This window comes from Harpia harpyja, chromosome 2, assembly GCF_026419915.1.
Source record: "Harpia harpyja isolate bHarHar1 chromosome 2, bHarHar1 primary haplotype, whole genome shotgun sequence".
In the NCBI taxonomy this organism is placed as follows: Eukaryota; Metazoa; Chordata; class Aves; order Accipitriformes; family Accipitridae; genus Harpia; species Harpia harpyja.
This window is the reverse complement of record NC_068941.1, coordinates 60,163,667-60,307,845: the sequence shown is the minus strand read 5'-3', so window position 1 is coordinate 60,307,845 and position 144,179 is coordinate 60,163,667. Positions and strand designations below refer to the sequence as shown.

At 40.4% G+C, this 144,179-nt stretch overlaps 1 protein-coding gene, 2 long non-coding RNA genes and 1 other non-coding gene across 16 annotated transcripts; 2 read left to right on the top strand and 2 right to left on the bottom strand.

The window, feature by feature from the left end:
• Positions 1–87,256: 87,256 nt before the first annotated feature.
• On the bottom strand, positions 87,257–119,969 carry USP46 (ubiquitin specific peptidase 46). Of its 3 annotated transcripts, XM_052780073.1 has the most exons (10): positions 119,358–119,969; positions 118,205–118,326; positions 106,603–106,683; positions 105,595–105,808; positions 103,099–103,328; positions 99,537–99,613; positions 93,868–93,951; positions 93,387–93,584; positions 92,467–92,545; positions 87,257–91,484 (listed from the first exon to the last, which is right to left on the bottom strand). In XM_052780073.1, the coding sequence occupies exons 2-10, from the start codon at positions 118,283–118,285 to the stop codon at positions 91,383–91,385; spliced, it is 1,146 nt and encodes a 381-aa protein (XP_052636033.1). In that variant the 5' UTR covers positions 118,286–118,326; positions 119,358–119,969; the 3' UTR covers positions 87,257–91,382. The 3 variants fall into 3 exon arrangements, with proteins under 3 accessions (XP_052636033.1, XP_052636034.1, XP_052636035.1); XM_052780074.1 differs by lacking the exon at positions 118,205–118,326 and having other exon boundaries at positions 119,358–119,966; XM_052780075.1 differs by lacking the exons at positions 118,205–118,326; positions 119,358–119,969 and adding an exon at positions 117,386–117,554.
• A 2,001-nt stretch (positions 119,970–121,970) lies between these two features.
• Positions 121,971–127,160, bottom strand: LOC128138717 (uncharacterized). The gene is made up of 3 exons (XR_008234135.1): positions 126,432–127,160; positions 125,903–125,970; positions 121,971–123,566 (listed from the first exon to the last, which is right to left on the bottom strand). It is a non-coding gene; the product is annotated as an uncharacterized LOC128138717 (long non-coding RNA).
• A 109-nt stretch (positions 127,161–127,269) lies between these two features.
• Positions 127,270–129,984, top strand: LOC128138716 (uncharacterized). 11 transcript variants are annotated; one of them, XR_008234128.1, is made up of 6 exons: positions 127,270–127,284; positions 127,573–127,771; positions 128,649–128,758; positions 128,996–129,101; positions 129,186–129,253; positions 129,695–129,984. It is a non-coding gene; the product is annotated as an uncharacterized LOC128138716 (long non-coding RNA). The 11 variants fall into 11 exon arrangements; XR_008234131.1 differs by lacking the exon at positions 127,270–127,284 and having other exon boundaries at positions 127,291–127,624; positions 128,685–128,758; XR_008234132.1 differs by lacking the exon at positions 127,270–127,284 and having other exon boundaries at positions 127,291–127,624.
• On the top strand, positions 128,924–129,041 carry LOC128139108 (small nucleolar RNA SNORA26). Its single transcript, XR_008234224.1, has one exon. It is a non-coding gene; the product is annotated as a small nucleolar RNA SNORA26 (small nucleolar RNA).
• Positions 129,985–144,179: the final 14,195 nt, after the last annotated feature.

Below are 144,179 nucleotides of genomic sequence, written 5' to 3'. Positions count from 1 at the left end.
TTACTAGCATTTGTTTTACAAAGTATATAAGAACTGCTGAGTCACATGTGGTATTAGTTTAGATGACACCATCGTTTCATCCAGTTAATTTTGCCCGTCAGTGTGGTGTGGCATTGCAAGAATGACTGCATAGCGGAAATACAAGGACAGTTTCTGACTTCTGACATTTAGAGAATCTGACACTTTAAAGCTTCTTGGTTTCTCCTGAGAAATAATTTCCCATGGTGGCCTGTCTTAGATAAAAAGGAGGAAGGAATCTGCTAGACAAGTGCAGCTTTTTTTGCTCCCTGTGCTATTCTTGGGTCTTGCATTTCCAGTGGTCTCTATGACACGTTTCCTCATGAACACTTATGCTGAATACTGGCAGGATGAAAACTAACCCTGAGTTTTGTCTGCTGGTTGCATTTCTGGCAAAATTCCTCCCTCCACCCCATTTGCCTTGTTCAGCTTCCCATGTCACGTCCAGTCTTTTCTCCTCTCCTACGCATGGAGCCTATTGTTGAAGCTTGCTTATTCTTCATCTGGGGGGTGTGTGTGGGTGAGTGTGTGTGTGTGTGGTGTGTTTCCTTCTAAGTCCATCTCCACGATGGGATCTGTCTCACCTAAGTCTTTAAAAGTTAGATATTCAGTCTCCTCCCTCTAATCAGCAGTCATCCTTCCAAAACTTCATTCTTCCCATCCTAGTACAGGAATGATGAACCAGGCTTTGCAGATAGCCACATGAATCCCATTTCACAGGCCTCTGCTCTACCTTTGGCTTTGAATATCATGTGGTGGCAACCAAAGCCCTTTGCCTGGTGTGGTACTCCCCTTGCCACCACTTTCTCCCTTGTGTGTCTGCTCCTCTTAGGTCCAGCTCTGGCTCCTGCTCATGTTGTCCATCAGGTTCAGTCTTGTTCTCCCATGGACTCTGGGACACCTCTTCCCCCACCTCCATTTTGGACCCTGTCTCTTCCTCCTGACCCAGTACTACCTTTGCTCTCACCCACATGTGATCCTAGTCTCTGCCCAAACTCAGGTTCATCCCATCTTCCGCATAGTCCCAAATCCTCACAAAGTGGCTTCTGTGCTGGGATGCCCATCCCTCTTTTGCTGCATGTTATTCCCAACACGTACTTCTTCCTGGCAGGTGTGGTATCATTAATTACCATAAATGAGTAGTTTGGGCATATGCTGAATCTAAGTGAGTCTGATTTCTAATGGATTTGAGCTTCCTCATTGATCATGATTTCAGTGGGATTATGCTAAGACTGTAGCAGGGATATGCATCAGTGCGCTCCTATGGATCAAGACTTGATGAATACCGCAACACATTGGAAAAGCTTCACTCTGGCTTTTTGGACACCAGAAAATCCATGAGGGTGAGAAACTTGAAGAACTGGTTTCTCTGGTAATTTGTAAGAGTGGTTCTCTAGCAATTTATAAAATGTAAATCCTGACTGAAGATGTTACTGAAGTTAGGCTGGTCGTAACCATCTTTTTGTTGACATGCTCTGGGTTATGCTGAGGGTCATCCTCACAGCATTTTTCTGTCTGCAAGAGGTCAGAGAGGGACTCCATCCCCTGGGTGGCTTCCACCTCTCATCAGCTACCAACAGCTTCATTCTTGTATTGGCTAATGGGGTCAAATCTATTGGGATGAGATGAGGTGAAAGGGTCACCTATTATAAACAAACACACAAGCAAACAGAAGAGGATTCCTTAGGAAACCAGGCTGAAAAAATAAGAATGACCTAGAATGGCAATGAAGTGACCCAGCTCCAGTACTTTGGTCTGTGTACACTATTTTCTGTGCAGCTTTCTTACTGTAAACTTCTTGAACAGAAATGTCCACTTATAATTCCACAGAGCATAGCAGAGTCTTTGCATTCATGAAACAAACAGAAATATAGAAAAGTTAATTACTGGTCATTTTCAAGTATGAGGATTTATAGCTTAAATGAGAGGGACACAAAACATTTTAAGGTCAAAGCCAATATGAAATCCTTTTTCCTGTAACACTTAAAACTGACTTCTTAAAGTCATTATTGATAGTTTAGAATTACATTTTAGTTGGATGCCAGCTTCTAATTTGGTGGAAGTTTTCTGTGCTCCAGATCTTGGACTTTTGGGCAACTCACTTTGGTTAATCACCAATGTTATTTTGAAACTTACTTTGTCCACTTTTGTCTTCTGCCAGTTTTATCAAATCTTTACAGCTGATAAATGCTGGGCTTGGTATCTTCAAATTGAAAATATTTAAAATGCCTGGTATAGTAGCAAAAATGTACAGTCACTCACCAGATATGGTGCAATACTGAAACTCAGAAAGTGTAACCTTCAAAGTCTTTAATAATCTAAAAATATCTGCTTGATTGAAATGATTGATGGTGCTTGTCTTAGAAAGTGTATCATGTCTCACTCCCACTGAGTTCAAAACTTTACAGCCAGCTACCTCCCAGCTGGAGAAGGCCTTGAACAATAGTGGAATAAATCATGGGAAAAGCACAGCTTTTCTGGAGGATTTTTGTGTTTTCTTTGGTTTAGGTACTTTTTCCTTGTGGTTCAGAACTAAGAAACTTTGAATATCATGTGGTGGCAACCAAAGCCAAGGGACCAGGACATACTCAACTGGGTGGCAGGATGGCACCCTGCAGACCAATTGGATTTCTCATTGAAAAGGTTGATTCTCCTTGTTTGAACTTGGTTCTTTGTGGGTGTCAAATGCATGATACAGCTGGTGGCAGGGTTTCCCCCTGTAAAATATTTCTTACTGAGGTACATTGGGAAAGAGGGGAAACAGTTTCCTAATGACTGGTTTAAGCCAAATGAAACTTGTCAACAGCATGGCTCCTGCTGGAATGAAATTGCAAATTAATCATCAAATGGACTTTTTAGAAATCTACTGAAAAGAAAAGTCTTAAAAATTTTAAGTCATAATAGCCATAATGTATACAAACATTCCAGAGGTTATTTCATATGATGGATGGAAAACCACACAAATCCTGCTTGCTTTGCAAACCGTTTATATCACTGGGATAGAATCTAATAGCAGCACAGGGAGAAAATGCCATGTACCATAATTCATGTCTTAAAATTATATGTGGGAGATTTTGCCTTTGAAGAAAAAGGACAAAATTTTTTTCTTTCACTTACGAAGAGTTCTTTACTTCCAGTAAATCAGAAGGATAATTTGTACAGAATTGTGGTATGTTTCTGTCTCCTAATTCTGATATAAACAGGGAGTAGCTGCACTTATCTCAGGCTTGCACCAAGGTGAAAGAGAACAGCATAATATCACTCTTCTGTTTGGTCATTATTGGACATACAACCATCTTTTTGTATTGAATTTGTAATACATCTTCATACGCAACTCTAGTGCTGGCCTAAATCTAAGGGTTTGAATCCTTCTTTCAGGCTTAAAGTATTGTCATGCTAATCTTAATTTGCTACATCTGTTCACCTGGGATTTAAGCCTTAGGTTACTTCAACTTTGTTACGATCATTTTAATTTTGAGAAAATCCATTGATAAAACAATCATTGTTGATTACACAATTGCAAATGAAAATGATGTCATGAAAAGTAATAATTTCAGATTGAATCCTGTAGCATTTAGACATGCAAATGGTCCCCTTTTTTGCATGCTTTAACTTACCAAAACTACTGATGTAAAGGTATGAATCTTGAATTAGGAAACTGCAAACCTTCTACAACTGAATCTATTTGGTATTACCACAATGCATGAAACTACCTAACTAAAACTACCAATAAAAAACTGTACCACATATAAACTATAACTCTATAAACTACCACTACAGAGATGTGCAAGTCTCCTGTTCATAACAATCCAAGGGAAAAGGTATATGGCAGGTCAGAGAGGTACGTGAATGAAATTGTTGCTGAATTAGGTGATTAGTACTTTTATCACTCCCTTTGCCTGCCCATTGTATCTCTGCCTGTCAAATCTTGTCTTTGAATTCTGATCTGCAGGCATGAAATGGATACTTCCTCTCCCAGTAAATCCTTTTGTATTCAAACAAAACAAAGCCTGAATGGGGAGACACAATCAGGGCTCTTTCAAGAATAAAACCGTTTGCCCTGCCATATTTCTGCTGGCTCAACAAACAGCTGAGTGGGATTTATTTGCTGGCAGATGGAGGTGACTAATGACGTAAGCAGAACTTTTTTGCATGGGTGACCTCCAAATGTTTAGCTAAATGATGCCTAGCAGGAAAGGCAACAATCATCAGATCCATTTTTAAAAAGGAGTGTTCTTTCATATTTAGTACTTTGCTCAGTATTTTTTTGTTTTGCTTTATTTTAGTCTTTCTTTTTTTTGGTGATTTTTTTTTTTATTATTATTTTTTAGACTGGGACCTAGACATCTCCCTTTAGGCAAAGTGTCTGCTTAATACAAATTCAGTGGCACATATCCATCTCCCGTTATAGCTGCATGCCATTACTCCATTTGAGAACAAAAGGGAGAGTGTTCTGGTGAAATAGCTCTGGCTCGGTTTGGCTGAAAGATCCAGAATACATTACAGAGACCACCAGGTTTTACTGATTGTACTAATCCTCCTTAATTAACCCCCTTGCGTAAGTCTGGTGTCTCCAAATTTGTGAATGTGTCAATCAGAACAAAATTAGGTTTCCTGTGGTGATCAGACATCTCCACCCAGGACTTGAACCTACTAAAATGAGCTGAGCTCCATGACTCGTGCTGTTTGAACCCGTTTTGAAGCCCCTGCAGCCCTCTTATCCTGTGTCTGATTCTGAGGCTTGAGCTGGCTCTGCTTTATAATTATTTTTGGAGTCTCTGGAAGCTTTTAGTCTCTTATCCAGAAACTTTATCCTTTCTGTCAGCAGAAGCTGAGCACTTTCCTCAGGGGTGTCTTATTTTCTCTCATGATGAAACCACCTTTTGGAGGTTCTCCTGGAGAACCCCATTCTCCTGAGACTCTGCCCAGGTCCTCTGGAAGAGCACCTGCTGTTCTTCAAAGGTGCTGTTGACTCATTGCTGTTCAAAGACCACTGCACTGAAATCAGTTCCGGGGCGTGCAGGACACCCTTCAGGGCTGGGGAGGCCACCCCCGCCCCCGCTGCGGTGAATCTGCAGCACTGGGATAGCAGGAATGAGAGCACCCAAACTCCAGCCCCATGGCAGGGTTGTGGCTCATCATTTTCCGGTTGTGAGCAGCCACCCTGCTCTGTACCTTGACCAGTGTAATAACCCAGAAATGGTTAAGGATTTTTGGAATCAGAAAAATGAAGTGTTTCCAACCTGAGATGTGACTGTGTATTGTGGACTTGCTTTCCATGGTGATTATCAGAACTGCAGTTAATTTCAGCAGGACTGAGGTCAATGGTGCACATGTACTTTATTTCTGCCCTGACTTCTTGAATGTGAGCACAGTGTCTTTTATTGAGGCTCCATAGACAGTTCAAAACCATTGCTTTCCTCGGTTCTGACTTTCTCTTTCATTAGTTTCCCGATTTTTGATCTTTCCTTTTATGTGGCTTAAGACGACCCTAATCAGTTTGATGAACATGCTGAAAGCATTTATGCTGCAGTGAATTTTGCTTTGTAGCTCAACTCTTGTGTCTCCTGAACTCACTTTTGTGCATTGCTAATGAGTAACTCAGTAACAGCTGCTCTGTGTGACTATCGCAGTATTTGCAGCACCTATGCTTGCAGTTGAAGTCAGCTATATATATGCTTTGATATTCTTGAATATTGCACACTCAGTATTTTCTTGATTAGGAGACTAGGGAACATAAATCTACAGGTATATTTGTATTTTTATCCCATCTTTATGGGGAAATAAATCCTCCCTGCACAGACTGGTGATAGATTTTAAAATATCCCTCTGTTCTTCATCCTCACACCATTTATCAGGATGCCTGTCATCTCAAAGTCTCTGTCATCATTAGATATTTTATTCTCTGAATGTTAATTTATGATTTGGATGTTATTTGAGGGATAATTTGGCAGATTATTTTTAACTGTTTCTCTTCATATTTCATTTTGAGCTGGCATTCAAATCAGTCTAATTTTCTGTGACCAAATCCAACTGAAGTTTACCCAAGTACTTCCTTCCCTCAAGTGTCCTTGGCAAATCACTTGTGGTGAACCTTAATCGCTGGCTAAATAGGCTTAGTCAAGTTAAAACAGCGTTAGTTTTTCCAATATACTTTTCTTTCATCAAGCTGTCTCTCAAGTTCTGCAGTAAGTTCTGTCCTGAAATTATGGAATAACTTTGTTCAGTTATACAAATTTGCATCTGTATCTAGAAAAAATATACAGACCTGTATAAAAGCCTATTGAATTTGATGAGTATCTTTCCATTTCCATTGCATTTTTGATCTGGCTGTGACACACAGACAGGAATCTTTCAATCCATTTCCCCAAGTATTTGCATTTTCACTTTAGGCTTATAAGTCTATACCCTTCCTTAGGGAAATAAGGTCCTATCTGATGTATTCTTATTTGCAAAAAATAATTGAAAACCTTTGACTTGTTTATAGCTCTCCCTCATGGACTGACCCTGTTGAGTGTCAGTTGAAAGTGAACTTCCCCCAAAACAAATCCCTGCAGTGATGACTTTGGAGAAATAAACATATGGCAACACAATGAGATTTCTGCAAATTTTACTTACCCAAGAATGCAAGTTCCTAATGAGTCAGAAACCTCCTTCCCAATTTATTTCTTTAGATATTTGTGGTATTCCTAGAATGGCACTGGATGATAAACTCTTTAACTTTCTTGCTCAAAGCCAGATGAATGGACTTAAATTAGAGCAAAATCCAGCCTATTTGTAAGTGAACACAGTCCAGTGAGCAGACGTGTCACACACTGGCCTTTTAGTGAAGCCGCAGGCTGCTACCTCATTAGCTCTGGCTGAGATTAGAGGAGAGCCCATCAGTCCCATAATAACGCTGTCTCAGGAAAGACTTCTTATTGACAAAGTGGAGGGCAACACTGGTGCACTTTCTGGGGAATGTTGCAAATGGTGCCGTGCTCAGTGTGACTGATTAAACAGTCAGGGAAACAACATTTCTGAGCTACACCAGGAGATAAAATACCCTGTGCTCTTGGAATCAACATTTTGCTGTGGTACTAAAAGCAGTGGCTGCCTTCTCTACCTGATATGAGTGTGGCATTTTCTTCTTTTGTTTCAAGGAGAGTGGAAAAGCACCATTGGGCAAGTGTGCCTAGTGTGCATGGTACTCTAATAATACTCTAGTTTAATTTCTATATGAAATCTTCAGCTGGCTCCAATGATACTATTGGCCCCAGTCCAAATTTTTGCATAAAATTAAATGCAGAGAGAACAATTCAAGTTGCCGCTCTACCATTGCACAACTTCAAGTATCCTGAAGGTTCTGAGAGCAGCAGGAATAATTCAGTGATGCACAGTAAGGCTGAGAGCACCCTGGCAGCCCTGATGTGGCTGGGGAAGAGCTGCATGGCTGCAGCCGCATAATGAAATGTAAGTGGGCGTTTTGCTCTGGCTAGTGTTTTGGGGTAGAGGCATGGACCTAAATCTCTGCTGCGCCCCATGGTCTGGTTAATCCATGTTGGCTCATGCTTGTGTGAAATAAGTAAGTCTGAAGGTACAGAAATATGTTAAGGTGTTTGTAATCTGTGTCTGCTCCTTGTTTGCAAATGCACATAAGGCGAGTGCAACAGGGTTGACCATTAGTGATGGCCTCTCGTCTGGTGGGAGCTCCCCCACCAGAGCAGGAGGGGCAGGGGTCTTTTGCAGCCCCGAAACCCCAAATTGTAAATCAAACCACTTGCTTCTTCCTTAGAGGGAAGAGTGACTCAGAGCCAAGTCCTCAGCTGGAGAAAGATGGTGAGATCCATGTACTTGCAGGGAAGTAGAGGGATCATTGATGCCAACAAGGCTTCCTGACCCCAACGGCACGTGTCCAGGTCTGCTGGTGCCTCCAGCCACAGGGAGCAGCTTTGGTGAGTGCCATGGGCCCCAAAATAACTGGCTTTGGTCCCATATTGCCATGAGTCAGAGATATCTCACACGCACTCGATCTTACAGAAAGGAGATGGCAAAGAGCAGCTCCCGTCATCTGCTATCGGTACAAAAGAGGATTTAAATGCATGAAGGTGAGAGATGCTGCTTTGGCGTTTCCTTCACTCCTCTCAGTACATATCACAATAAACAACATGAGTGAGAGGTTTATTCTTAAAATACTCTTTCTTGTGAAAAATGGAATTCGTACACAATCAATGATGTCTGGCAGCTGACAAACAAAAAAGCCCAGTCATTTCCAGAGCTGAGGCCAGCTGAGCTCTGGACACAAGAGGAAAAAATAGTGAGCCAGAATATACGGCTGAATGAAATAAGGATAAAATTTGTCTGGTTTTGGGCCTCAAGTAAAACATTTTAGGACCCGAGGGCCCAAATAACAAACAGACTTTCAGATATAAGTATGCATGAGGATTTAGATCTTCAGAGTTAAACTAGAAGACATCCCTGACAACAAAAAAGAAAATCAATGCTTATTCAGTGGATACTGGCAAAACACAAGGAATGGTTCCTCAGCTTGTACTGTTTTTACCTCTTTCCGATTACAGATTGTGGCTACAGGTCTACATGCCTTTGCTCTATCACATATGCTCAATGTTCAGATGTGCTTGGTTCTTGTGGTTGCTACCCCAGTCACTGTATTGCCAGGAATTTCTAAATTTCTTTTGCATGTTTCGCAGCTTGAGGAGCTTATACACATGTGGGTTTTAAGAGGGCTTTGTTTAAAATTTTAGGTGTAATTTAAACTAATATCTTGTACACTAAAAAGTCAGTGTATTTTTTGAGCTCCAGGTGTTTCCTGGGGGAGGTAGCGAAGAGAAGAACCTCACAATGTGAGATTGCACACAACTACTGTGAAGTCTTGTATCTGGACACAATCTCTATGTGATGGTAAGTGTATTCTAATTCTATTTTAGAATTAATCTTTCATAGCTGCTCCTTACTCTGAACACATGCCTGGCCTTACAAATGAAATGTAATGCTGGGGTGATGCATAATAAACACGCTAATTGCCAAAGTGAGGAATCAATAACAGGGTTACAGAAATAGGGATAGAGCTGATGTAGATATCCTGAGAAAAAAACAGCAAAAATCTTCTCATCACAGAATATCTTAGAAGTCCTGAACCATCTTCATTTGGAGCATTCACAGTATAATTGGAAATTAATAAAAATCCCATCAAAAATTAAATTACTAAATTCAGTGATTAAGCCATATAAACCATAATAATACAGTAGGTCTGCCTTATAAAATGGTTACAGCTTCCTGCAGGAGGAGCTGAATATTTGAGATCTTTGAACTGAGAGAAGGGGCTCTCATTGTTTTCCTGCTGACTCTAGGCTTCTGCTCCATGTTTGTGACAAACTAAAGCTTTAGGGCAGGAATCTCAAAATGTCTTACTGAACGGTCAGTATTTCCCCTTCACAGCTGCAGGAAGTATGGCTGTGGATGAGTTGAGTCACTTGGCCAGGATCTCAGAGGTCAACAGCATTGCTAGGAATAGAAATGAGATCTTCTGGTTCTACTCATTTTTATGGATTTCTATGTTGCCATTTTAGAAGGGGTTTAATGATGTTTTCACTGCTCTTATAGCAGTGGAACGTGCTGAAAAAGCAGCCAAGACAATTTTATTCCATAGCACCTCTTAGCTGTGGTGCACCGGTGTTTAAGCCAATATAAAACCAAAAGTAATAAAACCTAAATTTTGGGTGCTTGATCTAAGACATTTCAATACTTTTTAATCTTTGTAAGCCTTGAAGTGTCTCAGCTTGTGCACCCAAAGGGATAACTGAAAAGAGGTGGGGAAACGATGCAGAATGAAGTTCTATTACCTGCAGTAAGAGATTTCACTAGCCAAATTTCATGACTGCATTTTCACATTCAACGAATTGTGGCACTGGTGAGTAGTATAACAGGAGCTAATTGCATGATACCGAGCTAACAAAGCTCTGCTGAGGCAGGGAGTTGAAAACAATGGTATATATCAGCCTTAAAGATTAAGGTTTACTAACATCAGGTTTTTGTGCTAATCACAGTTAAGTAGTGGAATCTGCCATGTTTACTTACGTGCAACAAGCTGTAGCTGAGCTGAAGACCCTAGAGCACTGTACAAAAGAATAGTTGATATTTTTGCTTCAAAAAAAAATAGTCCAAACCTGAACCCTTTGGGAATCCAACATCTGTTTTGAAAAGGGGTTGAAGAGGTTACCCCCCATCCCTGTCCCCTACAAGTTGGGATAGGAGAGGAAAACAAGAAGTTTTATTCATCTTACATTCTTGATTTTTCAAGTTATGGTCTCCATCTGTTTCCATCAACTTTGTTTTCTAAAAAAAAAAAACCAAACCCTCTATAGAGCTCTTTAGCTTTCTTTAAAGCGGCTCTTTGTTGAAACCTGCATTGCATTTTTTTAACAATTCCAGAGTAGTCTTCTTTCTTCTTTTCTCAAATCAAACATCTCTTAGATAGCTTCTCCTGAGCATGAAAGAAAAGAAACAAAAGCAAAATGAAAACAGCGGGTTGGGGGCAAGGGGAGAGGAATGGTGTCTGCAGCAAGAAATGTGGCCGTGCAATGTCAGACCTTGCGTGTCTATCGCAGGTGACAAATGAAAGCCTACCAGCAGGCAAACAGCAAGGGTGCCTTCCACTTTGCCTAAAATCAACAACATTTTACAGAACGTCACTAGATAAAGACTGACCGTAGCACTCAGCATTTAGGGACTGCCGAGCTGGTATTTTAAGTGGCATTCATCACATACTCTGTATCCCTCTTGCAGGGCAAGTTCTCCCAAGTATCTCCCTTCTCAGAAGTGCATTAACCCACAGGGACTGTAACATGTAGAAACTGGCTGCTTTCCTTCCTTGCCTCCTTTTGTATAGGAGCAGGGCCAGAAACCCCTGCAAATGCTGGGGATCGATTAGCCGTCTTTGATGAGGCAGTCGAAATAGCTGTCACTGCTGTTCCTTCCTCTCTTTCTTTGCAGCTCAGGGAAGTGAGATTATTGGGTGTTTTTCCATAAGGTGTCTGGAAGCAACTGTCTGAAGTAGAGAGGGATACTCTGTAGAGGTGTCTTTTTGTTTTGCAAGTCCAGCTCATGTTTCAGGGCTGTGTGGCAGGAGGTAAAGCAGCAAGTGATATTTGTAGGCAACTAATACCCCAGTGTTAAGGCCAAATTATTAATACCCTTGGGTGAGAATTTTAATACAGTCTTTAATGCTTTATCTTGTGGTTTGGGGTTTTTTTTTTTAATGCCTCATGTTAACATAACTATTATTAGTGCAGGGCGTTTAAACAGTTGGAGATAAAATGCAAGGTTTTATACAACCAACTTTTATTTGCATTTGAGATAGACCTATTCTTGTCTCCTGAAACATTTCCTGGTTTTCAGTGACTTATAATTTTGTGAAACATTTACCATTCCAATGTTAAGGGTCTGCTTTGGACTGATTTCTCCTGGAAATTTTCTGGAACATTTAGATGTTGCTAAGAATGAAGCAATGGGACAAAAGAGTCTTTTGTTGTCTAAGGATTTTCTAAAGGAAAAGTGAGGAGTTTCAAACCAAACCCCACAAGGAACTTGAGGGGAGAAACTATGACTGGCTGAGTGGCTGTAGATCTCCCAAGGGTACTATATCAATACAAGGAGAAATGGGAGTGGCTGAGGGAAAAGATGAGGATAAGGACCCAACAATGCTGAGAGAATTAAGAACAGGCTGGTGGAGGAATGAGCCAGGCAGTCAAGGTGCATGTCCCAGCTTCCTGGTAGTGGTCTCTGACACCTATCACCATTTTCTGTCATGCCATTAGCCAAACAACAGAGATCTGTGCAGCGCATTTAAAGGCCCCATTTACCTCCTGGTTGCCCTTGTGAATGGCAACACAATGTCACACAAAGGAATTTGTTCCTCTTTTTGAAAAACAAGCAAAATACATGCCAACTGAAGAAAATATTATCAAGGCTGAAAACTTTGGTACTTCTTGTATTTACGCAGGTTGTCTTTCATGACAAGGTACAGTATGGAAAGTTCCCGGAACTGATCATGGTTATACAGTTAAAGACACTATAATACACCTTCCCACTTCACTGGCTCCAGGAATAGGAAGCAGTGTAGAGAACAAGACAGAATTTGGGAAGAGAGCATATGGCAAGGGAGTGATGTTCTACCCTGGAGAATTGGATACTGTCCCTTTTTCTGTCACAGAGCTCCCATGTGATGATAGCTGAGTCACTCGAGCCAATCTTTTCAGAAGCTGTCAATAATTTCACATTGCTTTTATTCTTGGTGCAGGACTTTTAGGCGTGCTGAACTTTCACAGCTGCAGCTGAAGTCAGTGGGAGCTATGCTCCAAACACAAAGTAGTATTCCAAAAATCTGATTTGGGAAATTTAAAATTGTGTCCACCATGGTTATGTTTGGCCTTAATCTTCCTGGGACCCACCAGCTTTCAGCGTGAAGGGATACTGCCAAGCCTCCTCACTTCGAAGTGATACTGTGCAGGAAGTTTGCTGTGAAGCTCTCTGTTACGAGGGAGTTGTGTGCTCAAAGGAAACCCCATATGGAAATGAGGGATACTGTCTTCAGAGCAGATTTTGAACACCATGCAGGAAATAAGGCAAGCGTAGGTAGTGCTGAACTGCAAGAGGAAAACAAAAGGTGTAATAACCCGCTTATCTTGTTAGCATGCCATCCTTTCTGTGCAGTGTGGGTACACTAACGACATGTACGTATATGTATATGTCTTGCCATCTACAAATTCCTCCAAATTCTCATCTCATTAGCTGTATTCCACGGACGTTTAGTAGAGTAGAAGGTGTATAAATGAGGAAATAGACAATTTCCCCAGTTTAGTCAACTTCCAAATAGGAAGAGAGCACCATTTTCACTTTCATTGCAAAAAGTCAGACTGTCAGTATTATGGCAAGTGGGCTCAGCCCTTTTTCAGGTCTGACAGTGCCAGCATTTCCTCAGGACACACTGACAAAAACAGGACAAGCACAAGATGAGAAAGCAGCCACTCAAAAATGTACCCACCAGCACTCTGCCCTGCATTGTTGATTCCTGCCCCATTACCTGACCATTTCATTAGCTTGTCTGAAACCTTCCTGAACAGGCTCTTCCAGTTTTACAGCAATAGGCACGTTAGAAACATAACTGACTGACTGCTGGGCTGGGTGCACTGTTTTAGGGGTAAATAGAGCAATACTATCACTTTCCTAGGTGACTGGGTATAAACTTATGTGAGCTGGGTAAATATCTAAATATCTAAAAACCCTGCATCATAAGAATTGTTCCAGCTAGGAAGAGAAATTCATGTTTTCTGAAATGAGGTTTCTCTGATGCAATCCCATTTAATTGCAAAGAAAGTACAAAGCCCTCTTTTTCTTCACACAGCAAGAATTGCAGAAGAGGCATGGCCTCTGTTTACAGCTCAAGTCTATTTTCCATTAAACACTCAGTATAAAAGCTCTTTTTTCCTTTTCCCTTAGCTTTTCTTGGAGGCACATTCCTGGCCCTTGTTATGTCTGTGGTGTTGGCTTTTTCCTTGCCACCATCTGTCCCTTCCTTTGATCTTTTTGTCTCTCTCTCATAGACACCCAACTGATCACAAAACAATAGCCAGTAAAGCCCTTCCACCCATGTGTCTTGCAGGTGCCCTTGTTTTGGACAGTGACGTGTGCTGGTGGTTGGAAGGAAAGCTATGATAGTTTCAGCTATCTGGTCCCATTATGAATTTAACTGTTTCTTACAGCTGAGGGTTATAAGGGCAGTGTTCACCCTGATTCAGAGAGATTTCACCCCAAGTGCTAATGAAACTGTTGATGAGAAATCAGAGTGTTTCTTAGCAGCATTGAGAAACATTAAAAGCATAGCACTTGAGGCTGTACCAGAGAACAAAGGTCCTTTCATCTTCTTCTGGTTACAGTCTCTGTGCTTCATCTAGTTATAAACTTGATGCTCTTCCTCAAAGCTGTTGAGACTTAGAAGTTTGAAGAAATGTACTTCGTGCATTTAAGCATTACCATACTTCTTTTTCATTCATTGCAAAGTTGTATAAATTGCCTGAGTATGAGTTGTTTGAGGAAATAATATCTAGGTCTAATATATCGCTTCTCATGAGCACTGCTTCTCATAGGTGGATCCTGAAGTTTATCCAATGAATTATGGAATCATGGAAGTGCTGGTTAGAACTTCTTCTGGAGGTCTCCAGTCCAACCTCCTACTTGCAGCAGGACAATTGCTGAAGTTAAAGCAGGTCAGCCACATGTTTTTCTACCGAGCCTTGAAAACTGTCAAGGGTAGAGAATCCTCAGCCTCCCTGGGCAGCCTTTTCCAGTGCTGCACTGCCGTCCTCCTGGTGAACCTTCTCCTAAGTTCCTGCCTGGCGCAGCAGGCATGTCTCCTCTGTGATTACCCACCTTCCCAGCTGCCCTTGCGTAATAGGTATGAGGCTCTGCAAGTGGAACCAAACAATGACAAGGATGATGGTTCATCTAGCTTGGAGGTGTTACTGAGGTTAAGTAGGTCTACACCCTGCGTCAAAAATGATTCCATAAAGAAAAAAAGATGGGTCATTGTCATAGGAGACTCTCTCTTGAGGGGAACAGAAGGCCCAACACGCAGACCAGACCCACTTCTTAGGGAAGTCTGCTGCCTCCCTGGGGCCCATGTTAAAGATGTGAAGAGAAACCTTCCTACCCTGGTACGGCCCTCAGATTACTATCCATTATTGATTTTTCAGGTAGGCAGCGATGAAGTTGCAACAAGAAGTGTGAGGGCAATCAAGAGAGACTTCGGGATCTTGGGACAACTAGTTAAGGGATCAAGTGCACAAGTAGTGTTCTCCTCTATCCTTCCAGTTGCAGGGAATGATGAGGGAAGAAACAGGAAGAGCTAGCAGTTCAATACCTGGCTCTGAGCCTGGTGTCACTGGCAGAGTTTTGGATTTTTTGATCATGGGTAGGTTTACATGACACCAGGCCTGCTGGCGACGGATGGGGTACACCTGTCTCAAAGGGGGAAAAGGATCTTTGCACAGGAGTTAGCAGGGCTCACTGAAAGAGCTTTAAACTAGATTTGAAGGGGGAAAGGGGTAAAACCAGGCTCGCTAGAGATAAGCCTGGGGGTGGAATGCCAATGTTTGAGAGAAGGTGTGTTAGCAAGGTCCTTTGGTCTGCTATCTCAGTAGAGGTAGGGGATGGAGACCCATGCGACAGCAAAGACACAAGGGTTATTGATGTGTTAGAAACCATAGAAGTGTCTGAGAATGGTCACGTAGGAATTAGAGCTTCTCCCCCCCAAAAGGTAGCGGGATCAATAGCCCAACTGAAGTGCATCTACACCAAAGCATGCAGCATGGGCAACAAGCAGGAGGATCCCGAAGCCATTGTGCAGCAGGAAAACTATGATATAGTTGCAGTCATGGAAACATGGTGGGATGACTGGCACAACTGGAGTGCTGCAATGGATGCCTATAAACTCTTCAGAAGGGATAGGCAAGGAAGGAGAGGTGGTGGCGTAGCCCTGTGTGTCAGGGAGTGTTTTGACTGTCTAGAGCTTGATGATGGTGATGATAGGGTTGAGTGTTTATGTGTAAGAATCAGGGGGAAGGCCAAGAAGGCAAATATTATGGTGGGAGTCTGTTATAGACCACCCAACCAGGATGGAGAGGCAGATGAAATATTCTATAAGCAGCTGGGAGAAGTCTCACAATTGCTAGATCTTGTTCTCATGGGGGACTTCAACTTATGAGACATCTGCTGGAAATAAAATACAGTGGAGAGGAAACAGTCCAGGAGGTTCCTAGAGTGTGTGGAAGATAACTTCTTGACACAGCTGGTGAGGGAGCCAACCAGCGAAGGCACACCTGTTGTTTGTGAACAGAGAGGGACTTATGGGTGATGTGATGGTTGGAGGCCATCTTGGGCATAACGATCACAAAATGATAAGAGGTTTCAATTCTCAGAGAAGTAAGGAGGAGGGTCAGCAGAACGGCTACCTTAGACTTCTGGAGGGAAGACTTTGGCCTGTTTAGGAGCCTGGTTGACAGAGTCCCTTGGGAGGCAGTTCTGAAAGGCGAAGGAGTCCAGGAAGGTTGGAGATTCTTCAAGAAAGAAATCTTAAAGGTGCAGGAGCAGGCCATCCCCATGTGCCAAAAGACAAGCCAGCAGGGAAGAAGACCAGCCTGGCTGAACAGAGAGCTTTAGCTGGAATGCAGGAAAAAAAAAGGAGAATTTATGACCTTTGGAATAAGGGGCAGAAAACTCAGGAGGGCTACAAGAATGTCGTGAGGCTGTGCAGGGAGAAAATTAGAAGGGCCAAAGTCCAGCTAGCACTTAATCTGGCTACTGCCATAAAAGACAATAAAAAATGTTTCTATAAATACATTAGCAACGAAAGGAGGGCTAAGGAGAATCTCCATCCTTTATTGAATGTGGGGGGAAACATAGTGACAAAGGATAAGGAAAAGGCTGAGGTACTTAATGCCTTCTTTGCTTCAGTCTTTAATAGTAAGACCAGTTGTTCTCTGGGTACCAAGCCCCTTCAGCTGGAAAAGAGGGAAGGGCAGCAGAATGAAGCCCCCATAATCCAAGGGGAAATGTTTAGCAACCTGCTACACCCCTTAGACACAGACAAGTCTATGGGGGCAGATGGGGTCCACCCAAGGGTACTGAGGGAGCTGGTGGAAGTGCTAACTAAGCCACTTCCCATCATTTATCAGCAGTCCTGGCTAACCAGGTAGGTCCCAGTTGACTGCAGGTTAGCAAATATGACACCCATCTACAAGAAGGGCTGAAAGGAGGATCCAGGAAACTACAGGCCTGTCAGACTGACCTTGGTGCCAGGGAAGGTTATGGAGCAGATCATCTTGAATGCCATCACACGGCATGTACAGGACAACAAGGTGATCAGGCCCAGTCAGCATGGGTTTATGAACAGTAGGTCCTGCTTAACTAACCTGATCTCCTTCAATGACAAGGTGACCTGCTTAGTGAATAAGGGAAAAGCTGTGGATGTTGTCTACCTAGACTTTAGTAAAGCCTTTGACACCTTTTTCCACAGCATTCTCCTGGAGAAACTGGCTGCTTGTGGCTTGGATGCGTGTACACTTTACAGGGTAAAAAACTGGCTGGATGGCTGAGCCCCATGCAACAACCTCATGCAATGCTATAGGCTTGGGGAAGAGTGGCTGGAAAACTGCCTGGTGGAAAAGGACCTGGGGGTGCTGGTTGACAGTCGGCTGAATATGAGCTGGCAGTGTGCGCAGGTGGCCGAGAAGGCGAATAGCACCCTGGCTTGTATCAGAAATAGTGTGGCCAGCAGGAGCAGGGAAGTGATCGTTCCCCTGTACTCGGCACTGGTGAGGCTGCGCCTCGAGTACTGTGTTCAGTTTTGGGCCCCTCACTACAAGAAAGACATTGAGGTGCTGGAGTGTGTCCAAAGAAGGGCAACAAAGCTGGTGAAGGATCTAGAGCACAAGTCTTATGAGGAGCGGCTGAGGGAACTGGGGTTGTTTAGTCTGGAGAAAAGGATGCTGAGGGGAGACCTTATTGCTCTCTACAACTACCTGAAAGGAGGTTGTAGCGAGGTGGGTGTCAGTCTCTTCTCCCAAGTAACAAGCAATAGGACAAGAGGAAACAGCCTCAAGTTGCACCAGGAGAGGTTTAGATTGGATATTAGGAAAAATTTCTTCTCTGAAAGGGTTATCAAGCATTGGAACAGGGTGCCCAGGGAAGTAGTTGAGTCACCATCCCTGGAGGTATTTAAAAGATGCGTAGATGTGGTGCTTAGGGACATGGTTTAGTGGTGGACTTGGTAGTGTTAGGTTTACGGCTGGACTCAATGATCTTAAGGGTCTTTTCCAACCTAAATGATTCTGTGATTCTAAAAAAACCTCTAAGGTCCAGCCTGAACCTCCCAAGGTGCAGTATGTCCCTCCTCTTACACCATCTGCCACTATGAAGAAGAATTTGACTCTTTCATCTTTATAACTCCCCTTCAAGTAGTAGTATGGTACTGTTAGATTCCCTTCTAGTCTTCCAGGCTCAACAAGCCACCTTCCCTGACCTGTCCTTGTATAACCTGCAGTCTTGGCCCCTGACCATCTTGGTTAGCCTTCTGCTGGTTTCTCCCTCAGTTTTGCAGTATCCCTTTTGAACCAGGAGTCCCCAGACTGGCCACAGTATACCAAGTGCAGCCTGACCAGTGCCAAGTAGGGAGAGGAATAATAATTTACCTCCATCTGTTTGCCATAGTCTTCCTCATTTAGCCCAGTATGAGGTTTGCTTTGCACTGTTGGTGCATATTCAACATGGCATTCACTGCAGTGTCCAGGTTGTTTTCAGCTGGGCTGCTCCACAGCCGCTTTGTTCACAGCCTGTGTTGATGTGAAGGACTATCCTGATCCAGGTGCAGAACTTTTTGTTGAACTTGGTAGCGTTTCCTAATACCCACATTTCTCAATGTCCTTCTGGATTGAAACGCTATTGTTCATAATGTTAAATTTAATATTGTCTGGAAATTTGCTGGGGGTGGATTCAGTCTCATTAACAAAGTTGTTGAAGAAGCCACTGAACAATATCAACTCCAGTGTTGACCTCAGGGGGACTCTGCTTATTCCCAGCTGCCAACCAGCCACCATGCCATTGATCACTACCTCTTAAGCCTGGCAGTTCAGCCAATTTCCAGCCCAACTGACAGTCTATTTGCCCACATGAAAAGCATATTCAATAGTTGATAACTCTTTTCCTTGTTTATTTGGATAACACTTTAGTCACTGCACTATCTGTATTCATTCCAGTTGTGAATTAAATAATGTGACTGTTGTGTATAGGTAATTTTTGCAAAGTTCATTGCTGGGGTAAGCAAGGAGTAACCTGCACATGGCACTGTCTTGTTAACTTTTAAAATATGGATACGAAATGGTCAGCTCACTCTAGCAATGGTCATGACTGAAGACAAGTAAGGAATGAAGGGAAGTCTTGTCTAAAGCTCACTGCAGTCTTTTGTTGAAACATTCTCAAGTTTTAAAAGTTTTCTATAGTAAAAAATTAGCAAAATGTGAGATCCTTTCAAAGAAAAGATATACAAAAAGCATTCTGTTGCAGCACTAAGACAAATTAGTAATCTGAAAAGAAAGTCTGTATTCTATGTACAAAGAGCATAGAGCAATCACTAAAATTAAGACTTCTTCACTTCCTCAAAATAGAAAAGTCAGTCTGTTAATAATCAGATTTTTCTTTGGACTAGCCTAGCATCCAAGACTTTCATCCGAGTAGATTTAGTTGATTCTTTCTTTGTTTCAGTTTGAAAGTTTCAGCAGGCTTAGGTTTCTTATTTGAGACCAAAGCAATCCTGGCATTCATTTGCTTATATAAGAATCGCATCTTTGATTGGAAAGAGCAAAACAAAGAGATGATGAAAGATTCAAAACATCTCTTTCAAATGAGACCTTTAATCCCACCAAAAGCTGATTCCTTATGTACAAATAGAGTGACAGTCAGAGATAAGTCTGTACTCCAGTACCCTTCTACAAGCTCAGTACTTAGGCATGTGCTGGGTATTGGGCTTTTAGGCCAAACTCAGGATATTTTAGGGCACAATTCATTCTAGTATTTTTCTGTTTTAGCAAATTTGAGTTCTTCTGGAGTCCACACTTTTCAAAAAGAACATTGTCAAATTGGAAGTTTTTTGGAAGAAAATTGCAGGAATTATTCAATCTGGAAAATTTTGCATATAGTGAGAAACTGAAGAAAAAGTTAACAGACCTCTATCTGGGTCTCAAAATACTTATGTAAGGAAATTATTTTTTCTGAGAATAGATGACTCAAGATTTACAACAGCAGAAGGAGGTTTCAGCTCTGGAATCCAAACCCAGACAAAATTATGCTGGAAATACAGTGCACATTTTTAATAGCAACATTCATATGATGAATCCTTATTACTGGGTGTCTAGAAGTCAGGAATGAATGTCTTTCCAACCGTTGCACATTAGCAGCAGTGCGTAGGGCCAGGTGCAGGGATGACTGGCAGAGATGTTGGCCTGAACCATGCAGAAAATCAAACTAATAACATAGTTGCCGACAGCTTTTGCAGCCCGACTTTTCCTGCTGCTGCCTTCTCATGTCCTTCCCCTTGCTTCCCACTGCGTATGTTCTCTCCTGCCGGCTCCAGCTGCTGCCTGTTGTCCTCCTTGCATTGCTTCCTTGCCAACACCATCCTTCCCTTCTGCTCTGGATTTGCCTCCTCAACTCCCACACTCCCAGTAACCCCACAACTGACTTGGGCAATGCTATTGGCTTTTATTAGTTGGGGTGCTACTCAGTAATGCTCCTCAAGCTACGGTGCAAGATGTCCCACCAGACAGGCACACACCTTGCTGGCAGGAACAGGCAGCCCAGAGGATCACAAACAAGATCTTCCCTGTCCTCCTGAAGGCACAGAACAGTCCAAACGGCAGGATTTGAACTACATCAGCACTTCCTGTAATTCCTTTCTACCATCAGTTTCAGACCACGTCTGAACTCCATGCAGAAAATATTCTTCTTTGGTTCCGAGTTAGATACAAACAGAAAGATTATGAGCATGTGTGGATTTGACAGATAGATAGCAACGGTATCTGTGGCTGAAGATCAAGAGAGGTGGTTTAGGGTTATTGCTATTTTTTCCAGCTGTCCATGGCTGTTTAGAAAACTCCACAAAATTACCTTTCATAAATCTGTGGAAAAGAGGAGGAGTATCCAGGCACAGAAATACAACATGTTCTGACATATCTAGTGCAAAGTAAGGATTTTTCCTCTTTTATTTTAAACAATGACATTGAAAACAAATGGATACATGAAAAGAAACAGTACCCTCTGTGAGGTTTCAGCTTTGATAAACCACGATACAGAATCCAGGTCTTTCACCATATGGTGAGACCTGACACATCTTCAACGTTTCCACTGTCTTTTTGGACACAATTCAAGAGTTAAGGACCTGGCAAAACAAATACATGACTGAAAATGTGTGTGTTATTAGCGCAAGAGTGCTTTTGGCAGGCATGATTTCAGTATGCCTGCTCTAGCATTTTACCGGCTCTCTGCTGCTGTAAACAAATCTGAAAGGAGAGGAAGATTTAGAAGCTAACTAATGAGCGTGAATGCTACAGAAAGGAAATGAAGACGAATAGCTATTGACCTTGCTCTCGCTTATTAGGCAGCAATTAATTTTTCAACTGATAAAATAGCTTCATGCTATCAGATCCCCATGGTGGAATTAGACAGTCAATCCTTGGGGGCCTGCATTTCCCAATAACACCCAAAGGGCAAGGCTTTTCCAACCGTCCATGAGTCTCATCTGGCTTTCTCCATCCTGGATTCCTCCACGGTGGCCTTAGGATCAGCCTTCCCCTTAATTGCCCATCTGGGTGACATCGAAGGATGTTGGCACTTTTGTTGGCTCTGCTTGATTTTGAAATAGAGAAAGTGGAAGGCTGGGTCTCAGAGCCAAGACTCTATGAAAAGTGGGTTTTCACCTCCAGAACAGCATTACAACTGATTTCCACTATATAATGGAGGGCAATTATAACATCATGTATGCTTTGTCTGGAGTTGATTCTCCAGCTGTTGAAACAGTATCTTTTTACGTTAAATTAAACCAAACTGCAGCCAGCATTAACATCAAGCTCCAAAAATGTAACAGCTTAAATCTTTTAGGCCAGATGCTGATCTCTGAGTCACTGGTGTGAATCTAGAGAAATTCCAGTTTTACACTTATGTATGTGAGGTTGAGGAGCTGATTTGGGACCAGTGACCTGCTTTCACAGGTGTGCCTTATTTTAAGGTGCCATCAAACTAGCATCTTCCCATCACTCTAAAGCTGTTGAAGATTAAAGGTAAACATTATCGGTAAACAAAGGAACAAAAGGAAGGTGGGGGGAAAAAAGGTACACACTTCATTTCTTTCTCAGTTAAATTCTAGTTAAGGAAAAAACATTTCTGGGACATTTCCTTTTTATCAGTCACAGCAAAACTCAAACTAAGCCAGCAGAGAACAATTAAAAAATGGTGTTTCTTAAACAGAAAAAGATTCACACAGACTTTATAGTGGAAACTTAAAGAACTGTGTTTTGTTTGCTTTCTTTTTTTGCTATCATGTGTAAATCTTCAGTTTTTATTAAAGACAACCGATACAAAGATTGTTCCATTGCGCTCCCTGTTATCTTAGCCTGGCTTTGCTATGAGAAATCCTTGGGGCACTTCGTGAGAGACTAATGTTTTGGTGTTTTTTTTTCAATGGCAGACACCCACCAATTGAGGGGAGGGGAATGGAATTAAAATAAAATTCCTTAAACTGAAAAAAGTGTATATGTGGATGGGAAGAGCAGGGGGGCTCTGTTTCATGCTGCTATACCTCAAAAATAGCTGAAGGGAATTTTCCAACAATTTCCACATACCGTGCACAGTTCATCCCTGGACTGGGACCAAACATGGAAAGGATCATTCCCCAAAGGAGAATTTGGGAGGCTTTTAAATAATATGTGAAAACAGAGAGCAATAATGGAAATCTGCCTATAAACAGAACCCTTGCAGCTGATGTTGAATGAAATACTGCCTTAAGGAAGTATTTTTTCCAGTATGCGATAGCATTTAAAGTGAAGTACCCAGGTAATGTTGTACCTCCCTCACGTCCTCTGTGTTTGTACTCAGCCTGGAGCCCCCGCAGCCGTGGGCTTGGCACGTTTGCAGGCAGAGCTATGCCAACCCAGTTGTGAATCCCAGGTGTGTGCTGGCTGCTGGAGCTTTCCTGAAGCATGTTACAGCACCATGAAAAAATAGTGTGTTACAGCCCTGGCTTGCGTTCACCACCCAAACTGGTGTTCACTGGCCAAGAGTCTCGCTCCTTTCTTGCTGTCCAATACCACGCTTGGGCATTGCATGTGGGGACGGCGATGCTCCTAGCGTTCATCACCTTTTGCAAGAGACAACTGGAGCTTTGCTGCCAGTTTACCCAGGCATGGTGAAAGGAGTATAAATCCCATACACAAAACAGTACTGGGGCAAGAAAAGTAAAAGTACATTCATCTGTCCTCCACCTTAAAATAAACTGATCCACCTCAGTTGTGGGGGCGAAAAAGGAAAAATACCTCCCATTTTCCTACTAGGATGAGGTTTTCATCAGTACAGTCTACATGATACGATTATGTATTTATGCATCAGCTTTTCAATTTTCTGTCATTTCAGTAAAAACAAGCAAACAATGGGATCACTTAAGCCTTCAGTATTTGTATTTTAGCAACTCTTCCAAACAAGCTTCAGCATGTTGCAAGACAGCTTCATATTTTGCCTCGATGATTTGCTTTACTTTTTAAATGGTGAGATTCTTATCTGTTTCATAACATGAAAAAAGAGGAACTCATCCTCCCTCCTTATTCCTTTCCACCCTAAAATCTTTTCTTATCTTCAGTTTAGCAACATGATATGAAATACATGAGACTTGAATCCACAAGCATGGTCTCACTGGTTTCGCATGAATTATGCTTTGCCGGTTTGTATGTATAAATAGCAACACTAAAACCAAAATGACTTCTGGGCCAAAACCCCTTAAGCAACAAAATGAATATGGTGGTCATAAAACAGTCCAGGACAACATGGTATTAGAAATTCAAACTGAAGTGCTCTTCCGTATGCATTAAAATATTTACATGTTAAAATAAATGACCCGCTAACTCATCTATATTCTGTTTTATTACCCTTCTAGTAATGCCATACATAGATACCTTGGCTAACCTCATTCTTACTTTGTAGAGGTGCACATGCCAAGACGAGCTGGCCAAGAGTAAATTCTGCAGAGCAGCTTACCCTCATTCACAGGGAATACCCAGCCAGCTAGTGAGCCAAATGATTCATGTGCGAATGTGAATGACTCTGTCCAGGACTAGTGCTCTGTTTGCAATATTCTTTTGCAAATGCTCAGCTGTTGCATATTTTCATATAGGGTCCCTCTTGCCTGGGATAAACAAACACAACAGCAAGCTCCAGAAGAAAGAGAAGACCCAGACAGAAGAATTAGACCACACATAAAATAAACTCTAACAGTAAGTAGCACATCAAGGTAGTATTTATTCTTCAAATGTTTATTATTTATTTGTATTGTAGCAGTGCTTAAAGGCCAGGGCTACTTTGTGCTAACTGTTATGCAGGCATAATAAAAAGCCTAAGCTCCAAGGGCAGGTCTGTCCGCCTCTACATTTATATTTGCTGGTTTTATATCAGTCATTTGACTTTGGAATATCAAAGCTTTAGAGGAAATCCCATCTACCTCCCTTCCTTTCAGACCTGAAATCCCAAGAGCTCCAATTCAAATCTTCTCCTGTATATTTATTGCTTACTGAATGAGATACAGGAAAGGATTATAATTCAGGCTGCAAAATTCTACCTTCAAAAGCTAGGAAATGCCAGATTAAATATGTAATAGCAATTCAGTCCTCTCAGGTATTATATACATTATGATACAAGACATAGTTTTTCCTTTCCCCGGTAACCTTGCCTCATTCAGTGCTGGCAAATAAATCAATGAGCCATGGCTCAATATTGTCTTTTTTTCAGGTGGCTGAATGTATGTTATATGCCTCCTTCGCTGCATGCCAGTCAAAGTCCTGGATGAAAACTGAACATTTATTTTCTTGGTTTTCTGTGGTGCTCTTTGTTGGTGTATTTGACGGCTTAATGAACATTTCTAAGTTTTTCTTCAGAAAATCCCTGGGGGCGATTCTGTTTTTACATTACAGGCAAAAAAAGGTGTGGGGGCTGGAACACTTCTCTTGCCAGATGGTGTCATGGGTGGTTGCTTACTTCAGAGGAATAGAGGGACTGGGGAAACTGAGGTAGCTTTCCAAGGTCTGAAGGCAAGTGTGCTTTCAGAGCACAGTCTTCTTGCTGTTCCCTGAAGCTCCTTCACCAATATTCTTGAATCCCAGCTCTTGACTATCCCATGTTCCTCTCTTTTCTTCCCCAGTCTTCCCTCAGGCATTTCATCACAGTACAAGCACCTTTAGTTTTTAAATTTTCCTTTCTGAGCTCACAGCACAAGTGACAAATCATCCTCCTCATCAGGCAATCTCTCCCTCTCCCATTGTCATGGATGCACTTGACGTCTGCAGGAAAAAAGTATGACTAGGATTTTGACAGGAAGGCTCCAGCATCTCAAGGGTGCACCAGATTTCCTGTTGTGCTTTTAAAACCAAGGTCTGGCACTGAAAGTGTATTTCATTGGCATCCAGCTAACACTCCAGGAGAGGAATGGCCGCCTTGCAGATTTTCTTTCCTCCTTGTCAAATTCCCACCATTTCTGAGGGATGTCTGAGAACAAACGGCCAAGGGATCTTTTTTACACTTCATTGTTGTGTAAAAAAAAAAAAAAAAAAAATTCCTTGCCCTAAACCGCTTTACACAATTTGCAGTGCCTATTCCAAGTTCTGGGAAAAAAACCCAACAGCTTCCTAGATTATTGCATAAGAATTGGAGATTCGTCATCTGTGCTTGAGAGTGGTTTAGGTATTTGGTAATCTGTGAGTGCTGCTCAAGATTCACTTATTTCCCAATGCCATTTCCACAGTAAGAAGTACAGACTGGAGGTAGGATATGTGATAGAGGAACAACAGTGGGAAGTCTGTCAGGGAGAGTCTTCAATGCCTCCTGGGCATGGTGTAGCTCTAGTTACAGTCCAGCTCTAACTGGTTTTTTATCTAAAAACACCTTGATGCAATCAAGTTGCAGACTAAAATAATGTTGCGTTAGAGCTGCATTTGCACCAAGACTTCCCGTGCTATCTGCATCTTCTGCAGGACTGGCTGGCTCAACGGTACTCTGTAATACATGTAACAGAGCATGCATCAAAATGAGCATTTAAAGAAACCCAAATCTTGTTGTGGAGTACCCCAGCTCTTCGTGCAAGTCCTTCTTATAGGAGAATGAAGAACAAGTGGTGCCTGAAGCAAAAGTGAGGGGATGAACCAACAGCAGGCTCTGGCTGTGGTTGCCCCGAGGTGGCCTCCTCTGCATCTCAGTGCCTGCTGGGTGCTGCTGAGCACCTTGGTGACATGACTCCAGGCAGCATCATGGGCTGGCCAGAGCAGTGAGAGGTCACACTGAGTCCATAGGTGTTCAACAGATAGTCTCTGAGTCCACTTATGCATTTGGGAAACATTTGAGAAATATGCCTGAGGTCTCAGCTCTGCTCTGTTTTGTTGCTGTAGAAAGAGTGCATTTTTAAAAAGAGGGGGCTGACCCAAGAAATTCAGCACTCTGAGTTAATGCAATTGTCAGATTGACTTTGATTACAATTGCTAAAGGTGAAAGTAATATGACTCAAGTCATAAACTTGTTGGATTCAGTTATATTTGCTGTGCTAAAAATCTTTGAAGCCACGACAGTTGTGACTTAGGATTTCACGTGAACAGCCAAGAGCCTATAGGTCCCTTGGCTCCTGTGTGCTCTTCCTGCCCAGATCACCGCACAAGACCAGGCCAACACATTGTGCTGCTTGCACGTCACATCCAGCGTCCAATGTCCCACACAACCAAAGCATGAGTGAATTTCCATGCAGGAGAAACCAGAGTTGTTCCAGAGCGATCGGGTTTGCAAACCCTATGGCTGGCTTCTCCTGTCTGCGTGGTTGGACTTCAGCCGTTGGGTTTTTTCTCCAGGGGCAGATTTTTATGCCTCGGAGTGGCCAGCCTTGCTGTGGCTCCTGGCCTCATGCGGCTCCTCCAGCTCGGCAGCTCCGCCGCTCACAGCCCTCTCCGAGCCTCCCCGGCTTGTGACAGCAGAGGGCAGCAAGAGACAAAGCAGATCGTTTTATAAATTGGGTCAAGTTCCATTTTCTGATATTTGCTCTTTGGATACAGTGGCTGCAAAAACCGCCCGCGGTTCCTCTGCCTGCTCCCAACGTCGTGCTGCAGCTCGTATCGTCCCCAGCAGGACGATGCTCTTCACAGGGCCATAGCGAGCGAGGATACAGCCTTGCACGGTGATGCCTCACCAAGTGGGTTAGAAAGGGAATCATGCTGATTTCGGAGACTTTGCCCGGTTACAAGAGCGCCATATGGCATTTTATCATGCTCATGTTGAAAAGCTATAAAAATCTGAAATTAGCTATGGTTAGCTTTCACCACACAGCAAAATGTATCACTTACTTTAACTATGAATAAATAATTTCTTATATAATGATGAGAGCTGCTGGGTTGCATTCCTTTTCTCTACTCTGCAAATCTCTGAAGAGAGGTGTATGTTTGGAAAATGTTTTGTAGTGAAGGACAAAGCAAAAGGGTCACTGCTACTATGTGATTTTTAACAAATGATGTTTTTTCTTCTGCAGACTTATAGAAATGGACCTTTTTTCTTGCTTAGCTAGTGGTTAGATGAACAAAATCCGAGGTAATGCAACTTTCCCTTTACTCTCCTGCCAGTATGTACCCTAAACGAGTCGTGTCGGTGCAGGTGGGAAACCCAATGGCTGGTATCCTCTCAGGTGACAGCACTAACAAAACTGGCATCCACCTTTCCTGGAGGTAAGAGTAGCTGCCCCCAAATGTAGGGACTGAAACTGCCGTCACAGTCTTCATGCCTACCCGTAGAACCCCATGTTGGTAACAGGTAAACAATAACGTATATGACTTTAGGCATAAAGGTACATACTCAGCTCTGTGTTCTGGCATGAGCACGTGCAGGGGGGGTGGTTCCTCTGCTTGCTTGCCCTTACAGCGACAGCAGCCATGTCCAGCTTGTACATTGTCTTCAGAAATGGTCTCATTATCTGAAAGGTGAGTGGCCTTAAGCTCTTCACATCATTAAGCTTGTCTGGTCAGATGAATTATTTCCATGCTGAACAAACATTTGCAAAATTCAGCATAATCTTCATGTTAGAGAGACCTCTTACTCCAACAGAATAATTGTGGAGGTTTTCTCCTATATAAAAGAAAGAGCAGCTGGGCTTGTGGCCTTCTAAAAGTCTCTGTTTCTCCAGTGTAGGGACAGAGATGCTTAAAGAAACACAGCAAGTGGTTGAGATGGATTTGAGAGCTGTGCATGGAGAGTGATAGAGGAGGAAATAGAATATGAAAAACAACCTGAAGGGACCTTCACTTTTAACAAAAGTATGTTTCAGAAGAAGAGAGCACTTTTGACCTGTTTGTGGTTTTAATTCCTTTTTAATATTATAAACTAAGAGCACTGTCGTGTAAGCATGTAGCAGAGTGAAACTGGCTGGTCTAGTTTCACTGAAACTTGAGAAGTTCATCCTAGCTCAGATTCTCATTAATCAGTTACTACTAAACTTCTAAGTAATCACAAGTGTGCTATAGTACATGTTTTATTTTTTATAGTTGCCGTCAAGCAGCGTGCGCCTCCACTGAGCATGGGGTCAAACCCTGGCATTTCTTCCTGCTATCACCAGCTGGCAAACTGATAAGATAGTGCTCAGCATGACAGAGCCCATTTTGATGGCATGTGGCAGACGAGACAGACCTCCAGTTTCATCCGGTGAAACTATTCTTATGTTCTTATGTAATGTATTCCTAATGCTTATTTATTTTTTGTTTAAACATCTTCAGTTCGGACCATCTTCCACTTTAATTCCATATTTCAATGTTAAATGAAATTCTTTGATAAAATTAATTATATTCAGTGCTGCTATAACCCAAGAGCTGTCAAATGTAGAAGAGGACCACTTTCTGTCTAAAAGGTCTTCTAATTTTTTTTTCCATTCAGTAGGAGCAGGATTTGGGCCTAAAATGCAGGGCAGGCTCTATGTTGAAGTCAAAGCAACCACAATCTTTTCATAAACAGGCTGCTATTGGAGACTGTGGTCACTTATAATCCACAGTAATGAGCACTGTACAAAAATCTCGGACATATCTTAACTTCAAGAGACAAAGGTAATGAAATGCTGGGTGACAAACACCACTATTTATTTTAGATCTACAGTCAGTACTGTTGAGGTTGTGGACCAGACAACTGCCTTCCCAACCTAACGGAGCTGCCACTAGCACTGGGGAGACAGCCACGCGGAGCAGCCCATTCTCCCTCTCTCGGAGCTTTTCTTAGAAATTTTTACATAATGGTCTGCTAACAAATGCCATGTATGCCGATGTTTTTTTGAGTTCAATACTGCTCTCAACTGAGAACTTTTCAAGCAGATTTTAGAAGCACTCTGTCTTCCAAGGGGGGAAAGAAACCCCAACTGTAGTGTTGACCAAAACCTCACATCATGGAACCATGCTCCACTTTACATTATCCATTGTAGTTGTGATTTTCCAAAGACTTTTGGAAATGAAATGTAATTATTAGAAGAGAATTTCTAACATTAAAAGGTTCTAACATAAAACAGGTAATAGACTGAAAGTTTTATTCCTTCGTTGTAGACAGTAGAATGCTTCTCATAAATTTGGAAATAAATTTGTGGATTAAATTATGTATCTGGTGAACAAAACACATGTCTAGATTCCAAGGATGAAAATTTCACTCCTTGTACCAGTCCTGTTACTGAACAGAAGTCTGGCCCCAGATCAACTTTCATAGAATTTAACCCATTCTAATATTTTGTAGAAATCCATGAAAAATACTGCAGGATGTATTTTGCCAAACTGCTTTATTTCTCTGTTGATCTTTTCCTTAATTATTTCCACCCCTGTTTCCTCCCTGAAGTACTGCTGCATAGTGAAAGCCCCTACATGCTTGTTAGTGAGCTGGAAGAAGTGCAGTGTACGCTTGCCTTTAGGCATAACACTGTAACATCATCCCATACAATTAACTGCTTACGAAATGTTTCTTTCTTTCACTGTTCATGGCACATATTATGGATTACTTGCTGAAATTTGTCTTCTCACCTAGGGCAGGAATCTGCTGCTTGGTAAATTTCCAGAACATGTCACCCAGGTGTCAAGATAGACCTACACTCCTTAGCACGAAAAATCCTTTTCCCCACCTGGAATTTCACAGTGATTGATTTCCTACAAAGCACCTCACTCCAAAGTAAATTAAGGATGGGACTCACCTCCTTCCCACTTCAGGAACCAGAGGTGTTTTAATAGCCAAATCCTTGTGCTAAGCTAAGTTTCTCCCAAAAGGTTTGGGCTGAGACCACTGGGCACGGCACTGTGGAGGTGTGGCCATGAGTTCTAGCTTTAATCCTTTGCTCACCCCTGCACTATGTGGGTTTGATCAAATAATCTGGGGCAACATTTTAAAGGATTCCCTCATTTTGACATTTCCCACAATTGACATTTACTTAGTAACCCCTTTCTTCTTCCCTCCTGCCTACATGTGCAGGGCTGTTTTCAGAAGAAGTGGCCAGTGAATCTTGTAGGTATCGATCAACAGCTCTGAAAACCAGGTCATAATTCACTGTTAATCCCCCTCTTCTAAGCAAGGCTGAAAGCCTCTTTCCTTATGCTAGCCTCACTGGCCCAATCAGTGTTTTTTTTCCAAAGCTATAATCTGTCTCCTAGCAAGTTAAGTTGATTTCTACAATAAAACTGCCCCAGTGGTTTGGGTTTTTTTCCTGCAATCTGTTAATATCACGAGAACCGAAATTTCCAAACATTTGCGAGAGAAGCACATTCTCCTTATAACTATTTACCTAAGAAAAATGAAATAACTCTCCTAGATTTATTTTGTTAATGGTGCCTAGATACAGTGCTGTTGGGTACATTGGAGATTAACCTAAATAGAACTGTCTTGGAGAATTCATTTGGAAAATAACTGAATCCTACTAAAAAGCTTTAGAGATGAAGATGCAACTTTGTCATCACAAACACTTCTTAATAGGTTCTATTTCAAGTATAAAGCATTTTGCATTTGGGCTAACACCTTTATGCTACATTTCAGTCTGATTTTGTTTAAAAGCAAGCAGAAAATGCTTGAATAAAACTTTACAGTGGGAATTGTTCAATTATTAATGCATTTATTTATATTAGCAGGTAAAGGGAATTTGAAGCCTAAGAATACACATGCAGATGACAAGGGAGGGGCACTTAGTATGGCAGTCTGGCATATAGGATAGGCATATAATGCTTGAAAAGCATACCCAGAACTTCGGTATTGTAAAATTTGGCATTGGTTTTTGACCCAGGTGCCTAACCAATAATGAGAGTCCTGTAAGATGTTCCTCTTGGGATGAGAAGATGATGTGGGATCTAGACACCTTCTTTGATGCAGAACCTACAAACTGAGCACGGGATGGATCAAATAGGAGAATATTTCTTTACCCAGAGAAGTTCCTGGTCTGTTCAACCAGTGATGGAAACTCACCTGGGCTGCTGTGTTTGAGGCCTGAACTGTGGACCTTCCCTTTGCTATGCTACCTTTCTTTGTCCCAGCAGACACCAATATGGACTTTTTCTTGGATCTTTCCAGCATTCTCCCTGGTCATTCCTGTGTGCCCACTTTCATGTACACGCTTGTTTATGGTTTATAGCTTTTGCGACACAAGTGTTTCTAAAGCAGGTTTTTATTTCAACAGCCTGAGATCAGTAAGGATCTAGACAAAATAGTAGGTTATCTGCATGTCCAGCTGTGGTGGGTTGACCCTGGCTGGACGCCAAGTGCCCACCAAAGCTGTTCTATCACTCCCCCTCCTTCTCAGCTGGACAGGGGACAGAAAATATAATAAAGAGCTTGTGGGTCGAGATAAGGACAGGAAAGATCACTCACCAATTACCGTCACGGGCAAAACAGACTCAGCTTGGGGAAAATTAACTCAATTTATTACAAATCAACCAGAGTAGGGTAATGAGAAATAAAACCAAATCTCAGAACACCTTCCCTCCACCCCTCCCTTCTTCCCGGGCACAACTTCACTCCTGGATTCTCTACCAACCCCCCAGTGGCACAGGGGGACAGGGATGGGGTTTACAGTCAGTTCATCACACGTTATCTTCTGCCGCTTCATCCTCCTCAGGGGGAGGACTCATCATACTCTTCCCCTGTTCCAGCGTGGGGTCCCTCCCACGGGAGACAGTCCTCCACGAACTTCTCCAACGTGGGTCCTTCCCACGGGCTGCAGTTCTTCACGAACTGCTCCAGCATGGGTCCTTTCCACGGTGTGCAGTCCTTCAGGAGCACACTGCTCCAGTGTGGCTCCCCCATGGGGCCACAAGTCCTGCCAGAAAACCTGTTCCGTGGGCTCCTCTCTCCACAGATCTGCAGGTCCTGCCAGGAGCCTGCTCCAGCACAGGGTTCCCACGGGGTCACAGCCTCCTTTGGGAACCCACCTGCTCCAGCGTGGGGTCCTCCACAGGCTGCAGGTGGATATCTGCTCCAGTGTGGGACCTCCATGGAGTGCAGGGGGACAGCCTGCCTCACCATGGTCTTCACCACGGGCTGCAGGGGAATCTCTGCTCCGGTGCCTGGAGCATCTCCTCCCCCTCCTGCTTCACTGACCTTGGTGTCTGCAGGGCTGTTTCTCTTACATGTTGTCACTCCTCTCTCCAGCTGCCATTTTTGTCCGTCCCAACTTTTTTTCCTTCTTAAAAATGTTGTCACAGAGGCGTTACCACTATCGCTGATTGGCTCGGCCTTGGCCGGCAGCGGGTCTGTCTTGGAGCCGGCTGGTATAGGCTTTTCTCGAACACAGGGGAAGCTTCCAGCAGCTTCTTACAGAAGCCACCCCTGTAACCCCCCCCCCCCCGCTACCAAAACCTTGCCACGCAAAACCAATACACCAGCCCCATTTTTCTCAAAACATGAGATGGCTCTTTGGATTAAAGCTGTCTCCCTTAGCAATGGAAATCAGCTTCAGTAAAGGCCCTGCCTGGGTAATCTGGCAGCTAGTTACCATCTTACCATGGCACAATTTTTTTCCTTTCTATCCTCCCTCTTTTTCTCTTCCATGGGAACAGGAAATTATCAGAGTTTCTCGAGTCTCCGTTACTGACTTAGTACTGGGTTGTGTAATTTTTCTTGGCATTTCTTGGGTGTTATAGAACAGCCTGGAGCTATTTCACAATCAGCATCATCTAAAAAAACTGACTTTAGAAATACGTTGACATTCACAAATCAATCACAGCTAGCCCTTAATCCTAAAGCTCTCTATCAGCGTTTTTACTGGATGACATTTTGCATCTGTTTGTGTCTGGTGTGTCTTTGTTGCCTTGGTCCTCTGGTATTTCTGACACTCTTCATGGACACCTGAAACTCTTCAGAAGAAGAGCTGTGAGTTTTCCTCTGGTGACCCATGCCTGCTTTGTGCTTTTTGGGGAATGCTAAAACATGCCTGGTTTTGGCAAACTCCTATTGTTTCAGCTGCCTGGTTTTGAAGTGAAGTTTCATGGCTCCTAGAAATTCTTGCAGTTATAATTATAGCGGTAGTCCTCCAATAATGAGATCTCTTTCCTTATTTTCAAATCCCATCTATTCTCATATGAGCAGATTTGAATCAAGGGGCTGGGTGCTGAGGGTTACAAGCATTGCTTTGTATATTTTAGTCAACAGTGCACCGTTCAGTGTTGAGGTAGTCATTTTTGGATATCCCCTCAACTGGATTGTTTAATCACTGCAGTGTGCCCTAAATTCCACTGACGCAAAACGGGACTGCAAGGTTTGCCATCTGTTGCTCTGTCAGCATCTCAAAAAGCCAGAAACTAGAAAGAGAAAACTATTAGGAAAATGTACTTTTCCTGCATTGAAATGTATGCAATTCACATTGCATGTTGCGGTAAAAAGAAATTTTTGATTAATGTTTTGAAAAACCTAAAGATTAAGTAGTAAATATTGAAATGTCCCTTTCTTCCCTCCCTCTCAAAATACATATTGCGTTCTACCAAAAAGGACGAAGAGATGGGGATCAGTGCGCTCTTCGGGATGCAAGACCATTGTTTTGGGAAATAAAACAGTGGGGCAATTCACAAGACATTTAAGCGAAGCTCTTTGGCTCCTGCATGACATTCCAGTGCAGGCAGTGAGCTGTGGGGAGCATACCAGGTAATTCATACCTCAAAAAATTCAAAAGCGAGGCAGAAAAAGCTATTTTTCTAAAGAGCAGAAGTTCTAATCCTAAAATAAAAGAAAGAAACTATGCAAACAGGATTTGCCTGTAAGAAAATCACATGCTTTGGGTGTGCTATAGGGTTTGTCCCATGGCCCATCTGCGTTACAAGGCTGTGTAATGCCCAGATTATGGCATGCGTTCATAGGCCTTTTCAAATACTCAAATGTCCTTGATGCTGTAACAATAAGACAAATGCACAGACATACCTCTCACACTGTTCCATGTCATTTAGGTGAAGCTAATCCTTTTACAGTCAAGATTGTAAATAGCTTCCCACCAAAAGCCTAATTTAGGTATCAACATTTCATTCCGTGTTCATACAGAGCCTGGTGCAATGAGATCCTAATCCATGACTGGGCTTTTTTAGCAATACTGCAATATGATTAACAGATCTTTCCTTTTGTGCCGAGAGTGGTATGGGGACAAAGGAAAATGGCAGAATACAAGAAATAAAATGCCTATGGAGAAAGAAGAGGAATCCAGAGTGTGCACTACTCTTTGCATTGTGGTGATTAGATTTCTACTGATGTCAGTGGTTTTTGAATTAAGCAGCTGGTGGTTGATATAAAAATGTACTCAGAGAGATGGAAATAATTATTTTAAAATCCTAGATGGTTATGCTGCAAGATGATTTCTCTTACAAGCCTCTGTGTTTATGCATTTCTGAATCTGTGAAGGAAAGTTCTCCTTTCAGATCTGAACTTTACAAGCTTGGCACTTGTGCTGATGAAGTCTTGACTTCACATCTGTAGGTAGTCCTACTGCACTGAGTGGTTCCCCTTCTGAGTGTGGAGATACATTGCATTGGACCATGTGAAAATACCTATATTCAGTAGACAGTGTTCCAAATATACTAGAACTGTCTTAATCTGTCCTTTCCACATCCAGTGTCCTCTCTGCTGAAAATTCAAAAGTATGTATTTATTTATTTGCTTTGCATCCTGGGTGTGCACATGGCTGACATTATTCTCTTTATAGTTTTAAATTAAGAATCACATTTTGCCTCCCTTATCTTTCTCCGGTTTCAACTCACTTATGCTCCAGGAACTTAAAGATTCCATAGAGATTAAGGTGAAGAAGAAAAAGTAGCTCAAGAGTTTATGACTCTCTTTATATAAGGAACTTGAAAATTTTCACCTATTTGTTTTCATATTAGTCCAAAGACCTTAGACCGAAGCTTTTCAGACCATAAAGATTAAATTGTATGCCCCAGAGTGAAAGCAGATGAGATCTCTGATTCTTGTCAGTATAAGCTGAAAAAAATTCCTTTCTGATCCCAAATCTAACACAACTGCACTCGGAGCAGATAAGTAAGACATACTGCAGGTTTTATGTGCCAGTGCTGCTTTATCACATCCCTTGGAGTGAGGGGAGAAAGTCTGACACACCGAGCCATGTTCATGGCATTTTTCGGTCCATGCTGTACTGAGCCCAATGTGGTGGGATCCTGGTCCAGGTCTGGGCCTCCTTAACAAGCGGCTCAGTCATTGTGCACCACAAAAACGCCTTGCTGAGCCCTGCAGGAGGCCAGCAGACACCCTGAACCCTGAGCTCTGATTTTGACCGCTGGTTCAGTACAGCACTGGGAGTGCCAAGAATGGGGTAAGTGTGTCCAAGCTGGGCACAGGGAGGGGGTCTGTAACAGAGGGAGTCCTGGCCATGCAGAGGAGAGGCTATGGGTCAGCGCAGTGGCCCTCCAGACCTCACCTCTGTCCATGGGTGTTTCTCCTCAGAGCAGATTAGCCGCCTCCTCTGGAGCAGTGTCTGATCTCACGTTGAACCCTGCTAGGGTGAGATCCCACTGGACGTGCCCTTTGGAATCTGGGACAGGCAGAGGGCTGGCAGTTCTCTGATTGCTGGGGCTGCAGGACACCAGAGTCCTCTGCACCAGCATCTGGGGACCTGCCTGAATGCCCTGGGGCATCTCAAAATACCACTTACTACCTGTGTTTGGGGACCTGATTTGCGCACTTGGTAATAAGATCCCTGTTCCCCTTACAGGTTGTTTCAAAGTATAAATAGTCTCATATATCTAAGCTCAACTCTCAAACCTTAAGTCTTTTCCAGCATGAGTAAACCTGTACTCTCTTTCTCCCCAGACTATCATAAATCTTTTATATGGTGTGTCATGTCTCTCTGAGAAGCTGGATAAGTTCAAAACATTTTTGTGACCTTCTTGTACTCCCTCTTGTATTCCCACATCCTTCTCAATGTACAAGCACAGGGAAAGAATGAATTTCTCCATAGCAGCTTCACCGAGGCTTCACACAGGAGCAGGTTCCCTTTGCTACCTCTTTGTTATTTCTCTTCATATTTATTGAAGGGTTATGGCTCCTTTAGTAGTAGTATTGACAGTTACTTTCAACAATACATGAGCCATGGCTGTTATCACGAGTCAGTCTCCCAGTCCGGGGCTATCATCTGTGTCCCCGTGTCCTAGGTGCAGGTTGGATGGTGACCATCTGACCTTGCAATTCAGATTACTCTGCCTCTGCACTCTGCTATTCTACCATTTTAATTTTAATCTACAGTGAATACCACCAGCAAATATTTCATGTTTCTAAATGATTGATAAACTATTAGCGTTGGCTCAGGGACTGGTCCCTATGGACCAGGCTGGAATGGCCTCAGTGACAGATACGTCTCCATTAAGACATGATAAGATCCACCAATGAGGCAGTTTTTAGTTATTTTAATATGTACTCTGCTATTTCTGCATAAAATACTTTTAAACAAAATATCACCTGCTCCTAAATCAAATGCCTTGCAGAAATCCAAATACACTGTATCAATACACATGACCTTGTCAACTATGCCTGAGATTCCCTCGAAAAAAGGTAATATTTAATGCCTTGATTTTCTGGTATACAGGACAGCATGAGTGCCATTTCGTCAAGCATATGATGTGCAGCCTGAGGCACTCATAGTTAATGGTGTGTGAAGCTAATGCACTGCTCTTAAAACTTTTTTTTTAAACCCTGACTAAAGAGCAATATTAGCACTTTGATGAATGACTGGAAGTAACTGGGTTTCTGAGTAGGCTCAAATTATCTTTGCATGCCATGATTTGCATTTTGGTAGGGCAATAGATGAAAACAGGCCACTCATTTACAAATTAATTTGGCTTTTAAATCAAAAAAGGCTAAGCTGAAAACACGACTGTGACATGTTGGGTCTGGCCAACTTTGCTCAGACATTGTCAATCATTTGTCAGAGACTTTGTCAGAGACTCTGACCATAGTCAGAGACTATGTAGAGAATTAATCTTAATTGTACTTGGTTTCTTGTATCTGATTTCTATTTTTATTGCTAGCTGTTCCCTAGCAAAGTGTCAGCTTGGAGGCAACTGGGCTAACGTTGCAGTTCTTCAGGCGTAAATGCCAATACACTTTAATAAAGTGTACAGCAGGCTTCAGTATAGATTAGTGAGCCAAATTCCACTTGTATAACACTGTCTCCTGGAGACCTGCAGTCTGGACCATTACCCAATTGTCGATTAAAATTCCAGCGAGGCAGTGGGCTCTTATTCTTAGGACTGTGGCTGTAATTTATTATTGTGTGTCTTTTTGAAGGGGATCTTTGAAATTTGAATAAGCTTTTTCCTAAGTAGGTCTGAAGATTTTAGCCCAGAAGATACAAAACAGATGATGATATGTCTTAGTTTTTCTTATTCCATTACCATCTACTTTTATCCCAGACAGAATTTGCATAGAGACAATGTAAGTGAACTAAAATGGGATCAAAGAAGAGTCAAATGGAAGGTAATCGAACTGGTGAGACTTCAAGCCTATTTATCAACTGTCTGCATTTTAAGCAGTTCTCTAGCACACTTTTTGTTTCTTTCTTATACCTATTTCTGTTGGGTGGCATTTAATCAGGCACAGAAAAACACTGGGGTGGGCTTGATCCCATTTCTCCTCATCTCAGATTGGAGAAGCTCAGCTAAAAGAGCTACTGCTAGAAGTCGATTCATGTCTCTCTCTGAAAAGAGTGACTCTTTAGAATTTGTAATTCATAGAGTATCCTCCTTTCTGCTCATATTTCAGGGTCATAAAAACATAGAGCTGCTGTGAGGGGGAGGGGGGGAGCGTTCGCTGCTGCTCCCTCGGAGGCAGGATCTAGCTGTGGGGCACGCAGGCTGCCCAGACCAGGGGATGCGGTGGCTGCGGAGCTGCTGGAGGAGGTATTGGGCACAGGTGCCGCATGGTGCCCTCCACAGGGGCCAGGACAGCTCTGTCTGGCCACCTACGCAGCACCATCGTGGTTCTCCGTGTTGGGTAACATAGAAGAGCTCCAAATCCTATTTCATAGAAGCAAGCTAAGAGCAAGAAGTGGAAGTAAAAGCCTGGGGAGAAAATGGTTGAAATGCCCTGGCCTAGCAAAGGACTTAAACATAAGCACTGACCAATATCAGTAGGACTGGACATGGCAGGAGCCGATCCTTTGTGAAAAAATGTGAGCTGTGAAGAAAATAAAACAGTCACCTTAAAAATTACAGTTTCTGACAATAGTATGAATATATGGTTTTGAAATTAATTTTTTTTTTAATTCTTTTTTTGTGATGTAACACTGTTCTGTTGTGATCCAAACCAAGGATGGCTCTGCTGCCTAAGTGAGGTTTCACTGGTCAGTGAGACCCAAGAGCCAGGCTCACAGCTGGCAGTGTAATTTGAGGAACTGTATCATCTGGCAGACAAACAGCCTGCCCATCCCATGTGCAGTGGTATGCTTCTCTAACCATCAAGAGACTGAGAAACTACTGTAGAGTTACAGAAGACTGTGATAGGAAGAAGAAAGCCAGTGAAAGTTAGAGGCTGAAATATAAGACTGAGGGGGGGTTTTGCCTTTGTTTACCCAATGCTATTAAAATAAATTGGCAGGTTAACTCATTCTTTCAAAGACATGTTTGAACGGTTAACAAAGGCTTCAGATTCTGTAGAAAGCATTTATCAACACCTTCACTAAGTGGTTGCTTGCCCAATCTTTTGCTGGATTTTGTTGCTGCATTCCTTGCAATCACTCAGTAGTTTCACAGCAAGAAGCCACCAAATTGCTGCATGTGAAGGCTAAGACAGTACAAGGAATTTAGTAATGCCTCTGTGCCTACAGACTGCGCAGGGAATTTGGTCACCTAGAGCTCCTATGAGGTCAGCTCTGCACTTTTGTGCCCTGACAGCTCTAAAGAGGGTGGTACTGCTTCTTCACCCATGGCGCTTTTCATAATGCCTCTTGGAGAGATTTACTTGCCTAACTGGTAATGGAATCATATGGGAGTTAGAAACCAGAGAGGAGCAACTGAAGGCACTAGCCTGCTTCCCCAGCTGGAAAGAAAGGGATTAACCAGAGAAATGCAGCAGACAGCATATTTAACAGTGTAAGCAAGCTCACAGAGTTTCCCTTGGCATTCTGGCTTGACCAGCTCCGGTCCCGGCTAACGGAAGCAGTGTGTCAGATGACAAATGTGGCAAAACAAAGCATTGTTTGCTCTGGGCTGTGTGTTTCCTGGATGTGATTATCTGTCTGTGGGAAACAGGTTCCTTCAACCTTCCTGGCCAATTATGGGAGAACACGGATGGGATGTTGAATGTTATTTGTACCATGAGGTTGCTGGTTCAAATATCATCCCAGGTGGCTTGTAACTAAATTTTGTTACAATCCGATTAGAGCTCTGTCTTTAATATCAATTAGCCAGTGAAAAAGGAACTTGCAGTTTTACCTTGATTCTTAGTAGACAGATACCCACATCATAACAACTAAGCTCTGCACAGCTCGCCTGGAATAGGCAAGTGAGGCATTTGGGAAAGCAGCTTACCATAATCCTGGGGGAAGTCTTTTGATATCAGGATTATTGAGTGTTGCTGTACTTTCTGTGGTAGAAGACTTGACTTTCCATTTCTTTCTGCTTTCATGTACAATCAATTCTCTTTAACTACGTGCTTCTAATTAAGAAAGGAAAGAAAATACAGTTGTAGTAGAAGACTGATTCATCATACAGTTAAGGCAAATCCTTCACCAGTATAAATTGTCATTGCTCTAATGGCTTAAGGGCAGCTTCAGTCATCTGAAAGTCTCCCCCATCAATTTGGACAAGTTAAGCCCATAAGCCTGTTGCAGTCCACAATAATGATTTGCATGCACAAAAACTGGCTTTGGCCTCTTGGCAATGATGCTTGATTAAATTATTTGAAGCCAAAGTTCAAGGAATAGAGGTCAGTCATTGATGAGAACAAGTGCAATTCTTGTTCTCCGAGTGTTTTTTTACAGATGTACTGGGGTTTCCTACTGAGAAAAAAATATCATACCTTAACTTAGGCGATGAGATAACACTGAGAAGAATAATTCCTGAAAAGATTTTATCTTCTTTGCCTTGCCCTGTATAATCTTCAGCTCCATAGCAGGAATGCTGTGATCAGAGATCTACCGCCTTGAACCAAATACTGTATAAATGGAGTTTAAAAGGAATACAAAGAAAATAGGAGCCTTCCCTCATAACATTAATCCATCATTTTACCTTGTAAGTGGAGGGTGTTTCCTACATTCACCTTGGGTAAGAGACCACCTCCAAGATGCTGAGTTGAAAAGCTGAATACTCTCCTAAATTGCGAACATCAAAGACCACAGTGGAAGTTTTTGAGTATTTACTCATATGTTTTAGATTCATGATGCAGACTAGAAGCTGACAGGAGGAGAAAAAAACCCCACAGAACCCAAACCGCTTAGTAGCTGGTTGCAGCAAAACCCATCAAGGTTTATTTTTGTCCTGTCCCAAATTTTCATTAGTCAGAGTCCCTAAAATCATTTTATATGCTGGAGAGAAATATGATTGTATAAACATGGAAAGAAATCTTTCCCTTCTTAAGTAGAAAAATATGGCCTTTTATAAATGTTGACGTTTCTTTAGGTAGTCTATAATAAATTAGTGTTGATAACTAAAGTAACTGAAATCCAGTACAAAGAGCAAGTGGGTGGTCTGGAAATAAAAGCAATATGGATTGATTTAATTTTTTTGTGGAGTCTCTGATGGAGTGAGACTCTGTGAGACATTTTAGCTGCATGACGGTTTGACTTTTTTACCTCTCCAGTTATTCACTGTATGATAGTAATAATGGTTGAGATATCTTTGAAAGATTTGCTGCAGAGAAAGATCTGAGACATCACAATAAATTCAGTTTCCCAGTGTTTGTCAGAACAGCAAACATATTTCTGGAACTGGGCCAGATAAAATACAGGAAAAGAGTATAACAGGTTTTTGAAGACATACTGAAGATTTTGCAGGTGGAGGAAGATCTGACTATTGATTTCCATTTTACATATTTAGTAGTTGATGCAAATTCATAAGAGCTACAGTACTACTAAAAGAAAAAGTGAAGCATGAATCACACAAAATACTAGTTAAAATTGGTTGCTTTGAAGTGTTGGTCTTGGTTAGACAAAACTGGAGAAAGAAGGAAGGGAAAAATAGCTCCTTATCTGTGCCTAGGTACTTCCAAGGGGTTGGTCTTGCCAGAAAAGGTAGTGCTGTTGCTGCTGCTGGGAGAAGGAGACCGGGCAGTCCCCCAGGGCCATCAGAAGGGACCTGAGCAGCTCCTGCCTGCAGCTGCTCAGACCCCTTTTGATGGCCCTGGATAATGCTGTTTATCAAAGAAAAAAGCAGTAATGTTGTGGGGTTTTTTTCCCCAGAAAAATGGTCAAGGGAAATTCAACTTATTGATAAGAGAAATACAAAGGTAATTCTCCCCTAACCTATGAAAATTAGAATAACAATGATTGCATAATCTATGTATTCTTGCTTATAGCTCACTGAGGAGCTGTCTAAATTCTTGGTTGTTGAACTTTACAGGGCAGGGAGTAGTAAGGAACAAAAAGTGATGGTATCTAGTTACTGTCTGTCCTAAAAAAAGCATGTGCAAATAAATCATCTGGTAAACAATACTGTTATTTGATTATTATCTGTTAGAGTGTTTGATAAAATGTTTGATATATAATTCAGTGAGAGCTGTGGAAAATCAAATGTCTCTTTCCATATTCATTATTTATGCTATTCATAACCCATTATAAGTGTTATTCAAAGAAGATAAAGCGATTTGGTGAGTGATAGGTCTAGTGTAGACATTTCTTTGTGGAGCTGGATCCATAAAGATAAACTGAAGCAAACATTAGTCAGAGTCACATTCATTGCTGACGCTAATGGACAGGGATGATCTATATATGAATAAACTCATGGACACCAGCCTGATTAGTCACATGAGGCAAATTCACAGGATCAGTCTGTATTTTGTAAGGAACCTTGAATTAGATGATATATGTTCTTTTAGATCCACTCTATGTTATGGACATGGACTGAGCAGTACCAGATCTGCTACCAGAAGACTGCTGAAGGAAATGTTTTACTATTTGAACACAAGCCTTTATGTAAATATCACAGCTGACCATGACATCTTGTTTACAGCTAGGACCAAAATCTTAAGCTATTGGACTTCCCCAGAGGTGAAGAGGAAATTGAAATCCAGCTCAGACCTTAAGGGTCAGGTTCATCTCTAAAAATAAACACCATGTATAATTTTCAAATGACAGCGGCTCACAAAATCGCCAAGCAACCAAACAAGGTAGCATGCCTAGTGTTTAAAAGCCATCCTTTATGAACAGGTGTTGAAGGGCCAGTGCAAAGCTGGGGGTATGCCTGCAGGGGGGTACCTTATAACCCCATTAAGCATCTTCCCCCTATACTCAGACATCAAAAGACTAAACACATTCTGCAGACACAGGAATGGCTGGAGATGACTTCATCTCTGATGTTTTTTTCTCTGCACCTGCTACTTGCATATTTCCATACATTTGCAAAGCATATCACCAGGGCACTCGCAATGGTATAGCTGCCCTCGATCAAAACTCCCATGACTAGAAAATGTTTGTGTGGTGGCATGAGGGTAAGTGCCTTCCTCCAGGTGGATGAGGAGGGACAACCAGTGTGGTAAGTGAGGAATGGTGCCAGATACCTACAAGCCATGTGGGCACAGCACATCTCATGGGCAGCTTTTGTTGGCAAGGCAAGATGTGAGGTTGCCACTGCCTCTTGTGGCTCAATCATCCAGGCTGCTGCAGTGAACATCCCTTGCACCACTCTTGTGTTTTGCAAAGGTGACCTAAGTTTTCTATATTTACTGTGATTTAACACTGCCATATAGCGAGAACAAGAGACTCATCTATTCAGTCCAAAGTCATCAGGAGTTAGCTCAGGAAGAAAATGTGGTGGGGATTCTTCCAGCATCTTTAATATTATCCGTGGTATAATAAAAACCTCAAGTAGCATCATGGGCATCAAAATCTAGTGCTTATTTTCACTTAATTGTACAGGGATACTGGGAACTGAATTAGTTGGACAAAAATGTAGACCTTGGAAAAAAGCAGAACAGTTACATAAATCCCTGGAATTTCAGTAATAAAAATCAAGTTAAAGTGTTAGGCAGATACCATCAGCTCCCTTTTAAGGAAGCTTAACAGACCAGATAGGTTTTTTTAATCCCTTTATGTTTTATTTGAATGCTGAGTAAACATCTGAGCTCTATAATGCATGTAGGCTGTGTGAAAGATTAATGTGGAAAAAACCAGCCACGTTTACATACATCTGGAAATAATTATTGCGCATTTACCGCTGGGTATAGATATTGTCATAATTCCAACCTCAGTGACACAGGAGGCATGGGAGTTCATTAGCTTTTCCCCTTCAGAGACAGGTTCAAAACTTGCTTTCCAGCAGGAATGCAAACAGGTTTGTTGATTTCTGCTTGTTTACCATGTGTTTGAGGAGTCCCAGAAACCTCATCAGTCTCTGCTGTTACAATCAGATCTCTGTGACCATGGGACCTGAGAACATCTTATTTTGATATTTTTGGGAGGTACATCCCATCTCCTTTCTTGCAGCTTTTCAGTTCAGCCTTGCAGCCCCTCCATCCACCACACCAGCCTGCTGGGACCCCGCTGTCTGCGAGGGGAGAGTGCGCAGGGCTGACCGAGCGGCTGCCCTCAGCTCAAAGCCACTGCAGGAGGCTTCTCTTAGGACTGGGGCAATTTTCATAGCGACTGAATTAGTGACCTGAGTGCTGTAATTCAGACTTTCCCAGCAAAGCCTGTGTCCGCTGCCCTGCTGCCATTTGCCCTTAGGGAGCTAACAGGGGAACAGGGGGAGCACCTGGGGAGAGTGTGTTGGTGGCTGACACTGACCTCAAGGCTTGGGTGGCAGCAGCCAGAGAGCAGACCTGCACAAGAGGCTTAACTGGGATAGCATGCAAACATCAGGGGGAAAAAAGGGTGGCTGCATTTTGGCCAGGACAGGTTGGCTTGGGACCGCTCAATGGCAGGCTATTTTTGCATCAGACTAGAGACAAAGTAAGTGGCATGGGGTCATCTGTAACTTTTCCAATATTTTAGGACAGTGAAAGATAATGCTGGCAGCAGATTTCAAAAATTGATAAGAAAAGCACTGTTGACATAGCTGGAGCAGCATATGGTCTCCTTGTTACCCAGTCATTCAAGTCTAAGTATACCCTTACGCGCAAACAGCACAATAAATGAATGCTTTGTACTGACTGTGCAGTAGGTGGTTTAGAACAAGTTGGTTCGAAGGGTGTGTTCTGTATTTCATCTGCACTTGACATGACAAATCTTCCTCTTGTTTTCAAATGCAGCACTGGCAAGGACATGCATTGAGCTCATTTATTTCCCTCAAGAAGCAAAAGCAACTCTTGTGGAAATTTCTCAGTCCTGCTGCAATCCATCAAAAACAACAGTTATGCCAATGGTCTTTCAGGAGGAGACATGAATGTTTCCCCCCCGAGGCATCTGAAAACTTGGTTCAAATTTAAACTGAGCAGAATGCTAACTCATGAAATAAAATAACACACCAGGAAAGACACATGAAGGGGTTAACTGGCAGGGTCAGAAGTAGGATGAGAGCCAATGTGTTGATTTCATGATAACAAAATGATAGGTTTCACAGCAAGAATTAATTACTCTGAACTTCACAATCTTGGACAATAAAGGCTTGACTTTAATCTCAGCTGCAAAATTAAGATATAAATTCATACTTTCCTCTCCCTCTACCCCTAAAGTTGTTGACTTTAGTCTGGATTTTGATTTATCCTGTAATAGGAATAGAATCTAGCATTGAAATTTGGATCCTGACCCAAATATGGTGCAGAACTGGACCATATTGGAAAAGATGGGATTGCGATATTCTGGCCTCATAGTCTGTGGTCAGGTTTTCGATTACATGTAAAAAATGGGAACAGATCCTTCTGTATGCTGGTTGCTAATACTCCACAAGGGAAGTGAGTGGTCATTTGATCATGTATGGGCAATCTCAAATGTCTGTGTCACAAAATCCCCACACTGGTCTTGCAACCCGTTGTAGTCCATTACATCAAATTTCACCTGGCCATACTTACAGAAAACTGCATGTACCAATAGATCAAGTCTTTCATTTGGGAATGCTCATAATGCATATCTTCTGTGCTGTCATTTCTTGATTTTGTTCTTTCAGTTGGTCAAAACTGGGGAAAGGAAATGTCCTGGATCAAAGAGACCATATTTTGCATCATGGAGTAATTTGACTCTGATATGAGCCTAAACCGTGTGTCCCACTCCTTCCCTTCCCATGATGTGTACCAAACCTACCCCTCTGCACTGCATGAAGTTCAGCATGTGTTGCTCCAGACTATGGAGCAGTTTGGTGAATGTAAGACCAGGTTCCTTTCAGTGGAAACTGGATTGGAGGCTCTGCTCCAGGTGCACACCTGTGTCCTTCCACCCCTCATGAGAACATGAGAGCCTCAAGCAATTTTTGGTCCAACCGGACGCATACTGGGAATATTTGGCTCAAGAAACCAGTCTGCAATAAAACCCTTGAACTGCCTATGTCATAGCTCCAGCTGCTTCCCTCTACTGATCCATTCTTCCTGGGCAAAACTGCTTGCTAATGTAGAATTACCACTGAAACCTTAAAAATGCAGTCACTCTTGATTTTAGTAAATGCCCAGGCAAGCAATCTGCTGCAAAATCATATCACGGAAGTGGATGGTCTGATTACTTTTGCCAAAATACAGTGCCGAGGAAATATTTTCCTTCATGTGGCTGTGCTTGTCTGGCCAAACTCTTGAGCATAGGGAGGCCACGGTGGAGAGACTAACAAGGGAGAAGACAACAGTTCTGTGCAAAAATGAGCACTGCGAGTGATCTGCAACTGTCTGCAGGGCAAAGAGATCAAATGTTGTGCAGGAGGTGGAGTTGTGCAAAAGCAGATAGGATACAGAAATGAAACCGTAGGACTTTTGGCTATTTCCTGAAACTGGGCTCTGTAGCTTAGGTTACACTCTAAAGAGGCTACAGGTAGGTGGCAAGGAAGGAGTTCTCACATCCAACAGGTTAGCAGAGCTTATGGCCTTCTGCTGCAATTGCCTCAGGACATGGCTGCATGTATTTTCAGTGTGGACAAAGGCGTGACATGAACATGGACCTTTCAGGTATGTGCATAGGCAAAATTTAGGGCATCTTTTCCTTCTGAGGACTGAATACACTTTTCAGTCCCCTCCTGTGGGGCCATACTTCACCGCATACCGTGTTATTCTAAGTGCTGTAATTATGCACATGCAACAGAGAGCAGCAAATCACGTGAAACTCAGTTTTAAGCTGTACCTGTTCCCAGGGTGCAGGTTTCCCAGTTCCTGGGATAAACATACCTTTGGACAAATTTTTGCAGTGCTTTGTGGATATGACCATAAGTGGTAATTACAAAAGTAATTTGAAGACTTTTTCTCATGAGCAAAGAATAAATTTACTAGGACTACAGTTGGCCAGTATGAGGACATCCCTGCTGGTCATTTTAACAGTAGCAATTCATGTTAACTGTGTGGTTGTCTCCCTAGCAGGGGAAGATTTTGCATTAAATGCTCTTTCATAAAGTAAATGCTTTTTCATAAAGTGTATATGTATATGCGATGGTGTTTATTGATCTCCTTCAACAATTGCATATGGTGAAGAAATGGCCGTTGAAGCTTTCTTTGCTGGTGTCTCAATTTTTCCCTTTCAGTTTTTAGATTGAGAAGAGCTGGTAACTGCGCCCTCTCCAATAAAAATAGCTCCTGGTTACAACATGTGTGAGATGAATTATTTGTTAATCTCCTGAAAGAACAAGAACAAGGAGGACACGATGGAGCTACAGAGAGAAGTGACACAAGGGCCAGAATTTCACCACTAGAGAGTGTAATTCTACTATGTAATTTGACCTTTTCTGCTCCCAGAGAAGCCGATTGAAGGTGGGAAACTTAGAAATATGCAACATCTTGAACAGCATTGCCTGAAGTACTTTCTTTAGGTCTTTTATCAAAATGTACATCAAGGAGTTACTGTATCCTTGGAAGATAAATGCATTACTTCCTCTGTGCATTACTTAGCATGAGTTTCAGGAGGCATTTTGCAAAGTAAGATGTATGTAAATCAGAATAAGAGCTTATATCGAACTTATCCTTGAGACAGATGGTTATGCATTCAAATTTAAATTTCAAGCATTTTACTAAAAGAACCCAGATGAAATGCATTTACACGTATTTTTAAATTTTGTTTTCAACTGTGTATGTTCTATCACTATGCATTTCCCTTGGGCTGATGCTGCAATTTTTACCTTAAAGAAGGTTCTTTGAAAATTCTGCCTTTGCTTCTGCTGGTGTGGCTCCAATACTGCCCTGCCGAATTCACTGCTGTCCCACAGCATAATGATAAGCAAACCAGGCACCTAATGGGTAGAGAAATGGGGGAAATGAAGCTCTCACTTACATGCGATGTCACTTCTGTTTATGTCACTTCTGTATCTTTGTCATGAGGTTCACACGGGGATTCTTCACTTGACCGCTGCAGTCTGCCTGTGGTGGCATCCACACGTAGCTTTAGGTCTTTTTCAGTGGTCACATACTCAGGCCTGTCATATCTCACTTGTTAATGCCTGGGATTTCTCTGCCTTGCTGCAGCCTCACTCCTCCTCGCAGAACAGAGGGGTGAAGCCGCAGCCAGCAGCAAGAAGCAAGAAGTAATTGGCACCTGCAGTGCCTGCTGGAGGGCACGAGCTCTGAGGGGGCTCTGGGAGGCCGTGGCATGGGTCTAGTCACAGCCTGATGTTGGCAGAGCAAATGAGGGTTCTCAGGTCATCTCCTGGAGTCACTGGTAGATGACGTGAGGAGCCTGTGAAGTGCAGAGTCAAGGAAGAAATGCGGCTTGGCATCATGGCTGTGGACAGCCTTTGTAGCCCTTGTTCAAACCAATCTCCAGCTGATCTGGAATCACCAGAAGGAACATTGAACCTGGGTAAGAATAAGGCTATTTAGTATATTCCAGGAATGTACTGTTAAGGGATCGTTGATGGCTCTGCTCTGTGTGTATACAAAAAATACATCACTGGTACCTGGAATTTGGCATGTTTAGGAATAAGCTGACTGAATTGTGTATGCATAGTATCTCTCCCTTACCACTTATCTCCCATAAAGTATATTGGGAAAGAGTTTATATGACAGGTCCAGCAAGCACTTAAATGCTGTCCTTGGGAACCTGGGAAAGGATCATCACATATGCTGAAACCTGTGAATGTCATTATGCCTCTAACAACAGCTTTGGAAATATGTCTTAGTCCTGAAGCTAGTGAAACAATTTAATTTTTAAGGTAACTGCATTCATTTTAGCTGAGTTTACTATAGGGGCAAATCTGATCAAGTCTTTCTCTGTTGGAATTTTAAAATTTTGCAGTGAATTGAGATATATCTAATCCAGAACATCCCTTGATGTTTTAAAAGTTTTGCTCCCTTCTCCTTTCATAACAAAGCTGGTATAAACTTGCATCTCACATACAGTAAATGCAGCAATCAACTCAGTTATAGGATGTTCCAAAGGACATGTTGTTCCATGACTGACCGTTAAAATACCAAACCAATTATGCTCAATTCATGTATCATTTAGGCAACACAGCATTTAAGAAAGAATGGATATTAAAAGTGAGTTTTATATAGTTTCCATGGTGATTGTGCTAAAAGAAATAACAATAGGCTTAAATATGTTTTCATTTAGAATATCTTTAAAAGAACTTGTTTGGTTCAGACATGCTGTGTTTATGCTATAATTTGTCCCAAATCACCGATTATTATAAAATGTAGCTAAATTGGTATGGCAGTATTGTTCAAATACTTCAGCAGAGCACCAAAATAGTTCAAAGCTTGTTGCTCAATATTTTTGTCATAGCTGACATGCACATTAGAAAGGGAAAAGGTTCCAAAAAGGCAGTAACATTATGATTTAAAATTGGTGCCACAGTTTTGCATTAGGCCGTCTTCCAGAGTACATTTTGCTCTTGCTGATTTATTATAAGAAATCAGGAGCTTATCGAGAGACAGCTAAACTTTGTACAAACAAAGGCAATGCGTTGGCAGCTTCTCAGGAACCCAGAGCAGATCAGAATTGTGAGTATTTGCAGAGTGGTAAAGGACAGAGGGAATAATTGATATACAGGATGGTACTGCTAGCTCTTACTTTGGCCTTCCTTTAAAAATAATACAGAAATTGCTTCATCTTTGAGTCCACCTGCAACAAAAACCATTAAGGAACGGTGTGGTAATGCAGTGAGTATAAAGTAAGGCACAAGGATTTTGGGGGGGTCGTGCAATACGAGATTTGTAGGTTCAACATCACAACCTTCAGACTTAATGCAACTATTTCAGTTACTTCTAGCTAACTGCAGGGTGAAAACCCCGTGAAAGGCTTTACTGCCTCTGAGTGAGGTAACTGAGCCAGTACTTCTTATGCCTGCTTGGTATAGCCAGCAAAGATTTATGTTCAAAGCTATGCTTTCATTTAAGTGTAGTAATATTTTGCTCTAGCATTTGTTTTCTGAATTAGGACCAACATATTGGTGAAAGTTGTACTGTGCAGTAAAATTGTCCTCTCACTTTCTGGTAACCAAAGCTAACACTGTATCTCTGAGAGGATCTGCTGTCTCCACTGAGCTGGGAAGCAGAGAGTGTGAGCAATTTAGATAAGAAAGGTAATTCTCTAAAGCCGCAAATTGTCCTTTATTTCTGAATTGGTCTCTGGCAGGCCTAATCCCTTCCATGGTAGGGGGAAGCATGGCCTTAGGAAGTGCAACTTTCTGAGCTCTCTTCAGTAAAGGGATGGAAATAAAGTCACCCAGAAGACAGCTAGGAGCATCTAAGGCTTGGTTTCTGTTTTGAATAGCCCTGCAGAGGTGCCCATCTGACTCCTCTGCCTATGAGAGGTGCTGTGGAGGTCAGCCTTAGCACACTAAAAATAGCATTTGTGACTACAACCCCTCCACCCACACATGCTTCAAACCATATCCAGAGCTAAGTCTCTGGGCTTAGCTGAAGAGGGGAACAAAGTACTTCTGAAAAGCAATTTGGGGTGAGTATTGAACAACCTAGTCTTGGCCTCTCAACTGAGGAATGAGGTGGGTTAAGGCTTTCCGAAGCTTTGGCTGTCACTAACTAGTGTAAGGTCACAGCATGCACATGAAACTCTTGTATACTTTTTATAAGTCAGACAAGACTAAATTATGGTGTTCTTCTGTGAATTATAAATGCTGCAGCCACAGCTAGATTCCAAGACATGGATCAAGCTGAATGACATCTGGAGTCTGAGGTAACCTTAGATGAAAATGCTGCTTCTGTGCTCAACTCGGTCTTCTTGGAAGCTGCTCCTCCATAAATGTTTAATAATGCACAGTAACTGCAGATACCCGCCAGCTGGGATATGGATGCTTTTGTTCATATGCAACTACTCTGAAAGACTGAGACAACCATAGGAAGACAATGGTGCTTGAACTGAGAATATTCATGGATGTTTCTCCTTGACTCCCACTCCTACACTTGACTTTTGGCTGTCTTTCCTCAAGTCTGCATGAAAATCTGCACTTTCCAACAGAGCTGAGTACAACTGTGTACAATCGTGTGCAAATGCACAAGGACAGTGGTTCAGAAGAATGTGTGCGTATGTTCTGAGACAGCACGAAGGTGAAGCAGGAGCAACATTGACTTAGCAGTTGCTATCACAGTCCCGGCTTCTTGCCAGAAGGAAGTTTTGGTTTAGGGGAGCGCTGAGGTAGGAGTTCAATTCTTCTGTTCCAAAGCTGTCTCTTGTTTAAAGCACATTTACTCAGGGTTTTCCAGAGAGGGACATCACTTTGCTTTTATATGGGATGTTGGATTTTGGCTGATGTGCTTCAACTGACTGTGCTGGGGTTTTGTATGCAGAAACTTATTACAGCTCATACAGGAGGGTTGCAACCTACTGAGCTACCGTTACTGGGTGAAGGTCTCCATTCCCATCCTGTAGACATCAAACAATCAAATCAGATGATTTTTGCCAAAAGCTCTTTTCTTGATTTTTTTTTTTTTTTTAGCTTGGAAAAAGGAAATTATGATCACACAGCGATTTCAAGCCCTTTTTAGTTCTCTGTAGCTCTGTGGCCTTGGCCACAAGCTCCGTGTAAAACACTGACATCTTGTCTCAGGTTTTCCAGGCAGTACGTCCTTCCTTTAGACAAAGCCCACCATTCTCTTCACATCTAGGTTTGTCCCACGCCACCTTTGCCATGCAGAAGTCAGCTCCTTGCTCATTTCCCCTAGCTGATGCTCACCCTACCTCTGCCTTGTGCAGGGACAAGGTAAGAATTAGTAAGATTAGCAAAATTACTGGAGGGAGCTGTTTAGGAGAAAAAAGACTGCGTTTTGTCTTTCTTAGAAGCACATGATATTTCCCTATATCAGTCTGCGTAACAGGGCAAATGGCCTCACTTTGGCACAAATTTGACTCATATCAACACTTATCTGCAGCTCCAGCTGCTTCACCCACCAGTAAACCACAAAGATCGTCAAGAAAACTGTCTATTGAATGTCAGAGAGTTGTGGTGACCCAAATGAGAACCCATACTATTAATAGTTGGTTTAGATGAGGGGGGTCTGAGGAGTTACAAACAGCCTTTGTTTCTTTTATAGCAGGAGAAAAAAGGAAACTTGTGATACTTCAAGTGCTGGGGTGTGTGTGGTCTTTTCCTCATGTCAGCTTACCTGAAAACTTGTTCCTATGTTCATAAGGAGTCTGCAGTTATTTCAACTTCTTTTTCTTGGCTGTAATTCTAATACATCTTCTGCCTGGGTATCAAAGTGTGCCACACACGTGTAATTACTCAAATGGCAAACGTGGTTTATCTCAGACCACATAGCCAACAACACGTGCTGTTTTGCACTCCTATCTCTGATATAGACAACCTTTGCCCAACAAGGTTCACAATACACATTTGCTGTAGAAAAAACTGACATACCTTAATAACTGATGGTGATTTACAATTAACTGTGAAGTGCAAAACAACTGTCCTAATTAAAACACAGGGAAAAAAGGGCTTTTAGATTTTTACATAGCAGTGTATGTACTCTGAAAGTCTTTGAATTAGATATTCCTTGGAAATTACTTGCTGTCTAATTACAAGCAGCAGAACTTCTTATAATGATACACCCTTGTTTTCTTACAATCTCCATAACTACATGGTAATAGGGCTGCCTTCTTTGTTTTGCTCTGACAGCTTCAAATAAAGCAAACACAGGTGCCTCCAAGCTTTATTTTTCTCTCTTTTAATTTTATGCATATTTTTATTACTGGATAGCATCATGGTATTGTGCTTTGTGCGTGAATGCTGAAAGTGAACAGCATATAAATTAAAGTAACAAGCCAAAAGCTAAAAGTGCATTTTTGTGGCTTTCAGCATCTTTTAAAAATACTGTAAGTTTTACACATAAAAATATCTGCTGGGGAGAGAGGACAGATCAGACTCTAGATCAGACTTGTGAAATTTCTGAATTTGCCAAGAAGACATTGCTATGATTCTCAAACAATACAGGAAGAACCACTCACCTGATACGTTGCCACCAACATTGGTGAAGCTGCGAGTGCACCCACCACTGCACAGATGTGCTTTGGGCTGTGTAGATACTTGATTTAACTCGCTATATGCAAGGAAAGAGCCTGTGATCAGATACATCCAGAAACTTGTATTAGAGGCACGAACCACTGCAAGTCCAGTTCCTCTTGCAAAGCTCTTGCAAGATAAATAAGCAAAAATATTATGGTACAGATGATATGCTGGTACAGAAGGGAAGGAAATGGACTCATGAAGCCCGAGGCTGTCTGCAGTTTTATTTGGCCACTTTCCTTGATTTTTATTCCAGGCAGGCAGTACAGAAGAGGCAATTCTGTGATACGCAGAAAATAAGTTTACCTTTCATAAGGTAGCCTGGTTCAATAAGACCATATCAGTTTAGGCCAGCAGAGTATTTTACATATTTCTTCTCACTGATGGTGTTATCAGCCCTCCAGAGCACTGCATTATTACTTTTTTTCAATATAGAGCACTGATTGCTTTTGAAATGCTGCTGCAGTTTGTCAAAGCAATGAGGTTAGTTCTCATTTATGAAAAGACTTCTTTCTACAACTAGAGTAGTGCAGAGGAAGCTTTCAGAAAGCAATAACTGAAGCTCAGTGCCTTTAATGTGTCTGTAACTTGTTAAGATGAGTATATGTTACTGTCAGCAACTTTTATAGTCAAGCCATCAGACAAAACGTTGCATGTAAACACACTAAAGACTTTAAGAAGAAGGGAATAAATGGAAACTATGATGGTTATAGGCTTTCTGGTGGTCTATCTTTAAGAAAATTCCCTTTTGTGACAACTGTATCCCTACTGATATTCTCCACCAGGCAGACTGCTTTTGTTTATTAATCAGACATATATGTGCTAAAAATATTGACTCCTTTGCTAACAAAGCAAAAATCAATGAAGCTGAAGTTAGGGACAGTTTGATTTCTATTAGAGTCTCAGCATGATGCAAGATCAGTGTTCTTCTACCGATTAGCACACCTGAGTCTGAAATATTGGTGATTCTTGTGAGGGGAGGATTTATCATTTTAATAATCATACTGGCTATTTAGTCTTTCTATGTCTCCAGGCTAATTTCAGAGAAAACAATGGTGAGATAGGACAGATGTGACTGCCTAATGCTATAGACAGATGTGATTAGTTTTATACTTATTTTTCAAGCGGTACATCGTGGTATTAAACTTGTTAAACACCCTTGAGAAGAGGAGACAGGGCAAAAAGGCTTGTAAAACCATTCACAGAGTTTAAAGAGGCATTGCTAAAATTTCCAGCCATTGAACTTCCTGAAAATGAGAAAATACTATTGGGAAACTACCTTCACAATTCTACAACCTTCAGATAATATAAAGTACCATCTTCTACTGTAGTAGCAGCTTTTATCACTTGAGGATATGTCCCCTGTGTTGTAAACCAAACTACCAGACTTCTCAAGTAGTTCAAGCAACTTGCTGGTTAGAGGTGGGACCTGAAGTAGTGGTCACAACATGAATAGTCCCTGTTAAATTCAAGCTCTGTGTGTGTGCTCACTTATCAGAAAACCTGAAATCACTTAACATTTCTTATCTGGGTTCTTTCTCTTATTTCTGAGCAATAATGCTACCAACTAATTATTCTTGAAGAGAAATCCCTCGAGAGAAGGCTGACATCTGTGTCACATACTGACTGCTCTATTAGGAGTTTACTGTTGTATGCAGTCAGTGTCTGATCAGATTTCATGTGCCTCGAAAGCCAGACAACCTGCAATAGGATACTCTTAGGCAGTTAAATCACATTAAATATTTAAACACAGAATTTGACATCATCCATTAGGTCTATTAAAGAATCTCACTTCTTGCTGCCAGAACTAACCACACAGCTTACAAACTGTATTACTTAAAATGACTAACTCTTTCTGCTTCTTATGCCCTCCATGAATAAGTTTCCATGGTAGTTTCCAATGTTTCCACAATACTGCCAGCAGTTTCTATGAAAGTTTCTAATCCCATTTCCACTGAAGACAATGGCACTTAAATTAGTTTTATACTGTATGGGAGAAGGGAAGTAATAATTTATAGTAGAGAAATTAATGAACAAAACTAGATGAAGGAAATAAAAAATTTTCTTAATTTGTCAGTAAAATCTGAGTTCATCAAGCAAAATGTTTTATTGTAAGACCTCTTTGTTCTAGTACCAAATCACTGAGAACCCCAGAAGGGAGGCAAGCAGTGCATTGCCAGTTCTTGCAATGAACTCCAACACAAAGAAATTAAATAACTTCCCTGAGGCCACACACTGATTACAATGGCAAAGCTGAGGATTACAGCCAGGTTTTGTGACTGCCAATGCTGTCTTTAGATTGGTAAGGATGTCTTCTATCTTTGGAAAATGCCACGGTGTTTTTGCTCACAACACTCAGTGTTGCTGTAGTTCTGCTCCATCTGAAATCAGTTAATATTAAGCCCATACTCCACATATAAAGTAATGATACCGTATTGAAATTGTATTTTACTTCCCTAGAAAGATTGGCACCACTAATAATAACGAAAGCCCTCTTCATTGTGGGTTTCTTTTCCCCTTAAAATATTTAGGGCTTATTTCTAGATAAATGTTTTTGGTTCTTCTTGGACCACCAATTCTTTCTGTGGTTTTCATCACAAAGAAAACTTTGTTCCTGTTTTGTCTGATTTCATAAACTTGTACCCATCTTTATTGTTTCAAGAAAAAAAATTGCTTTATGCTCATCCCATTGTCTGTTTTTGAAAGCTGTTCTCTTCTAAGTTTTTGCGAGGCTCTGGAAAAGAAACTTCTGTAGTGTTTACCTACACATTGTTCTTAAATTTAGTGTCTTCTCTAACTCAATGTCCTGAGAAATTATTCCACTTCAGAAATTATTCAACTTCCTTTATTCTGTTATTATTTAGGTTATTTTCACTGTGTGATTTCAATAAGAGGGTAGGTTAAGTAAGAAAGCAGAGCTAAATACCACTATATTATAATTTTTGCCGGATCTGGAGTAGATGGCTGATGTGACATTGTGATAACTTCGAAGTAACATTGATGCCGAAGTTAAAAAATGCTGCTTTCAGGGGATGTTAACGTAGAACATTTGTATACAAAATGATCCTATATCAGAAAGTGTGGTATTATACAATGATAGCAAAAAAAGATGAAAAATTCTATTTGGGAAAACAGAAAACAATGAGTTGCGGGTTTTTTAAGGTGAGAAAAATTGATATGCTGTGGTTTTTTTAAAAAGCATTTGTCTGAAGAAATGTAGTTTTATGATTTATTTCAAAGAGGTGGGCAGCGTTGCTCATATATTAATCACTTGTGGTTCTAACTTTATGGTAACTTCTAACCTAAAGGTAACTTCAGCTGGCAATGTAGCTTCTAAGAGCAAGTGTAGGAGGAGAGGCGTGACAGAAGGGTATGAAAGTGATGACAGAGGGTATAATCTTTTGCCAGTAAAAATTACATACTGCTTCATCTACATGGTCTGACTGTAGAAACCACTTTGGAACGAACTCTGAGCTGACTTTGCCGGCATATCTGGGAGGAAGTAGAGTGTATCTACTGCTTAGCGTACTTCCCAAGGGACACTTACCTGCTGTGGGGTGGACCTCGCTAACTTCTCTTGAGTTTTTCTTGAAAGGGCTGTAGCATCCGTCCTCGGAAAGCTTTAACACTGGATGTCTGTGGCTGAGTAGCCTTAGAGTAAAAAGAGCTCCAGCTGCCCACAGGACACAACAGGGATGGTGGCTACCAAATCCTGTGGGCAACCTGGAATTCAGGTTGGAATACCTTGGGATTGCTCTAGAAGGTACCATGGGTGATGGTCCACAAGTCTTCTTGGTGAGTGGTTCTCCCTGCTCTATAGAGTAACTTCTGTGAGAGCAGGAGTCCTTCTGTACAAATCAGTTTGGGGGGTTTCCTCCATGACTATGCTTCCAGTTGAAATCAACTCAAGTCTTTGCCTCATCGTTTAGTAAACTGCTTTTTTTTTTTTTTTTTCCTCCAGCTAATACAAAGTTGACTGATTTTTCCTCCCAAAGGGAAGATGTCTGTGGTTTCTCACATACGCAAAGCTGTGGGTGATAAACAGAAAGAAATATAGCACTGACGCATTTATTCAGGGAAAAAAAAAGAAAGATCTTTCAATTAGGCAAAACTTACCACTGGAATCAGATACTTAAAAAATAGGTCAAGCTTGAGACCTTTTGAAGTTGGCATTTTCAAAGGTAAGGAGAACCTTCTGGACACAGATTAGGAATAAGGTGGTAAGGTCAAGGTGGGGACAGAGAAATATCTTTAGTCAATATAGTCACCGCAAGGAAATGAACTGAATCAGGTTCCTTGCTTCTTCACAAGTTCGTCTCTGCCCTCTTTACCTTGACCCTTTGCAGCTTTCTCACACCTCCCCTGTATCTCCAGCTCCACTCTCCTGTCTGCAAACCTCCCACCTTCCCTATCTGGGCTCTCCTTTTCTCTTCAGCCTGCCTCAGTGCTTGCCACACACCTAAGGAATCAGTGCAATGCATAATCTGCTCCTTTCCTCACTCTCTAACACTGCTCCGGAGACGTTATGTCCTCCTCACTCATTATCTTTTACATGTTCTTGACTGGTCCAATGCACCTCTAGGAAACAAATCTCCTTTTCTTGATACTGGAACTGGAATGTCACTTTCTTGGCAAAAGACAAGTCTTATTAAAATCTTCTGACATGATTCAAAGTTATATGAAATACAAGAAATATCAAGATAGCTGATCCCACTTTTACTGCTCCAAGAGTGAACTGTACAGTATATTTTGTATTATCCTGTCTTCCCCCAACTATAAGCCATTATTCACAGAAGTAATTCCACCTTAGTTGCATTGCTGTGCATCATAATAGAGATTTTCTTTTTTTCCTGTTTTTTGGATTTTTTTTCTATTTGGTTTTGGCTAAACTTTTACAGACTTCAAGTTTTGCTCTGCTTTTGCTTCTCTGAGTAATTTGACTTTAGCTTCTCTTTGCTTTTGAAGCTCTTCTGCTAGTGCCCTGTTTCATGATCTGAACAAAAATGACCTTTGAGGCAGCAAACAATTTTGCAGTCTTTGTTTAGTAAAGAACTGATTGAAAAGTGGTATCCCATTTCCTCTGAAAATATCTGGTTTTTTTCCCCTGCTAAGCTTTGCCAATAGAAGTGGAACACTTATATTTCTAGCACTTTCCAGTTTCTCAATGTGTCTGCGCTGTTTGTGGTTGCCGCATCCAATCTCAAGTACCCTCCATTGCTGAGGGATTTTGTATCATACACTAAAGAGAACCAGGAAATACAGTAACAGCTTCAAATACATTGAAACAGTGGAAAAGCACAGAAGGAAATAATTACCACTTTATTCATGTTATTAGGCTAGACTGACACAGCCCCTTTCAGCACGCCATCTGTCTTTTATTAAAATGGAAAGGTTTCTTATGAAATGATGCATTTGCAAGGGGTTCACAGCTGCAGAACCAACCAAATCTTTTAACATCTGTTCAGTCCAAAGAGATCTGGACCTAAGGTACCTTTGAATGAATATTCTTGAAGTGGTGCTTTGCTTCGGGTGTTCCTCTTCAGCACTGTCACTGGTGAGCAGCATACTTTGTCGCTTGGAAAGGTCAGGAAGGAGGCTCATGTGAGCCTGGCCAGCTGCCTGGAAAAATGGCCTTTTAAAGCAAGGCTGGAATGGATTGTGCATTACTTTTTTGTGCTTTTGTTGTTCTAAATTTACTAATGGAGGTTATCAAACGGGACTGTGGGAGGAACACCCAGTGGAGACTGTGTTTGTATGACCTGAGAAGGACTGCTGTCCAAATATCTCTGGGTTTTTACCTTCCCAGGTCCATTCCAGGTTTTCAAATCTATATGATGTGAGAGCTTGAAAATTTTATAGCTGTAAGGGGACTATGACTATGCACAGAGAAGGACATTATGTGATCACTGACATTGCTTAGTCATGGGTCTTGCTTTGCCACCAGGCAATGATAAATGGTAGTAACAATCATAGCATATGTTCAGTCAGTAATGAATGCATTTCAGACTACAACAGTTTTGTTCTTGTCAGGTTTCCACCATGTTTGTTCACTGAAGAGAATGATGAGTTTACTCTTACTTGAGCATTCATCTCAAATGTGTTTTATGTTTAGTAATCTCTTTGTTTGAAGCACAGGAAGGTCATGGCATTGTGCTCAGGGATAAAGATAATCCATCTGTGCTGTCTTATTTAAAAGGCAAACAAAATGGCTACCTCCAGATATGATTAATATCTCTATGCAACTAGATCATGCACACATGGTCGCTCCAGAACTAGGACAAAAACAATGCTGCTGCTGCTGTGCCATGCATTTACACATAGACAATTAATCCAGCCAGTCCAGCACATGTCCAGATTGACAGGAATGCACAGATCAATATTATGGACATACATAATAGCACTGGCACATCTGGATCTGGGTCTTCTGACAGCCAAAAAGGCCTCGTTGCTCTCACTGCAGGTTTTAAACCAGTCAGTGAGACCCGCTCTGATGTGAAGACACTGTAGGTGCAGGCAGCCAGCTGTCTTCAGCATCAGGCTGGTGGGAGCAGCACCAAAACCACCTCAGCTCCATGGGACTGAACCTAGATTGCCATGGAAGATGGGCCAAGCTGTGTGGGGCAGCAGCAGAGTAGGACAGTCATAGTTCTCAGTAGGGGAAAGGGTTCTCCTGTCCAGCCAAAGCCCCGGCAGCAGCAGAAGCAGCCAACCTGTGTCTCCCAAGCTCTTTGTACCCTGGCTGTGTCTCCATTCTTCCCCTTTCTTCTTCTTTCCAGGGCATGTATGAGGGACAGCTTGATGTTGGACCATCGTCCTTGGGGCAGCACAGCTAAATTCATGCTATAATGTTAAGAAGCTGTAAGTTGGCTGGTACATCATGTTCTTCTACTGTAGAGCTCCGTTCTTTGGTCTGATACAGAGAAGTGGGGAAAGGGCTCACTCTTGCAAGGCATGATCAATTTGATATATGTGAGCAGTCCTGTTAAAACCAGCAGACCTACTTGGAGAGCAAAGTTAAGCACATGCAGTAGGGTTTACAGAATTTGAGACTGCCTTTTAAACAGCTATTTAATTTAAGGATTGGATACCCAGTTTCTCTGTCAGAAGGGTTTCCCTCATCTCTAGGCAAAAGAGGTGGAAGATCCTGTTAGCTCGTGTTCTCCAGCTGCGAGCCCTAGGTTAGTTTTGGATCCAAGTCCTCCTGCAAGAATAGTTCCAGATGTGAAGAACTTAGGGCTGCCATGCTCTGGGGTCATCTGGATCTCTCACTCCCACAGCTTCAGGTGCTCTCCCTGACAGCCTGAAAGCTCTGATGTCACTGGCCTTCGAGCAGTCTGTCTGATGGGGTTGCTCTTCAGCCATGGCTATAGATATGGGCCCACAAACAGCTTGCCTGGGCAAGCTGGAATGACAGTTAGTAGATCCCTGACAGTAATACAAAGAAAATTTGGTGTAATGGGTCCATTACCATCAGGTACTTTGGCTCCCACAAGCCACATTGTCCAGTGATGATGTGTTCTGTCAGAATTCCCACATTTCTAGCATACTCTGCCTCCCTCCAGCCCTGAGTTATGACTGAAGACAGCAGATGCCATTTCATGCAAAGGTGTGATCAGCTAAAAAGTAAAAGATCTAAATAAATAACATGAAACCAGTCCAATTCCTCAAAAGTGAAAACGTAGTGATAAATGATACTTTGGCATTGGCTATCACTCATTCTAATGCGAGTCAGTGGACCATGTTACTTGACTTAAATGGGCATTGAGAGGGGCCATTAAAATTTAACTGTCCTTAATCAAATTATTCTATCACATATAAACCAACCTTCCTGCACATTAATTTTCTTAGTGTGTTTTTCTGGTGTATGCTTCTATATTTCTTTTTCCTTGTTCATTGACAAGGAAAGGAGAACAAATGAATTATTCGAACAGTTTCTGCCAGCTCCCCCAATGTAATGCATTCACCATCACCCTGTCAATTAGTAGTCATATAAATGCAGGTAGCTAAAATCCAGTCTTTGCCAGTGTGTCCTGTTGTATTGCCTGAGTTGATCTTGAATTTTGATATGCTGCATAACAGAACTAGAGGGAAAATCATCTTGAATCTTGTGTTTCCATTTCCTGGTAGTACATTTCCTAAAGAAAAACATATAAAAACATATTAGCCACCCTTCTCCATTTAGATAATGACACTTTGTTCTAGAATTCTGAAAACAAGGTCATACAATGCCTTTTTCAATGGAGAAATGATGTCTTTTTCATGTGTATTACCATCCTTTATATAGGAATTGTTATTACTTCCTCCATTACATTTGATGATGCTAACATTGTTTTACATTGCTAGTTAGATTTTTCTTTTTAATTTGAACATTTGTGTTAGCCAGCTGCTGTTTAAAAAATCAAGTCTTACTTCCCTGATCCCGTAAAGGAGAAAGGGTTCAACTTCAAGGATGATTTCAGTAAAAATATATGAATGATGTTAAGGTTCCTGTGGGGAAAAGCAGTGATGAGCACAGGAGAGGTGGTAAGTTCATTAAACTGGCATAGAGCAAAACCCAGAGGAGGTTGCAAAGAATCAAGGATAGCCCTGAAATGGTTATGCTGAGTAGCAAAGGCAAGATGAGGAACAGTTAAAAGTGGATTTTGAAGGGGAAACTACACGATGACACCCCTGTTACAACAACATTTTCATGTTTCAGCCTGTGTTTTATGATTGCTACGTGAGGTATAAGGAACTGGGCAAGACTGAATAAACAGAGGATGCTTCTCACTTCAGCACGTATCAGATATGGCCCAGACAATAGCTCGACAGGGTAGGTGGTTTAGATCAGAATCAAACACATGGTACAGTAAGAACAAGGATGTATATAAAGCTATTTATGAATTTGAGATGTAATATAGAAGATGCAGTAATAAACACTTTTTATATGGAGGCAGATGAGTGTTTAAAAATGGGCCTAATATTTGGCAGCTTTAGCTGGAAGAGAAGAAGAAGGCAGAAAGACATGGTGTGTATGATATACAACGCCTTTGTACAGTGCATCTTGTGACCCTACTATTTGGGTCTCCTGATTACTAAACTCTTCACATAGCCCTGACCAGACATCTGGAAGTCATTCAGGAAGAGCTAAGCCATGAACTGCAGTTCCTCCTGTACAAAGGAGGATGATTTCAAGACTCCGCAAGGGAAACAAAGTTGAAAGGAAGAATGAGTTCTTATTTAAGCTATGTTAGGTGTGGTATGTTTGCTTTTGTTCACCAAAGCCTGGAGGTATGTTTTTATGCATCCAAGCAACAGGACCAGGAACATTGTCCTTGATCTCTCAGGGAACGGGTCATCTCAGCCTGAATCCCCTGCCTGATGGGGAAAAAGCATCTTCCCAACATCTTTGCCATCTTATAACTTCTGACTCTATGCTGTACTCACTAACTATAACTAAGAGGCTACTGTTTCCATAGCAGTAATGTTAAACAGATATTTTAGTCACTCCTGAGATGTTAATATCAGAGCTGGAAACAAAAGAGCCTCAGTGCTTGATGGAAGCACTTTTCACCTATCATAATTCAAAGTACTGGTAAAAACATTTCTGCCAAGCTGCGATACTCCCCATGCTACGGAAACACCACCCCCATGTCTCCATTAAGGCCTGAAAGGATTGGGAAGCTGGCAAGGACTTCACTTCCAGAGTGGCAGGGAAAGTGCAGGAGAGGACAGTGATTATTCCAGCCTGCCATGTCTGTTGTTAGGTGGAGAGAGCTATATGGCACTGTGAATCAAGTGTGTGAGTCTGGAGAGCCCTGGAGAGTGGGAGCCAAACGTATGAGCTGGATAAAGCTTTTTTCTGCCTTTTTTTTTTTTTCTGAACTATGAATGAAGGTTAGGACCCTAACAACAAAGCACCGGAACAAAATGAATAATCATGATGACACTGAAAGCTGTTAAACATCTCTAGCCACTGTCTGAAGGAACCAAAGGTACACTATGTGATGCTGATAAAAAAGGCAGTTCATGATAAGACTAAGAGTGGTGCTTGAGGCCACTTCCAACAGAAGGTGCATTCCTCCAAATAAAAAAGCTTGATACACTCTGTGTGACCTTAGCCTGCCATCAGTCACAGACACTTGCAATATAACACACTGTTGGTGACAGTTTGAAAAATTAAAGAATGATTGAAGATCCAAATATAGGCAGCTGGAAATAAGTATGTCACAGCACACGGAGCAGGGCTTAGCACTGAAATTATGCCAGGTGTCCCATAATATGCAGTATATGGCATGCACTAATCTACACTGTTAATTAACTATTGCTTGCTTGTCCTGTGGCACAGAAGTTTATGTGAAATCCCAGAGCCTGGTTTGGGCTCTTCTCAGTGAACACCTCCCACCCCACCTGCATTGTCATTTCAGATGTTCCCTGGAAAAGGACAGTTTCTTGATCAATGCAGAGGAAACAGCCACTGCCGAACTGTTAACCACCCCCATTGCTCTCTGCCTGCTTCCTGAACTGCATCGTGCACTCAACTAAAGCTAAAATTTGAATTATTCTCAAGCTAAAATTTGCATTATCCATTACATTCTTATTTATTTTTCATATTTGCAGAAATCTAGCAAGAGGTTTTCTTTCCCTGGCTGCCATGTCCCCAGTGTAACCTAGGCTAGGAAGGAAAAGACTCAAGTGAAAAAAAAAAAGGACAGTAGGTAAAGCTGATACCTCAGTGAAGACTGCACAGCCCAGCTATCAGTGATGGCAAAATACAACAGTCTTTGTCTCAGAGAAGTGTTTTCAATGCAGTGCATTGCTTATGGGAGGAGGATGGAAGAGAGTCACATCTCAGCATCGGGGAGTCTTTGCTGTGGTTAGAAAGTGCCACAGTTTGCACAGGTTTCACTAAGCAGGAGAGCAGATATTGTGGTACTTTTTTGTGAACATGGAATAGCTACTTAGGCTTGAGCAAAATTTAAGGCTTAAGTGCATAGCTGTCAAAACTGAAGTTCCTAAGTAAGACTGCCATTGGCTTTAATTACTTAGGTATTTGCAATCTGGTCTGTACTTAAAGGATGACTAATACAGGCTGGTTTATTTAAATTTTCTCATTCCACAGTTTATAATACTTTTAGATGATAACAATCAAGAAAAGCTCTAATGAATATCTTCAGAATAAAATCATAATACTCTTACAGGAAAGTAGGTCTTTTGACCAAACACTTTTTTTTTATCACAGTGCATTACAAAGCCACTTTTAAAACCCGCAAAAATTCTTTAGCATCTAAAATAACCTTCGGGAAACATCATGAGAGTATAGCATTGACTGGGAACAAGAGGCAAAGTTTTATGTCTTTTATTCAAAAAATTTCCAGACACAAACCAGAATTATCAGATTTTGTGACTAGATTAGCCCTCATGCAGCACTAACCATGCCGCATGAATTAAACCTTTTATTTGACAGCGCAGGATATGCAAAGAGCTTTTTTTACAAAAGTTTGGTGACCAATACTACATCTTAGACTTCCCATGGTGGCCACTGCTTGAAAGAAGAAAGGAAGTGGGGGGCCTTGCTCTACTTGATCTACATAGTCTTCTTTCAGAAAAGTCAAATGGAATTGACTGTGAATAAACCCAGGTAAGAGCTGCCTGCCAAACAAGAAAAAAAACTTAGAAAAAGATGAGTCAAGAACTAAAGCAGCAAGCTCAGAATCTTGAAACCCTCCTTAGATCAACATTCTTTCTGTAAAAGCCTTCCTTGTCAATGTCCCTGGCTCCAATTTATGTTTCATGGGTACCTACTCACCAGAGCACATCAGCAGCACTTTTTGAAGTGGAATAGAAAATTTCCACCACTGTGTTTATTGATCAGAAAATGCTGCTTCATAATTAGGCTTTTCTTTTTTTATGCTTGTTTATGTGAAATATCACTCTAAAAGAAGTCAGCGAGGTATTCCAATAATAGTGAAATATTCCCTTTTCCATTTCCCAAATGTAACTCTTGTGTCTACCATTTAGAATTTACTTTCTAATAGTATTAATTTTGTAAACATTTAAAAATTGTAATCTTTTAAAGTCAAAGTAAAAAGCTATCATTCAGGTAAATATTAAACATTTTATGCAGTCCAAAACAAAATCCTTACAATACTTTCAATATATGGCAAATATATTTTGTTTCAAACTTTGATTCACAACAAAAATGAACTTGAAACATCAAAACCTCTTTGTGGTATGGAAGTTCTGAATTTCAGTCAGTTCTATTCATTCCAAAATCCTGGGCTGATGTCTCATTAGGTGTCTTGTTATACCTACTTGAGTGCACATTAGGAGGAATGGAATAGGGGAAGGTCACCAGGAAGGACACCATGGCCAGGGAGCTCCTGAATTGGCCATGACTGCCGTAGCTGCAGACCTGCTGAGTTACTCGGTGTCCTGGTTTCAGCTGGGATAGAGTTAACTGTCTTCCTAGTAGCTGGTACAGTGCTATGTTTTGAGTTCAGTATGCGAAGAATGTTGATAACACTGATGTCTTCAGTTGTTGCTCAGTAGTGTTTAGACTAATGTCAAGGATTTTTCAGCTTCTCATGCCCAGCCAGCGAGAAAGCTGGAGGGGCAGAAGAAGTTGGCACAGGACACAGCCAGGGCAGCTGACCCAAACTGGCCAATGGTGTATTCCATACCATGTGACGTTCCATCTAGTATAGGAACGGGGAAGTGGGGGTGGGGAATTGCCGCTCGGGGGACTGGCTGGGTGTCGGTCAGCGGGTGGTGAGCAATTGCACTGCGCATCATTTGTACATTCCAATCCTTTCATTATTACTGTTGTCATTTTATTAGTGTCATCATTATCATTATTAGTTTCTTCTTTTCTGTTCTATTAAACCGTTCTTATCTCAACCCACGGGTTTTGCTTCTTTTCCTGATTTTCTCCCCCATCCCACTGGGTGGGGGGGGGAGTGAGTGAGCGGCTGCGTGGTGTTTAGTTGCTGGCTGGGGTTAAGCCACGACACTCGGGTAGAGAATCAGTCTGAGAGGCAGGACTTTTGGCACATATGGATTTTAGCACCCACAGTAGTGTTTGAACATGGTGGTACACTGTCATTGTTCTGGTCAGGGCCACCTCTGTGAGGCACAGACATTCCAAAGCAAGGAGAACCAAAATCCATGACGATGTGTGGCATTTGGGAGCCTGTCTGGATTCCCACTCCCGGGTGCTGTCCCAGGCAGCCACCCTTTGCCTGAGACTACACGTTGAGAAGAATGGCCTTGGTGGAGAAATGGGCTCTCGTTGGCCATTAGAGTTGGCAGACCCTTTTTTGGTTGGCAGATGTGGAATTTGCTCAGTGGTCACCTTTTAAAACTGAAAAAGGCAAAGGATTTACAGACCTATAAAGAAGGAAATTGATAATAGGAATAATACCTGGGAAGATGGTTAATCCTTGACTTGCCTGAGAGCTCTTGTTATTTGAAGGACCTATAACCTGGTTTCCATGACTTGTCTTAGTAATTAGAAATACCTTGGTCTCAGCTGTGCTGGCCTGTGAAGCACTCACAGATATCCAGCAGGTTTTGCAGTGGCTTTGAATCACGTTAGTCAGAAGCAGTTGTTTTTGTGCCACGTCTCACAGTAATGCCGAGCTTGATTAAACTCTGAACGTCAACGCGTTCTCTGCTTCCAATTCAAGCTGATCTTTAAGCTCTGGCTTTGAAATGTCACCCTGGAAGAAGGCAAAACAAACACCAGAAAATTTCTTGAGAAGCTTTTAATTGCTTTTCATTCCTCAATTTGCCTTCTCTTCTCTTCCCACTAGAAACAATAATTGCTTGTTTTTTCTTTTTAACAAAAAACAAACTATGAGAAAAGCAGGTATCATCCTACTCCAACAGCTGTATGTGATTTACAGCACATATTGAGTATGCTGTTTTCATTTTCATCACTTGTCTCAGAACAAACTTAGCTGTCTGCAAGTGTGATCCTAAGAAAGTGCACACCACAAAAGCACTGGCAATCTTGCACATTTGAGTCAAGTCAGGCTAGGAACTTGCTCTGTTATTGCTGCTTGTGTCTGCTATCTGAGGAAAAAGTTAGCTCCGTGGCTGGTGGATAATAGTGGAACTCTGTTGATTGCTGGAGGCCAAGATCTCCTGCTTATGGAAACAGCCACTATTTGTCTTATTTTAATCTGATCAGATCCTCAGTGGTTGCTAATCAGTGCATTTCCAGTGGAGAACAAAGTCTGAATGTCTAACATCTCCCTTCAATTTACATTGAGTTATTGCTGGAATTTGCCAGTCGCAGCTCCTCCATCTATGCAGATCTGGACCAGGATTTTGTGACTGTTTAAGTGCACCGTGCCCCTGGATAACACAATTACACAACCCAGGGAACCTTTCCTCATTTCATTCCCAGCTCTACCTTTTCATGTTGTTTACCTAACAGGGTTGACCTGCAGTCGTTCCAGATACAGTTGGAAGGTATCGGTGTGTCAGTGTCTAATCAGGCAGCAACTCTTGGTAATGCATTACCTGTTTGGGACTTAGAAACAGAAGTTTGTCTTTTTCTTACCCTAGTTCTCATAAGGCATTAGTACTGCAATTCTTTATTTTATGAGGCTATAAATTAAAACTTTCTTTCCATGTTCTGTGGAAAGACAAAAAGTTGTTATTATTCTTGCAAAACCACATTAAACAGAAAGCAACAACAACTAGAGTATTGCTGACATAGCTTAATGAAAACCAGAGCACTGCAGTGGAAAACACGCTGGGAAGGACAGCTTCAATTAGGCGAAAGGAGAGATTAAAGACCTCTCTTTTATACAACCTAGGGAAGGAATGTGAAAGAATGGGTTTGAAGAAGGGTCTAATTGAAGGATAAAATGGAAACAGTAAATGGCTTACGATAAGATCAGTAAGCAGAGACAGTGAAGCCAGTATTGCTGGGAATATGTGTAGAAGTTCATAACACCCCCCAAAAGCCAGTTCACTCTGGAACAGACAGATACAGAGGAAATATCCCAGGAATTGTGAGCATGTAGAAATCCTATTGGACAAGGACAAAAGGTTTGAAAGGGAAGAATGTAAATAGTTTAAAAAAAAAACCCAAGTATTTTTTGCATTAAAAAAATATTCACTGAAATGGGACGAAAGTCAGAAAGATCAAGGTCTTTTCCTGAAGGAGGAATGAATGAAATTTGATGACAATTATGCTCTGAAGTTCCCCTGTAATCACAGAAAATTGGTCTTCTCAGTAGGGAAAATCTGCACAGCTTGGAAGGGTAAAAACTCTTAAACTTGAAACTACCATAACCAGGTGTCATATTTCTTCTTAACACGTTGTATAAAAGAGCTTTGACTTAGACAAGTATGTTTTTAATTAATTTAAATTGTTAATTCAACCAGGCTAAGAACAAGGGCAGGGAGGGAGGAAAGTGGGATGAAGGAAATTATTTCAGCTTCAAAGAATTTTCAACTGCATTAACAACAGCAAGAGAAATAGGATACCAAGAAGAGGAGGTTTTCTGCAAAGAAGTCCTTGTTCTCCCTAGATTTTCTGTAACAGCTCAAAAAATTCAGCCTTTTTGTTTGCTGCTTCTCTGATTTTGAGGCAGGGCTAACCAATCTTGTTTTCATTCACCTATCGATGCCTTGGAGAAAGGCTCCACCTGAGCAATCTGCCGCCTGTCTTCCAGTACAATCTTTTTTTCACCGCTCCCTGGTTGGCAGCACAGGTTAAGTGCTATTATCTCTTGTACTTAATATTGCCATCTGATACGACTGACCATTTTAATTATTCCATGAATTGCCTGAATGTATCTGCCCTCTTGAGAGGCCGTACACATCCCATTTCTTTCTGTTCTTAACTGCTGCCTGCCCTGTCTTCGTACCACGCGCTTGTTCTTGTCACTTGGTCCTTTCCACTGTCTATGCTTATTCCACCAAATTTCTTTCTCTCTCAGCTATTAAAAGCCCTGAGGCTAGTCCAGTATGTGTGCATAGGTAGGTATGTATATGCACGCATGTATGTACGTATTTCACCTATTCAGGCCATGCCACCTCCCTGCTCCTTTTTGATGGCAGGTGTTTCAGGGACAGCTGCCTGGCCACATGCAGATGTGTGGTGGTGGAAGGAGGGGAACCTGCCCCTGGAAAAGAAGGGTATTGCAGGCCAGGCCTTAGAGACATAAGGAGAAGTATGTGAGGAAGCTTGGCTGGTGTCTGCCTCTACCATATCTAGCTCTTTCCAATGTCCTGGGTCCATTTATTTCATCGGTACTTAAAATCTCTTTGGAGTATTTATATTTTTTTATTGGGTGTTTCTAAGAGACACACATAATATAATTGGTCCAACAGTAAATCTGCTGTGATGTGTTTATAAATGCAGGCTTTAGCTTCTCTGGAAAGTTTAGAATTTCCTATTGAATGATGTGAGTTTACATAGAGGTAGAAATGTGAACCAGAAGAACTGGGTCATTATAGGAGAGTTTCTATTTTTACCTGAAGCAGATGAACATTGACTGACATCCTTATGAAAGGATGCCCCTGTTTTCTTATTGACTTACTGGCATTGTGTTTTCTCTTTGGTTTAAACTCTGCCCTGGTGGGGTACTAAGGAATGTTCCTGTTGCAGCAGCAGAGTTATGTACAGCCATCCAAATTAATTAGTCCTGTTAATCAACACAGTGTATTCGCCCAGGCTGAACAGTACACTGATGGGATTTTTAACTTAGCTGCTTAGCTTTCTCAGCACAGCTCTGTGTTACATAGACGTGTTTGGATTGACCTAGATGATATGGCTGGTTACTGGTACTGTTTTTCCCCAGAGTGATAAGTGACCGTCAGAGGTTCACAGGTGGAACTCATGATCCATGTAGAAGAGCAGGACCTGGAGCAGCTCCCTATCAATACCTGCCTCTGGTTAACTCTGATAGCCTAACAGGGCATGCCATCCCTAACGCACACTCCAGGCAGGTAATTTCTACCTTGTTCATTCTTCGGCACATACAGCTTGGTTAATGTTCTGAAAGGAGAATTATTGTGGTGGATAAAGATGATCTAAATTTAAAATTGCTGCAGCTACTGCAGTTACTCTCTGTTCAGGGAGGTCGGTCCATCTGCTACCAGGAAAGGGAAATGGGCAAAGGTTGGACTCTTTGCTGACTGCTATGGCTGAGCAAGCACAGGGAGGTGAGTGGTACGTAACTGTTACTACAGGGACTAGCAGTGAGACTGGTTATGAGTCTTCCTATAAACACCTTCTGTGCTTTTTTACTGCCTTATGAAGTCGAAAAGCTTCAGAAGTTATTTGGCAAGGAACAGGAAAATGTCTCCAATCTTAAACTTTCGTGGGCTGGAGAAAGCCATTTCCCAGGCAACTCTGATCAGATGGATGTCACTGCGCACTTTCCATCACCTCCATCCTGGCACACCGTGCTGCAGATCTTAGAGAAGGATGGGTCTGTAACGCAAGATCCTGCGTAGGCAAGTGCTGTTGCTCATGTAACCTGCTTTGCTCAGGACTGGGTCGAGGGTCACAAAATAGTTGCCTTAGTGGTGGGTGATGCCAGCTGTCTAGTATATCTGAACAACTGTGCAGGGAATTTGGAAGGCTACTGCCTTGTGCCCATGCTCCTCTGGGAGCTTTTTCCCCTCGATAGGCTTCAATCGCATCCTGCACATTTCTTGAATATTTTATGCCAAATTTGTCCTCTGGTCAAATAAATCTCAAAAATTAAATTGGCTTGTAAGAGAGTTCATTTATGCTTCTCTGTTCTTCGGTCACTCAGAAGATGCAAATCCTGCAGAAGAGAGGCAGTTACTACTATTTTATACAAAATGTATGTGTATACCTGTGACCACTCTACCTACTGTAAAGAGAGGCTTCATTGTGATGTACATTTTATATATATATATATATATGCCCTTTAGAAACCACAGTTTGAACACCTGACTTTGAAAGTGCAGTGAACCAGATTCTGCCTCTGTTATATAAAATGATCCTTCAGCTTTGACTTTGTTTAGACAAGGCACTGCCGAAAGTACCTTTTAATATAAGCAAAGGTAGTGGAAATGGTCTACCTCTTCAAATGCACCAGCGTGGTTCAGCTTCCCAAAGATATTTTGGTACCTAATTGCCACTGACATGGCCTCTGAGATAGTCATTATATCAGTCATTTCATAGAAATGAGACTCAGCAATTTTTCTAAAGCTCTTAGGGAAAAAAGTTTGAGGAAGGTATTTATCAAAATGAGCGAGACTGAACTGGACAGAGGCCCGTGTTTTTGCTCCTGTGGAAAGCATAGCATTTGAGGCAATTAGAATCATGGTAGTTTTGCTATTTCCTATTTTGAAGCCTTTTGAAGTATATTTGAACATAACTGAAATTTTAAAAACTCAGTGTATTGTGCATGATGTTAGAAAATGTAGTCTGAAATTTTAATGGAGACTAATCTGTGCTTGAGACGGAAACTAAGTAGAAACCAATGAAAACTTCAACAGATGTGTAATAAGGTCCTATGGAAAGGAGGAGAATGATTTGTGACGTGCATTTTGAGCAGAGTAGATGGAACATGGTAAAGATGACAGTGGCATGTCTGGGTAGTTTATTCCGTAGTGGGGGCAGAGTAGCAAGGACCGTAAAATCAGAGACTAGCGCAACTCTGGGCGTCCCACAGAGAACCAAAGTCCTGCTTTTGAGGAATGAGCAGAAATAAAACCCTGTGAAGCACTATGGCAACCATCACCAGGGTTACCATCACAGATCTGAAACATGTTTATCCAGAAGAATTACAAGTCACGGAGTGGGATGATAAACTTGGAAATGGTACTTTAAAAGTGAAAACACAGTCACCTGGTAATTGCAGTGGTATAGAAATGTGACACTTGGACTTCTTCATAAAACAAAACTGTTTTTAAGAGATACTGCAGTGAGTATCTCCTAGAAATAGCAAGTTGTGTTTGCAAAATATCTGTACACAAGAGAACTGAGCGTTGTGCAAGAAGGGAAGCCAGACCAATAATATCACTGCAGTATAACTAGGTAAAGATCTTTAAACAAAACAAATGTTAAAAAAAAAAAATTCGCAAAAATATTTTCTGGTCCTATGTAAGACCAATACATACTGACATCCGCAGTTAATCGTGTTTGTGGGTGAAGCAAATTCCATTGGGTGTAGTGTGGTCCTCACGGATAGGGTTCAGCTGAGCTATACTCATATTTGGCAAAAGTGGAAACCCCAACTGATTCTTGGCTCTGTTTTGTTTTAAAGAGGGAAGTGGGAACTGTCACATTCTGTTCCTGGATGTATCACTGACCTGATCTATCGCACTGGGGAATTCATCTACTTGTTTCAAGTTTCTGTCTTTCAAAGGAAGACAAAAGCTTGCTAGAGTATTATGAAGATGAGCTACTTACCATTTATGCAGAGGTTTAAACGTGTGAAGTGTTGGTTTGCAAAATGCTGTATGACATAATTTGTTGGCCTTCTTCACAATTGACATTTTTTATCATGTGTCTTGAATGCTTTTCTCTTCCACCTATACCATCTACAAGTCATTTTGTTTCTCCATGAGTTCTCCAGTTTCACGTAGTTCTTGTTCACACTGTCTGCTCAGATCTTCTGCAGACTACGGAAAAAGACAGTGTTATCCTTTACTCATGCTGAATTCACGAGTGATCCTGTAAGAACAATAGCTAATAGTAGCAGTCTATGTAAACAAATGTTTCCGAATCTCGCTGCCAGGCCTCGTTCAAATGTGAAGTTGAACCGTCTTTGCTGGTAGTTAGATGGTTCCAGTCTTCTGCCCCACCTCTCTGGGTGTATAAATGTCCACCAACCTTTGCAGATGCTTCAGTTAATAAAGATAAAAAAAAAATCCAATGTGCCACAAGTTCCTCAGTCTCTGCCAGGATCTGTAGCTGGTGCTACTTGGCTCCCCCACGAAGGAGGTTGGTGTCCAGGAGCAAGACTGGGTCACCCTGACAGCACATCTGCATGTCTGCTTGTGCCCTGAGCCACCTGACAGACAAAAATAAGCAAGATTGCAGTCTATATCGCTGATGACCAGGCAAATACAAAGCACCCTAAATCAGAAAATTATTTCTAATGTTTGAGATTTGAGGGAAATTAGTAACGGTTTTGTAGTAGTAGCCTAATCCTGATTTTGAATAACAAAAAAGCTGTTTCTCAGTAGCAGGAAAGATAAAAGAAAAGGACAAAGAAAATTTATCACAGACACATTCCTTCTCAGTCTCAAAAATACTGTCATCTCTGTATTTTCTTATTTTCAGATTCTGATACTGTCAGTGCAATGTTTGCCTCCCAATATGACATCAAATCATTTCTCAATGCTTATGTCTTGGCTTATGACTTAAGAAAGGAGCACTTTGTTCTGCTGTGTTGTTTAAGATTACCCTTCGCTATTATTGGCAGAAATATGTTACTGTCACTTCCACACTGACACAAATTCAATCGTCCTTTCAGTGGATGCCTTACCCAGATTAAATTAACCAATATGCATTGTATAAAAGCATTTCAAGTTAAAATGGTTCATGTCAGTCAAATAACCAAGTAGCCCAATGATTCATTACAGCTGATATCTTTAGCTATACTAGTATTGCATCCTTATTTTTTTTAAAGGCAATTAATTTTTTGCAGCCTGGATTTTCTTACTGCTGAACACATAGGCATTTATGATTGAATTTGTTTGGAGTGGGGAGCTGTATGATTTTTTTTTTTTCCCTCTAGATTTTTGTCCCATGTTTCAAGGGTGACAGAACAGTTGCTTGGTCTGATGCAGGCAGCAGCTGCAGCCACTGTGTGGGTGATGGACGGGGCACAAAAGCACCCCTGCATGGCACCCGCACCCTGCTTCCTGCTGGGGCACTTGTTTCCTTTCTACTTGTCACAGTGTTCTGCCCACACTTTTCAAACCAAAAGATGACATCCTTGTGGAATAGTTTATTCTGTGGTGAACAATTCAGGTGTTTTTTCCCTAGCTTATGAAGATGAAGAAAGATAGCAAAGCCTCTCCTAATAATTCAGTGTAATAGTTAAAAAAGTCAGGGCTTATTTCTAGATGGATGTGGTCATAGTTTTCCCTTTATAAGTGCATATACCAAGTACAACTCAACTATACTGCCATATGAGTCAGAAGTGCCTATATAGAAAGCCTGCTGATGTGGGAGTTTCAAGCATGCGTTATCGAAGAGAAGCTGTGACTACCTTAAGTGCTTTTTGAAAGCCCATCTCACGCTCTATTACAAATACAAGAAACAACTATCTGCATTAGGTACATAGCACAGATACTCTTTGCATCATCTAATCATGAAGATGGGGTAAGATGGAATCTTACTTCACTTTGTACAAATTCCTGTGAGAAAACCACAGAGCTACAGCTTTCTGCTTGGTCGCAAAAGTGTAATTTAGCTACTTGGATCTATCTCTTCTTGGTAATTCTATAATCCATTTTTATAGCAAATTAAATAGGAAGGGGATAGATGAATTTTCCATGCTATTATGTATCAAAACATCCTCGGGCTAACTCACAAAGAGTTTCATATAGTGGCTCCCCCATGCCCCCAAGGCTACACGTCTGAAATCAGAACCACTTGGTTCAGAAAAGACAGCAACAATTGAGGATGGAGGATGGTTTCCATGTGGTGAAAAATCGATAATTTTTCATGGTTCCCAGTAGAGCTACCCAGCCTATTTCAGCAGAGCGCTTGGCTCCTTAGATGCCTACAGGGCTTTTTGTCAAAGTTGTCTCTGTTCTTGCGGATGCACGCCAGAGTTAGCAAGCTCCCGGGCAGCCCCAATGCAAAAAAGACAGGGCTAAAAACTCTGGACTCAACACGTGCTGATGCTGGGGAAAATCTCAGGTTTTCTAGTGCCTTCTTCCTTGCTCTAAGAACTAGGTAACACTGATGAAGCGCCTCAAAGGAAACACTCCATAGCAAATTTCAAATAGAAAAGGTAGGAATTTGTGACTGTATTCAGTGTCAGAGACTTCTGAATTTAGGGGGTTATAATGGAATATAAGGGGCATAAACTGGCTTACCTTTTCTAATAGGTTTCAAACAGTACAATCAGCATACAATCTTTTAGCTGATTATTTCATCTCATTAGCTGATTTATTTCCTTTATGACGAGTCTGTCAGCTAAGATACAATGGGACTGCAAAATAACTCTTTAATTTAATGGCTTTCATTAGATAATGAGGTTCTCACTTGAATGAATAAGGAATTAAGAGCAATTTAGCTCATGAAGGGCAGCAGTGATCACAAACCGAATTTGGACTTATGGAGGGGGCCAGGAGGAGCAAGAAATATTGTTATGAACTTTAAACTGCTGTTAAAATGCACATGGGGTCTGTGGATAGAAAAGAAATACAAAACCTGAATACCCTGATTATTTTTTTTTAACTATAAATGCTTATTAACCAATCATAACATTCTGACATTCAGATAAACAGCTATATTAAAACATAGCATTTGAGTAAAGCAACTTTTGGCTAGTACCTTAAATTTAGTGCTGTTCCCACTGAAATAAACTGAAATCAGGAGTGGCCATACTGTGCAAGTTGAGTAAGACCAAATGAGCATCTTTCCCATCTCCAGCACAGACCGGGTCCAGACCCATAGCTTTATTAATGCAACCTTAACACAAAATCTATTGAATTCAAAGAAAAGATGTCCCTGTTGATTTCAGAAGGAGCAGAACCAAGCCATATAAGTGGCAATTATTTATTCTTTGCCTATTTTGAAGCCAAAAAAAATAGAACAGAATATTTTGAATACCCACAAAATAGTTGAAGTACGTTGCATTAGTCTTAGTTAATACAAAAATACCCCAAAGTTGAAAAAATTATAATAAGGATATTCTCAGTTTTACTTGTAAAAGCATTTATACTTATCACCATGACGTTTGTCTTTCCACTGCTGTGCTCCATGGGAGACACTTTGATGCTGTTGGTGGTGTTATTTAGTTGAGTCCCAGCCCTTCTCAGAGCCAGGTGACTTGCCCTTTACTGTAATAACACCAGAGAGTTTACTGGTGAAACAAGCAACCTGGATAATTACCTCAGGGTCCTATGGGCCAGCGGGCATGGGAAGAGGGACGAATGGTCTGGGATGTGGGTGGGAGCGAGGGGGGCTCTGATGAGCCTGGGGAGACATAGGAATTAGGAGCTCTGGGTTTTATTGCCCACATGTCACTGGGGTGTTGTGTTACTCCAGTCAAGGACTTTACGTGGATGAACGCTTGTAAAGGGCTTTTGGGTCCTTGAAAAGAACATGCTCATGTATTTCCGGAGGTAACCTCAAGGGTCCTAAGGAGATGATGAAAGACTCACATTTCCTCAGACTGCTTTCGAAGAGTGCAGGCTTCCTGCCCTCTACACAATCCTGAAAGGGAGACCAGGACTTGCCCCCTCTCTTGTTCCAAAGAGCCATACCAACCTTTTAAAAAAAAAAAAGCTAATTAAGGAAATAGTGACTATGTAGTACGCCAGAACCTGCAAAATGTGGGTTTATATTTTATGTACACAGTAAACCAAAACCTTTTTCTCCTTTATGTGTTGCTATGGAGATGCAGACAAAAGATCTTATTCGGAGAGATTTTAGGCAGTTTAAATGCAAGTGATTTATGTGAAAGGAGTATAAAATAATTAAAGAAGAGACATAATTTTCAATTTAACTGTTAGCTTCTGTTTGCTGTGGTACTGGAGACTGGAAATCTACTGCTGCAGTGACAAAATACATACTGATGAGAGACTCAGGCAGCAAAGAGTTATTGGGGTGCGGACCCTTTTATCAAAAGAAAGGCAGAGTGAGAATATTTTTGAGTATTTTTTTTTAAGGTTTAGCACATGCTTGTTCTAAATTCCCTTTACTCCAACACCAGAGAGAGCTTTCTGTCAAACAGACCCTTGATCAAACAGCTTAGAAGTCATTTTTATTCAAGCTCCTTGTGTACAAGTTGTTCTTGTACAAGTCCTTAGATTACAGCCAGGTACTAAAAGGCAGGAGAAAAAAATTATTGACCTCCAAACCCCACTGTTTCATGATGAGCCACACTCCTGGAGCTAAAATTTCCTCCAGAAACCTGGCTCTTTTTTGTCTTTTCAGACTCAGGTTGTCTGGAAATTGTCCTGGAAAGCACAGGCAAAACTGTCAGAGTGCTTATAACTTCAGGAAATTCATCATTGACTGCCAAGGTCCAACATCTCTACACTACATTTTCAAGTATAGTAACATGCACCTAGTTACGAGTATTATATGTGTACTTTCAATTAACAGACACCTAGTTACCGGCTGTCCTAGCCAGTTTTCCAACACAGCAGGATAAAAACTGCTCACATTGACTTCAGTGAATACCCCAAAGCACATTGAATTGTAGCATGCAAAAGGCAGGATTTCTTTCCCATCTGTTCATGAGTATCAAATATTGCATGAGTGTAGATGATGATAATTCATGCCAGTTGGGGGTTATTTGGATGTAGTGTTCTGTTTTGAGCTCATCTTTCATCAGACCATGTTCATCACTGCTTGGGTCCGTTTCATCCACTGGCAGTTAGGATTTTTTGAGGCACGGAGGGGTTGCTTTGCTTGGCTTTTTATTAAATTCCTGTTATGGAAGGATAGCAGGTATGATCTGAGAGGAAAAAAAGCAGTGCTTTTTCACAGAAGTAGGAAAATACAGTTCCAGTGTGAATGAGATCAGTGTCAAAAGGTATCTGCTGCCAAGGAAATACACTGTATTAGAGAAATAAGATCGCAGTTTTCTCCTACTGCAGCTTCTCTATTTTGATTAATATCTGTGTTACAGTCCAGGGGAAACAGCAACAGGAGGAGAAGCTGCTGTTGCAAAACAACTGGGCACACATGGTATTAAGAGTAATCTTTTTTTTAAAAGTGACAGTAGGATCATACTTGATGCTCTCATTACCATTGCAGGACACTCTGGAGCACAAGGATGCCCATGACCTGAGGCTCATGCTTGAGGCAGTCCATCAATTCTACCATTACTTTCTCAGGACCTCAGACCTGAGAGAGTATTCTTCGTGTGTGAAACTGTGTAGTGACTGAGAAGCAAGTAAAAGTGGATGATGATTTAACTGTTTAGGAAAAATCCTTGTCACTTACAAGTTCCTGTGTTATACACTTGTGTTAGTTATCTAACCCACTGTATTACCCATCAGGAGATTAGGCACACGCTATCCAGCCTTCGCCACTTGTAAATGGATTTGAACCACATGGCTTGTAAACCCCATAGCAGTCCTAATGTGAGTTTAGTTGGGTCCCATGTGCTGCTTCTAAAAACAAATATTACTAATGTTTTTACATCAAACTCATAAAACTTGGAACTGGTTTTAGGTCTGGATCTGACCTTTCCCAAAGTCTGGGAATGCTCAGATGATTATTATAAAACTATGAAGCCAAAGAGTAAAAGCAACACTTGGTAAACATCCACAAAGAAAAGCACTAAGAAGCACAAAACATTTTCATGTCACATAGCTGCTATGGCCCAAACCCAAGGGACAGTGACTCTCTGGTGTAATGTCCTTGACTCTTATTTGTTCTGTGAAGTACCTCTCTGTTAAGCAGAAAAGCCACACAGTCATACAGGTTTGCTTAATTTGTTCAAAGGAGTTGAAAAGGTTAGGTAGAGTCCCTTCCTGGCTGTGTGCGTGTTGGGAGGAAACAAAAGCAAATTATTCCGCTGTTAGTTGGACAGCATTATAAAATTAACATTCAGCCAAATGCAAATTTTCCTCTGCAAAAGATATTATCAGCTTTTGGAAGAGAATAGCTGCCTTTTATTTGCTGGGTGCCCAGTAGAAGGGGTCTGATAAGAATGGACGCTGAAAATGAACAGCAGCCCTTTAAACCACCAGTCCATCACAGTAACAGCTGAGGATGGTTCACTTCTGCATATTTGCTAGTGTTTGTTCCAGCCACAAAACGTGGGTTTTTTGGAAACCTGATCCTTATGAGCTCCAAATGCCCATGTGGGCGAGGAATTGCCCTTTATAAAAGGAACACAGCATTTCTTACTCCCCTTCATGGATATTAACCATTTTCTTCTCAGAACATTGCAACAATTTAGCTGACTTCTCTGCTTTGCGGATGTGAAAAATAAGGTTAAAATGAAAAGTACAAAACCCAAGAGAGAAATAATTTAAGGACAGAGTTCTGGAAAAAAATGTTGTTGGTTGCCTTTTTAATATTTAACTTCATAAAACCATTGAGAGGTTGGGGTTTTTTCTTTGTATTCTCTTATCCTTGTTAGGTCAATTTTGCTGATGATTTTGTAGTCATCCTAAAATCCTTCCAAGGGCCCAAGATGTAATGAGTAATACTGTAAATAATGTGATAGCATCTTATTATCTAAGGTATAAATGGAAAACTATTATGGGTGACAAAATATTTTTTAGGGGGGGAATGAGCTAAGCAAATACATAAAGAACCAGGCAGTACGCAGTGCATAACCCATTAGCCTAATACATATCTGTAAAAAAAGCAACAATTAACTAAGTATGGAGAGAGTTTCTTTCCCTCGGAAACTTTCCTTTCTTTTCTTTGCAAGGAAATGATCTTCTTTAATGGATCATTTATTTCATAGCTGTCTGCAATAGGGTTCTTCCCCTTTCCTTTGAAATCTCTGGGTATAGTCATTGTGAGAGACAGTGAGCTGAAAGAAACACACACCAACTCCCTTGTTAGATCACCTATTACTCACTCTGGCCATGATCTTTGCCCACTGACTTTGACTGGGGTTATGATGAGGTATGTTGTTTGGAAATAAAATTCAATAATACTGACCTTTCAGGACAAACTTGGAGTATATTTGTATCACTGAATTAATTCCTGCCACCTCTGGACAGTTGTTTGATCTCTTTGTAAAGATCTTTTCTTGTCAAATAATGGTCAGCTAGTCTTACTGTCTGCAAATCTCCCCCCTCGAAGGGCGTGCTGCAGTTATTAAAAGAAGACTGCCTGAAAAGCAAAAAATATACTGTTAGAACCTAATTATTGTGCATATGAGAGTAATTGAGGTTGCAGCCTCTACTCGTCTGACCTAAGCGCCATAGTTCTCTGAGGTAGATAAACACTGGCATACCCATTTTCTGGGTGGGAAATAGAGGAAGAGAGAGGTTGCATTATTTGTCCATGTAACACAACGACTTCTTGATAGGGATGAGATTGGAAATCACAGACTCTCATGTTCAGTCTATAGACCTTGCTGCTTTCCTGAACACCCTCTCCTGAAGGATGAGTCCTGTGAATGTGCCCTATAATATTGGATATTAAATGGTTGCAAAATTCACTGAAGCTGGTGGACTGGTGTTACAGTCCCTCAGAGAGAGAGAAGCTAAGCACTCTTCCATTCAGTGAGAGGTAGAATGGTAGAAGATACTGTCCAAAATTACAGGAGTAATAGGAATAATAAAGAAGCCCATACATGATGGCTTGGGGGGGGGGGAAACCAAACCAAACCAAACCAATAAAAAGGGCGCAGAATGTCACTTGAAATTATGCCAATGAAACAGCATGATTTTTTTTCATTAAGAAATGGTTGTGTGAATTCAGATTTAACAGAGTTTCAAGATAAAAAGTGTTCTGCCTGGGGGATATGGTTCATTTTCATATTACAGGGATTTTGAGTAAAATACGTTTGGATAAATAAAGTTCAATTGTATATAGAGCATGGCAAATGGAGTGGTTTGTTTTCAGGTCAGTGTCTGGAAGCGGAGATTGACTGCACAAGAGTAAGAGCAAGGGATTCAGTATATTAAGGAAACACATTCTTTAGGTACATTTCTTCTACAAGTGTCATGACAACTAAACGGACCTACTAAACAGCAAAAGTTTATGCACTGCTGTTACCACACTGAAGGCTGGCTGTGCACAGTCTGTATTCTGCAGTACCGCTTACTTTATGATAAACTGATTGTCTTTCCTCATCCTCTGTAACTGCATTTGGGAACAATAAATGAGTACGAATGTGTAACTGCCATAAAGTAAAGCTTTAAGATTTCATGCACCACCTTCTCTAAGCCATGGTAAAAATACATTTCAATATAAATATTGAATAGTACTCTGAAGCATGTTATTGCAAAAGCATGGTTAATTCAATGTTGGTTGAAACTGCGGAGCAGCATAGTGATGCAGTACACCCAGAAATATCCTTGTATATGTCAACAGCAGAATTAGCAACCTGTGCTTGAGCATTTAAAAATATTGTAGTTGTAAAGATTAGGGGGAACAATTCTGCTTACCTTTTGGGTCTTTTTGTCCTCAGGGCCAGCTTCTGAGGGGCAACTGAGTGCCTTTCTGGTATCTTAGCCAACACTTGTCTTTGCCTGAACTACTCATCTTGCAGAATTAAACCAGTCAAAACTTCAATGACCTTACCTCAGAATACTTTTGTTTATCTGAAAATGTAACTAGAAATATCCAGAATGAAGAAAAAGAAATAAACCAAATAAATGACATCATCCTTGCGTTACCTAATATTTCCTGCTAGTGTATAATAATTAACAATTACTAGGGGGCAAAAGAAAGCTAATCCATTCCTTGGAAAGTAAAGCACTGTTATTCCCAAGTAACAAACTTCCCAAGTAACCTCAGCTGCCCCAGTGCATTCCAAGCCAGACAAGCTGTTTCAGAGATAGCAAGGGATCAGGTTATACTCGAGCGATGTGCTACAAGGTCTGCACTTTGAACTGCATCCAGAAGTGAATAGGCCATCAAGGCAGCTGCTGAGGAGCCAGTGAAAATGTTCCTACTAGTTAAACTGGTCTAGCTGAGGGGTGGCCAGATTCAGCTCAAGTGGTAGTTTTCCAAAAATACATAGGGATTTTGGTACATATTACCCAATTTCTACAATTTTCACCAAATTAAGAGTTGGAAAGTTATTAAGTTATCTGGTAAACTATTTTGAGGATGAAAAATGCTTCATAAATGACAGTGAGAATTATATGAATAGTGACTAAATAAAGTGTAAGAGCTTGTGCTCCTGAGCCGTGTTTTCAGAAAGCAGAGATAATCCTATTCGTAGTTTTTCTCCAGTGCTTACAGTTTTCCACACATACCCATGTCTTACAGCTGCACAGAAAACACAGCTCTGCACACCAAAAGCTTTATGACAATGTTGTAAGAAACTTTATTCCAGTTTCTGTTGTTACTAATCTGTAAAACTGCAAACCTGTCTGGAGCTTCTTTACAGCTACACTGAAGTGACTGACGGTAGAATTTGGTCTCTATCAGATAGTCTTGGTTGATACTTAAGCATTTGTGATGTCTAGTTTGCAGTGTTGGGTGAAATCTGTATCATCTTCTGTTTCAACATCTTTGCTGTTCTGGAACATGACTTGAATATTTTTCCTCATATGTGTGTGAAATGAAATCTAAAGGATGATGTTTCAGTCCGGCTTATTCCAAATTTCATTCCAGTATTGACCTCTTTATTTTACCCTTGCAGTGATTTGGCAAAAAAATGTCTATCAGTCTCCACTTCTTGAATTCTGTTTGATCCTGGTAGGTCTCTGTGCATCCTGGGGCAACCTGCAAACTCGAGGTTGTTGCCTCCTCTGCTGTTTTTGTATTTGTGGTGAGATGAAATGCACTGTTAGCACCAGGTGAAGTGTTTGTGGCGGCTGGTTAAACCAATACAGGCAAAGAGTATGTTCACTTTGATATCTCTCTTTACACTTTTTACAGTGGTGAATGCCACCAATGGTTTCCTTCACAGCAAGCCCATCCTTCACATGGGAACTCTAACGTTGTGCTCAGAGCAGCAGACACCTGCTGTGACAAAGGGGACTGAGAGTGCCATCCCCTAGCCATATAAGAACATGGGTAAGAAAGACAACCATAGGGGAAAAAAAGGGAAAACTTGTTATGGTTCAGAAAGGTCTTGGATTGATTCGTTAAAGGAATCTCCTTAGGTTCAGATCACATGAGCAAACCAAAGCAGAAGACTACATAAGGTTGCTTACTTTTTTTCTAGATCTGCTAATGTATTCTCTTATGTAAAGCAAAGTGATTCTTTACTGGAAATAATTCAGAACTTGTGGACCATGTGTTCCTGGAAAGATGAGCTTGGGGAAAATGTGTATTGAAGCTGCTCCGGTGCGGTGTGGAGAGAGCCGTTACTGATCTGGTGTGCCCTGGGAGAAAGGATCCAGGAAGATTCAGGTCTTCAGAGGGTTGCTGGCCCCACAGGCTGTGCCACAGAAGTCTCCCAGAGAGAGCAAGGACATGTGGCTACAATCTCTTTAGACTGAGGAAAGCTTAAAGCTCTTCTAGGTCACAGTAGAGCAGCCAAATGAGTCATGCAGTGAGGTTGAGTGAACTTCAACAAGGCGATGGAATAATCTTCTACTATTTATTTGATATAAAATTAATAAGTGAAGAGGAACATTTTTCAGAACAGGTAACTGCTGTTACCATAAACATATATTTATATGTCTTGAAAACAGTTGTCCTATTGTTCTTCTTTAAAAAAATTACTTGATTTTTAAATTGCACACAGACATTCAAGGAAATTAACGTCTCCAGAAACATGGTCCTCCATGTCATTCATTTAGTCATGTCTAATAAATGCTGTTTCAAGTCTGCTGAGTGTATTTAAATGAGGAAACTTATAATTTTCTCCTACTGTACCTGAATTTTCAGTCAAGATGAAATTATATTTTTTGCATTTCTCTGTTTATCTGGTACACAGAACACAACCCAATCTAAACTAAAATGATTAATCTAACTCATACCAAAAAATAAGGAACAGAGACATAGGTAAACATCATACAGCTTCTGGGAAAATGCATTTCTGAAGTGAGAGCAATTCTAGTGAAGCCCATGTACAGTGATTGTGCACCCTGCTCTTGGAAACCTTTTCTTGGTTTCTTTATATGTACACTATAAATTTTATTTCTTTAAAATGTTTTAAAAGTATGGATTTGCCATTTATTTATTTCAGTCATCTCCTGTGGTTTAAATTTCTTTCTCCATCCTGCAATGAAAAGCTTATGTTCTAATAACCTAGGAATAAATTTGCAGGTGCTTCAAGGTTTTTAATTTGAGAGGAAATCTGTACTGTAAGATGTGTTTTTCAACGTAGTCCTTTGATAGTCTGATGTGCCATAAATCTTATAGCATGTTAGCTATAAATTTAACATGCAGTTTGACAGCTATGTTTGATTTTGGTTCTCTAAATGATTCTGAAGGAATAACAAGAACCCATTTAGACAAGAACAAGAAACTCCAGCCTTTTATTTACCTCAATTTTGAGAAAGTAAATTGTGTTTGTTAATGAATAACATCAGAAAAATTAGCAGACTACAGGAACCTTTCAATTCTCTGACAGAATTTTAGACCTTGTTAGCAAAACCCTTTCGCACTCTGGTAGTTACAGGTAAAATCCCAGGCTAAAGGGCTTGAGATTCTCGTCATTCCCTGATGCAAAAGGTAATTCAATTCTGGCTGCTTTTTATTCTGTTCAGTTTCAGCTGTTCTCAGTAACATTGGCAAGGTCAGTGATGTGCTTTAACTAGGTACAGCTCAGTCACACTATTGTATGTATATTCCACCAAGACGCCTCATCAACTGCATGCAAAATTTGTTCCCTTAAGACACTTCAGAGGCAGTTAGCCCAGGTGGTGAAATATTCTCTGAAGTCACTTAAAATGCAATGACTCCATTAAATGAAATAAAAAGCGAGCATCAGCAGTCTTGGCATCTGTAAGAATACAGATACCTGACATTCAGAAGCATGTTGTGTAACAACCAACATCAGTGTTCAGCCCTAGTCTGGCTCCAGCTGAATTCAAAGCAAGTTGAATGGAAGCAAGATCAGCTAGGGAGTTTATTTTATGTAAAATATAAACACGTTAACAGGAGAAAATACTGTTTTCTTATGTTACAGCCTTAATAACCAACATGAAATTTATCTTACAGTTCTGTAGGTAGTGCAGGGTTTAATTACATGTACATGATTAAAAAGAGCAGGTACTCAACTGTACACATACACCGCGTATTGTACATTTTACTAGAAATTCAGTATTTTCATGTGTCCCCAATTATGTGCCTAATAATTCTACTACCTCTTATTCCATTTAAAAAACTAGCACAAAGTACTTAAGTAGTTTTATTATGATTGCATTGTTTTGACAAGGTAGAGAGGGACTATATATTTACAAACAGATATACGTATTCAAAGCCTCCGAAAAAACCAGCCCTTTCCTTATTTCTTCCTCTTCTCTTTCTTCTTCCCCCTACCCTACACTCACATTTGTACAGCATATGGTGACTTTACTCCTAAAGAGTCATGGGTAAGTTCTGGAGCTTGCGTTAGGTCTTTTTTAACAAAAGCCACTGAAGCTAGAAAATTGTCTCCAGGAAAAGCACTTGAACCTGTAACATGGCTGCCCTGGTGTTGCTCTTGCTGTTAGAATGAGAGTTGAGAGAGGACTAGGAAACAATTTAGTACGTGAACACAATCTGTCTTGGGACACACAATCTGTCTTGGGACATTTGCAAATATGAACACCATTGTAGAAACATTGCTGATGCTTAAACTCAGCCTCTTTAAGGAATGTATACGTATTAATGAGGTTTCGGGGAGCAGGGAGAGAGGGGTTGCAAATACTTATTAATTATCTACCGTGGCAGGCAAGATGTTTTGGTGAACCACAAGGTGTCTTCACAAAGGGTTTTCTCCTGCCACTTTGGAACCCCTAGGAGAAGGGTTGGGATTATCTAGAGGTTGGAGCACCAATTTCACGCTGAGGGTTAGGAAGCTGCATGCTAGTCCAGCTCCTCCTACAGACCTACCATGCTATCACAGAAAAGTGACTTGCTCTTTGATATTCTTGTATATAGTGAAGTTGCCACCTGCAACAGCCTTCATCAGAAGCATTAGGCTGTTAAATTGACTACTGTGAATGGCACACAGAAGTTAATCTATTTTAGACTGTGCAATAGTCCCAGTTGATAACCAAATGAAGCAGAATTATTAAAGAATTATAGCAACTCTGAGACCATGAATAAAGGGACTTATGTGTGGTTTCATATTAAATCATTCAGGCAAAGCCAGCGAGCAAACCTCCTAGGGGGTAAAGAATCATTAGTGTGTAAAAAGGTGTGGGCTTAGCCCAGATGGCCCCATCAGGTGGGCACATACCTCCTGATAGGTGTTATTTGACTTTGTATGCAAAAGGAGTGTGTTAATCTCAATAAGTCTTGTGGACAGGTTCAAGCAATCTCTTTGAAGTAATGCATGTTAACGGCAAAGAAATTAAAAGGGCATCTATTAAGGCTTCCCAAGGGCTATTTAAATACTAAATGCCATGTTAGATTGAGAAGAAGCACCTCAGCAACAGAACTGATGTAACAGGAAAAAGCCCTAGTCTTTCCATTGATCAAAGAGAATACAATGTCTAAAAAACTAAGAATAACCCTTGCATAACAACACAAAAAGTCAGTGACTTTCTCTTATGGATACCACAGATGCTGGCCTCTAAGAAACATCCAGTGTCTTTGATAGATGGTGTGGGTTTTTTACACCAGCACTTACTCTACTTCATTCTCTCTTCCCTTTATATGAGTCCAAGTGGAGAGAAGGAAGATGCAAAAAGATTGCTCTCCTTGCTAGCACTCACACAAGGTCCAAGAATAAATGCAGCTCTCAAGATTATTAATAATTGAGACTGTACAGAGCACAGATAAAATGGCAAAGAGAGCAATACTTGTATCATCAGTTGATTGACAGCTAACTCCGTGTTTGGTAAAAGAGAATTCTCCTGTAGAGCTTTTCTAAATTATAGTCATTGATAACTGTGCCAGAGATTAAAGTATTACAGTCATTCTCAGATGGGTTAGCAGGTAGAGTGCAAAAAAGGTTGTGAAATGTGCACTGTGAGTGCAACACATCAGCTACATACTGCTATGTGTAGCAGACACATAGTAAATACTGCATCCTTGTAATGTATGAACAAATTTGGGCTTCCCAAATTTACAACCCAACTAGGACTACAAGCCTAAAAATTGAAATTGGGTTGTAACTAGAGATGTTGGATCACAAGCAAACATCTGCAAAAGCAAAAAGACAAAGGCAAAATGTTAAGCTGATTGGAATTTCACAAGATTGACTGTTGCTTAAAGTGCTTGGGTTGATTACATTTTAAAAAATCAAAGTACATAAAAATTTAAACAGGAAACTAATAATATTAACTACATAAGTTATTATACAAATACAATAACAGACCAACAAAAGAGAAATAAATTAAAACGAACACTGATAAAAGGTACTGGCAAAGAACAGGTACACAGCCAAAACTTCTTAAAATTTCTAGTACACATTCAGCTGTAAGATACTGCTCACACTTGTCAGCCACAAGCAGCAAAAAAGAGACAAAACAAGAAGGGTCTGCTGCTGAGAGGCATCAAATTGCTGGCAGCTGGAAGCTGCCAGCTCAGGTCCCAAGTACATGATGCTGTAACAGATGGGTGAATGAAATGTAATGTCTGAAGATAAAAGACAGGTTGTGGTAGCACTTTAGGACCCACCATGTAACATGAATTTCAGTTTCAGCTTAGTTAGGTCTTTAATATCTTTATTAAATCTATTGCAAAGGAAACACCTACTGCTTTATTTTCTTTACTCCAACTGCTAAAGGAACAAGGCTTTTAAGATGTAATCTACTGCTCTGAGGTAACTGTAAATTATTAAAATAAAATTGATCGGAGTAATTTTGGGACTGACTTAATTTCAACAAAGTGATCTGCTTCACTGGTATGGTTTCTCCATCACCACCCTCTTCTGCCTCCCTCTGCTATGTCCCCAAAATAGAAATTATTACATAAAATCCTGACAGCCTGTTCTGTGAAACATAAAAGTTGAGGTCTGAGCTCATCCTCTAAGGTAACTGATTCATCAGCACTGCAGTGCTTCATTGGGTTCAGTGGAAAAACAGCACAGGACAGAAATGTTCTTTTTTTTAAAGTAAGAACATAGTACTAAGATTTATAAATGGACAACACATCTCAGCAACAGCGTGTGAAACAAATAGAAAACTTCAGATGTCATAAGGCCTAATATGCTCAGAACCCGACACCATAAAAATAGTAATTTTAGGGAAGCACAGAATACTATTAGACATCTGTGCTACAATTTTGTTTTCTAGCTGCTGGCTGAAAAGCTTTTATTGTCCTAGATATTTTTCCATTCTTTCATAAGGGGCAGGAAATCTATACATAAGCATAAGAGAAAAAGGATTATGTTTTATTTAATCAACTAAAATACTTCATATCATATGATTGTTCCTGTGAGGATCCCAATCCTGCAAAACCCATGTGAATGTCCTTAATTTGACATAGAAGAGAAGTTCTGCTGCCTGGACTGGTGCTATTCATACAGCCGTGATGGACAGCTTTTGCTGGACTGAAGTCAAGACATTCAGCACACTGTAGACTGGATATAATTTATAGAATTGTGACTGCAATTTATTTTTTTTTAATCAAAAGTAGATGTTCCTTAATCTAGCTGGTGTTAGCATAAAGTGAGTATTGCACAATTTTTCAGAGCTAATATCAGACCGCTGATGTTGGACTGGTGTGATACTAGTGCTGTGATCTTTTCATGGGCTAGCATGAATTTAAAATTTTTTTCATACTTTATGAAAAAGCTTATTCTAGTAATTTTACTCTCAATAACATACTGCAATTATCTGTATGTTTTACAACCTAAAGCTGTCTTGCAGTTGGAGAAAACCAAAGATTATTATCCTGTTCTTTAGCATTTAAATATTAATTCATATTAGTAACATTTAAAAAATCAATTTTCAGATAAGTCAATTGACATGGAAAACATTTCCTAAAATTGAACTGATTTAAAAAATATTTTTATGAAAAATTACTTTTCATATAAACACGGGCCCTAAACATTCAAATGATACCTTAAGAATACCTTTTTTGTTGCTTGTTTTGAAATTGAAGAATGACCTAAGAATGTTCAACAGTAAACTGTGAAGTACAGACCTTTGGACCAGCACTGGTTAATGCTGATCTAGAAAATGCCATCATTCACAATAAGGAAACCATACCCATTTTAAAAAGCAAGTGATTATTATATATTTATAGGGAAATTCTGAATGCTTATAAATAAATCCATTAGAGAGGGATTTGCAGGTTTAGCTTTTCAGTGGAAAGGCTCCTGGGCCTCAGTGAGAGTTGAAGTCTCCTGTAAGATGTCCGCCTTCTGTGTTAGAGAGAGAACATTTTGTTCTAACATCAATAGAAGAACTACAGTTGCATCCCAATTATGCTTGTCTTGAGCCTGCATACCAGCCTTCATTCATATGAGTGATCTCTGTAGACCACTACTATTATTCACATAAGCGCGTACTCTAAGGTTACATTCTACGTCTGTTTTCCTGTATAGGTATAATAACATGATAAATCACAAATAATGTTAGATGAGAAGTCCACTTCTGTTTCTCATTCAGTGTAAAGTGCTACATTTCATTAGTGTACAAAATGGCCGTTGATAAATCCAACTGAACTTCAATTGATGTTACAGTAGAAGCTAGTACTTCATTTTCACCATTGTTTAACAAAAGATATTTCACATTCACAGTAGATTACAATGAAAAAAAGTTATTCTCTTTCCTACAGAAGACTAAAATATAAGATTTAGCTACACTTCAAAAGCCATTTCTTGAAATGGAGTGTTGGCCATAAAGTGGCAGGCAGAATTCTTAAAGAAAAGAAGGACCAAAAGCAATATTGTCTAAAAAAGACTTAATGAGAGTGAATTAAATATAACAATTAGAAATAAATTTTGTGCGATGAGAATATTTCCTTCTAAATACTAGAACCAACTGTCAGTCCCCCTGAAGACAAGAGTGGTTTTGCTGTTGACTTCATTGGAATAGGAATTTGGCTACTGAAGTTCAAGAATTGTGTAATGGAGTGAAAGTGTCAAACCAATCAAGGCAGTTACCCAGTGTTACCACTGCCACAACCTGTTATCGATCCCTTCACATACCCTATTGATACTTTCTTCAACATTCATTCTTTGCCAAATTCCAGCATGTGAGTTCAGCAATTTTATTAGCCAGTGCATGACTAGTGCCAGCCAAATTCACCCAGTAAAATCACAAACTAAGCCTTTTGCACTAAGCCTTTTGGTATTTTTAAAATCAGACACTCCAGAGCCGTATCTGTTTCCGTGGTGACCCAAATGCTGTCAAACACGGCCAAAATGTTAGAGATTACATATACATGGCAGTGTGTGTAAACTTATGGTTGTTATTTATTATGTTATGTTGCTAAGAAATGGACTCTGTCTTGAGAAATGAAAGTGGGACCTACAGATATTCAGAAAATTGCAGGATCAAGCCGTGTCTTCTGTATCGTATGAACAACACTTATTTAAATGGACTGTGTAATTTCAGTCTTGACGGATATGCTAGATGTGGGCAGTGTTGCAATCACTGCAACTCAATTAAGTAAACAACCTATGATATTGTTTTAACAGAAAGATAAGCTCAATCTCTATAAATGTAATTTATCTTTGTGTCATACATGTCATCTCACTCTCTTTATTCCAGTGCTCTGTGAGTTCTGAAATCTCACCTCATCTGTACTATCTCATGATAAACAAAATGACTGGACATACAGAATTACTTAGTTCCACTGTAATTTAAATCCCACTATGTGAAGTTTAGGCCTGAGGTTATCCACTGAAAGTTTTTAACAGCCCAAAGCTTAAATGATTTTGGAAGAATATCTTTTTTGCAGCAGAGTAACATGTAAAAAAATCCCCTATACAACCACAATTCCAATCATAATGAAACAGATTTTTTTCCTTACACTTAAAATGGGTAGGTATATGTGAGGATGTATTTAAAGGAATGCTTTGTAAATCCACACACCCCAAAGCCATTTAGAAAGTTTTAAACAATTTTGCCCTAAATGCAATGAACACTTCCATATAAAATACTACTCTAGCTGGATTGGGTTTAACAGTTGACATCCAAATCTTATTATCTGTAAATGTTAGTCCATATAAATTCCACTAAAATCTGACCGCAATTAACTCTTCAATCAGACTTAAAAACTACAAACAACCACCTCTTCCCAAAACAAAGTTCCACATGTCAAAAATGGACAGTTATAGTCAATATCACACAGACCATTTAATAGGAGACAGAGCGTATCGTTGTTCGACCATACAAGATGTGGTCTGTGTAAAAGTCAGTTAAGGGGAGCCATCACCTTCTTTTGCGTGCAGCATCATTGTGCGCAACTGTCACAGTTTGCCAAGTCACTCACTCCCTTGACTGATAGAATAAAATATAGCCAGACTCTGAATTTTTTGATATATCAGAGGTCAGACCATAGAATTCTTCAATAGCTTGAGCATCTATTTTCTGCAAAATAAATAAAAATTTTTAATGTGCTGTTAGTTAAAAGAAATACCAAACATGGATTAAATGGCTGCATACACAAATTCAGTTATTTGTTTCAGGCTAGCAATCAGCAAATTCTGTTTGCAATTTAAGCAGTAAAAGGGTAATGTTCAGGGGCTAAGCCCTATTGGTCTCACTCATGGAAGTCAATAGGAATGTTCGTTTCAGTGAACCTAACTGAATTAGGCTTTTTCCAATAACAGAGAGACTCCTTGGAATGCAGTAGTGAACACTGTTAAAACACATAAATGTGACCATGTCACCCCATCTTTCTGAAATTTCCAGAAACCCTCTTCAAGTCATGCCCCATCCAATGTCCCAGTGCTTACTTTCCTCTGTTGCATTTACTCCCAGGAAATCAGACTCAAGACCTCAGTTTTGCCAAGGTGCCACAATGACATAAAGGGTTTGCTTAGGAATGAATTGCAGAATGCTTGGACAGAATCTGTAATAGCTGTGGGCCAGATCCTGATCTAATTCACATTCAGACAAACCCAGACAGACTACAGAATCCAGACTTTCTTGTAACTTCCCAATTGTCAAAAATTAAAATTCTACAGCAAGGCTAGCTTTACCCAGACCAATTTTGCCAAGTGATTTTGCAAAGGATTGCAACATAATTCCTGGATATTTTAGGTTTTAATGAATTAAATTGATTTTATTAGATATACAAAACATTCCAAATTAAACCCTTGAAGTTGGATATTAAAAACGTTTGATGTTGTTCAGAAATAAAACAACCCCCTCTGACACCGACAGAGTAAGAACTACAGGATTAATAATTCTGTTTGCAATCTTACTTCCTAACAGAATGTCTCATTACAACCAAACTGTGGCTTTGCAGACTAGAAATCTATACTCAGACCTGGATCAGAATTTTAACCCCAAATAGAGAAGAGAACATAAACACAAAAGTTGTGCCCGTGACCTTCAGCATACTGACCTCTACAATGTCATCATCAAACAAGAGCCAAAATCCATGACTTTTCACAATAGTAATATAATGCCCCCGATTCGGTCCACTAGAAAGCAAAACAAAAAAACCAAACCACAAAATATTAGAAGATACTATTCAGTCCATTTTGACAAGTCACATTTCTATATGCAAGCAGACTGAATTATAACTAAATGTTATGAAAAACATAGTAAACCCACCCCGGTGGTGCAGTAGACATTTACTCCTTTCACCTTTTTACTGACTTGTTACAAAGACTTCATCAACTGAAAACTAAATGTGTTGTTTTCATCTGTGCCACGACCATTTACAAATTAACCTATAGAACACTTAACAACTATTAGGCAGGCATCAACTATTGAAAATTTTTTAAAAACATTATGAACTAAATTTAAGGGGGAAAATTGTTTGGTATCAACCGTGAATATTTAGTTACACACAGTCTTTAAGAAGAGGGAGAACAAGTCGTGTTCCTAGACCCCCAAGGATTTTTCTTTTTGTTTCATATTTGACAATACCCCATATGTGAGAAGCTTTGTTAAAGCTCTCATTTTTATTGCCTTGACAGGAGACTGAGGTGATCTGTTGAAGGGCCTACATGCTAGCAGTGTCTGGCCCTCACAGAGTCCTGGCTCCCAAGCTCTCTAAGTGGGCTGATGAGGAAGGAGACATCTCCATTAATTTAAGCCAATCTTGTGACTTTTGGAGGCCTGAGACATTATTTTTTAAACAAGTACAGATTTACTATGAGGGAGGGTGGCTAAGAGGTTCAGGCTAAGACACAGGCAAGTTGGTGCAGCAGCAGGGTTTATGTCCTCCCTCCCACTCTCCTCACATTTTGTCAGGCATGCCTCTGCCCTCGGCAAAATGTCTGGCAATAGCTCGAGATATACATGAAAGTATCTTACCTTCCACAGTGAACAACAACAGCTACCAAGTCATACATCCGATCTAAGTTGACAGCATCGCCAGATGTGTTGAAGAGACGTAACTCCAGAGGAAATACTACACGATAAGACAGCTTAGTATACCTGTGCAATTGCTCCATATACTTGAATCTCTTGAGGTGTAAGGCAAGAATCATTGGCAGTTTTTTTACTCTCATCCTGTGAAACCAGTAGAGTGCATATGATAAAGTTCAAAGCCATTCTGTCTTTCCTTAATGAGTAAACATTTGCATTATAAAAGCACTTTGTAATTAACAATAGTCAACTAGCAGTAGCTTCTAGATACACAAGTAATAGCTTTGAATCTCTGTAGGTTCTCTGGCCCATACAGAGAATGCAGCCAGGGTGTAAGGCTTCTAGATATCTAAACAAAATAAATATCAAGGAGGAGGTTTGTCAAAGCCCAGGAGGAGCATGGTGAAATAGCTTGCTATTCGCTTACCTTTTCTGTGCCTCTTGTTTACTGCAGCAAGTCTCACAGTAGTATTTCTGCTCACTACATAATGTCTCTGTGTTACTGAAGTCTCTGTAAATAAACACAATTATCAGTTCTTAAAGGATCTTAACACTTTTTCCCCACTTGGGCTAATGAACTGGAACCCTAAAAAGACACACAGGATGAAATCCTCTCTCCACTGAGTCCAGTTTTCTAAAACATCTAAAGCAGCTGTACCAGGGTTTGCAAAGGGACTTAAAAGTACCTGGCTGGTATGACAGCCCTGTATTAGGAGCTGAGGCCCTCCACACGATACAGGTAGAGCGTCAGGTATCTCAAAATGGGATTTATATACTGGTCTCTTACATGCCAAGGGGCTGCCTAGACTTGGGTGTAGTCGCTCAATCCATCCAGTCCCTTTTTAAATTATTTGCAGAATGGAACATCTTCAAATGCACTTCTGTCATCCCCAGATAGCTCACATTTTATGGTGTTATTCTGTAAGATAGGTCTGAATCCTCTTACACAGAAGAAATAAGTTGAAATTCCCTCTAACCTCTTGAACTGTCATCCAGAAGTTATTTGATTATACCTTCTTGTTGTCTAAAAAGGAAAGTGTCAGCTAGTATAGAAGATTTTGTAAATCCTGATCAAGTAAATACACTTGGAAATGTTTCTGGATTGAGCTTTTGAAGTGAGAGAGGCAGAGGAAGGATGGTTTGATAGTATCTCTCTCAGTTCACAGAAAAGATTTGTTGGAAGTCACAGTGCTGATATGTTTTGGAGCAGAATTTTAGGTACATAAAAAAAACTTAACTGTATAAAAAATGACAGTAATTTTTTGTCACCTGTAGTGTTACATTGCAGCTGAGCAGGTGTTTCGAGAACTGTAAATGCAGACATAAGCATCTATCTTCCACTTTAAGCACACAGGTTTTCTTGTGACTTTGGGCCTTAAATAGATATATCTGAAGTACAGAACTGTCCTGTTGATTGCACCTACATTGTACCTAATAGACTTCTGAACTCCAGAAAAATTTAGACCCATTCAGACCCAATAAACTCCATTCTACCATCGCAGTTCACATGCACAGAGGCTGAAGCCGCACTGCCTGCAAGTTCAGGCTGTTCTCACAGTAGGCAGCACCAGAATCATCTTACAAAGGCAAAGGGAGGATTCCAGATGATTATTTCTTCCTGGCACCAACACCACAGGCATACATAGATGGGAGAGCTGAAGACTATATAAATTGCCAGGGCATAGGTATTAGAAGTTACTTACCTAACTTCATAAAAGGGGAGGATTTTCCATTTTCAAGTTTTAAGTTCTTTAAGGTTGACAGAGCATGACAGAGAGGCACTTCATATGACTGAATAATATTTATACTAACTGAGAATGCTTTTACTAAGTTTTTTTTCTTTATATGTTTTTAAATAATTTGATCAGAAAGTGCTGAAATTTAGGACAAAATACATCTCTTGAAAGGTAAGTTGCAACAAAACTTTGATCATAAGTGTAATTTTTTTATCTAAAAGAAAAATAAAGCATGATCACTGGAAAGGACTTGCTTCAGTGATAAACACTGATCTCGAATATCTGATTTCACGTTTGAATTTAAAGACAAAATTAACTGAATTCAGCCAATTCCTCTGAAAAACATGGTAGCCTTTCAGGGAATCATAAGTGAAGAGATGAAATTTTAGAAAAGATTAAGAGTTGGGTTATACGTGTGGGGAACAATGCTGCAAGATTCAGTAGAATGTCCTTGTCTAAGTTTTAGATCTTCTGTTAAGGAAAGAGTCTAATCTTTATTTTCAGAGCCTAAAGTCTCAATTTAACAATAAACAAACAAACTTGTGGAATTTATTACTTTCCTTCCCACCTCAAAGTGAAGTAATGGAAATAATATTTTTCTAACATAAAGAAACAAGTATAGAAGATAGAAATTTGATAGATACTGTTTTGTTCTATGCCAAGCCTCCCAGGAAAATGAATTAAACTCAAATAGTTTCTGAATTCCTTTTAAAATGTATTAATTATTCTGGAACCAATAATATCTAACATTTTAAATTATAAGTTGACTGCTATGGGAATTACAGCTGTGAAAGCTGGAGAAATATGCAAATACCTGATAAGCTGATGGACATTCCTTTACATGTCCCTTAGCATTTGTTCTTTTATTCCTTTGTCTTCTACTTCCACCCAACAGGCTGTTACCCTATTCTACCAAAGCAGGTGAGGCAGAGTCATGGAATTTAGAGGCACTACTAATTCACTTATTCAGCACATATTCATTCCTTTTTCTGTACCAGGAACAAAACTGGTGGCATATTTATAAGCAATAACTCTTTCCTTGGGGGGAAGGAGGTATGCAGGTGAGAATTAGATGCTTTTGCTGCTCTTTACAGCTGCAACTTCAGTAGCTGTTTCGTCAATTGAGAATTTTCAGCATGGCACTTCTAATGTATGTTGAACAGTTAAAAACAACAGATCATTGACTGGAGTTCATGCAAAGTCTGCATGTACAAGAGCTATAGGCTTGAGGAACTTTCCTCTATACCTGCAGAGCTAGTTTCAAGGCTTTTCTAACTCTTTCCTATTCCATTAACAGGCCAATCTGCATTCTGTTTATATGGTATTTTAACAGGAGAAAGGAATTTTTAAATACATCCACTCAAGATATAATAATTTATCATTGACCTCATGTGCTTCCACAGTCCATCTCTCTACAGCCTCTATGCTACAGCGTGGAAGATGCTTTCTATTGTTTATATGTATAAATAATACAAATTTTCTGTTTTAAGAGATGAGACAATTCTTAGTGGAATAAAAAAGCACAGGCAGACTAGTTAAAAGGCAGGATCGAATGGACTGGTAAACTTTGCAACTCCTAGTGGAAATAAAAATAATGGAGATGTACTATATTTGTTATTAGACTTCTACTGCTTCAGGCCTGATTTTCTACCTTGTGGAGTTAGACTATGCCAGAGGCTTGTATTCTTTGGACCTCTTAATTACACAAGAACCTTTTCAATCTGAAAGCTACAGAAATAGCTAAAAAGAACATTCATCTGCAGTGGCAAAGAAATTCATTCTACTTAAATGTTATCTTGCACAGTTTTTCTTTAATTTATCTTTTCAATGCAGTAGCACTTAGAGTTGTAAAGACACAGCAAAGCAGTTTTTAAAAAAAAGGAAACAGCAAAGGTTCCAGAAGGAGTAATAACTTGGCCGTTCCTATTAACAGAAACCACAAAAGCACTTACACTTCATTTAATAATGCATAATACCATAGAGCAATGAGAGGAAATCCATATTCTAACTGAATATATGTTTTCTAAACAGAGGTAGACATGCTGCTAGTGTGAAAGACAATCAGAACAGATGATAGGTGATGACTCTCTTCCTGTTTAATCTGTAAATAGCAACCTACACCTCCCACCACAAGAAAAGAAAAACTGGGATTTTGCTTCCCTTTATTGCCAAAAGGAACAATGAGTGGACTTCAAAAGGCACGTCATGCTTTTGGAGTAAAGGCAGATACTATACTGGGATATATAAACAAACTTTTAGGGCATCCATTCTTCTCAGGATTGTGTAGATCTCTGCTGGAATATTGTGCCTAATTTTAGGCAACTGCACTTCAAGAAAGAAAGAAGTTTAATTGGAGAGAGGGTCGAAGAGTAATGAACATGAGCAGAGATCTAGTGGTGAAGATAACCTGTGAAGGAAATGTTGAATGACCTTAGGCTGTTTAACTTAAAAATAAAGTGATGACATTCTTCCTGTATGTAAAAGGTTGCTGCTAAGAGGAAGGGGAGCAACCCCTGGTTTATGTCCAGAGTACACAGGGCAAGCAGAAATGGACTTGAACTGAAACAAGGACGATTCATGTTACACAATGGGAAAAACTTGTTAGTAGTAAGAACGGGAAGGACTGGGATAGGCAATCGAGCTACTACTGCTAAAAGATCTTTTGGAACAGGTTGGACAAGCATCCTCTCTGAGGTGGAGCTAGCTGTTAACCTCTTGGGGTCTCTTTCAACTCCACCACTCACCTGTTGCTTGCAGTAGTGCAGATGCAGCTCTTCCACATCGTAAGCTACAGCCACTGGCTGTTCAGTAGTAGAAATACTATTGGTACTTCTACTGAAGTACTCTGTGCCTTTGCATAAATGGCCTTTCCAAACAAAACATTTCCAGGAAGATTAACAACTAAGAAATTAAATAAAAAATTGGAGAAAGCTGAAGGACGGGTGGTAAGTTCATGTACAGCAGCAGTTTCTAGCAAGTTCACCAGACTAAGCTGTAAGACAAAGTCAGTGCTCAGTCTCCAGTAACTGTATACCATAGAACCAAATAACAACTCAGGTTAGAAAGGACCTCAGAAGATGCACACTTCAGCCTCCTTGCATGTCAGTGTGATTTCAAATTGACTTTGAACACCATAGGGAAAGGTAAGTAATGCTGACAAAAACGAGTTCAAAGTAGTGGCTACAGTGAAGAACTTAAAGTGTGCAAACAAAAACCTGGAGTACCAATACTGATTCAATTATTCGTGACCATGGAAAGACAAAGAGAAAATGGGGAAAAAAAAGATAATAATGCACTCCTTTTCAAAGCCACTCTTTAGGTTGCTCACTTTTAAAATGAGGCTAGTTACTGCAGTGTGGACTACTTGAGGGCTAAGGACTGCTACAGTATCCTACAGGAGACTGAACAGAAGTTGAGAAGGAAAAAACTTACTCCGTCTAGCACTTCAAAATGTAACAGAAGTTACCTATTACAGTTGTGGTATCCACAGAGAAATCACTGCTTTCTGACTCAGGAAATGGTTAGTACCTCATATGCTTTCTCTTTCTCTAACTCTCAGCTTGGGGGTGAGATGCCAGACAACCCTCCCTAGGCATTCCAGAATAACTGTTAAATGCAATTTCAAACTTGGCAGCAATTTTGGAGCTTGAAAGAGTAATTTGACCAACTGATAATCATTACTTTAGAGCAGCAACATATTGTCTTAAATCTAGGTATCGGTTTATTGTTTCAATTCCAAAACTCCAGATATTTTAAATCTCTCAGAATAACCATCCATGCAAGTCTGAAAATTATTTTGATCTCTGAAGTATTTGTTTAATAGTTAAGAGTGTACTAGAAGCAGAACTGAAACTTAGAATAAAAGACTTATCCCCATAATTTTAGGATGAGACACAGAATAAGAAACTTACATGCAGAAAAGCAGACTTTTGAAATCTTTTGCCCTCTAGGGACTCTAGTACTCATTCTGCAAAGCACATGCTTAACTTTTAATATGCACATAAGTCCTAATCAACAAAGCACTTAAGTAGAAGCTTAAAGATAAGCACACTTAAATCCATTTGAAGCCAGTTATTATTCTGCAGCAATTCTTCCAGATGACAAGGCAATCGATTATTTTCCCCAAGAGATGATTTTTTTTCCCATTCAAACACATACATTGAAAGACAAAGTGAGTAAAACAAAATACATTAATGTATATTTTGTCATTAGAGGAAACACCCAGATTACAGTCTTTTTCTTCTGCTTAGGAAAAGCTCAAAACCCAATGTTATTCTACTTCTCTTCTCTGTATCTACCAGACTTGGAAAATTTAGCAAAGTCAGACAGAACTATCTGCCAAAGAGATGCATTTGTTTACCTTAGACAGTGTGTAATTGATGTGTTCTGCTCCACATCAACAGAAAGGTCAAGAAAATCTTCATCTTTGCTACTAACCTGTTGCAAAAAAATATACATGTGAAACAGAGACTTAGTAACTAACGCCATACTTCTAAATGCTGTTTATATCTATGCGCAAATGCTAAAGATAGAGAAATTTGTGCAGAAATAAATTACACAAAAATAATTAATTTTAATGCTTTTAAATTTTTTTCTAGTTCAGCGTGACTATATTTATTAGTAACTCTACCAATCCAGCTTTCATATAATTTAACTTCTGTCTGTTCCACTTATCCAAGCCCACCAACCAGTAGACCGCAGTCTATTGTTCATTAAAGGGGGGCCATCATCCCCTATATAAGCTGTGACTGGTGCATTACATATGTCCCCTTGTTACGCAACACAGCCTAGTTTATTATTTTACTGGAATTTTATTTACTATTTGTATAATATATTACACTAAATAATCACAGTTTATGCCCTATATATTTATTTAATTCTACTATTAAAGATGCAATGAAGATACTTTCCAAATAAGCATCTGCCAAGAAATGTCATATTTAACCATGTTGCATTTTCTCTCCAGTGAGCATTCAAAAGACTGGCTTTATATTTCTGGCTGACACAGCTGCATTTCCCCATTGAATATTGTTCCTGGTCAATAATTTTGATTAAAAAATTCAAAGATTAAAGGTAAAAATGGCAAAGTGATAATATTTTGCAAAATCATTTTGATTTTCCCAATTTTTTTTAGACAGAAGGAGAAAAATTCTAATAAAGAGTTTTTATTTTAAAAAAGTAACCCCAAGTATTTTCAGAATGACAGATCTTGATTATTGCTTTGAAAATGATTTTTCACTTAGTGTTTAATCTTGAAGATGAAATAATGTTTAAAAAAAAAAAAAACATCCAGACAGATAATTGTTGTAATACTTCAGCTGAGTCAAAAAGACTGCAGAATTACTTACTGCACATGAATTTAGTCATATTCATAACAACCAATTCTGTTTATAAAATGGTGCATGAACACTCCATATTTTGCCTTCTATGACTGCATTTCCTTAGAATAACTAAATCAGATGACTGGATAGTGAAGTTGAAATCAAGAACTTCAGTAGAGGGGTTGAATCCATTGTTCTGACACAAGTCCCTCATGCTCAGATTTCTGCAATTCTATGGATGTGAAAGTTGCATACTACTTTCAGCTCATCTTTGCATTATGTCAGGGGTCCTATAAACATGGTGAATGCAGCCCATATCAGTTCTGAATCCAGAGGAACACCTTTAACAGGATGAATTTTGATATTATCAAAGATGTGCAGAGGCATAATGCGCACCCAATTAAAATGAACAGCAGTTCTTCAAACAAAAATCCTCCCTGAGACCTGATTTGACCCACAGGGGACAAGAAACCACAAAACTGGCAGCAATCAACTGCAGTATAAACATACAGCTAGAATTTGAAAGACAGAGCAACAAAGCTTCAGAGAACATTGTGTCTCTATGGCTGGAACTAGAGTTCTGTCAGACACATTGCATATCAAGAAAGAGGTTAAATACTTGGAAAAGTCTTTGGCAAGTATAGTGTTTCATCTGAATACCACAAAGAAGCTAGGAATTTTGTTATTGATTTCAGCACATCAAATATTTACTGAAAGGGGAAGATGAGCTAGTTGGGGCTAGAATAACATGGACCAAAACTAAAGGTAGCTGGAAAACCAGATTCAAACTGCATTCTTTGTGAGAATAAGAACTGCTGGAATCTGAATGATTCTTCACGCACTGCATATGAATATTTTAGCAAAAGAACATCTTTTAATCCATTTTACAATTTCCCAAAGATTTCGAGATACAATAATACAAGAAAAACAAACTGGAAAAGTATCCTGAGTAGTATACAGTATTTTTGCATTCACAGGAAGCTACAGACAAGCCTTTCTACAGCAGCAATACCTAGCACAATTTTTTCCATAAAGCTTGGTCTCATTGAATTACAAATAGGGTGTTGTGCAGTTTTGCTGTTACCCAAGGACACATCCTGACTTCAGTACAGTTTGTCTCGGTAAACACTGGATGTTAATTTATAATTAGGCCACAACCCTTTGAAGAAGCTTGTCAGATAAAAAATAATTCTAAATTCTAGCCTTTCGCTTATTTTAACTTGCTACTATTACTTGGGCTTTTATAATTGAAATAGATTAAAGAATTAATTTTCAATATCTCGCTCTGGTTTTCACTTATACAAGCTTGTTCCAAACTTGGTACAACCCCTTTTTTCACATTGACTATCACTGTATCTCTTTTTTCTCCTCTGTCTGACCCAAATCCCTGGAGAAGTCGTATTTTCTTGGAGTATAGAGCTATTCTTTATGATTATCAATATCAGAATATGTTCTTTTACACATCTGGTAGGACCTGGGTAGGGTTTATCTCACCTAACTTCAGCTATCTAAAGTTAGATATTTAACCTCAGCTTGCTGTCTGAAGATACCTTCTCTGGGCACCTTCTCCAGGCACTTTAATGCAGATAATCTATAAAGTTCCATTTCCTTTAGAGGAAGTCCTTGGTAGCAGTGTTGGTGTGAGATAAAAACACATTATTCTTAGGCCAGATCAGTTTGCTGGCGCAGTTCACAGCATTGCTGCACCAACAATTGCAAAAGCTCAGTAACACTGTAGAACCAGGACAAGATGTATCGAGCAGAATACCTGATACTGCTGAAAACTTTCAGTTTCATGAAACAGCCTAGAGACAGATGGAGACAGCTTCTTGCAGGAGCTCCTTTGCAATCTCCATCATCTACAGAAGGAGCTGAGAAAACTAGTTCATCCTTGACAGCTACCTTTTACAAAGCAAAGGTTAGGTGAGGTAATTCCAACCTTTTTGGAAAGTCAGGGTCACTGCTCTATCCAAAACAAATTTTTTTCTTGTCTGTGTTACTCTTTCACATAGCAACCTCACAGAGAGAAACTTTTTTATTATTTCTTTTCCCTTAAAGTAGGAGCATGTGATTGAAAACCACAGAAATCAATAGGAGACTTGCAAGCAGGTTTCCTAACTGAGACTAATTTTTACTCATACGTCAAATATAAGAGACTTCAAACTGACAGCATCCTCTAGAAAATATTAGGGAGATAAAAGAAAACATATGGTTTGTTAATAACAAACCCTCTGTATGCCAGTCACATTCTTAGGATTGAATTAACACAAATTCATCTTAACATTTCACTTATTCATGGAATGATGATGTGAATATCTTCTTCCAAAGTTACAGTAATAAGGAAGGGTATTGATTAACTAGCAAGGATTTTAACTGTAGGGATATGTATTAGGACAGCAAGACTTGGCATAGGTTAGCCAAGTAATGCTTAGAAAAATAAATTTTTAGAAAAGAATATACTCACTTCAAGAAGTAAAGTCTACAGGAATATCCACAATTCTCAGATGTCTGAAAAGATTCATATATTTATATATATAAAATGTATCTATCTATTAAAGGCCAACAACCAAAAAAACCCCAAAAATCTATCCCAATGCTTACGGTTTCACAGTTCAAACATCTAGTTTCGTTAGTCAGTGTTCCCTGAAAAATCTCATGCACCCAGGTGAGTTCTTGCTTATTGTTCTCTTCAGCTTCATTCATGTTGCCATTTTTCAGTTTCCCATTTTGCTTTTCCTGTTTCTTCTCCTCCTGCAAAATGTCTGCGATGGTGTTGAGCAGGTAATTTAAAAACTCATGTGCATCCTGCTGCATGTAGTTGTCAAAGAGATCTGTGAAGAAGAGAGTTGAGATTTCTAAAGCTGAGTATATCCTTTCCTTCAAGAAAGCAAACTAAATTCATTATTTCTTTCCAAATACATGTACTGGCCCTTGCTCAGCAAAGTTATTTAAAATCATGCCAAAGTAGAGCAGTTTTGCAGTCACGCTGGCTTCCATGAAGCAACTTTGGTGGAAGGCTTCATCTCACCTAGCTTTAGCTGTCTGAAAGGTTATGCTCTTCTTTGGAGTTGGTTGTGTAGGCTCCCATCACAGTCAATGAAAAAAGCAAGAGGGTGACTCATCCTAAATTAATTCCTTAGACTAGATGTCTAACTTTAGGCAGCACTGACTCCCACCCATATATTCCAAGTCCCTCAGACACTTACGAACATCACAGAGTTTGGACAGTAAGACACATGGCTGGGGAAACTGAAGACATTGGATGCTGACACATACTAGTGTACTGTGTCCGGCTGCGATGGAGTTACCTTTCCTCACAGCAGCCCATATAGTGCTGTGCTTTGTACGTGTGGCTAGAACAGTGTTGATATCGCACCAATGTTTCAGCTATTGCTGAGCAGTGCTCACATAGCATCAAGGCTGTCTCTCCAGCCCACTCACCCCCAGCCCCTGCCAAAGGCTGGTAGGCTGGGGGTGGGCAAGAAGTTGGGAGGGAACATAGCTGGAACAACTGACCCAAACTGACCAAAGGGATATTTCATGCCATGTGACCTCGTTTCTAGCAATAAAAGGTAAGAGAAAAGGGGGGGGTGGAGGGGGGGTGTGGGGCACATTCATTATTACAACATTTGTCTTCAGAAGCAACTCCTACGCATACCAAGGCCCCGCTTCCCAGGGAGTGGGTGGAAATTGCCTGCTGATGAGAGGTAGAGAATAAATCTCCTTTGGTTTTGCTTTGCTTCCGCATGTGGCCTTTGCTTTTTTTTTTTGTTACACCACCTTTATATCAACGCACAAGTTTTTTTCATCTTATTTTCCCCCGCTGTCCTGCTGAGGAGGGGAGTAAGAGCCAGGCTTGGTGGGCACCTGGCAGCCAGCCAAGGTTAACCCACTACAAATAGTAATAACACCACCATCTAACAAAGCTCATTTTTCACACACAAGTCTGATGAGCAGAGACTTGTCCTCTTCAATAAGAAATGCTTGCAGGAGGAGGGGAGAATATCTCAGTGGTGATTTAGTACAGACTTCTCCAGTGAAGGCTTAATTTGCCCACTGTGTTGAAGAAAAAAGAATCTGTGTTCCCAAGAAACGTGTATTTTTATCCCCCTTCTCCTGAAAACGCTCACGTGGATTTCCTCAGAAAATATTGTGCAGATCATTCAGCTTTGCAGTGTCTAGCCTGGACACACAAGCAGGTTAACACACACTGAATCTGGCCCTAATTTAAAAAAGCTGAAAACATAAGATCCAGTCCCTAAAAGTGATCCCCAACAGTGTGGGGGCATTTATCACTAAATGACTTAGAGCTAACTTTGCCACACTTTCAGACGCCTGCTCTGGAATGAACAGTCTGCCTATTTATATGCTGTCACCAGGAAGCAATTTCTTCCAGGTGTTTGACTTGTACTTTGTCTCTTCATTCAAAGCTCCCCTGTTTCTAAGCATACCACCCACATTGATATGAATCCAGGCCAAAATGGAGCTGTGTGGCAGGCTTCCTTATTTCAAGATGTTCCTCATATCCCTTAGACAGAACTACTGCAAGATTAGGCATATGCTGTTGGCAACCCAATGCTCAAAAAGGGCCTGATGCTTCACAAAGACTTCTAAGAAAAAGAGCAGCAGTTGACGTGTAGTCCACTCAACACTCCCACATACATACAGTTACTTATCCTCCAGTGTTTTGGACTAGTGGTGCCTGCAGCACTCCTAGGTCACACAGTTTCTATACAGCCAACTGCCCTCAATGTTTCTCTCTGCTGTACTCTCCAAAAAAATAATTAAAAAATTACAGCAGAGTGTCACCCTATTCCCAGCCCTAGCTCACTGTACAGTGTGGTCTGTCCCACCATGCTGTGAAAACATCATTAATTCATGCACCTCTCGGAACTTATGAAACCTGGTATGGTTATTTCAAGTGTAATATCACGTACACAGATACTGAAATATTAATATCTAAACCCCCAAAAGTACAAAAAGCAATTTACAAATCTAACCTGAACATCTGATTAATATGACCACATTGCCCAATATTTATTTATACTTTCCTGATCAATGTATGAATGTCTAAGAGGATTCCAGTTTTACACTTACCGTTCTCTTTTCGTAACCTTGATATGAACTTCTTTGGTGGAATAACTCCAACTTTCTTCTTCTGAGTAGCAATACTGTGGAAAAGATCTGCTAGGCAAGTCAAGAGATTTTCCTTCTTTTTCTGTTGGGCCTTGTATGATAATACATTTTCCCGAAACGGCCGGCAAAAATACAATGCCTGCAGCACGGAGTTACAGTAGCAGGTGTTCCCAAACTGCCATGTAAAATTAAAAACAGTCTTAATCCCTGTGCATCACAATAAAACTAGTTGCTTCTTTCAACTTCTGGCTTCTGTGCCCCTGTCACATACCAGCCATTTTGCCATGCAGCTGCTGTAGGAATATATTTCCACACCCACCCCTGACACTTCACAGAAAAAACCTATGGTGTTCTAAATTAACTAGCATACAAAGTAAAAGTTTCCACATGCAAGAGATATATTTATTGTAGTGGATCTCCTTAAGCTTGTTTCCATATATTTATATACTCTTGCTGGGCTCTATCCTACTGCTCAGTAGCAGAATGACTAATGTTTTCAATGGAAAGAATTACTCTATCTGTTTTATTTATATGGGAATAAACAAGTGATTAAACATCCTTCTCACTCATTCTCTCCTTAGTCAGATAAAAAAGCTCCTCCTAAGAGAGTCCCCAATGCAGACTGCTGTACCTAAGCTCGTACATACTTCCATCACTTTTTCCCTCACGTTTCATAGCTAAAATAGACTTTTAACTTTATTGAGCTGCAGGTTCTAATCCCTGGAAACATTCATAGAACAGTAAACTGTTTTCTCCGGGGGTGTATGAAGCTATCTTCAAACATCTGATACAGTTTTGCAATCCACTTTGCCTAAAATTGGAACGTGAGCGGCACTTTTTCAAAAAAAGGCAATCCTACCTTAGAACAGGATTGGGGGAGGAAAAAAAAAAAAAAAGAAGAAACCAAAGTTCAAGTAACTTCAAAGCCATAGTTCTGTGTATGGTTTGCCTACTGAAAATGGTACTTACATTGACCAAGCCAAAGTAGTGTTCATTGATTGGAAACTGCTCTGGGCCAATGTCTTTTTCCAGAGCAGAGGCATTGGTGCCCTATAAAAAAAGAGAGAAGAAATTATTTAGAATATTAAGATTCTAAAAAAAGTTATGGACAGCATCAAGACAGAAACTTATTTTTTCCTTTCAGCTACAATTAACCAAGCTAACTCTGTCTTACTGATGGGCAAGCATGACAGTCACACGAGCCAATAAAAATATCTGTGGTTCTAGGTAGTGGAGCTGGCCTGACATAGACACTGTAGTAATGGCTGAATAGAAGTGAACAGGTCACAACAACAGTGCTTCTCCCCACACCCACCTCCTCCTTATTTTTACTGTGTACGTGAACAGCTGGGTCCTATTACCCTCTTCCCTCATAAAGATACTTTTTGATCTTAAGCAAAACCCTTAAAGTTATCTTGGATAAACCAGTTCCTAGATGTATGGCAGGTTTTCTAAGCATTAGTGAAACTCCTCTGAATTCCTTCTAATTCATCAACAGCCTTTAACAATACTTGGGGTCCAGGCTGGCACCCAGTTCTAGTAACAACATCACAAACGTTAAAAGCAAGTGTAATATATCTGCTATTTTGTCTTATCTAACATCAAAGGGTGCATAAGCCCAAGCACTGTTACATCTCTTAGTCACTGCTTCAGTGTGGCAAGTTATGTTCAGCTGTATCTTCACTCCAACAGCAAAGTTGCTTCCACAACTATTGGTCTGTGAAGTACAGCCACTAATTTTATATGTTACCTGTAGTTTTGATATATTAAAATGCCCATTTTTGAACAAGCTTAGATTACCAAGCAAGCAAGCAAGCTAGATTGCTGGCAAAGTAAATGTCATCACTCCTATCCACTCTATAAGCATATAGATCCCTGTAGGACCTCACAAAAAAATGCTGTATTTGGACAAGTACTCCCTACATACATTTATTCAAGACCTATCAGTTAGCCAATTTTTAATCTGCATGATAATTGCTTAACCGACATCATATGTCTATTTACTTACTGAGCATGCTCTGCAGTGTGAAGCAGTAATATATTATGCCTTAGAATTTCCATCACACAAGAACAGAACAGTTGGTTGACTTTCACAAAACCATCTAAAATGCCCCTGCAAGCATGCCAACATGTAAAACATCTGAAAATTGCTGAAATTTCCTGTGTTCCTGAGGTTCGTTCAATATATCATTTGCTCAGAGATGTCATCAGCTAAAATTTTCAAAGTTACTGGTAATCAGATTCAATAATTCTGGTGTCCCTCCCCCATCCTCTCCCCAAAGCCTGATTTGTGCTTTCTTACTGCACCTGCCATCAGCACTACTTGCTATACTAGATTATTATTTCATGTTAACTCATTAAAAGAAGATTATTTTAGTCAACAGAATCAGTGGTGTGAAACTCAGCACAGGTGCTCTTTGACAATTTGCAAGCCTTGAAAGTTAAACAGCTCCTTCAAGTTGGCAGCTTCCAGAAAAGCTCCAAAGATGTTTTATTTCACATCCCCTTATCAGATCTCTTTCCAGTCTCTCCATTTCTCACATATACACATAGCTCATTGCTCAGACCAAGTGTATGTGATTTCCCAGGCATTCCCTTTGAGACCGAAGTACTTTACCTGCACAAGGCTCCATGCAGAGCTTAAGGGGTATGTTATATGTCCTCACCAGGCTCTGCCAAGCCTCAGCGAGAAACTTGGAAAAAAGAATGATCTATACAAAGGGATTATTGCCTACCTTTCAACAGAGATGACAATGTGATAATTATGTATGTTCCATATGAAGATTAGTTTCTTTGCTTGGAAAGTCAGCCTTGCCAAAGAAGCACAGATTCAGCAAAAGCATCTGACTTCCTGAGAGAGAGGAAACTGATAGACTTTTGCTTATCTGATATTAACAGTGAAGCAAACAGCCACCATTACCCTCAAAAACTTGTCTGATAAAAGAAAAACATGACTACAAAAGATTAATGCAGCTTCTAAAGAAACCATCTTCATATTAATACTCATTCTACAGCATTCAGATCAAAGCAAAGGTTTTCTTTGATTACACTTTTAGCGTTCAAATCAAGTTCCCTAACATAAGAATGAAATGAGTGGTTTTCCAGTTTTGCAGTAAGTATTTTCCACACTGTAAAAAATTCTCCCTCTAGAATTTATGGAAAATAATATCTCTAAAAAATAGCCTCCTACTCTTTCATAAACTACAGGTTAGTGTATGCTGTTAGGCAAGTAGAATGCAAGTATTCTGCTAACTGGTTGCTCCTACATTACTCATTTGACTTTCCTCCAGGGCCAGGGTTTCTTACTTCAGAGGATGCCAGATGGTTTTACAAATCCTTTTGAGCATTTAAATTGTCTTGTAAATATTGTGAGAAAGAGCAAGAATCAGGATTTACCAAACAAAATTATCACTGAAAACCAAACAAATCCATTATGTGCCCTAACTGATCTTCATATAAAAACTATATATTGCATGGAAATTTCCAAAAGTACATGCTGTTGAAACAACATATGCTTAGTAACAGCTCATCATAGAGCTTTACCTCTCCAAAACCAGGCCTTGGCTGTTGCAAATAGAAAATGAAGCACTGTGTGCCTGTTTCCCAATAAAGCAGAGAGGCTAAATTCAATCTTTGGGTAAGCTGACATAACTACCATGGACTTCATTAGGAATTGTGCCTTCTTATATCAAGGGCAATTTCAGTCTGGTTTATTTTAAGGTCTCCAAAAATATACTGTTAAATTCATAGAAAAAGAAGAGTAGGAAAACAGGTAAGAAGTACAGACACCTAATACTTCAAAGCAGGATATATTTCTTACATGAAGAAAAAAATGTAGGCAGACTACTTAGTAAACTCAAACCATGCCACAATGCATACATATTACATGTTTTGCATAGGAAGTCTCCTCAAGAAGCAATTGACATGATGGCAGAAGAAGAAATTGGAAATTTTTGCAACCAAAGTATACCAGAAACTGTACATCCAAGGCAGGTTTAAACTGGAAAAAATATGTTATTAGAGATGTGTTAAAGATGATTCAGAACTCAATTTAAACCAACCATATCAAATATAGAAAACATGTTAGCCTATTGAGGTTAATCTACAGCAAAAATCAACCATGATTATTTAACATTGTTTTAAGCATGGTTGTGCTTGTTCCCACTCCCAGCAAGTCATTTTGGTCACTTCTGCAGTGAAAACCTGCTCAAACATTTTTAATGCAATCCATTCTCTATGGTTTCATAAACAGTCCTGTACTTCAGCTAGGAGAAATATCCTACTGCATCTGAATCTACTGTAGTTTCATAAAAAGCAGCAAGAGTGGCAGTGTGGCCACAGAGCCTGAAATGAGGAGAGACCACATAGGTTAATGAACCGGGATCTGAGACTATTAAATAAATTCATATTAGGGTATAGAGACAATAAAGGAGACTGGCTCCTTCTTAAAAGAATACATTAATGAAGGAAATGCAACAAAGTGACTGTGGTAGCCAGACCTTATGAGAATGAGAACTAGGTCAATGTGGAAACTCCTACTATGTATTCCGTGGTGTTGGTGAACCTTGATTCCTCTGAAGTTTTACCACTTAATTCAACAATCAGTATTCAGCCCTTATAAAATGGCAAAGACATACAGTTGGAGACATAGCCAAGCATGGGTCAGGTCAGGCTAAGCCAAGATTTCTACCACAGCATCACTCCAAAAACATTCTGGCCATATGACCTATATTTTTTCCTCTTGTTATTTTGCTCTAGGCCTTCCCATGGATAAGTCTGCCAGTTTTCTTTTCAGCTGAAATTTCTGATAATGTTGCTAAGAGTTTAATATGTGCTTTGCATCACATGAAACAGACTAAGTAAAAAAACCTCCTGTTCCTTTGCACTTTAGCATGTAAACAAAATAACAGTGCAGGGGGGGAAAAAAAGACATCAGATTAGATCATTAAATCACATGTCGCAAAATAACCTAACTACAGTTATTCTATGGAGGATGAGAAATGGAATAGAGCTAATATGAAAGATTCTGCAAACAGAAGACAGCAAATCAGACTCAACTTTCTAGTATGACAGAGCTTTAAAAACTGGCACCAACTTTCTAGAAATATGCATGTGCTTAATTTAAAGTAAATGAGTGCAGTAAAGAAATTAGGACATTTCATGTCACCTATGGAAAACCTATTAAATAGGTATCGCCAAATAAACAGAAACACAATACAAATAACCATCAAACAATAAAATACAATGTAAGAAATAACAAGAAATATCTTAGTCACAAGAAAATCTAAAAAATACAATAAAAACCACATAAAAGTTGAATTGTGAAAACAAAAATTTAACAAATATATAAAGAACAAGAAATCAATGAAGGAAGATGGTTGGTCCATGACAAAGGGCTTCAGATCATATACAGCTGTGAACTAGATTTCTTTTTCTTAGTATTCAGGGAAAGTGAGAGAAATGTGCTAGAAATAGAGTTGTTTCCTGAAGGGAGAAACTGAAGACTTAAGACAAACTAAGGGTGACGTTTGGGCTGGTAGAAGAGAAATTAGAATGAAAATAGAAATGGCTTGAGGGCCAGGCAGCCTGAGTTTCAGGATTTTGGACGGCACAGCATATGGGAGGGAAGGGAAAAAGAAGATAAAGAAAGATGTGGAAGGCCTCCTGGCCAGCAATGGTAGTGATGCATAACTCAAAAGAGAGGAAGCAACTGTAAATAAAATCCAAACATAGCTCCCAGAAGCAACACAAAGAAAACAAGAGTAAGAGAAGAGCAAGCAATGTCACACCATGCAGTATATATGCAACTGCTTTCAACAGACACATCACCTGTCCTCAGTGTTGGACTTTGACTATCCTCAGGGACAACCTCAACTTTCAGAGAGGTATGGTGAGTAACTGGAATAGCTGAGCCAGCCTTCTTCCAAACTCACAGATATTAAATGTCAAACCTGAAATGTTTCTGTAGTGTTTAAAGTGTAAGTAAGTCCCACAAGATGGTTGAATATAACCAGATTAGCTTTTTTTTCTTTCTGCTCCAGCAGAGCTATTTTGGGTCTTTGTTGCCACAAGATAAAAGAGGAAAGAGAGGATGCTGTGAAAAACATAGGGGAACACAGTAAACAGTAAAACGATATTGACTGACTGAAAAACCACTGTGTACTCATATTTTTGAAGGACAGGTGATTTAAGACAATGTATCTAAATAAATTATTTTTGTGCATTTTCTCCAAAGAGTTTTCTGATCATTAAGGCAAATTATAAGAGCTTGAAAGGAGATGTCTAACTTATTTTTTGCTGGATGCACTGAACTCTCTCTAATCACAGATCTAAGTATTACATATACCATAAATAACTTCAGCTCTCTACTGTGTGGTTACCAAGAAACTGATAAAAATTTAGAGGCCTGAAATCCTGAACCACTTAAAATCTCGGACAAAGTGTTTAAGGCACTCAGTTTCATATAGCTTAAAAAACTTGGTTTTCTCAAAGCACAAAGCAACCAAGTACTGGAAGTCAGGTTCTAGTGAAGTATTGCAAGTTCAGTACCTAAATCCATAAGAATTTTTGAAAAAATATTGACCTTTAAAGTTTCCACGATTAGACAACCTTTACCAAACTGCAACTCAGTATTCTCTCATGAGTTTGTCTCCATTCCCAGCTCAATTGTTCTTGGATTAGTGGCACTCAGGCTTTTGCTGGAACAAGTAGCAGAAACTTTTTTTTTTTGCCCAGTTTCCTTCTTCAGAACACATAACCTCAAGATGGCCTCACAAGTGAAAAAGAGACTAAGGTTTGCTTACAGACTATAATTTCTTCAATAACATTTTTGTCTGGGCCACCCAGGCTGCATATGTGGTGCCCCAGAGCATTCTAAAGGCAAGGCACATTCTAGACTTCATCACAGCTGCACCAGCTGGAGTACTCTTTGATTACCTGGAGACAGAATAAAGAACATCTTCATTAAATCTCAATATAACATGAGTTATAAGGGCTGCAGTTATGTTGCAGGACAGGTTTAGAATTCAAAAGTATTTTGACAGTCAATTTTTGACAATGTTTCTCTTTTTGAGAAATGCTCTAAAAACTGTTGAAATTCAGCTGAGACAAGTGCAAGATTCTGCACATGAAGAGAAGAATCACTTGCACATGTACAGAATGGGAAACAGCTGACTAAGGTAGTAGTGTTTAAAAAAAAAAAAAAAGAAAAAAAGTCTAGAGGCCACTGTGTAGTGTAAGATGAACAAGGATCAGCTATGCAGTGCAATTTAAAAAAAACCACAACAACAAAAAATGTGGACCACATAATGAAATTCTTACAGACAGAAGTCTACGAAGTTCTTAAAGTAACTTTCCTGTTTAACTTGTCACTGGTAAGACTTCAGACAGGATCTTACGTCCAGGTTTGGGTGCTAGGTTTCAAGAAAGATGAAGGTAACTGGAGAGAATCCGAAAGAAGGCAGTCAAAATGAAAAACTCAACTCTAGAGGAAAACGACCTGTAAAAAAGGGTTGAACAGGGTTGTGTTGCATAAGACAGAAAAGGTTGAGGCAGGGCATGACAATATTTTCAAGTATATAGTTTGTTACAGAAGGGAAGTAGTCTGTTGTCAATCTTAAGGGTAGACAGGTTGAAAAGTACCAAGCTCAAATTACAGTAATGTAGATTCAGGCAAGACATTAGGAAACATTCTAGTCGTAAGGACATTGAAGCATTGGGATATACTGCCTAGAGAGATGATGTAGTCACCATCATGGGAAATCTTCAAGTTTGACAGACATATATCAGAAATAACATAGGTTTATCAAATGGCATTCCAGTGGACAGTTGGAGACTTTATTGTCCTAGGACAGTTTAGATGCAACTATTATTAGGTCATTAATTGTGAAATCAGATTAAATAACCACAACACACAATATCCAGTAATGGCTGGCTTGAAACCGTCAGCACAGCAGCCTTCTGTGCAAAGGCTGAGCATACCTAAAACATGCTTACAATGGAGCCCTGACAAGTGGAGATACAAGCTCATTTCTTCCCCAGAAGTACTGATACACTGTGGTGTTAAGAGTACATAATGTATATAAATGTATATAAGAGTGTCTACCAAACAGCCAGCCAAGGACAGTTTCTTGAGGCTAAAGGAAGACCAGCAGAAGAGACTTTGCTGACTGCTTCTCTGACTGGCCATGATTTACACTCTACAGACTGTGGCTCTTCAAGCCCATCAGCACCTCACCTTCTGCGTGGCACTTGCCCACCATGCACAGTTAATCAGGGCCCGGAGTCTGCTTTTCATCCCATCTCTTCCACAATGCAGACTCACTCAGCCTTGCTGAGCTGTATTTAAGAGGTTCCTTTATTAAGGTATTTAGCATAACCACTTGTTTGCTCTTAATTCAACAACTTGAAGCCAAAGACTATATGCATCTAACAGAAACACACTGTAAACCACACATTGTATTCATGAATTGTCCTGTTGTGCTTGTCTTCTAAACAGCTAGTAAGAGCATGATAACCACTTTAGCCATAAAAAAGGTAGGTATTCATGCAAGAAAAGCCTCAGTCATTAGTCCAGGTTATACATTGGAAATTGTATATTAGGATGTTTCTCACTTTGCCTATCCGCCTCTATCCAGTAAAAAATATCTTTTGTGGACTTCCGTTCATCTTTCGATGGAATGCACACTTTTTGTTTGTCAGTCCAGTACCCATTTGTCAGCTATACTCTCAAGTTTCTCATTACTTCAGAAAGGTGTTAGAATAATTAGACTTCACATTCTCTATATTTTTCATATTTTCTATATATGTCATACTGAAATTGCGCACTCGAGACTACACTTCTAGAATTGCATTGCTTGAACTGCCTGTAAATAATCTTTTCAGATGTAAAAATCTATTTTCCTTTATCAATCTAAATACGCCTTCAGATAGCTGTTTTAACTGTCTAGGCATGTATTATTCTGCCTTAATCTCTGTTTATGAGAAGTTTTAAAAGTGATGAAGAAATATACACTGCAGGTTGTCCAAATGAATAAATCCAGTTGAAAGTCATAGTGATCAATTCTGTAATCCAATAACATTCTTACTGTATGAAGCAGAATTTGACTATTTTTACAGCATTACAATTGTAATTTTCTTGGTATCAAGCATTTCCCAGATCTATATTTGTAGTTGGAGTCATCATTCTGCCAATGCCCTATATTCAAACAAATCCTGCAATGAGTCTTTAAAATCATGAAATTAAAAACAAACGAACAAACAAAAAATCCAACAGTTATTCTTATTTGCTTCCTGAATATAGAGATTCCCAGGTTTTTATGTTTTTCTCTACAACTAGTTTCTAGGATGTTCAGAAACTTTTTTTGTTTTTAAAAATGAAAGCTGAAATTCACAGGTATTCACATAATTCCTGGTGAATTGTGTGAATGTTTTCCTGAAGAAAAACACCAATTATTATGAAACTCAGAGAGACTATGAGAAGAACAGGTAACATGAAAGCCCAGTTAATAAAACCCAAAATTTATCTGAGGAACTGCAACAGTTTTTCCAAAGAATATCTATACAACTGTGAGGTATCTCAGATGATACCTTGATCCGTGATCCAAATGTGTTCAGAATGTCCCATTTATTAAATTGACAGAGCACTCGGAAGTACAGATCAGATTATTTGAAATACTATTACAAAATTATGAAAGGGGTGATTAATACCTGTTCTCAGCAGAATCCTAAAAGGTACTTAGGAGAAATATGGTCCACAGAGCTTGTTAGCCACCTCTGTAAAAATATATGTCAATACATTCTGAAATGGTTATATGTCCTTCACTGTACATAACAGTAACATCCCTAGGCCACAACTGCAGCATGAGCTTAACTTAGAACTGAAGGCTGTACCAAAAGCTCATCAACAGAGAAACATACTGCAGAGGATTTCAGTAACAACAATCTTAAAAGGCCACCGTGCCTATCTACTTCTGAAACAGCATTTTGTACTTGAGTCAACAGGTTATCTCACAGAAACAATACCAAAGAGGATTACAGCACATCCCTAGTTTGTGTCTACAGTCTACAAGGGTTACATGGCACCGGGTGTTGCTATTCCCTCAAACAGGGTTTCTTCAGTGTATCTGATACTTCTTCACATCTACCGTACCTGTCCTACATAATGATTGTATACATGATTGTATACCTCCTGTGGTGAACCTGGTGTGCAGACAGAGTGGATAAACTTTCCTGGTGTCTGAAAGGCAAGTAAGGGGAACATCTTGGGGACTAGACCTCCAATTCAGTGAGGGTGGCCACTGTGCCCACATAAGAGTCCCACTGATTCCTTCAGGCACAGTTGCCTTTATCCCCTCCACCCCAGCAGAACAAGTTTCAGGTCTTTGGTGTCATTAAGCTGTTAGTTACAATACTATCATTATTATAACCAAGGGGACAAAACCAGTAAAAGACAATACAGGAATTTTGTTTAATTCTAGAAGGTTGTGCATTTGAATATTTACTACAAATAAATGTGCCAAGTGGAAAGTTTTGCACCTCACATTTTTTCTTACTGGTTACCTCCTACTGTGTCTGCCTCAGCATGAGGCAGAGCTTATCTGGTGTACTAGACCTCTTTTGCAAGCGAGTTACATACTGTCCCTGGCTTCCTTGCTTCACTACACTTGTTTTGATCCTTCCTGGAAAAGACTGAATCTCTACCGTCTTCGGGAGACCAAAATTACAACCTGAGATACTAGACCTCAGGCAGTCAATTAAATAGCAAACATGCATCCTACAATGCTGACTACCCAAGTTCCCTTGAGCTAAATTTCATCTATTTTTCCCCTTCAGGACATGAAAGTACTTGGACAAACAAACACAAAAGACTTTGTCAAGAAAGGACTACCATTGAAAACATAATCTATGTTGCATTCAGAGAAGGACAAATATTTCAGGATCAATTCCTCCCTCTATCTCTCTCCATCCTCCTGCTCCCCCCCCCCCCAAGAAAATCAGCCAAGCATCATCCATTTTTTTGCAAAAGTTAAGAAAAAAAAAATCTCTGTGAACACTCTCAAGTGCAACCGGAATGGAAAAAGATAAAGAAGAACAGAACATTTTTTTTTTTATTACTGTGTTCAACCAGGTTAAAAAACTTAGAAACATACTATTATACAGCATTATATACTAAAATATATTATATTACCTAAGAATTTTGCAGCTATTTCTTAGTCCACAAATTGTAAGTAGTTCAGTTCTTCAAGCACTGTTATAGAGCAGCAACAAGTTCTGGGAATTAATATCTTTGTCTGGTAGATTTCTACAGATGCCTTAAATCAAACTAGCACTGCAAATATTCAGGTTTTATACAGGTAAAAGATTTTCTTATATACCTCTAACCTTCCAAAGTCCCATTCTTATGGAGGGTTGTCATAGTTCCTCCTACAGACCATTGAGTTCAAGTCCACCAACTCATCTAAGCCGACACCTTTTTGGAGGAGCCATAATGCAGTGTTGCCAATACTTCCAAGAATTTATGTTTTTCTCACAGCCCCAAATTCCTGTAGCTTTCTGAAAATCTCAGCTTTTTTTCCTAAAAGTCTTTCCAGCCCCTGTGGGTTATCCAGAAAAGACTAAATGTGACCAGCACAACACAACATCTCTAAAAGCTAAGTACACGGATCCCAAGGAATATGTAGCTTTAAAACATCATTATTGTTACCCCAACTTCACCTTTTGTCACAGTACTGCTACCATGAACTAGAATTACCTTGAACTATGAACCCTTGCATGCTTTTTCTGCCTGAGGCTCTAGTTCTTCCTTGCAGTCTCCCCATTTCTCGGATGCTACTTTTGCAGGATGTATACTGGCAGTGACAGCTGAGCAGCGCACCATTAGAACAACCTCCTCAGTTTTGCTGTGAATCTCTTCAGTCTTTGGGAGAAGCATACTGTATGCAAGTGCATCAGTTTGAAGCGCACGAAAGAAATCATGGAGTTCCTAGTACTTTATGCCAATGCTAAAGTCTTACAACCACCTAAGAGTCTCCAGCTCCCCTTCATGCGGTGCTCTCTTATGCAGTCTGCGGGGCATCACACCCACAATTCATCAGCAATAAAAACCAGAGACTGCCTCAGAAGGAAGGTTAAGTGTGCCCAGGTTTTCTCCTCAGTCCTGTACTGTTTCCTAAACCTTTCTTTGCAGTATCCCTGGCTCACTGGCCCACAGGACTGGAAATTATTAAGAGCAATGAAAAGCTTAGAAAACTACTTACTGTTGGTGAAGAAAGGTGAGCACCCAGATTATTTTACCCCAAGTCTGGATTTTGTATTAAGTTTTTTTAACCCCAAATCCAACCCTTCCTCTCTGCATTTCAGAGCAGGCATTTCAAAGTGAGGACTGAGGCTCAAGTCAGAACTATGCATGGGATGTCCTGGGCATCTGGTTGAAAACAAAAGAGCAAGCCCACTTAAGTGGAAGTGTGGACACATGGAAGGGGAGCAGGCTCGCAATCCGCACTCCCTCCCCCAGACCACTGCTGCTGACCCCGCAGGAGCCAGGCCTCTGGGGCTGTGCCTGTTGCCTTACCCTAGAGGTAGGCTCCATTCTCCAGGGCAGATGAATGGTATGTGTGGCATCACCAGCACAAGGCATGCTGGGGCACCACATGGAGGGAAGCTGGCAACTGCGTGTAGCTGCTCTTGAAGAACCTGGAAATAAGGGGGAAAATTACAGACTAAAACAATAAAATGCGCAGAAATAAGCTTCTCTTCTCTTTGCATTGGGGTGCTTAGCACGCACCCATTTCTTTGGCAAGTTTATTACTGCCTCACTGTATTAAGCCTTTCACAGATAAAGTTTGAGGTCTCCCTTCCCCCACCAAGAAGTTTCAAAAATCTAAACCCAATCAGATGCTCCAGGTTTGTTAGGATTAAAATTGGTCCCAAGCACAATGCAGAAAGTGTCCTTTCAACTGTTCCTGGGGAGGAAAGTGGCAAAGGCTGAACATACAAACAAAAATATTAATGTTTCCTTATTACTTTCTAATTGCCTAGTCTGATTTAGAGAAAGCTAAGCGATTCAGGAGTACTTAACAAACAGCAGTCCTCTCCGAGTGGCACGCAGTGCAAGCTGAACACTGATGTTTGCTCTAAAGCCAAGACTTCCTAGAACAGGTAGCTAGCATCGGAATCCCAAAGCGTGTTATCAGGCATCTAAACATCCTCGTTTTCTGTGTAACCTGGGGAGCTCCTGGCCCCCTGTGACCACAGGGTACCTGCCTGGCCTGAGAGGGTTAAATGGGGTCACTGACTTAACGTGCATTCAGAGCCCAACTTTGGGGTCCTTTCGCAGGATTCTTAGGGCAAGAGGAAGGGCAGGAGGAGGAAGGGCGGGCTGCGGCTCCGTCTGCAACGCGTATCGGCCGGGGCCACCTCCGCTCCGGAGGGCCCCGCAGCGGCTCAGCATCTCCGTCCCTCCCCGGCCCACTCCCGGGCTGCTCCGGGAAAACTCCTCGGGACGTCGCCACTCTCCGGCGGCCAACTCCACCCCGGGCACGTCCCGGCGCAGCCTGCCCGACTCCCCCGCCGCCGGGGGCAGGGATGCGGTCGCTTCCTTTGCCTGGCGCCCCTGGGGGGAGCCCCCCCAGCCGCCCCTCCGCCGGCCCCAGCAGGGCCTGCCCCCGGAGGGGCTGCTGTGCCGCCCCCGCCCCCCGCCGGCGCGCCTGCCCGCGAGCACTCACCATATTACAGATGGAGGCGATGTTTCTGACAGTCATGAGTCTAAAGGTTGCAGCGATCCCACACCGCCATCTTTATAAGGTGAAAACAGCCCCGCTCATGGTGGGAAGAGCGCAGGAAGGGAGAGGGGGCGGCGGCGGCGGCGGCTTCTGCTCCGGGGCTGGGATAAAAGCAAGAGGAGGGGACTGCACAGGCACCCTTCGCGCCCGCAGCGCAGCGAGAAGGACGGACCTTCCTGCCCTCCCTCCTCCGGGCGAGTGACCGGGAGATTCAGCAGCGCGGGGAGAGCAGCCGCATCTCCGCTCCTTCCGCCTCTGACTCTCGCACGGCCCGCAGGGCCCCGGGCTCCCGCTGAAGCGCTCAGCCGCGCCTCTGCGCCAGCCGGCACCGCGCTAATCTCCCCCTTCCTCCTCCTCCTCCTCCTCCTTCTCCTCCTCCTCCTCCTCTCCTGGCGGCTGCCGTTGCCGCTCGCCGCTCCATTGCAGCGCCGCGCCCGCTGATCCGCTCTGACAGCGCCGGGGAAGGGGAGGTCAGAGGCAGTCACCGGCTCGGGGCACCCCCGCGGGCCCGGCCGGGGCGGCTGCCGCCGCAGCCAATGCGCGGCGGGGAGGAGGGGGCGCGGGGGGGCTGCCCCTGCCGCCTCTCCCGGCCCGGCCCGCCGCCCCGCCGGCGGCACGCAGCGGCCTAGGACGGGCGCGTCTTAATCGCCAGGCCCGGAACGGGCATAGGGCTGCAGACCTCGGGTTTCAGCGCATACGGAATCACATTGGCAGGCAGCGGGGGGAAGGCCGGGAAGGCAGAGCCCGGGCGGGACGGCACGGGGTGTGCGGCAGTGGCGGCAGCGCCGTACTCCGGGACGTGCTCTCTCCGCCTCATTTGAGGTACGCAGGAGCCCAGGCACTTGCAAACCCCAGAACAGTGGGCCGGAATGTCATTTACTGCCCACAGTAGGCGCTTTGCATTGCCATTCACACAGACAACGTTTGTCTTCACAAATGCTCTTCTGGGACTACGTCCGCACCACGCGTCTTTGTGCCAAAGTGCTCACTCATGAGTTTACAACATGCGGCATTTGTACAGCACCGTTAGTGCAATAATCTCAGTTCCTCTTCAAACACAAGTCAGTCAAAGCCCATGCCTTTCTCCGAGACAGAGCAGTATGAGCGTATTAAGGTTACACACGTGATAATAGGCACAAGGTTGTTACATAGCTAACTTGAGGCCGCACAGCAAATCTCTGAGAGAAGCAAGAACAGTTCAGCCAGGGCAATGCCTCATCTTAGAATTCCCCTTTTCCTTAGCCGATGTTGCTGTTTTCAGCAGAAGCTTAAGGCCCGTTTGTTGTCCCTCTGCTATGCTGAGGAAGTCATTCAACTGAAGAGAGAACTGATAACATTTCTACAGGCACCCCTGCTCCTAAGAGCACCTGGAAGTATGGCACACTCAGGCTTGGCTACGCTTTTTACTTCATGAAGCCAGAATATAATAATTTCAGTCTATACAGCCTGTCCCCACAGGCTTGGTTTACAGGAAACATTCTGAAGACGGTAATTTTTTTTATTTCAAAAGAAGGTCTGTGATTATTAACAAAAATCTGGCATCAGCAGTAGCATCTAAAGATACATTCCTAGCCTGAGAATACTGTTAGGTAAGTAGCCTCAGTCCAGCTCATTGTGGACGAGTGCCCACTTCATAAAAACGGTATCAAATTTGGCACTAGTTGGCATCCTGCTGACAGTTTCAGCAAAGAAACTCAAAATGAAGTTGTCACAGAGACAGAACTTCCTTTCCTCAGTAAGTTGGATTCGTTATATTAAATCATTGCAGACATTTGAAGTACAGGATGGAGAAAGATTTTTGGACATTATGTAGTAAAGTCATCAGGGCTACTAAACTGCTTCATAAATCCACGAATCACTATGTAAAAGAGCCACCAAATAATGTAGCACTGAGAAAAAAAAATAATTTTTGCTATAATTCTATTAAGTTCATGGTCTTACATTATGTGTGAATTTGATCCCAAGTGTTTAATTTGCTTAAACTCTGAGGACTGGATTATACATAATATCACAGGTTTTCTCAACATAACCAAGGGAAATAGGAATTAAGCCGAGGTGTCATTTCAGGAGTGGCCACCCCCAGCCTCCATTCTGAAGCAATCAAGGCCTGATTGGTCTCCAGTGCATTTTCTAAGTAGCCTATAGAGACTGACAGTACTGCACTATGGCTGGTTTTTAAACTCAGATCCCTTTTATTCCAGAAGCCTAATTGTGTGCTCTTTGCTGCAGCCCGTTTATTCCAATTTACTGTATAGAATTGTACTTGCTCTCAGTGAAAAGTTATGAAGCAAATGAACGGGTTTGAAAGGTGATTAAAAATCAAAATGAAATGAAGTGTGGTAACTAATAAAGCCATTTACCTCACATATATTTTAATGTCAAGGACATTATTCCCATAATATGAACCCCAGAGAAATCACACAAAGTAGGAAAACAAAAAAGTAAGAAAAAGGTAAGTGGTATTTTCATACAGTTGCTTTCTCACTGATGACAATCACTTGACTTCAGGGTAAGGTTTCAGGTGGTTTCTGTTTGTTAAACTTTTTTTTTTTAAAAAAACACAAAGTTAAATTGCTGTTAGTTAAGCATTTATTGGTTGTTCAAGGAAAGGACTACTGTTGAAACTAAACATATTTGGAAATATGAACATATATACATACACACACATCATTCTGTGAAGAATTCAATATCATTATCCTCAACACGAATAAAAATACTTTCATTTAAGGGGGGACACATTTCATGTCTTATTTCTGAGGATTTGTAATAAAAATAGGAAATAATATACAAGTATTTATGTACCAGTTTAACAATAGTTTAGCACTGGCTTTTTTTTCAGTCACATATCAAACAGGTGAAGAGAAAAGAAACTTTCACATTTGAAATGGGCAGGTGAGTGTTTGGGTTTTCTTTTGGTGTTGTCATTTTCAGGTCTAGAAAGTTTATTTCTGTGGCTTTTTGAAGACAAAAAAGTGCTAAGAAAAGCAACAAATGCTAGTTACAAACATTATAGGAACTGTATAAATACAGAACAGTGAACAATTGTTTCCACTCTAAAGCATTGCCCTATCTCTTCATAACAAACAACTAACCCTGTGTTTCTTCTGAGTGTTAGACAAAGAGAAGGGAAACAAAGGACTATTTATAACCTATGAGTGCTTATATAATTTCTGTTGAAAGGTCAAAAAATGCCTCCTGCATTTAATTTTAGATCAGTCCTGGTCTCATCTGGTTATACGCTTGAACATTTTTATTTCACTAAATAAAATAAAAACCTATTGTAAATATCCTCTTTGGCTAGTGGACTTTCATAACACTTTCCATCTGACATTCTCAGACTACTTTGCAAACGTTCACTCAGACTTGTCAAATTATTGGGTGGCAAGTTAATATTAGCTTCTTTTACAAAGCAAGAAAACAGGCAGAAGAAATTTAGCAATTTGTCCAAAGTTACACAGGAAAGTTAGCAGCAAAGCTGGGACTAGAATATCTGCTCACTCTGTACTACAAAGAGGATATTGCTTTTCCTCTCCAGAAATCTTGGAAAATTCCACAGAGGGTTCATATATGTTTTTCTTGTAATAAACTCTGGTCCAGAAATGGCTAATCATCAGCCAGTTTTGCTGAACAAGTGTTTGGAACAGAATCAAATTTAGGATAAATTTCCAGGCAATTAAAAGGGCATATTAATGGAAAAGGCAGTTAAAAAAATACTCAGGTTTTCTGGAAAGTGGGAGAAAATATAATAGGAATTAAAAGAGAATTCAGACGTCTGAAATACTTTCAGTACTGACAATGTATGTTTAGCATTTTACAATTTTTTTTTTATATTTTGTATCTCACATTAAATTATGTTCTACAAAAAATATCAATACGTCTTTAACAGAATGGCAAATATGTAGACACAAGCATGAGGCCTAAAGATTTTCCATGAAGCTTGGCCCCCACTGCAGAACAGATTGGAAGCTTTAGTACAATGCCAAATGCCAACTTGCAGACCATGGACTGAGGCTGTAGTGCATGGCTCATAGCAGGTCCACGGAAGCCACTCCATTTACACCTGAAATTCTAACGGTCAGAGTGAATTGTAGTCCGTGAAAAATTCATGGCAATCCACAGAAAATGTGGGGTGTCTCCTGGGGGCCCCTTAGTCTAAAAAAAAAAAAAAAATTACCTCAACTCTGGAATCACTATTCTTCTTGAAGACTGTCAGCTTCAAAGCAACCCCTACCCAAAATTTTCAAATTATCTGAGAAATTATCTTTCTTGATATAAAATATAGTAAAACTTTATCTTTAGAATCCTAAGTCATACTGTCACCTACCAAATATGAAGCACAGAAAATAAAACGTCGTATTAAATTAATCTCTGAATCTTGCCTGTATTTGCTAATGTAAACATTATACTAGTTGGCAGAGAGGAAATACCATCTTTTCATTTTTTCTCAGAAATTGCTATTTTGCAGAAGAAAACAAAATACATTTACAGCATCTGACTTCATTTTTTTTTTTTTTGGCCAGACATCAGATTTGAAAGCCCAAAGACAGCAGAATAAGACAGATGCAAATACATTAATGTCAAATACACCAAAAGCAGACTGACTAGATAAAAGGGACTAATAGTTCTATAGTGATAACCATTAAACAGCCTATTCTATGAAGAGGCTGTTTAGGCCTTTAGAGTCAGTTCAATGCTCGATAATGGCCTAGAGGTGTGGTTATCTCATAATACCTTACTCTTGCCTTTTTCCTTCTGCTTAATTGTGTTTTAAAAAAATTACATTAGGAGCTCTGAACAGTGACGATAAGAGAACTTCTGTGTATTGATTGCTTCATCAGTTTACATAACATTGATCTTCCCTGACACTCACTACTCAACTGAAAATATTCCCACACTTCTGTGAGGTAGAAGCTTGAAGAATGGCCTCTTTTTCAGGTATTTTATTCAGCAAGGAAGTTCACTAGCAAACTTTACTGGCATTTTTCTTACCTATACAAAATGTGCTTTCAGTTGGAAAGATACTATTTAAGTTCTAATCATATGTATTGGCTAGAAAGAGATAAATTTTTAGCCATGGAAATAATTTATCAAACAAGAAAAGACTCACTGAGCAAAAATAACAGAGAACTTAAGTTTCTAACAGAAACGTATTGTTATTTCTGCCTCTGGAAAGGAAATAACAATTCTGGCTTGCCCTCCTCTTCTTCTCCAAAGATATTACTTATTATTTTTCTTCTATTCTACAGGCTCTAATTTTAACTAACATAGATTCTGAGGACAAATCACAAAGGATATTTTGACAGCAGACAGGCTGTAAATGGCATTTACTCTATTTTCAGCATGAATTTAAAATAGCCTTTTCATTTTATGTAAATTGTGGCATAAATTAATCAAATTACATTTTTATTACATTAGCATATCAAAGTTTTAATCAAGTAAAAAAATAATTTTAAAAAGGCTGCTACATTTGAAGGTCCCAAACCTGCCAATTATTTAATGCAGATGGATACTGTCATCCATCTGCAAAGACTGATGGTCCCATCAAGATTTTACTTGCTTGGTTTTCCTTCATATCAGTGTGGAGAAAAAACAGTGAGATTGAAATGAAACATTAATGACAATTGTGCATTGTGGTGAACCCAACATGATGTTTTTAAACAAATGTTTTTCAAGTATCTTTCAGCTGAGAGAGGTATAAAATCTGTGACTTTGACATTAAATTCACGCATCCCACAGAGAGAGACTTGACTGATTAGAGCACAACTCTTCAAGATTTGTACAGTTGGGTTCAGATCACCACAGACACCTTAAAAAGCTCAACACTAAATCCACAAAATAACCAAGACACCCAGCTGCCACTTAGCTAACTTCAAAATGCAGACCTTCAATATTCTTCTCCATGACTACCTAAAGTGGAAGCGCCCTAATGTAAACAGACCTCACAACATCTACTGGTATAGTTGACCAGGTGTCTGACAATTTTTCCTGGGCATGTGTAGAACCTGCTAACCTCTCACACTGAAAAGAAGGGACAAACAGGGCAGGTGGCCTCTGCATCTCTCTTCTTGAAGTTGTGCCACTATCAGACAAGAAAGTAAGTCTCATGGAACCAGAGAGAAGGCAAACAATGCAAAGTTTGTATGGGGAAGACAGAAGAAAGCTCATGCAGGGGAAGAAAAACTAGTAGGATTTTATCTGAATGATTAAAATACTCATCTGGGATGGACACTGATCACTGGTTTGCTGTGCTAACAGAGGTGCCAGTTTACATTCTCTACTGGAAGAGAAGACACTGAGCTTGATATACATCCCACTGGCACAGGTGGTAAAAATGTAAAGGTTGGATGCCAATTCATCTTTTTGGCTACATTACAAGAAAGGACGATCTGACTTATGTGTCTAACTGTAGAAAGTGGTCATCGCAGAGAACCCCACTTGAAATAACCTGAAGCTACAGGTCTCAAATTCATACACAGAGAATGACTTACCTAGAGCCCTGAGACAGCTTTTGAATCCTCATGCACCCACAATAAACTGACTGGCACCGGGATTACACCTGCAACAATGTTTTAAGCAAGTGTCAAGAAGTAGACTGAAGAGGTAATTAGAAGTGATAGGAAACAATTTCTAACGCTATCCCTCGACTGCAACTATGTGACTCTTTGTTTCAGGCGGAAACAGATCGTTTTAGATCTGCTGAGGGTAGTTTAAATGCAGGGTTCAGAAAGCTCGCAGGGATAGTAGGCCAACCTGTTATTTTCTTTCCACACGCTTATAGGTGCTGTGCTGGTAGCAACTCAGTATGAGCCAAGACATACTGTTTCTCACTGAGGCAGGAAGCTACAAGTTATCAGCAATATAGCCACCTCTTTGTGAAGCAGAGACTTTCATTGTATTCAGAACTCCACCGCAACCAAGACGCTGTGGTTCCTACCTACTAGCTTGGCTGGGCAACGTTCAAAGTCTCTGTGCTACAAATTACTAATTCCCAGTTTATGCTAATCTGCTTGTACTCACCCTAAAACCTCTTAGTAGTGTCCCCAGTCAGGCTGCACATCTTAGCTGAGGTAGAACAATAGCTGTGTTTTGCATCCATGTTGTGCACTAACTCGCAGGAGGGCAGGCCTGGGTCCACCGTGCCACCCCGTGAGCTGCAGCCCAGGCGTGCTCTAGAGCGAGCCGCATAAGCTGTAACGTCAGTGAGGGTATTAGCGCAGGCTTGAGGCTTACTTCGCTATCCTTACAGACAGATCCTAAGCCTCCTAAAGTAGGGCTTAAATGGGAGTTTAGACAGAGATCAGTAGTATTTAGTTCCTCAAAACCGCTACACAGCTGCTACTTCACACCAAAGACGCTTTTGTTTCTGTGTGCGAAAGACCTCCGGGCCCCCGAGTTTGGCCTGGGGAGAGATCGACAATTATATCCCGACGAAGACAAAAGCCCCCTCGTGACGCAGGCCGCGGGTCCGCCCCTGACTGACCGCCGCAGAGGAGCGCGACCGAGCAAACCGGGGCGCTTCTCCCTGAGGCAGAAGGCCGCCCCCTCCTCCCCGACCGCCGCGGCCCGGGGTCACTGGCCGTCCCCCCGTTCCAGGGGCAGCCCCACGCCGTCTCCCCGCGGGGGAGCGCGGGCGGGGAAGCACAGCACGGCGGCCTCTCCCCTTAACGTTTCGCTGGGAGCGCCGGTGCGCGGCTCAGTCGCCACAGGCCCCGCAGGGGCGCCCTCCCGCCCTTCCCCCCTCGCGGGATCACGTGCGCCAGTTCGACCAATCAACAGCGACGCCCCCGCGGGGTCTCGCGGGAGCGGCGGGACGGTATTTAAGGCCCCGGGAGGCGCCGCCCTCCCTCTTTCCTTACCGCCCGCCGCCGCGGTAAGGCGGCCGACAGCGGCTCCCACGGGGAGCCCCGAGCTCCCAGCGGGCGGGGTGCGGGGGGACGGAATGGGACCTGCTCGGGTCTTCCCTTCACATCTTGCCCTCTCGGAGCCTGGCGGTGCTCTGGGGAGTCAACACAGGGGGATAGAGCGCCTTTCCCTCACAGAAACCCAGTGCGGAGCCGTCCCCTCCGCCCTGCATCCTGTCGTGAGGCACAAGCGGTTCCCCCCCGTCCCCCGCCCTGCTGCTCCGGGCTGACTTCTATCTCTCTCTCTCCCTCCGCAGTGTGTGGCGTGGGCCGCCTGGCGGGGAGGAAGGCGGCAGAAAGCGTCCCAAGGTACCGGCAAGGCCTTCCAATGCCCCCGAAGGCTTTGTCCGCTGGCCTGCCGCGCTCGGCTGCGCCCGGTGTGGGCAGGAGGCCAAGGACAGGCCTGGCCAGTGGGAAGCGCTGGGGATCTGGAGTCGTGCCTTTGAACGGCTATAGGTAAGGGGGCACGCCGACCTCATCACACACCTCACAGCCTGGGGCTGGTTAGCTAGGGCTTTGGGCTTCAGAAATGGAGAGCTTTGGATCCTCAGACTTTGTACCACTTAAAGACGAACGTGTATCTGAGGGTTCTGGTCTGTATCACTGTGAGACGAAGGAGTATTTGTGTTTATTTGTACCCTTCTGCTCTTCTCTAAATTATAGGTATTGAGCTGCACAGACCTTAAGTCTGATTTCAGTGCAGTGGTTTCTTTTTTTATAGGCTGCATCAAGAAAATTGCAGTTATAACCTGCAGTGTTTAGGGTACTGAAGGCTGCAGGCACCTAAGTTCAAATGGACTTAACGTTTCAAACAAAGAACAGTCACTGATGGCATAGGCTTTTGGCCCAGTCTTGTATGTCTGTAACAGTGACTTGATGTCTCTCTTGGTTGAGAGTGTATAATTTGGTAGAAGGTATATGTAAGTAGGCACAAGGTAGCAAAGAACTGGCTGCTAAAGTCTGTTAAATCTAGAATTTACAGCTTACTTCAGGGTAGTGTCAACACTAAAAGCAGTTTAGGCTTAATAAACTTTCCATTGTTTCTGATTAGCAGTATATTTTAAAAAATGTTAAAAATATGTTCTGTGTAGTTTAAACAGGCTAATTAAAACAATCTTTTCAACAGATTGAACCATTGACTACCTTTTGCTCTAGGTCTTGATTTGATAGTCTTGATATGTAAATGACTTCTGCGACTTTGTAGACGACTTTAAGAAGGTCTAAGTCAATGTAATAGCAAGTCTGTAGAATATGGCTTTAAAAAGGTCTGTAATTAGATGATACAAATTATATTATAATTTAATACTTTTTGTCTTTTTTTTTGCCTGTTTAGAGGTCCCACATAGCAACTTTGTTTGAAATATTCTAGGCATGGATGATCACACCTAAATTAGAAGCACTGCTCAGGACTTCTTAAGAATGAACAGTACCATCCGCTAGAAGGTAAGTATGCTCTAGTCTAATGACAATTGTAGATAGTTTTTAAAACTTGCTTTTTGATAATTCACAAATTTCATGCAAATTGTAATCTCTTGAGTAAATGGTAAATTCAGATCATCTTAGTTAATAAGAAAAAAATAGTGCTATAATCTACTCCCCTTTTATGCTTTGCCCTCTTAAGTCTGGCAGTGTCTTAAGTGGCCAACACAGAGGGGTATAAAAGTTCTCTCTCAAACCCAGAGGTGAGGTTGAAACTCTTCTTTGGATCATGGTGAGAGGAACAACACATTCATGAAACTACTGAACTTCAGGAAACTACTAAATCAACTTTATTAATAGCTTGTAGGTAGGTTTTGAACTGTCATCTGATTATCATGTTATCTGAGTCTTGGTATAATTCATGTAAATCTTACTTTTTTGGGTTTCTCAGGTGTGTTGGTGCTTTATGAACCTGTGATAAACGTGTGAAGAGTTCCTTGTAAACTGGTTGGTCTCCAGGTATGTAGTGTAAAAAGGATTATCAGATGTTAGTGGATGGATTGCCTTCTATATCTAAAGAAGTTTAATTTATTCCTTACCTGAAAAAAAAAAAAAAAAAAAAAGAAAACCAAAATTAGTTTGGACTAGTGGAAACCTGTGTGGTAATTGTTAGAACTTTATATAGACATAGCCAACCTAAATTGGAAAAAATCTTAGGAAAGCTTATGATAGTTATTGGGTCCATTTATTCTAATCTGGCTGGTCCTCTGGAATGGAATCCATACTTATAGTGTGGGAAAGGAAAATCCTGTCCTGGATAAATGAAGAAATTTGTATTGAGAAATGGCTCTGACTTAAGAGTTAGTGTCATGTAGCGTGTTCATATAGCTCAACCTTAGGCCAGTTACCTCTTTTGTATGCACGATGCTGACTGCAAGTTAAATAAAACTTCTTTTGCAGGGAGGAAACCAGCATGTGCAAGGGATTTGAACTGATATTAAACATCAGCTTATGATTTCATGAGTGGCTGATTTTTGAATTCATACTAGATGATTCCAGTTGTCACCTGTAATGTATTGTCTTGAAAGTGGAATTGAGACAAGCAATGGCTAAAGCTACACATTTTCAATGATCATGTTTAATCAGGAACCTTGTCATTTGTTAAAACAGGTTTCTTAACAAAAACTGCTGTAATTTATTTCTGTGTCTTTGTGGATTAATTGAAATAAAATATGAGAATGCTACCAGAAGTTTGTGTGTTCTGAAGGTTTCTTGTTTAGGTACGTCCTGTATGAAGGCTATGTTTCACGGATGTGAACACTTGTGTTGTCATGCAGAAATATTCTCTTGCCATGTGCAAACTTGATAAGTTTAATCTTTAACTCAAATCCATTGAAAATGACCCTCTTAATCTTCATCTTTTATTCTGAATGTCTGGTCATGGGTTTTTGGATGTATTATAGAATGCAAAAGCACTTTGAGATCAACTGGCCAACTACTAAGTTATTTCATTAGGCTGTATGTGTTGTTTGCATGTTCTCCAACTAGTCAAAAGATTGTCTCAAACTTTAAAGACCAAGTACTATTACATCCTTAGCAAGAATCCCATTACCTGCCTATTTCGAATAAACAAAAAGGAAAATGTTGCAATATTCCATGTAAAGAACAACTAGTGTGAAGATCCTTGAAGAGCAGTATCGATATTTTTGAGCAGTTGAAAGCTTGTATGTGCTTTTCAGTTGCTTATGTCTAAGTAAATATTAAGAACTTATTCCTCAATGGTAGGTCTTAACATGAAGTTGATTTATGTGTATCCTATTACTAGCCAATGCTTCCTTATAATGCACAAGCAAGAATATAAAATACAGTTAGAAGTAGCTGCCAGGCACTCCCCACTACCTGTACAGGAAAGTGAGTTAGTGTAGCTTTAGGACCAAACTCATATACTTGGTCAGATTTAACGTGCATCTAGCTAGGAAGTGTTTCTGGTTGTTATCTTTGCTTAAACATATGCTAAACAGGGTGAGTATTTAGTGATCTATTACATTTGTAGCTTGCTAGGCTTACCTAAGTGTTTATTGTCCTCTGGATTGTGTTTTAATAAAAGATGAAACTAAATTTGAAGGGTATACAAAAGTACTTTCTCTTCTTCATATTAAACCTGACAACTGTCTAGTTCCTGTTATGAGAAACAATGAATCATTTTCCTACAAGCCTTGTCAGTCATTTTATAGACCTCTGTCCTCTGCAGTCGTGCTGAAGGATTAAGCTTTAGTCTATTCAGTCTTGCCTTACGTGAGTGTGGTTTCATATCTGATCTATGCTGCCCTGTGCAGGTTTTCTAAATCTTGCTTCTCTTAGGTTCAACACTAATTGATGGTGTTCACCATAGGTAGATTTCTAAATGTTCTCTCCTGTTTTCCTTAACTAGTAAGCTTGTTTACTTTTGATAGTTTGGGATGATGTTTTCAGTGAGCTGTCTACACTTCCAGAACTTTTCAGAAGGTGAGTAGAAGCTATTTTAGGATTAGGGTTGGAGTCTTCCTTCCCAGATTCATTAGTCACGCAAGAAGTGGTGTTAAATTCTGTCTGCTGCTCTGTCCATGAGGATCTTGTCAGAATCAAGATCTCTGGGAGTCTGCAGACGTGGTTAGCTTAGAGTATTCTGCTTTTTTCACATTAATTGATGCTGAAAACAGCTTTGAAATCCTTTTGCTTGTGAAACTATTTGTTCCTCTCTTTTCTGAATTAATGGTCTAAGAGTACACTAAAGGTCCCTTCTCTTTCACGGTAGCTGTCATACCCTTGAAGGACATATCTGAAGACTTTTCTAAAATAGTGTTCCTTTGAGTCAGGCTCTGTGCTTAGGTGCTGACTCCTTCAGAGACTTGTTTGTTCAGTTTTTTTGAGGCATTACTACTCTTCAACTTCATGCTGTGCAGTTGGTGATAAAAAATACCACTAAATCCTAATGACTTGGTCCTTATTCACAAATTTGTTCTAACATGTTTCAGGTAGGTCCTTGTTCATTCATCCCCGGGTTTTAAAACTTTGGGAAAGTAATCTTTATCACAGACAAATCATTCATTTGGCTTTTGTGATGTAGCCTTCAAATTCTCAAAGGCTCCTTTCATACTTGTTTGTTTCTGGGGCTTGCTAATTCTTTTGCAGACTGCCTGCTTCTGATCAATTTGAAGATATTTTAATATTATTTTATCATATTGCTTCTTAAGGTTTTCTGGTGCTTCAGTATTGGACAGATTTAAACTGGGTTATTCATTTTTACTTTGTTTTGGCGTGACTTGTAGTTACTGGTTTAATACAAAATCAAAGTACAGTTTGTATTTTAAACTAAAGAAGTATCAAAGTATTTCATATGTTTATAAGGCTTATGACTTTACATTTGACTATTTGTTATCACTCAGTTGGGGCCATTATTCTATGCTGAAGGCTCAATTTGAAGAAATACTGGTTGGAAAGATAAGTCACTTGAGAGTACTCTGTTCTATGACTTCTCATGAGTAGCTATAATGAGAAACCTCTTATCAATTAACTTTGACTTGTTCTATTCCATCATCAGGCTTTTTGGAATATATGTCAGTTCAGGAATCATTCACCTAATTAATTTTATGATATGTTAAAGTAGTGAAGCAAAACAAAGGGATTAGTATTAGTCTAGGAATACAAAGTAAGTCTAAATCTGATAACTTTATTGTTGTAAATTAGCTCATTCACCCTGACCACCACCCTGTGGGACTGTATGCTTGGGGCTGTGTAGCTCACTAAGAGAAAGCTGGTTTGTATGAATGCTGTCCTCTAAATGAAGTTATAACATTGCAATTTTCCTTTTTATTACTCACTGGAAAAGTGAAGACTAATGAAAGAAAAATAGCCAGGTTTGCTGGAGAATAGTCAAGGGTTAACTAGTTGGCTTACATCATCACAGATTTGTATTAACTAGCCTTGTTACAGGCTAAATGACATTAAGCTAAGTTCTGTCATTTTATAAATTTTTGTATGTATGGTTTGTACAACAGGGATTATATGAGTTTGGGGGAAATAAGGATGGAGGAAAGCTATAATATAGCTTTTAATCTGTACATATCTGTTTATTCTGGCTATTGATAGCAAATTTAGGAATGCTGCTTTGGCTTCTCATTGACTAAATCTGCAAGAATGTTAAATTTGTTCAGCAAGACTGAAGACTGTCAGAAGGGGGAATATTTTCATATCTATTCCGTGTTCTAGCAGTTGAAAAGCATGATATTTCCTACTTCCTTTTAGTAAGTTGTTACAACTCTTGAGACTCTGATCAAAGGAAACGCAGATAAAAAAGCTGAAGAATGAAATGTACTTTGGGAATAACGTGCTAAGCCCTGGACTGTTTTCTGTATACAGGGCTACATGCAACAACGTTGTTTTGTGTTCTGTGCAAGGGTCTGGCAAGACACAAAAATGCTCATTCTTCCTTTTTTTTTTTTTTTTTTTAAATTCGGAACAGTTGCTGGGGCACCACCTTGAAAGTCTGGTACTCCCCAAGAGTTTTAGTTTTGAGGAGCTTGGCAATATCAGAATTTGTGTGACTTCTTCTACTTAGTAACACAGATTCGTGATCTCCAGGGTTTGTCCTGCTTTGTTTTTTAAGAATCTAAAGTCTGGCGGCAGGTATCTTCTTAGGTACAAGTGCATTCAGCCTATATTCTCACTCTGCTGCTATTTTGCTCTTTGCATGAACTCAAGAACCTTGGATACGACTAACATTATGGGAAGGCATGAGGAAAAATAAGGAAGATGCTGGCAACTAACCATCAACTCAACAGAATAGCTAGGACAACAAGTAGTCATTATTACTTGAGTATTGCCTCCAAGCTTCCCACTGAAGATCAATAAGTATGATTGATTAATGAAAGGCCACAAAGAGTCATAAACCTAACTCTAACATTGTCATGGTTTTAATTCGTAGGGTGAGAATATAGGCTGAATGCACTTGTACCTAAGAAACAGTGAGTGTGTATCCCATATATTCTGGTTTGGATCAATGCAGGCAGACGCTTCTTACAAAACTAGTGTATGAGATGGAAGAATCCTCTTTTTATGGTCATTAGATATCAGATCTATATAGAACACGTTTTCTTAAAACTTCCTACATTTGGTTTCAGGTGCAACTCACATTGGATTTTTCCACACATCAATACTTTTGCTTATCTAAATAAAGGTGAAAGCTGTGTGACCTTCACTGACATTCATTGCTGTAAAGAGGGCCTTTTCTGCTCAGTGGACTTTGATGTAAAGATCTGAGATTAAAATCATGTTATTAAAATCATGAGCAGGAATAATTGGAAATAGGCAGAGGCCTAGGAAGAGTAGTGTGCACAAAACCAGGGGATGAAAAAATGCTGGGAGTTCCTGCTTTTTAGCACTGTGTGGGTTTGGAGACAATAGGCCATGCAGATCTCCAGTTTGTTTAATGTGGTAGAAGATGAGGTCATTTTATTTCTTTCTCAGTGGCATATTGCACACCAAAGCAGAGGTGGTATGTGGCCTATGATTCAGAGTGTTTTTCAGACTTTCTCCTGGTAAGTGAAGGGATTACATGAAGGTAATTTGTATAAAGGAATTTGGCTTAGATTTCAGTAGTGCTCCTGCCATTAAGTCTTATTACAGATGATGTAGGAAGATGAAATCCTAGCTTCTGTTTGGCTATATCATGATCTGTGCCTTAAAAATAGAAAATTATCTTATGCAGTTTGGAAAGTGAAGGAAAATCAATAGCAGCTCTATAGAAAAAAGTCTCTGCGAGCTACTTGAAAAGATTGCTAACTGTAATGTTCTCAGGATTTTAGTAATGGATCCTATTAGGTTCATCACTTTTTTTTTTTTCCTCTGAAGTATAAACATAAAATACATGCAACATACATTATTGGTAAAGTAACCAGAAGGAAATAAAGCCAAGTAAAGCATACAGGAGGATGCAATCTGTTTCCAGAAATAATGTATTCTCTCCCACATACCCAGACTCAAGATACTGATTTCAGGTCCAGTATGACACAAGCTTTTTAGAGTTGCTGGGATGCTATGACATACCACGATTTTTTTTCCAGATACCCATGGGTTTCCTCAAAACCTCTGTTTTAGACCTTGCTGCTGCTGTTTCAATTTGCAGATAGGTTATGGCCTCTCTGTCCTCTGTTGTGTGGTGTAAAAGGAAAAAAAAAAAAAAAAAAAGAAGGAATAAGATAAGAAGAAATAAGTAGACAATAATTTAAAACCAAAAAGAATAAAAAATCTCTTCTGCTGATTTACATGAAATCTGGGATTTTCATCCAGACATACTCCTGCTATCAAGAAAAGCTGGAACGAGAAAAAAAGGTATAATGAGCTCATGTATGTGCAATAAAAATGTTTTAACTCTATGATGTGTTTTTGTAGTAACAGTAATGTGAAAATTATTAAAAAGCAACCACAAGAGCTATAAGATGACATTAAGTCCCTCCCAGATTCAAGCCATTACTGCTTCCTATACTGCATAATAAGTACATTTATTGGAACTGCATATCAACTGCAATCCTGTCAGCTGTCCACTATTCCTTGTTTGTGTATCATTGATGGCAGGGCATAAATCATTTTTGACTTTATGCAAAAAGATGCTGCCAGGTCAGTATTTTCATATTGTTGTAGAGAGAGCACCCCAGGTTTGGGTACCTTAACTGTAGGCCATTTCTTCTTCATAGTGTTGCAGATGTAATAGCAATGCAGTCTGATTCCCACATGTGTCGTGTAAAGGCTGAGAAGTCTCACTGATCTGAGCTAGGTCCATCTGCCCTCTTGGTCTGAGCTGGGAAATGATGGTTCCAACTGCTGTGGCTCCTCTCCAGCGTTGTTTTACCATGTGTTAGTTAAAGGAAACTAATTATACAAATAAGTAACAAGGTGACTTTTTTTACTGCTACTGGGGTGCTGTACCTCTGTTTTTCCTTCCAAACTTATGTTTTATCACTGTATCTGTTTTGATTCTCAGTAAGTATTTCATCTGTTCTCACCTGACTTGTTGCAAGACCTTGGACTGTGTCAGTTTACTGTGAATCAAAGCAGAAGGAAGATCTCAGGGTACTTCTATAGGTTGGTCCTATTAAGCTCTGCACCAGGTTCCTCAGATTGCCACGTTCTTTCTAGGCTTCTCTGCGGTAGCCATGATTTTCACTTCTCGTGGATCTTCCTCCCTTCGACCAATTTATGAACACTCAATAGATTTATTATAGTATTCAAGTTTTGTTGTTACCGTTTCTCAGAAATACTAAACAAAAAAACATCTTAAACTGACAGAATATGGAGAAGCAACTGTTTCTAATAAATGCTATGGGATACATGTGTGTGATTTGAAAGAATTACAAAATTAGGCACATAAACACAAGATATGGAAAAATATTAACGCTGCCTTGTAGCTGTCTGTGTAACTCTGATTAATACTTACAATTACAGACAGTATTAAGCTGATATTTAAAAATCACAAAGATTTTTATTTTTCTTTTTTGCATGCCTACAGGCAGCATGTTTTAGAGGTGAGCAGGAAGAGAAAAATTACTGCTGTTGTCATACTTCCCTAAAGAAGTTAGCACCACCTGGCTCATGCACCATATACTGTGTAGTCCACAATTTTTATAAACTCTTTCCTTGAACTACTTGCTCACTTTCTTTGGAAATTGCTAGGAAAAAGAAAGTGTGACAAGAATTCACCATAAAACATTGAGAACTTGATTATCTCTATTTATGCTGTTAGAGAGGGGCTGATGGATTTCCTTTTTGACCAGAATTGTGACTGTTAACTGAATGTAGGTTCAGCTCTCAGATGAGTGTTCTCTCTCCATATTTGGATATAGGGTTTGGATAGGAAATAAAAAGGTAAAGAAAAATAGTGAATATATTATATACCCTCTTAAATATCCCATGTAACTCAAACTGCTTCACAGCACTATGAGTTATAGTGCTGCTGTCACTTCAGGAACTGTATGGAGATACAGCATTTGTTATGTAGTTCGTAACAGCTCCCTTGTAACCCTTGGACAGAACCTGATCTATAAGGAAGAAAATAGAGATAGGGTAATACCATTGTTTAATTTTTTTTTAGAAAATTGTTGCATTTTTTTATTAAGTGGAGATGTCATTCCATGTAAACTGTAGCATGACAGAAGAGCTTCTCTCTCAGCTCTCTTTGGCTTGAGACCTATCAATTAGAATTTGAAAAGGCTGCTTGAATCTAGGTAGCTTTAAAATTTCCAAAAATAAGGTATGCAAACTTACTTGAAGGTCACTAGGACCTGTAAATCAGTATGGTGGATGACAAGCATGCTAGCACAAATGTAGGGTAGGTCTTCAGACAATTTCACTGAAATTCAATGAAACTGCGCTTGTTTACTTCAGCAGAGAGTCAGACCCCCACTTCTCTCTACAAACCTTAGTTATCTTTCTGAGGTTTCTATTCATAACCTAATGTCTAAAATGATTTGAGGTCCTGTCCTCAGTCTTGCCTCTTTCTTATCTCAGTAGCTCACCTCGCCATTCCCACTCTATGCTGTGCTATCAGGTGCCTAGTCTGAAGGTTTGGGGTTATATAAAGTTGGGTTATTTATACCATTTCTCACTAATCCTCATGCTGTTAACCTGAACTCATCTTTGATCTTGTTCAGCAGGGTGTCACAAGTTTCTAGCTTGACTCATACAGTTTCTCATGTACTGCCTTTGTTTTTGCTTTAAGAATAATAATCTTTATTCTTCCATATAAGTGATCAGTCCTTCCATTGTGGCTTCTGCAGTTTAACTATGAATTATTCCCATTTCACCACTTTTTGTATTTATTCAGAGTAATTGCATCATTACTGAGTCTGCCTTAAGATCTTCCCAATATTTTGTGTATGTTTGTGTGAGCACAGAGAGAAAAAGTCCCTTGCAATTTGTAATCGGAATCTTTAAAGTAGTTATAGACTGTGATTTAAGTGCTGTTGGTCTTATTCTGTTAGACTTTTACCTAGTTTATATATGTTTTTATTGCCTTGAGATTTGAGTACAAGTTGGACTGCTTGAGAGGGTCTTGCATAAAATCCAGTAGTGCAAAATGCTGTTACCATTTTCTGTGGAAAAATAAATTAGAGGTGAATATTTCATGTATTGAAAAGGGGATGGAGAGGAATTGGTTTTCCTTCCAAGTAAATTATTTTCAGTTGTCAGATTTCAAAGCTCCAAGTAAGAATATCATATGGATTATCTGTTTGCTTGTATTCCCAGCTGCCTTTCAGATCCACTTTGGCAGAATTTCTTATGGTAGATTATCTATAAATTGCACGTTTTGAAGTAATTTAAAATAAAGATTTTTAGGGTAGGGTTTTTCAGAAGTATTCAGAACTGGATTCTTTCCAGTCTTTCTGAAATTAGAGTTTTACTGTTAATGTCAATAGAGCAAATCCCACTGCTGGTTAGTAAAATCAAAATCATTGGTATTCCTTAATCTCTTCAGGTGGCAGGGCATGTTTGGTTCAGCCAAGTAACTTGGATTGATCACACTGAAACTGTTGATAATGTAATTCCATACTCATATCATGAAGCCAAGAGGAAAAATTACCCTGTAGGCACTGAAGGAAATACAAACCACACAGATATAGTTGTAGACTGTCTTTCAAGAAGCCTTAGTTCATGCCCTATGTATCACCAAATACATCACACAATATAAGTAGTCTTGCAAATATGAACTATTTTAGTAGGCAGGAGCTTGATTTGAGGAAATTGTTTTTGTTATGCTGCAGTTAAGAACCTGAGCTAGTCCCACGTAATACTTAACTCCTGGCTTGAATTTTGTTTCCTAAAATACAGCTCTAGAGGTAGAGTCACTCTTTACAGTTCACACCCATAGACTGTAACACACCACAGGGCCAGCCTGTAAATCAAAACAATCATTGAGGTAAAGAGATTTAGGAAAAGATGAATTTCATGCAGAGAATAGTATGGAAGACTTGATCTAGTATACAAGGACAGTCTCAGACTGTTGTGTGCATGTTTTAGTGTCATTGTGCTAGCATCACTGGGGTAAAAGAAAATCCTATTTAAACAGTATGGAATTAATTGTAATTAAAAACTAGATAGAACATTGAGTTAAAATAATGAAACAAATCTACTTAGAAAATGATAGCTTGAGGAAGCACCATGAGATGACTGAAAAAGAGTTGATAGCCATCACATACAGGGGTGTTGTAATTCCAATTTGAGTTTGAAACTGGAAAGCTACCACAAATTTGATTTACATTTTTTGGCATGGACTGAAGAAAAGTGTAGACATGGTTGTGTGAATGCTTCCAGAGAATGGAAGCAGAAAGTGAAGATGCAGTGGTTTGTGTTTCACATGTTCAGGAACCTCGAGAGCTGGGTTTGATTGCTCTGGTTTGGGATAGTTGAATAAACACCATTAACTGAATGCCACATACTGTGGGAAGTCCATTTCTTCAGTCCCCTAAAACCATTAACTGAGGGAAAAAAAACCCAAGGCCCCAGGATGTTAAATATTGTTTGTGACAACATAAGCTCAGTAGTCTGTTCCACCAATGAAGTATTGATATATGATGAATTACAAAATCAAAATCAACATGAGAATTAGTTGGTGATCAAAACTTATGTAGATCTGATATAAAATTGGCAAGAACAGAACAAAACATAGAACAAAATGTAGACATTTTGTAAAATTCAGTATGTCTAGTCCGCATTGATGCTAAACTAGTCTTTCTTCTTGTTTGACAGTTTATATATAAAACCCAAAAACATTTCACACATCTCTCACTTTTCTGATCTGTAACTTAGCAAGAGGTGGGATATTCAATACAAGGCTTTGGTTATCAGTGTCTGTAGATTGATAGTTTAGGATTCTGAAATATACTTTGTTCACAATCATAATATACTAAAAAGATGTCTAAAACACAAGCCATATGACTAAGTATGTTACATAACAACTCAATAATGTTGATCTAAAAGCTCACTTGATCTTTTTAATCTTGGATAATTCTCCCCCCCCCTCCCCAATTGTTTGCAGGTAGCTTGTCCAGAAAACGAATTGTTCACTTAGGTGATTGCTGTTAATTCAGCTGAAAAAACCAAGGGTAATATCATCTCCTCTTGTTAGAAAAGCAGTGCTCAAATTCAGCGAGAACATCTTTGAGTTTTCAAATGCAATTGGTTGTATTGGCTGTGTGGTTTCTGTCCTCACCTAACTAGAAACAGAACTGGCTGAGATCACAGACTGTGGCTCTTTGCTCCTTGTTCAGCTATAGCTCTGCTGAATGCAGTGCTGGGGGTTTTACCACATTTGCTTGCTGCTTTTGATTCCAAGCTGTTTGGAGCAGGTCTGCTTAATGTAAACATGCACACAGACATGATCTGCACCAGGGATGGATGGCTACACAAGATTAATCAGAACAAAGATAGAGGACTTGTCAAGAATGTAGGTCCCAGCAGGCCCAGCTTCTGTGGGGCAGTATGTCTTCAGGAAAGAGTTAGGGAGTGAGGAGGAAGGTAATGGAAATGGATGGGGCCTCATTACAATTGGCATACCTGTGAAAGTATGCTCTCAGACATTTGTAGGGCAAGAGAAGGGTACAGTTCCCTCACTCAGGAGTTTATTTGCTGTTCTCTCCCTGGAGCTGCAAATCTACAAATGAGCCTAAAGGGATGTGATCAGTGCAGTGTAAAAAAGTCCACTGCAATTTATATAGAATCAGTCCTGGTTGTGGTAGCAGAGAAGAGCATGGTAAATAAGCCTATAGGGAACACCATAAAATTGCATTTAGACTTCTTGCAGTATGCAAATTAATCTGCTAAGACCTAATTTTGTGTAGGAGTTTGTGCCATGGAGTCTGGATATATCCTAAGGGACCTTGTTCTCTATAGTGTTGGGCATCCAGCAGCAGCACAGGATATATATAGCATTAATGATTTTATAACAATAATAATTGTGATTTTCTGCAACTGTTTTAAATAGCTGGAATTGTGTGTAAAGCAATAGGAACAAATATATCTCCTTATAGTCATACTTCTATAAATAACTGATTTTACTGTATTGAGAAAATGAGTTCCTTCTTGTGTTATCCGTTACCTCATCATACCCACTGTACAACAGCCAAACACCTTGGCTACCCAAGGTCAAAAGTGTCATTTTGTTTAAAGATGTACTTATGCCTCATTTATTCAGGGCATCTTAATTATTAGATTCTCTGCATATGGTAACAGAGCTGCTTTTTACCAAGTGATAGCTTATAGCAGGTTTACCCTGATTCACAGCAACATGAAAGAAGCTTCCATAAGTCCCAGAAATGATAAAATTCTAGTGAAGTGTCATATATAGGTTTTTGAAACCTAATGAATTGTAGCAAAAAGGCTTTATGTCTTGTGAAGGAAATGTTAGTGTATCAAATCCAGGGTATTTTGTACAATGCAGAGACCTTGCCTTGTTCAAGTTGCAACACTTAAATCATGGGTTGTCTTGAAAGGAGGAAAAGCTAAAACACAATGAGAGGCAAAATGCTGCACATACCACTGAAAAGTAAAAAGACTGCACTGTATCATCAATTAAGGGAAAAAAACCCAAATTACTCTAAATGATTATAAAATTTCTTTTTGAAACCTAGGCTTCATTTTTTTCAGTTTTGAAAATCTTAAACTTACACAAAGCAAGGGGACAAGGGAAGAAAATTATCCAGAGGGTTGCACCAAGGTTTCCGTGGGGCCGTGTAGGATCCAAACTGACCATTAAAACCAACTAAGGGTTAATAATCAGCACCGAAGTAATGTGGAGTTGGTAAGATGGGAGTGGAGAAAAGACTAGTGGCTTTCTCCTTTTTGCCTTTATTTTGTAATTCAGAAAACCTGATAGCTGAGACATTTGCTAAATAGTTGCTAGTAATAACCATATCAATCTCATTTTAGAATTACTGCAGGTTTATGCCAGAGCCTGGTGGTTCTTTTATTATGGAGACAGGCATCCCATGCACTGTTTTGTACTCATCTAATCTCTCAGCATACTGGGAAAAAGCATACAGGTACATTTTGTTCTCAGAATAATTTTTAAAGAGGTTTTGAAATCATTAGGCTATAATCTTTCACCATCAGTATTCAAGACTGTACTGGCCTGCCCTCTTACTTATGCTTTTCTACATATACAACATTTAGCAAGTAAATGGAAAGAACACCACCAAGCTTCCCTTCTTGTTCCAGCATGAGAGCAGGGAACTTAATTGCCACCATACTGTAACACTTAAGATGACTTTCAGCTGATACTGAAACACTGAGACACAAAAATAACTGCATGTAAAGGGTGAAAAAATCATACCTTCGAGGACTTTTGTTACCACAATATAGGTCAATTCATGCTATTTTTAAGGAAGCTTGTGACCTTTCTGGTAATGAACTTATTGGCTTGGCGATATTCAAATTATGATTCTATTTCACAAGTAACACCTGGGTACATTTGCTGTTAGAATGCCTAGATGGAGGACAAAAATCTTACTGAATGCCTAATTGAAAGAAACATGTCTGGTCCACATTTGTGTTCCTGGTGATCGATTGTTCTGGCTTAGCAGCTCCGCTGGCTGCATATAAATTCAGGGTACCAGAGGCCCTTTTCAATAAGCACGCCAATTCAGTTAAGCTGCCTAAACTTCTTGTACCTTTTCCACATTCCTAATTTAAATTGGCAGTGCTTGTGAATGGTATCAGGTTGTCAGTGCTAGAGAAAAGAACCGTTCCTTTTGTTCCCAGAACTAGTACAGTGTGAACTTTCTCATCCGGCGGCACAGGATGACTGGGGTGAAGAGGAGGGAAAAGTTCCCATCCTTCACCTAAAGCAAGAGCCACAAAGGATGACTGATTTTATAACTCAGCACTAGGCTTAACAGAGGAGTTGCTGCTGAATCCTATGGATACCAGTTTATGCTGGTAATCTCTCAATTTTTTGCTGGGAGGACAGCGCATAGTAACAAAATCCCTTCTACCACAGAGCAAAGATCAATACACAATGTTCACCTTGCTTAGTTATATGTAGATAACTCTTGACCCTGTGCTCCCTAGAGTAGGTAGTAACACCATGCCCATCTTCCTGTACTCGTGACTTTTTATGAACCAAGCAATCTAGTTTATATATTTATTAAAAATATGTAAAGTAATATATCTCACAGTACACCTGGAATACCTTATTCAACTGTTAAAGAGCAATTAATTTATACTTGAATCATCTTCACATTAATAATGTAATCAAGATCAGAGCAGCCAAACAAGTATGTTCTGAAGTTCTTGCTGTTAGAGCAATCAAATTCCACTAATCTATTATCAAGGTTTCTTTGTCTTACTTACCTAGAAGCATTTCAGTCCTACAAATTATCACATCGCAAAACCTTGCTACCCTGCCATTCAACAAAATGCCTTATTCTGTGAGTGAAAAAAAAACCCAAACTCATTTCTGCTTCTGATATGCCGACTAGAAAAAGCTCTGTCCCAGAAGTCCCCCAAACAGCTAGGTGGCTGTAGTGCCCAGGAAGCGTGTGAAATGGGTGTTTGGGTGCTGGCATGATGGTTTCAGCACAGTGGACATGCTGCTCCATCAAGGCTTTTGAAAGCTTCTGGTTGTAGTGCTGAATACAGTTTGCTTGGATAAAAATCACACTGAGCACCAGTTTGAAGAGGGAGTGGTTTTGGCAACAGCTGCTGGGATAATTACTCTAATTCTGGTCTAAACCATTGCTTGTGCCAGTAAGGAAACATGTTTCCTGCACCTCCTCACATGAAACAAGTTCTTCGTGCAGCTCCTTCTTAGCTGGCAAGTAACCTCCTGTGCCCCCCCATCTCCCTTGCCAGAGCTATCTCTGGGGGTGTCTCCCCTAGTCCTGGCCTTTTAACATGATACTTCACCTCCATCAACACCTTCTCCAGCAAGGCTCCAGCAGAGAAGGGAAGGTGACTAGCAGATTGGCTTACATTCTCTTCCCTCCAAAATCTTAATGTGTCATGCCCCTGCCAGGTCATCTTCCTTCTACTCACCTTCATCCATCCTCTTCACCTGGTGAGACAGGGGAATCCATAATCCTGCTGCTCAAGGTACAGAACACTTTGAAAATAAACTAGGTAGTACAGACCCATATATATTTTTAAAAACATGTACCTATTGCACTTTTTACAAGCTGGTTGTAAATTGTTTCAATGTTTACTGATTCAATTGTATATTTTCCACGTAGGCTCGCTCAACAAAGGAATGTTTCTATTTAAGTCTCTTGGCAAGGTGAAGTAAAAACATGGCTTGCAAAATCGCTTCTGTTCACATTAGAAAATGCTTTTTACTATTATTTGTGGACTTTGGATCAGAAATCCTGTGTTGTATGTGTTCCCCAATGACTGCTGTGTAATTAGGCCCTGATGTTTCTGC

Coding starts and splice junctions, on each gene's coding strand:
- USP46 (XM_052780073.1), bottom strand. CDS start 118,285: ATGTGGTGCCCCAGCATGCCTTGTGCTGGTGATGCCACACATACCATT. Junction 105,809..106,602: donor ACTACTTTGGCTTGGTCAAT/GTAAGTACCATT, acceptor TTTACATGGCAG/TTTGGGAACACCTGCTACTG. Junction 93,952..99,536: donor TCAATTACACACTGTCTAAG/GTAAACAAATGC, acceptor GTTTATTTACAG/AGACTTCAGTAACACAGAGA.